Here is a 143,195-nt window from a genome sequence, read left to right on the forward strand (position 1 = left end):
CCCCTACAGAAAACCCACTGAGAAAAACGTTAAGTTGTTTTCATTTAACTGCTTTTTCTGCTACTTGATGCATAGAGACTTGAATTGAGTGTAAGGGCTCAGCATTGTTCCCAAAATGGACAGCTCCTTTTAGTAGTGGAGTCCGATCTTGTAAAAGTAAATGTAAGATTGCTCTAATATAAGTAAGAGTCCTGCATGGAAAATGTTGTAAAATTATTTCAGTATTATTAACAAAATGTACATGAAGTATCAAAAATAAAACTTGTCAATGCAGAAAGTATTAGAGTATCAGATATTATTAATTCTGTTGCATTACTGTGTAAGTATCATTTTACTACTGTAGTTGGTCGAGTTGGAACTAATTTTAACCATTTTATGTACTCTAAAGTAGATTAATCTATAACAATGCATCCCAGTTTCATAAACCCATCATAAATTTGTATGTAAAATCTTTATTTGTAAAGTAACTACAGCTGTGAAAAAATGTAATGTGTAAAAAGTACAATTTAACTAAATGTAGAGTAGAAGTGTAAAGTAACATTAAAATGGAAATACTCGAGTAACGTACAAGTACTTGAGTGAATGTACTTACTGTAGTTACGTTCCATCGCTGAAAATGAATTGTTGCATTATTATCTGAGACACTCTCATTTGGAACTTTTTCAAGTTTGACATTTGTTATGTTGAAGTGCAGCAGACATTTTGACTTGTACAGGTGTTACTAATAACATTAAAGATGGCTCTGTTCTATTCAACTCTCCCAGTAAGCCATAACAGCGTGATGGTGAGCCAGCATGCACAATACCAGGACCCTGAAACTGAAGCAGCTAAATGGAATTCAGCCATCATTCGTTTAATTATTCACACCCGTGCTTTTCCCCCTGTGACATGTCAAAATGTCCTCCGTGAAACAGGCCTGTTGTTTTGCTCAGTGTCTTGATATAAAGCTGTACCCTTTTAGAATATGGTACAAGGTTTCTTCTCCCTGCCTATACACAGCGTGCACTGATTTTAGAAGTGCAAATTGTTCTGGTAGACTTAGTTTATGGCAACTGAAGCCTGTGTGTATGTTCCCACACTTTGCATGTGTGTCAGCATTACCTCTGGTGACCTCCAATCTCGACACTAGAATTAAGGGATATTAAGGGGAGCTCTGCAAATGTCACCCTCCTCATCATGAATCTCCTTTTGTGTGAAAGGAGTTTCTCATCTGAAGTGCATAAAAGTGCTTTTCTATTGCTGTTAGCATGACTCAGGAACTGTTATTTCTTTTCACTCTGCGGGGAATGTTAACAAAGTATCTACCTTCAGCGATCATCATTCATTGGTTCTCTATTACCTGAAGCCACAATCATTGCTCAGTGTGAATCGTCTCCTGTGTGTGTGTGTGTTGTTTACTGCAGTTACATAATTGAATATCCTGGTAGAAGGGTTGTTCATAGGGAGTGCAGATACAGTGGTACATGGAAACAAGGGATATAAAACATCAAATGAAAATATAAAATGTATTCAAGGGCAGTGTAGAAAAACAGCAAACATAGTACACGGAAATGTGTGAATATACTCGCCATCTGAATATGTCTCAGCGCAACCTCTTATGTCATTGTTGGTATCTGTAGTTGACATAAACTGGTGATTTCCTTACCTGATGCTCCCTCCACACTCGTCCTTTTGTCCCCTGACATCATTGTATGAAACAGGTGGCTGATGTTTCCTGACTTTGACATTCGTGAATACAAATGATGGCTGCATCCCACACACAGGTGGTCAAGGACTGAGCGCTTAACTACCTGTGCGCAGTGTCTTCCACTGATGCATCCGTGACATTATTTTCCACCCCCCCCCTCCTCTAACCTTTGCCTACACATATGTGATGCTGGCCTACTTTCAGAGGTTTCATACATGACATGCTCGTTTTAAATAGTGTTCTTTTTACATGAACAGGATCACACCTGCACAGTTACACCTAAAGCCAAGTCTTTTTGACACTAATATACCTAATGTATACCAGGGCCAGGAAATGGACACTACAAAGGATTCTGGAAATGCATTAAAATTGCAATCTTGCTTTAAGTTCAGCCCCTGAACGTAAGTGACCTTGAAATACTGGATTTCTATTGTTAGTTTCAGCCACCTGTTTGTCGTAAAGAACTAACAACTGAAGGATCTGCGTTCAAGCATCTATGGGGTGAACCTTGGTTCAATATTCAAATGCATATAAGCTTGAGTGGATGAAAATAACATTCACACAGTGGTAGAAAGTAAATGAGTACATTTACTCTAGCGCTGTACTTAAGTACAATTTTGAGGTACTTGTATTTTACTGGAGTTTTTCCATTTTCTTACTCTGCTACATACATTTCAGAGGGAAATATACATTTATCCTACTACATTTATGTCACATGCATAGTTGCTAGTTACATTTCAGAATAAGTTTTTACATAAAAAAAAAACAAATGATAATGCAGTGCATTGTTAAAGATTAAATAGTGCTTCTGTCCCCTTACAAAAAAGCAGGGTCTGGTTTGGCCCCTTGTCATCTGTCTATGAGTTGTTATAAGTTCCACCAAAGAGTGATTTCCCCTCTTAACCTCTCAGCTTCAACTTTTCTCAGAAGAAAAGTAAAATGCTACTTGCATTGATGCATTAGTATTAACAATCTAATCGTGTCATATATACTTATACAGTAAATCAGTTACTGGGTAATCCTTCTACATAAGGACTACTTTTGATTCTTTAAGTACATTTTTCTGATAATACTTCTCTATTTTTACTTCTGTGGGTTTTGAATAAAGGACTTTTATTTGTATTTACTTTGAGTATTTTTACTTTGTTTCACACTGGTACTTTTTACTTAAGTAAAGGATCTGAATACTTCTTCCACCACTAAGTGCACAAATATGACACTTTCTGACAATTCACAAGCAAATCTTTTGCTATTTCACAAAAAAATGTTGTTCACAACCTTAAAAAAAAATATATATATAAATGCATTTCATTAAACATGTCGGTGGTAAGAATTTATCTTTTTTTCTTTTGTTAATCAGTTTATGATTTTTTAATGCTGACTTTTACTTGCCACTCAATCAATGCTAAGGTATTCAGCCAAGTCAGTCCTATGGGCTCATAGGTGCTGATCTGAATCCCACTCTGACCCTTCAGTAGAAGGAAATACAAGTATATTATCCAGTGACTTCCCTTCAACGGTGCAGAACAGTCAAACATCAGAAAAAGTCAGCTTAATACATGCACAGTAACATATGTGGTGATATCTGGTTCGATAATCATGATGATGATAGTTATGACCGCCAGTCAAAGCTCCTGGGCTTTACAGATAAAACCACCCACATCATGACTCACTTTGGTTTAGGGAATTCCACCCACCTGTAGGTTCTCCCTACAGCTGCGTGTGTGGCTAAAAGAGAGGATGGTGATGGGAGTGATCCATGAATCATTCAGTCAATTTAATCAGTCAGTCAGATTCATTCCACACACAGCTGTGGTGTGTGTTGAGGACTTTAATCTCTCCACCTACACATCCTGGGAAATGTGCCAAGCAAGGGAAAGCCAACAGTAGAGCCTCATACAGGATCAGGCTCTCAGCGTGATATCATACAAGCCAGTTTAGAGAGGGTGGATGTGAGAGACTTGGTCCTCACATGTTCTAGTGAGTGAGTGGACACTGAGCATCATGAGGAAGACTGCAGGGTGTGTTGTTGACTAGAGTGCCACCTGGGGGGGATTGTGGCTGAGATTTCTGCACTGAGCTATCCTATGGAGGAGGAAATGGTGTTGTGGCTACCATGCCAGCATGTGAAAATAAAATAATATAATGTGAGCTCTCCAGTCTCAGCCACTCATGACAAACTGCGATGAGCAAGCTTGGCACATAGCAGACTCCCATCCATCATCAAAGGTCTCAGTCTGCAGTGAGATGAGGATCTATGGTAAACCCTCATCCCTCTCAAATGTCATAGGTCTACCTGATGATGCAAGCAAGATAGAGGGAGAGATTCGACCCTTGCTTGTAGTTTTTTTGCTTATATATCAGAAGCTGTAGCCTTATTTATGACTTTATAGCAGTCCTGACTGTTTTTTGAACAACCTTACATTTATGACAAAATGTGAAATACTTCATTTCCTCTCTCAAAGAACGAATAACCCTCTGCGTGCAGCATCACTGCAGTGCAACTATGGAAAAACATGTCTGGCTACACCACCGAAGGTGTAGACTTTGCCCCTTCGCTTCGACACACTCCATGCACTCTAAGTGTTTTTCTCAACAGACGTATTTAAAATTCATATCGACGTGTGTTTTTAAGGTTGTAGTGTAGTATAGTATAGTGTAATTTTGCTGCTATGTGCGAATTAACTTGCTCGCCTAACTCAATTGGAGTTATAACATTTTACAATATCCTACAAATGTCGCGCTACGTAGGCCTACATCAGAGCTGAGTCAAATTAAACGTATTTGTGTCTGATATTTAGTGTGGTTCATCGTTTTCTGGTTGTTTCCTCCTCAGCATTTTGCATTTATGTAACTTCAGCACTCGATACGTTGTTTTGGCCCCGGCATAGTCACTACTACCCCAATACATAATCCCGGACTCATGCTGCGCGAAACACAGGGTCCGCTCCATTTCAGTGCGCCGATGCACCGTCTAACGGCGAGGGCCGGGAAAACTGTTTAAATGGAGTGTAATCTGTCAGCCAGCGGCAGCAACCATGTAATTGTAAAACAAACAACAATGTCGAATGCGCCGATTGAGACGCCTTTTAAGTGGTGTGCAAGACTCCATCTACCCGGCGCACCACAGGCGTACGCCGACGTAGTAATGGTGCGGACCCACACAACATGGGATTCCACGTGCAGTGAATGACTTGTTTATATAAAACGACGGACAGCGCTCTGGACCAATGAGCTCCCGCTATTGCAATTCCGTCACTTTCTCCATGGAAACCCGTAGCTTCCAGCCAATTGGGAAAATTAAAGGGCGGAGTCTGAATTGAGGTCGAGAGCCTAGCTCGCCGATTTGCTAATAGGCCAGAGCCAGGGAAGAAATGTTGCTACTGTGTCAATCCGTCTGAGTCCTGACTCCCATTGAGGAAAACTGGTTGTTGACTGAATGTTTTATTCACTGGTCGGTTTTGCTTTTATTTGACACCGAGGACGACCTGAGAGGCGATTTTTATTACGGCAGCAAAGGTAGGTTTTCCTTAATTTGCACCTTTTAGTAGTAATAAGAACGAAAAACCGAGCACAAAAAATACGTTTCATAACCAAATCCGATGTGCGCATGCGCGAAAATCGGATCGCACAATTTATTCTACTTTTATAACCTAAAATGACGGTCCTAGGTTTTCTGTTCGTCTGTAGAGAAGGAAAAATGTCTGTTTTTGTAAAATAGCCCCTCCGCGGCCAAGTGGCTGCTGTTTTGATGCAGGGTTTTAACGATATCGTTACTTTTACATAACTGTGTCAGTGTACCGTGCCTTGGATTGCAGGTCAACGTGTGTGTGGATTTTGAATAGCAGGTCAATGGAAGTTAGATGGGGGAAGGGATGTTTATTCCCATATTTTAGTCGTATTTTCTTTAATTTAACCTTATCTTGTGTAAGCTTGTTTATGTATGAAATGTAATAGACAATGTAATATAATCCTTGACCTTTAAAAATGAGCTCAGAGAAAGCAACAGCTTATTTGTCATATGTATTACCTGAGAAAATGGTTTTATTTCAATATATTGGGTAGATTCATATAACATGTATTTGGACGGACGTTATTTAAAAAGAAATAGATTGGAATGTCCAAGCAAGCAGGTTTATTTCTAGTTTACTACTACTTTACTACTAGGGTCCTCTTAAGAGGTCTATTGTCCACCCATGCACACACAGACAACAGTTTGTCCCTGCCTCACTGTACTGTGGATATTAGGTCGACATGATAATAACATTATACAGAAGTATTTCTGATTCTGATTACAATGCTGTTAAGTTCAATATGATCTGGATATTGATGCTAGACCTTTATTAGAAAACCACAGGTGAGCTGATTTTGACTAATTAAGGCAAACATGTCGCCTCCATATGACAGAAAGCAGCTGGGAGTTTTTGCTTTAATGCAGAAGAATGATTAACTCTTTCCAGCTACAAAGAAGACACTTTGTATCACACCACTCTTACAAAAGCTTACAGTTTTACTGATAGGTCATTACTCTTGTCATGACTCATAAGGTATAAGATACATGTGATAACTCAGTAAATCATGCAGTATAGTGGCAGATACTGTGATGTAGCTCACTGCGATTATGTCATTTGAATGAAATACTGGAGTTGGCCTTAACATACTATACAATACTAATTACTCATAAATGACACTAGAACATGTACAGTACCTTTGCAGTTATCTTATCCTCTTCAAATACCACTGGCCCAATGTTTTGCCCTGTGATTAACTGGATTGTGTAAATGATTAGCTATAGTTTATATATCCTATCTTCAACATTTTATATTCAATCTTTAACTATGCTCATGTCATTTCTGTCTCAAATTTCATTAAAGAATGCACTTCACATGTAGTGTGGTTGGATACAAGTGAAAGCATGTGGTTTTATGAAACAGGGCTACCAATGATTTGTGCTGCACTATAGCCAAATCCATGTGACTGGAGCAGCGTTGTATAATGCCTGAGATCTGGGCTAGTGTGTTGGGTGTATCAGTGCTCTAGCTGAAACAGGCTGAGCTGGAAGCAGAGGGAGTTTTGTTTCATTATGTCGTTCTTCTGCTGTGTTGCGACAGCAGCATGTCTGTGTGCAGGTATCTCAGAGTTTTGAAGATTTGGGGAGAAAGTTGTATAATCTTGCCTGCTGGTCTGTGAAGTAATGCTCATGGAGAAAGGGGTCTCTGGTAAGCTCATATCCATATTGCATGGTTTAAAAACAATTAGATGTACAGGGAATTGTTCAGATTTGCTTAAGCTGATTGGGTTTTTGATTTTGTATTACTGTTATAGGCAAACCAATATCATGGCTGTTTGCACAAGTTTTGGAGTACAAAGTGTTTAATATTTTCATGATAGTACAGGATTTTTATGTGAAAAATTCTGAGAAACCTCTTTATGCTACAGACCTTATTTGGCAACAGTTCTATTGTGTTAACCTAGTTTTTAAATTTTGTGTAGCATTTATTGTTGGCTGTTTAAGGCTTTCATACCCTGCTACATACAGTTTACACTGTTTCCAGCAAACTGACTGAGTAATAATAAATAACTTGCTGGCTTATGTATTGTTAATGGTCTATTTTTCTGATTTTGTGTCATATAGTGCTGTGTCATGAGCTTAAACATGCTATTCTTGGAGTTTTGAGCTTTTTTCTCTTTGCAAAAGGAACCAATAAGCCTGTGTTTCTGTATTCTGACTTGTCAACCCTAACTTTCCCCTGATTGGCTGACATCATTCTAACCTGTTGTCACTCCTTGCTCTCTCCTGATTGGTCATTTGCAGCAGCCAATAGAAAGTCCCCTCTGATGCTTGGCTATTGCCGCCGTTTAACTTGGGAGTGGGTCATTTCCTAAGTTGGCAGTGGATGTGTTGGTGGTTGGAAAGTCTGCTAGGTTTTTGTAGATCTTTAAAACATGAAAAACCTTCCCTGAAACTTTGAGAAGTTATGTAAAACTGCTTAGGTCTATGTAAAGAGTGAAGAATAGACACGCTGCTGAATGTCTTACATAAATAGCTGCAACCTGATCTTGGATAGCAGGAAAACTGAAATATTTTGGATTTGGCTTCAGTACCACTACAGTTGCCAGTATTTCCTATTATGGCTTTAACAGACATAAATAGCTCCAACTACTGCTGTTCTGCTGTTGGTGGTGTAGGAGGAGAAGGAGGAGGCTGCAGAGCTGATGAAGACTGTTGCTCTTGTATTTTTAACAAGTTTCTTTTATAGAACAAATACGATTTTTACACCCCCAAATGCTTGTGAATAGTCAAGCAAGTGAAATTCAACCTGTATTGACAATGTGAATGCTCATGTTATTATCATAGAGTTGGCAGATGTTGTCTAAGGTCATTTTTGATACAAGGTAAATGTTACTTGAGGGACTACATTGTCATTGTCTTTTATATATTGTTGGTCGATTCAGGGATGCTGCGCTATGTTACATAAGGCTGCTTTCATTTGATTTAGACTTAAGTGAACATGGACGATGCATCAACACATCTGATTGTCATCTGTTTGTGTGGTATCCGTATCCTTGGCATTAATGATAATGCTGTTATTTGTGAGGGAGATTGGTTGTCAGTTTTTGCTCCTACTCGTTTATTAGTTAATTTGTGGAGGCCCAGGCCGTTGGCTGCGGAGGAGAGGAGGCATCTTGAATATTCTAAATTATTTCAAAGCATTTTGTCTTTCCAACATCTAAATTCATCCTGATGGTTTGTGCGAGGTGAAGGTTTTTGTTTGTGTTGTGTGTTTTCATCTCTAGGGTCTCACCTTTCATGTGAAAAAGCTCTTTTGAAAAATTGAACTGGATCACACTGGTCTGGGCGCGTTTATTTTTTTCCCCACCAGCTTCCTGCCAAGTCCCGCCCCTACTCTGCCTCTGATTGGCTATCCTTAACCCTAACCCCACCCTAACCCTAACCTTAACCAACCTTAACTAACGGAAGCAACGAGTACTAGCCGTCCATCTTTATACACTGTGTATGGTCTGGGGCTTAAGTCCACCCAGAAAATTAAAACAACGGCCTATTTACTCTGCAGAAGGAAGGATAGCAGCAGCCTGTGTGTGTTTCTTTTAATCCTTATTAATTACTTCTTATTTTAGGACTGTGTTTCTTTACTATTGATCTGCTATCTATAGAAGTGCACTGTATTGTAAAGGGTTCGTCTGAGTAATTTCACCTGTGTTTTATTTTCCTCCTTTAGACTGCATCCCCACTCCTGAGGCATCAACTCCATTTACGTCCCAGTGCCATGCACTTCATGGCATTGCCATGTGGAAGGTAACTTAATCTCCCATCTTTTGCCCTTTGGCTCGTCCCATGTCTGAGGACAGTGATCCAAAGCACTAACTGTACTCAACCCTCAACGGGTGCGAACGGAACCGTGAAAGGGTCGGCTTCCAGGTGGAGGAAGAGGAGCGCTCTCCCTGCGGCTCCATTAGCCAACTTCACCTCATGGCCAGTTACAACGAGGCCTGTGGCGGGCAGGATGGGGTCGAACTGGAAGGAGAGTTAGGATTGGCCTCCGAGGGGAGCGACAGTGGCCATGAGCACCCGGTCTTGCCGGGGTCCCCGCACGACGACAGGAAGCGGCCACGCCCAACCTTACATGAGGATGTAGAGATGGGTGGCAGCGGCTCGAGTGGGAGTGGGACAGAATCCCATGGTAACGAGTCGCAAGGCAATGAGTCCCATGGCAATGAATCTGTGGGCAGCTCAAATGGCAATGGCAAAGATTCCGCTCTCTTGGAGTCTTCAGGGAGCAACAAGAGGTGAGGGCACAGCAAATGCACTGAATCGTGGTAAATTGAGTTTTTCCCCACCACCATGGGGGAGCCGACCACCTTGGTCATCTCTTGTCTGAAGAGAACAGCACACCTTCTGGAGGTTTAATGTTTTCTCCACCTCCATTTACATCCATGAGGTGGAGAAAATACCGGAAACACTTTTCAACATGCAGTCCACTAACTTTAGCCTCAAAAACTTGTATATATTCAACAGCACAGGGTTCAACAATAAGGATTTCACGATTGCCCGGGGCAACACATGTATTTTTCTGGAGCTGATGATGGAAGTACCTATCTCTGTTGAGTTGCACATACCGATCGGGCACTTGCGAGTAGGGATGGGTACTGGAACCGGTATTAAACTCTGTGGAGAAGGAGGGGGGGATTGTCATACCATTTTTGATATGCAAGAATGTTTGTTGCTTTGCATCTATGACACACTGTGTCCTTGTTCTGATTAATTTACTTTATTTAAAGAAAGATCAAAAGATCAAACATGACAATTAACTTTTAGTTTTTGTTGTTATTTGATAACTGCTAATAAATAAAACAATTTGTATTATATGGGCAAGTAAAAACCCATCCCCCCACTTGCCTGACCAGGCAAGTGGGGGGAAAAAACGTTGAACCCTGCAGGTCTCTGACACAATGTCAAGGATAAATTGAAGGGCTTTTGTATAGGATTGTATTAGATTGTAGGAATACTTCCATATTTATTTGTACTTTATGCGTGAAATGCTACACAAACATTGCCGGAGTTGTCCTGTGCAGACCCTGTTGTACAATACTGAGGCAGATACCGATATTGATATTTGATTAATGAGTTTAAAAAATCTAATTAAATTAATTGATAATTGTGGCGCCCTGGTAGCTCACCTGGTAGAGCACACACCTTGTACAAGTCCTTACCGCAGCGGCCTGTGGTCGAATCCCGCCCCGCCCGCAAAAAGCCCAAAAAATTATTTATATATAAATAAAATCTGATAATGATATATCGGTTGATATTTATTTTCTTTACACAACCCATAACATAAATACACATTTTTGATAAGGTCATGTGCATTTAGTGTTAGTCCAATTTGGATTGACTTAAATGTGTTTGTCAAACTGCTAATTTTCAGAGACAAAAAGCAGAGGCTAATATTTCACACTCTAGTTAGTCGGATGGGGGACATCATTAAATATAGAAAAGCACTAGCTGTGATAAGTATGCACCCTTTTTATTAGTAGTTGAACAGTGCATCACATTATCTGTGTAAAATAAAAACTCCAGGGCAACAAAAGGCACTACAGAGCTATCCAGCTGTGCAGCCGTCATCAGAAACTGGCATTGCGTCAGATGACGCCTCAATTCATAATAGTTTCCTCGATTCCTCCTTCTTCGCATCTTTTCCTTCCATCTCTTTCTCAAGGCTAAAGCGACAAGAAAAAAAAAATGAAGGAGTTGTGGAGGCAGTAAATGGTCTCGGCCTGTACCGTACGTCTCCTCATAATTTGTTCTCCTTAGCAACCTGATTTGTGTGACACATACATGCTGGGCTTGTTTGGTGCTCAGTGGATATTTTCAGACTTTGTTCAGAATTTTGAAGTAAAAAAACAACTTGAGTTATAGTCTGCCTTTGTATTCTTCTGGTGCCTTTAGCTATTACAATAGTCATATTTAGATACGGTGTGACTCAATGAACTCACTGGGCATGAACCTCTGTGAAAAGCCTCCCATTAGCTGACGATTCTGCTTCCCTTCACTCTGTCCTCTGGTTTCCTTTTTATAGTGTCCTCCTTCACTGCCTCATTGCATCATCAAGAAATATTTGACCCTCCTGTTTGCTCTTTTGTTAGCTACTGTCCATATTTGTATAGACTTATTTATACAGGGGATACAGATGGTATGTTTTTGACGTCCTTGACTCACTTAGTATGTTTAGTCTTAACTTTTTGTTTTGGTGCTTTAACTGTCCTTTCATAATGCTCTGTTTTCTAGTCTTTCTGTGCGCCTTCAATAACATGACTTGTTGTTCATGGTTACAGCTCAAACTCTCACAGCCCCTCGCCGCCAAGCAGCTCTAACGCCTTCAGTCTGGTGAGCTCCGAGCAGGACAACCCTTCAACCAGCGGCTGCAGGTTAGTATTCATCTTACATCTTACCTTTCATTATTCCGTTTGAATGAAGATGCAACGCTTACCATTTAATACAGTTAAAGATAAAGTTTGACAGAAAATAAAGTAAGACAGTACAAGATTACTTATGTATTCCTCCTTCGATGTAAACTGTGTTGGCAGTGTGAGTTTTTACTTGCATGCAACAGTAGAAAGTTCTCAAAATCAGACATGCATCCCACTGCCAATCATCCACTTTACATACTAGCTTTACTATTAGCTACCCCCTCCTGTTGTGCTCTCTATGCTGGAAAGCAGTGCTTCTCAGAGTGTGACAGCACTGGTGTCTCACCAGTCATTTTGACGCACATGTATCTGTCTCATGCACGCCCTGCAGCAGCGAACAGTCAGCCAAAGCTAAGACACAGAAGGAGCTCTTCAAGACCCTCAAGGAGCTGAAGATGTACTTGCCATCGGAAAAGAGGAGCAAGGGCAAGTCCAGCACCGTCAACGCGCTCAAATATGCACTGCGGTGTGTCAAACAGGTGAAAGGTAAGGACTTGCTTCCGTTAGCACTGTTTTCATGCGCATGTTCATACATGTATTTACATCGTTGTTATTGTACATAAGCGATGTTGACGACTGTCACATTGGCAAATAAACTTTTATAGAATTTGGACCCATCTGTGGCATAGATTCTGAATCATATTCTCCGATTTTGGGTGTGAATATTGCGTGAAAAGCAATTACCAAAAAAAAATCTCTTATGGTTATGAAATAAAACACGATGCTTAGAGAACTATGGGTTTCACTGACCACATACAGTGTGTGAAATGATGTGTGCAGTGACCCATCTTCTCTTTGATTTGCAGCCAATGAGGAATACTACCAGATGCTGATGATTAACGACAGTCACCCACCAGGGTTGGATGTATCTTCCTACACCATCGAGGAAATCAACAGCATCACCTCTGAATACACTCTCAAAAACACTGTAAGTATCTCTGATCTTCACCTCATAATAAAGAACGAACCTCCTGAAAGTCTATGGCCATAACATATATATTTGTTTCTAAATACAAGTTGGGAATGGTGGGAGTTATCTGAAATGTGCAAATATAATTTAAGAATTCATATTTTGAGTGAAATTTTAAGACATCTCAGATTCTGAAATCTGATGATGTTTCACAAACTTTTTATATTAGAGTACTCATGCACAAACTATTGTCATTTCTTTGAGATTTAATTCATCATTACAACAAAAAATACTACATATTGTGAGAAATTTGCCAATTGGCTTATGATAAACAGAATTAGATTATTTTAATTAGTTAACTAAACTGCAGTTCCATTAAAGAGGATACATCTTCAGTATTTTGAACATCTTGAAAAGACACCTAACTAACTGATTTGTCAAAAAAAATGTATCTTTTTACCGGCAGGACATATTTGCTGTAGCCGTCTCACTCATCACAGGGAAGATTGTTTACATCTCGGACCAGGCGGCGTCCATCTTGAACTGCAAACGGGAAGTGTTTAAAAATGCCAAGTTTGTGGAGTTCCTGACGCCTCAGGACATCAGCGTGTTCTACAGCTTCACCACACCCTACCACCTGCCCTCATGGAGCATGTGCACCGGAGCAGGTACCAGCTGTCTCTAAACTAAAATGTTAATGTGAAAATGTTTCTTAGGTTCAGCTGTTTTTATGTAACTTAAAATTGGAATCCTCCATTACAGATTTTCAAATTTTGTTCCACTGAAATAAACAAATATTCATTTTAACTGGGCCAACATGGGACTGCGCATGGATGGTAGATTTCCATCACCCACAAAGGGCACATGGGAAACCCACACGAAACACAACCCATACCACCTGCACACACACAAGCATCTATTTCCTTAACATGACCCACCCCCACATGTACATGCTCATACACACATAGCACATATTTCATTAACATGCTCGATTACACATTAACGAATGCACTCCTACTCACGCACACCTGCCACATATTTGCTGAAGCCATAATGGCATGTTGGTGCAGTCCGAGGCTCTGATTTACAAATTTATTAGGTACACCTGCATAAATCTAATGCAAACCTCTGCAAAAGCTCTGCAATAAATCCTGCTTTTTTGAGGCTTAAAATCTTCAATTATTGTTGACACTGTCTTAGAGTCCTTGATTCATGTCTGTGGTAAATTTTGTAATTTATTTTTACATAAAAGCTTTTCCTTTGAATACAGTGAATCCTCAGACTTCAGTTGCATAGTAGTAGTTCTCAGGTCCTGTCAAGAGCGTGTTAAATATAGATGATTAACAGATGGGTCCGTTTGGAAGTAGTCAACCTAATGCATTTGGTGATCTATTCATCCCACTTTCTCCCTGTCTCTTATTCAGAGTCGTCCCCCACGGAGTGCATGCAGGAAAAATCCTTCTTTTGCCGCATCAGGTGAGTGACAGTGGCTGGCCGCATCTCTGATCCATAGTCTCCTGCTCAAACAAGCTCTGAGTCAGCACAGGGCTGGTGAGCAAGAGAGGAGGACTGAGAGGAGGGACGAAGTCAGCAGCTGTGAGCCTTTGAACAGTTTCTCTATCTAGTGGCCAGATGGGGTGTTTCAACTAGAGTTTAAAATGAAGGACTTCTGTTGGTTGTTTAAAAGATAATGTGATCATGTTATAATATAACATTAGTGTACAGGTTTGACATATATTACAAACTTTTCAGGAAATAAATACAGGCTGATTATTTCTTCATCAAAATAAAACATTTACAGCTGGAGTTTATCCGAAGTGCAGCGTTTGTTTGCAAGATCCATTTTTAATTATTTACTTGGACTACCAATTACCAGAAGCTACTATCTTTTTAATCAAAATATATGTAATCATTGAAAAGAACAACCTTAAACTAGATTTCATTAGCATTAAAAACATAATTACTACATTAAAACATTTAAAATGATTGTAGGTTACAGCTTTCAGTAGCTGATGTGTCAGACCATTAAAAGTCCATACTTATTAACTTCTTCACCTCAATTTACTGTTACATGTGTCAATGAGTCATAATTATGAAATAAATGTAAAAAAAATCCTAATAAGCTTTCTCTATTCAACATGCTAAACCTAAATCCTTTTATTTGCTCTGTCCTCTACTTTATATTGACAACAAAAGCAAATTGTCGATTCTTGTAAAGAATGGTACAAATTCAGGCTAACTGAAATGTATTTTGAAAGCCTCTTTAGGTACTACTCCAGTACAATGAAACAGTATTTTAATTGTGTGTGTGTGTGTGTTACAGTGGTGGTAAGGAGCGTGAAGGGGATCTCCAGTACTATCCTTTCCGTATGACTCCTTACCTGATGAAAGTCCAGGATGCTGAGCTGGGTGAGGAACAGTTCTGCTGCCTTCTGCTGGCTGAGAGGGTGCACTCTGGATATGAAGGTGAGGCCTGTGACCACATTCATGGTGCTTTCACGTGCATTTTTAGTGTTCATTTTCCTACATTGGAGTTGTGACGGTTTATTTTCCTCCCTATCTGGGTGTGTATGGGTAGTACCAACATTAAATAAAGCAACTGGCTAAAAGCGTGGTACTGTACATGTTTAATGATCACCATTTCCTTATTTGTCTTACTGGCCAATTCATTTGTATCTTCTTCTCTCTCCACAGCACCCAGAATTCCTCCTGACAAACGTATCTTCACCACCACACACACAGCCAACTGTGTGTTCCAGGATGTGGATGAGAGGTGAGTTTCTTTTTGTGGTGTAAAAAACTGGAGGATCGGAGGTTCAGGAGATGTTGTAGAACCACTGCAGGGCAGTCTTCTGAATTGATGTTTTAATCGTCTTTAACACATTATTGTTTTTTCTCCATCAGGGCTGTTCCTCTGTTGGGTTACCTCCCTCAGGACCTGATCGGGACCCCTGTGCTACTGAATCTGCACCCAAGTGACCGACCCTTGATGCTGGCTGTGCATCGGAAGAGTAAGAACCTCTTTCATGCACTTGTTTTTTTTTTTAACCGATCGACACAATATCAGTATTGAAAAGTAATGTTTGCATCCATTTACCAGTTAAAGATGCTTTGACAAACAGAAAAAAGCCTGGTTGTGTACTATCACTATACCAGGTTTCAATAAATGTCCAGCTAAAGAAAAATAATCTAATAATTTGACTGGTGCATTAAACTCTTTCTGTCTCTCACACACACTCTACGTTCCATTGCCAACAGTTCTGCAGTATGCTGGTCAGCCGTTTGATCACTCCTCGATCCGTTTCTGTGCAAGAAACGGTGAATACATCACCATCGACACCAGCTGGTCCAGCTTCGTCAACCCCTGGAGCCGCAAGGTCTCCTTTGTCATTGGCAGGCACAAAGTCCGCATGTGAGTATACCCAATACATTGTTTTAGTTAAGGTTTTTGTGTCATCAGTAGTTGTATGTTGGAATATATTTCACTTTGAACATGTTACATGACAGTGGTGTGTGTGTTTTTCAGGGGTCCTGTGAATGAAGATGTTTTTGCAGCACCAGCTTTCCATGGAGGGAAGATCATGGACTCGGACATCCAGGAAATTAGTGAACAGATCCACAGGCTGCTACTCCAGGTATGTATGTATATACACACACACACACACACACACACACAAACCCCCTAGACCCCCACTTAAATACACATTTTCATACACACATTTGTCAGTTTCTTTAACAACCTTTTCTCTCTTCAGCCGGTCCACAACATGGGCTCCAGCGGTTATGGTAGCCATGGCAGCAATGATTCCCACGAGCAGCTGGTCAGCATCGGCTCATCCAGTGAGAGCAACGGGAACGCCACGACGGGAAAGACGGCGGAGGAGACAGGCAAGGCCAAGCATCCCAGGACGTTCCAGGAGATTTGTAAAGGGGTCCACATGCTGAAGAACCAGGACTCTCAGGTCTGCCTGCGCTCCCCTCCCCCTTCGCCCTCACCATCACCATCAAAGCCTGAGCAGAAGAAGACCACTGACAGTGAGTTCAGTTTAATATCACCAAACAGGCAGCGTTCTGTTGTCGCTTTGACTCAAAGTTCATCACAGGGAGCACATTTATTGTAAGCATGGGCAACCTTTCAGGGGATGAAACTCTTAACCTTGAGTAAGACGGTGTAGTCCCTCATTCGTCCTGGAGTGTTCTATCGTAGAAAAGGTTTCAGTCGTAGTCATCTGGACACTGTTTTCAGAATCAAGACGTTCCGGCTCCCATCCGGGAGTATCTGTTGATTACTCTGCCTAGTTGCACCTGAAACTGACCTAATTGGCTGCACCTCCCTCATCACTGTTCAGTACCTGATTAGCATATGATTGGTGTGACCAAGTGCAGCCAGAAAACAATAGGCCTGATTACTGGGCCATCATGGAAACAATTAGGTCAGTTTACACAACTGTCAGTGCAAATAATCACACTCTCAGTTTCTGAAGCATTGGTGACAATGTGAGCTACAACACTGAAGTGGCAGATCACATTGGTAGAAGGACTCATTAAAATTGTCACTTTACTTTTAGTCTGCATCAAAAAGTCTAAAGATTTGTACCCCAAAAACATTTAAAAGATAGATCCCTGTGCTATTATTTCTTTCTTTTAAAAAAACTCAACAGAGTGAAAGCCACTAATTGCACATGTGACAATATTATTATATTATAGGTGTGATAATTCAATTAAGTGTATCAGGTGTGTAAAAAAAACACAAAATGTAACTACTGTACATTATGCACTGCAATGTACCAGAAGAATCAGAAATTATTTGTGTGGCAGTCAAATATGACAAAAAGGGAGCAAATGTGGTTTATGTTTGTGTTTAGCTGTAAGTGTTTACCTGCCTGTCTTGGTGTGCATGTTCTGATATTTTGCCATCCCTTCCTCTACAGCTTCCTCAACAGCTCAGAAGAGTCCAGCGGTGCGTCTGAAGGACTCTGCACCCCCTGCAGGTCAGAGACAGTACTGCAGCCAGCATGGAGGACTTCACCTGCAAAGACCAGACCGGCCACTCCTACCAGCAGATTAGCTGCCTCGACAGTGTCATCAGGTAAGTGTTGGTGTTTGTGTTCATGAATTATTCTGGTTAAAAGATCACATGTGTGAAGCGTGCCTTCTCTGATTAAATCAATTTCTGTTTCTCAGGTACTTGGAGAGTTGTAACGTCCCCATCACAGTGAAGAGGAAGTACCATTTCTCCTCCAACACCACCTCCTCCAACTCAGATGATTACAAGCAGGGTTTAGAGGATGGAATGCAAGTGGCTGAAGATACAAACCCAGGCATGTACACGTCATGCATCTGTGCACACATGTCACACACCATCTAGGATATTAGATCCAGTCTCTTTAAACTGAGTCAAAATTTTGCTAAGAAACACCCAAACAACATGTGCTGTTCTGTTCCACTGGCATTCACTTGGTTTCACCTTCTTTACTGATAAGAATTAGACTGTAATCGTCTATGGCTTGGAGCTAACAGAGGATTTCACTCTCCCCATCCAGACCCTTTGATGCTAGATGCCCAACCAGGCCTGTCAAACATGAAAGCACCAAAGAAGCCTCCATCTGGGTCAGCTGCTGTGGTGGGAGGCCCCCTGGCACCCCTCACCCTGCCCAGCAAGGCTGAGAGCGTGGTGTCCATCACCTCACAGTGCAGCTACAGCAGCACCCTCGTCCACGTGGGAGACAAGAAGCCTCAGCCGGAGTCTGGTGAGTGTCGGTGTCCCTTTTTTTAATAGAAGTGAACTCAGGCACAGAAACATACCTGCAACAGCATATGGTGTGTATTCATCCAACAGCTGGATAATAAGTTCTGTTTGACACATGCTTATGGCTCCGATTCGGTCTACAGAGATTATCGAGGACGTGGCAGAGAGCCCTGTGCCCCTGGCTCTGCCTGTCAGCGTGGTGTCTCCTCCCAGCCAGGAGAAGGAGGCCTACAAGCGGCTGGGACTGACCAAACAGGTGCTGGCCGCACACACCCAGAAAGAAGAGCAGGCCTTCCTCACCCGCTGCCGAGAGCTCCGCAATGCAAGGACCTTCCAGAAGGACTGTTCCACGTATCTGCACAAGCAGAGAGGTCCAGCCAATGCTAAAGGTACATAATGTTGAATAGTAACCACATGAGACTAAAATGGTTATCATATTTATTTTGCTTTTGCTTTTATTCATACTATTCATCTATCTTTTTAAGACTATGTGACTTTATTAGATCAAAATAAGTCTTTACATGATATCAGTGCATATTCTCAAAACTCTAATTAGACTTACTAACAATAGTAATAGGACGGCCACAGTATTTAGTTGAATTGCACTGATTGAAATGTTTGAATGTATAGAAAGCAGTTTTTCAGCTTTGTGGGAGGTAAAGTTGTTTAACATGAAACCTGAAAACTATTCTTTGCAAGTGGATACATACAGTATACAAGTGTAACAGGTGAGGCTACCAGAAATGAAAAAATAAAAACCAAGACAGAGAAGACAACGATTTCTTTTAGATTTAAATTATAAATCTCCTCTTTATATCTCCTAATTGAAGGTTTCACACAGGTTTCACAGTACCCAGTTTTATATTTGCATGTTCTTTACTGGAAACACTCAATATAAATGAATTAGTGATCATTTAAAAATAATCCTAAACAGGTAATTTTGCTGGTGAGCCAAGTTTCCAGTTCACAAACAGCTGTAAACTTTCCTGCCATATCTGAAAAACAACCCTCTGACTTCTCCATGTATCATCTCAGAATCATCTGGACCACGAGGCGCAGCCAAACAGGGCACCACCAGGCCCGAGACTACTGCCAAGAAGGGCATCCGCAGCAGGAAGTCCAAGAAGCCACGGATGAAGCATCCTGATTCGTCAGACAGCGCTGTATCAAACCGCAAACCCCGGCCCCCTCTCCAGGGTCTCAACCAAACCTCGTGGTCCCCGTCAGAAACATCCCAGTCAGCTTTTAATGTCTCCTATCCCGCCATGGTGCCTACCTATCCACTCTACCCCCCAGCACCTGCTGCCCCAGCTCAGGCCCCCCACACTGACCCCTCCCTTTCCGCAGGCTTTGGGGAGGGGCAGAGCACCCAAGCCCCACCTACTGCCACTCCATTTCCTGCACCCATTGTTACACCTGTGGTGGCTCTGGTGCTACCCAATTATATCTTTCCCCAAATAGGACATTTAGGTCAGATAGGGCAGCTGGGGGCTGCTCCTAGATCAACGTTTTTCCCCGAGCAGACCCAGACACAACCTGCATACACTACTCAGCAGCCCTTTCAGCCTCCGCAGCCAGCCTACAACATGCAAACACAACCCCCCTACCCAAGCCAACAGCCGTTCACCGTGCAGACTGCCTTTACACCACAGCAGCCATTCCAAACCTCTCAGACCCCGTACACTGCCCAGCAACCTTTCCAGGCCCCTCAGACTGCCTATGCTACCCAGCAGCCTTTCCAGGCTCCTCAGACTGCCTACACTACCCAGCAGCCCTTCGCTGCCCAGCCTTCTTTCCCAGTACAGACTCAGTTTGTGGCTCAAGCCCCATATCCATCTCAGGCCTTCCCTTACAGCCAAGCCCCTGAGCCCCCTAAAGCCCTGGCCGTGGAGCCCCGAGAGGGGGTGGCATCACGCTCTTCGACCCCAGCTTCCGGAACCAGGGAGCCCGCCACTTCTCCGCCACTGTTTGAGTCGCGGTGCAGCTCGCCTCTGCAGCTCAATCTGCTGAGCATGGAGGAGGGACAGCGCTCAGTGGAACGGCAGGACAGCACAGCGCTCCCTGCTGGAGGCCAGGGCAACAATACAGCTGCCGCATCAGGGGCAGCTGCAGCAGCAGGGGAGAAGAACGGAGGCACAGCAAACACTGAAAACCACCAGCAGGTGAGGAACACAATGAACCGAATGATAGACAGAGACACTATCTTTGATTTACCATCAGAACTCTGTCTTGTAAAGACTTCAATCACTCATATACACACCAGCACTTCCACATAAACCTGTTACAGCACTGAAGTGTGTGGGTTCATCTCTGATGGTTTGCTGCCTTGTATTTCAGGTGGAGTCTCCACAAGTTGGGACTCACAGCGACGGTAACTCCTCATCCTGCGACTTCCTGGACATCCTGCTGCAGGAGGACTCCCACTCTGGCACCGGATCAGCCACCTCTGGATCCATGGGCTCCGGATCGGGCTCCGGATCGGGCTCCGGATCGGGCTCCGGATCAGGCTCCGGATCGGGCTCAGGCTGTCGTACGTCAGCTAGTGGAGCTTCTGACAGCAGAACAGGTCAGTAGAGGAACACCCAGGCTTGATGAGCATTTCTAACCACTGAGTAAACGTAGCTTTTTATGCTACTTCATGATATTACTAGTTTCTGATTGGTTGGTATAAAAATTCAACATTTCCTATAAAAAGTACATGTGTTAAAGTCTATTTTTGACTTTTGATTTCCTGTCTCTCTAAAATTGTGTATAGGGAGCAGCAACACCAGCAAATACTTTGGCAGCGTTGACTCCCTGGAACATGACCCCAAGGCCAAAGCCAAGACGAGAGGCGAAGAAGGCAAAGAAGGCGAAGAGGGCGGACAGTCGCAAGCCAAGGTCTCAACCCAAGGGGACGGAGAGCATTTCATCAAATATGTTCTCCAGGAGCCCCTCTGGCTGCTGATGGCCAATGCTGACGACAAGGTTATGATGACATATCAAATGCCATCCAGGTAAGTCACTGACTGGGAATAGGTTTTATTTTAGGGGGAAACAGAATTTCAAGGGCCTATTATGCAACAAAAGAAAAAAATGAAGAACGCCAATCAGTCAGTTAATTTTTACATTAGAGGCCCTTCTGTAATGTGTGTGTTTCCTGACCCTAAGGGACATTCAGAAGGTTCTGCGAGAAGACAAGGAGAGGCTGAGACAGATGCAGAAGAGCCAGCCTCACTTCTCCTCAGACCAGCGACGAGAGCTAGTGGAGGAACACCCCTGGATGAGGAGGGGAGGTCTACCTGCTGCAATCAATGTGAAGGTCAGGACCACACACGCGTGTATCTCAAAAATCTGTTTGCAGAAACATATTGTTGTCCAGCAACTGTCCACTAAAAATGAAGCCAGAGCCAGCAGCTGGTTATCTTAGCTTAGCATAAAGACTGGAAAAAAAGACTGGTAAAAACAATTCTTTCTACAAGCACCTCTAAAGCTCACTAAATATATCTGTTTAATCCATCCAAAATCCAAAGTGTAAAATCGACAATTTTCTGGAGTGTTTCTTGGCTGGGAGCAGTGACTTCCTAGAGTCTTGTTGTCATCGTGAGGTTGCCAGGAAAACAGCGGAGACTCCAGGAAATCACAGAACCCCGATGAAAACACAAACTGTTAGTTTCACACTTCATAAGAGGTGATGCTAGGTGACAGAGCTAGGCTTGCTGTTTCCCTTCATATCCAGTCTTTCTGCTAAGCTAAGCTAACCGGCTGCTGGCAGTAAGCTTCTGAGTTTTAGTGTCCCATGATGATGTAAATTCTGAGTAGAACAATTTCAATTAATTAAAAAATATAGTTGAATGAAAATAGTCAAATTTTAAATATATTTAATGTATGCTTTGTGTATGTGCTTAGGAATGTGTGTACTGCGAGGATGCAGCAGCAGACCCCATTGAGAAGGACCTGCCAGACATGGACATGGGCGAGCTGGGCGAAGAGCTGAGCCAAGAGAGCCAGAACGCCCAGAGCCAATCAGAGGAGTCTCCGCCTCAACCAGACATTGGCTCCTGAATGCACACACCGCCAGCAGGGGGACACACTCGACCAGCTGGACCCTCATGTACAATGTGGATGTGAGACAAACACATACAACATGAACTCAAGCAGAACTCTGTGTTGTCATTGTGGTGAATATGAGGATGTGCCGTTCGTGTGTGTTGTACGGTGGACAGCTGCTGAAGTGCAGTTCCTATTGTGCCCATATAGGTGGCAGTAACGCTCTATGAGGGTCTTTGTATGCATGACCCTCTTACTTTTGCCAGCTCTCACCCACACAATCACTGAAATGATCTGGACCCAGCCCAACCTTTGGACCCAGGTATTTTTTTTTATTTAATTGTTTCCCATTGGCTTTGTCAGAGGCAGAGCTTTACAGAAACATGAGCAGTTATTATTCTAAAAAAGACAAAGTTAATAGTTAATGGGCATCTTATAAATATATTTGATTAAAAATATTATATTTGATTAAAAATACACTGTATATACATTGACAAAGTAAGTGTCATTAAACTATTTTCAAATGTCATTAACAAGCAGCCCAGCATTGCTGTTTAAATACTCTGCTACCAGACATTATGTTTGTGTTTTCTTGTTTTGCCACATGGGCCCATTCAGGCCCCTCAAACCCCAGGATCCCCTTTGTTTTCCCATGAGGAACTATGTAGAATAGCTGTGGTGCTCATTGGATGATGTAGTCCGGGTCAAAGGGCAGGGACTCCCTCTTTTATATCATGGATGAGTTTTTATCCCACTGCTTTCCTCGGACCTGAGTGTTTTCAATATTCAGGCACACAGCAGTGGTAGAACCTGACTGAACAGCCAACACAATGACATGTAGGCTGATTATAACTTTCCACAACAGTGACAATCTAACACATAGTGCAAGCTATCCATTTATCTAAGTATCTTATTTATTTTCTACCAGATAATGTATCTAGAATAGATATTTTTTTAAAGCCAAATCCATTCAGCTAAAAGACAGTACTTGCCTACTCTACCCACTTGACAGTTAACTCCACAGGATATTTAAAGTCACTTTACTCTGAGAACTTAAAAGTGTTGTAGGCCTCTGCCGACCTTAAAACAGCACGGGTGCTATGAAGGAATAGGCATCATCACAGATTAAGTAATATTTTGAATATTTAAGAAATATTTTTTCTGGTATAAAAAAAATTCAACATCAGAAAATGGATGAATAAAAAAGCAGACATTGAGAGGATGGTTGTTTCTTCTTGAGTTTTTAAAAGTGTTGAGTACTATTCTTTTTCTGTCAGTATGGTGCACTTCTACAAAATGTCATTTCTAGAACAAATCAGTGCTATTTTAGGGATTTATACATTATGCAAAATTACATTGTCTACACTTGAACCCTTTTCAGAGACATTTCCTTTGCTCATTTTCTCACACATCAATGGTTCTGGATTAAAAAAATAGGAACACACATTTCTTGAACTGCTTTATCTCACCGAGAAACTTTTTTTACAATACTGGTATATTTCAGGCACCACTAGAAGTCATAGGTCTCTGCAGGTGTGTGTGCAGCAGTACAGATCCTTGAGTAATTTAAAAGCGTTGTATGATACCATGCTCTCAACAGAGGAAGATACTGAGCACTGAAATAAAGATTACGGTGGGAAAATGTTATTACAAATGTAGCAAATAAGGGGACCATGTAGCTTCAGTAACCTCTTGTAGAAACCTGGGTTACACAAGAAATGGTGACATGCATACATCAGCAACCATGCAAGCCCCCCATCATCTAACATGAAGCATTAAGGAAACTGTGATCCACAGTATGAGAACTGGGTATAACTCTGGTGCTACTACAGAGAAACAGTTGAGGCTTGTGAATGTAACACAGACTGGACCAAGAGCATCTCACTGGTTTTGGTTGTTTTCATGATTTTCTTTATTTTTATTGTTCTATTTTTCTATTTTTTTTTCTCTTGTGTGTTTCATTTTATTTGTTTGACGAAGGTGCAAGCTTTTGAGCGTCATTGGGGATGGACCCTACCTCAAATAAATCCCAGGTCATGTTACTGTAAGCAGAACATAAGATGTGTATGCATGTGGGCAAAGCGCAATGGACAGAGCGGTCAGATACTTAAGTGATTCCGGTGAGTGATGGGCTTGTACAGAGAGTCTCTGCCTTAGACCGGCAGAGGGTTGTGGACTCCTTCTGTCTGCTGTCTGCCTCTATGGATGAATGCACAGAGAGGACAGGCGCCTGTCACCACCTTTAGCAATCACAATCTATCTCTGTCTTTTGTCTCTCTTCTGTGCAAAATATTTCAAGGTGGGGCCTCCAACACTCACCTGTGTATAAACCATTAAGAATGCAAGGATGTTGTTTATTCATTTGGAAACTGATATGTGGAAATTAGCTGTTCTCAATGTTGAGAGTAAGCCAGAGAGTGATACTGCACTAGTGTTTAAGCCTTACCTTTCTCATAAGGCCTCACATACAAGGATTCTATTTTTAACTGAATTACACACTGGTGGGCTGGAGGAAGCACCCTGATCAGTACTGGCACATGATGTTGTGTACGGTCATGTAAATTTGTTTCATTGCCACTGTATGAGTCTGTGGTATGTTAAACTAGCACAGTTCTGTGTATTTTTGTAGATAAGCAGATGTGTTGTTTGAGACAGAGACAGCGTTATAATAAAACTACAGAAATAATAACCCGTGTGACTCAGATTACTTTTTTTCTTGCTCATTGCTCAACATATTAAAGTAATTCATTCTTGAAGAAGAAGAAAAAGAAGAAGAAGAAGAAGAACCTGATAAACCTAAAAGTGGAATGGGGTAACTGGTGCCTTTGCACTTTTGGGTCGCTGGAACAACTCACCCAAACACCAGTTATTGAGAGGGTGCCCACCTGATGACCCTGTAGACTTGCCTGCACTCTTACACACAACTTCAGAAATGAAATGAAACCATTCTTATGTAAGCTAGGTCAAGGGATGTGACTGTGATGTGAAAGGTTTCTGATACCTGAGGGGTTGCTATTTTGTGGCTATTTGGAAGACTAGTGGATAAATAAGGCTGCAAGTAACAAATATTTTTATTGTAGATTTATCTGTTTATTGTATAGATTACTTTCTCAATTAATTGATTAATTGTTTGGTTTATAAAATGTTAGAAAACACTGAAAAATGCCCATCACAATATCATTGAACACAAGGTGACGTCTTCAGGTGTCTTGTTTTGTCCAACCCACAGTCCAAAACCAAAAGATTTTTTATTTAATTTATCATAATGTAAGACCAAGAAAAACAGCATTTCACACATGAGAACCTCGAAAAATCGAATCTTTCGCTTTTTTACTTGAAGAAGAAATAAATCAAAATAGTTATTTTTAATTTTAATAATTATTCAAATCTTCTTTCGATCGGCTAATCGATTAATCATCGCAGCTCTATAGATAAACAGGCCATGGCATTCACATGAAGCTGCCTATCATACCAGTAGGGCCACAGTAGGTTATCCTAAGCAGATGCAATGTAGATATAATGCCTGATTAAGCAGCCTAACGATCAAACAAAACAGAATTACTGGGCTTCCATGACAATGCTCACCCAACTTTTGGCACATTTCACAATGTGTATTGTGAATATGAGAGGATTAGTAAAGGCAAATCAACTCATGATATACTTTATAATGCAGTGAAGTGATGGGAGCCCTCCAGTAATTTATCAAAGGCAGCCAGAAATCCATAGAGCTGCTGTCATCACCTGTTTTTGGCACTGAGCCTTTCTATGGGCAGAACAAGAGAGATTTCTTTGAATGGGTTATTTTCTCAGACTTTACAAAGCTCCTCCAGAGTCACAGAAGACTTTATACAGCTGTTTTCAGCTGTTTCAAGCCTGGTTGTACTCCCCAGTAGTAAACTGACCATTGTGTGTAAAGTTTGTTTCCCTTTAAATGATGTGAATGAATTGATCGATTATTTTAGATCTATGTCATTCCAAAGCTTGTTTTCACGTGACAAGATAAGAAGTCAAATGAGACTGCTGAGTGTGCTCAAGTGTATTGCGTCCTGGATTCAGCACATAAAAGCATGCTGCTGCTGCTGCTGCCCCCCAATAGGAAGCGATTGTTCTCTCACAGTCAAAGACAGTTGAGAAGCACCCAAGGATGGCAGGGTCCCCCCGGGGATCTGTAACAGCGCCATATGCTCGCCTCCGCCGTTGAATCGCTCTCACGCCAACTGTTGCACTGCACCGACCTTTAACCTCAGAATTCATATGCACGGTCACAAACCCACAGCTGATGCATTTGGGCGCAAAAGCCCTCCCTCCTGTCTGATTTTCTTTTTCCCCCGCAAAATCTGCTAACGTGATCAGCCTGTCATCTGTTGTTTTCAGTGAGCAGATTGTGGCGACATGCAGGGGTTCGATGGAGGGAAGTATTCCCACAGTCATTAACTCTGATTTGTACATGTATATCCTACCTATCCTGCCTTATTTCCCATAATACTTTGAAGTTCTAGCAGAAAAACTGCAGTTATATTTTGGCTACATTTTTAGATTTTTTGAAGGTTAAGGCTTAATTCAAGGTTTCAGTTCAGTGATGTGTTGGTTTGACCAGACAGAATGGGGTGTGACTGTAATTTAATTTGGCTGAGGGTCCTTAAAGTCAACATCCACACCCATTCACCCACCTGCTTCCTTTCATATAGGGTCCTACCCAAACCTACACCATAGGGTTTCAAATTACACAGCGGTCCAAATTTACAATGACTGGTGTGTTTGGGGACTAAGCATATGTTTATGGACATTGTATGCTGTAATTTAATTTACTCTGTTTGAAACCGGGTTTGGCTGAAATCTACAAAAGACCACAAATAGAAAGAGCGAAGAAGTAACTGTTCCAGTAAAAGACAGCGGTCCTATGGATGTTAAACTTGGAACTGCTGGTGAACTTTTGGTGACAGTTGATTAGGAAAACTGGTGAGAACTTATCATTTCAGTCAGGGATGCATCCAAGATCAGAACAGATATGTGTAGGTGTGCGTGAGTGGTGGATCGACAAACAGCAGCTTCATGTCCAGTAGAAACATTTATACACTTGGCCTAGGATTGATAAATATTATACTGTATATGTAGAGTGCCGGCATTTAACATAATTTGCCATTAAAACGTATGGTAGTTATTATTTGGTTGAGATAGTAATTAGACATACTACTAGTCACCTACCAAATTTTATTTACATTTAGGCACGATTTTAAGGTTCTATACTTGAGAATTTTAATTTTATGCTACATCTACTCCAGTTATTTCAGGGGGGAATATTGCACCACTAGGCTACATTTATTAGACAGCTATAGATTAGAAGAAGAAGAAATAGGCTATATATAATATTTTGAAGGGTTTATTGGTTTATTTATTAACTTGATTAGTAGACATTCTAGATTAATCATAGGCCAAAAATAGGAACAACTTCTGAGTTGAGATTGGATGGTATCCTACAATTTCCTGATCAGACTCAGTCTGCTTTGACTTGTGTATGCAGGACTCAGGTGGAGTAGTTTAGATTGAACTAGATGGACTTTACCTTCATTTAGGTAAAGGATCTGAATATTTTTCACTGGTCTTAATTCCCCATTTCCTCCAACAAGGCCGCATCTCTGATAGCCCACGTTGTGTCTTGATGATCAAGTGTCAGTCAAGAGTCATGAGGGCCAGCAGCAGCCTGTGTGTGTGTGTGTGTGTGTGTGTGTGTGTGTGTGTGTGTGTGTGTGTGTGTGTGTGTGTGTGTGCGCGTGTGTGTGTGTGTGTGTGTGTGTGCGCGCGTGCTGCTGGGTCCCTTTGAAGAATCTAATCTCGCTTGTATCCATTGTGGGACTTTTGACGCTCCTCTGTCAAATGGGCGCAGCTTTGATCACCGTGACTCCTCCGACGTTCACACCCGGGTCCAGTTTGTGAACACCCACCACCTCCTCCTCCTCCTCCTCCGCCCGGGTGTGTTAATTATTCCTTCAAGAAAACTCATCTGACAACAGACAATGAACAACGTGAACAACTGTGATTTTCACCAAATATTAGGCCTACTGGTCTCGAATATGTTGTGAAAAACGAGGGAAAATGTTTTTGTTGTTTTGTTTGGTTTTTTTGCGGGTGGAAACCGGCTACTCATTGTTTCATTTCTTTAGAGGAACTGAGGGCCCATGTAGCTCTGCGAGGCCCGCCGCCGGTGATGGCTGGTCCAGACAGGATCTAACAGCCCCGTGTTAATATGCTCATTGTATCTGAGGTGAGAGTGAAGACACTTGGAGAGGTGCGACTCTTTCACGTCCTCGTGGTGAGAAGGGACGGCAGGTTGGTAGAGTGATTATACATTTTAATGTTCAGCTCATGGGACTTTTTGCCTGTTGCAACAAAGGCCATTTTGTGAGAACATATATAGTAATAACAGTGTAAAATATGCACATGACAAAGTCTTTTTTTGTGTGGCTGTGATTGAATGAGCCAAGCAATCAAACTTCAGTCTCAGTGTTCTTAATAGTTTATTGGCCTAAATCACAAATGATCCTGCCATCCTTTAAGAGAACAGCAATGAAAAGTAATTTTTCAACAATAAATTAACATTCCCTGACAATATTTTTTACCTCAAATATTTTCCTGAAGAAATCCTTTTTACCCATATATATATTTTTTAGTTTTTATCCTGTTTCCTGTCCTGATACATTGAGTCAAGTCAGACAACAGCTTTTGACTTCCATTATTTATTTATCAAATTCAGACATTTTACTTGCATTTCTAAACATCATTACAACATAAATTGGTCATTCTAAAGGAGGCTACTGGTCCAATAAACTACAGGCCTTTATGAAATACAATAGAAATATTTATATTAATCAGAGGCATTGCCAAACTTCTCGGTTTTACTAAAAGAGCTTTTCTCCACATACAAATCCTATATACACAGAGTTATTGACACAAAACAGTGTGAACTTGAACTGTTCCTTATCTGTCCTTTGTTGGGTTGTAAGTGAATGCTGAGAGGGAAGGTTTCATCTTTCTCCAGGTGTAAAGAAAAGCCACAACAGAGGACTCAAAGCCAGGGAGTCACTACTGAAAAGGAAAGGGGGAGTACTTTCAGGAGGCACCAAGCTGCAGGGGCCCTTGAGAGGAGGGCCCCGCTAATGAGATAAAGGAAAACTCCAACCTTTAACCCTCTGTTAGACATTTTTCGGTGATATCCAAAGCACTTGAGTGTTTTTCTGATGAAATTTTGTTCCATCAACTTGCACTGTACTTATACTTCATTGAGTGATTTCCTACATTTCCCAGACTGCCTAGGAAAGGGTGTAAACTTGCTGCATTCAGTTGTGGATGAAGAGAAAAGCCACAGTCATGGTTCCTCACCAAACGCAAAAAGAGATCTGCAGTTGCACTGCATTTTGGTCAACTGAGGCTGTTTTCAGTGGACAGATTGGTCTCTCCGTGTCCTAAAGAAAGCTAATTTAATTATTGAACATCAATGTGGGGAATCCAGAAAAAAAATCCACGTTATTGAGCCCAGAAATGCAAGGTACACAACCAAAAATGGTTATTTTCAAAGTGTTGATGTGTAGTAGGGTGGAATTTTCCCTTCCAGTAAGAGGCCCAGTGTCACATCTTTAAAGAAAGCCCACAAAACCTGCGTCAACATATCCCAACTGCATCCCATCCAAACCCCAGACCCCTACCAGGGTCTCCACATAGACCGAGGGTAGGTCATGGTGGGCATGCTCAGGGCCTCCCTGTTCTCCAAGCCCTCAGTGGAGCTCTGGTTGTGCTCACTGTCGGTCTCGTCCAGGTCGGAGCACAGGTCCTCGCTGGACGTGGTGGAGGGGGCCGGGGAGAGGGCCGCCGAGGACGAGCCGCTGGACAGACTCCTTCCTCCAGGTGAAACCAGAGTCGCGCAGAGCGCCTCGCCGTCTCCGTGCCAAGTGCTGCCGTTACTCCCAGAAGTGTCAGTGATTAGATCCATTAGCACGTCCTGGAGGTGGTCCTCGTTCAGGGGCATACACTCCAGTAGATGGTTGAGGAGCTCCGCTGCCACCGTTGCATCTATTCCAGGACAGCTGGACACAAACATATGGACCTCATGCATGCACTGGATGTAGCCGGCCGCAAACCTCTCACTGGCTTCTCGGTTGAGTGTATCTGTTTCTGTGGAAGGAGAGAGAAAGACTATGAAATGACCGTACTGCAGTTGGACTGCTGGTGATCCCAGCCACGTCATTATCAGTTGGGTGGTTTGCATTTCTCGTGACTTTAAGGAGTGGTGTGAGACATTTGCCGCTATTTCCTGAGTAATCAGATTAAACCTATTGATAAAATACCACAAAATGACTTTTATAGCCTCTAAATCGGTGGTTGCCAACCGTTTTGTCTTGTGATCCTTTAATTCGAAGAAATGTCTACTTGCAACCCCTCTTTATTGGTTCCATATGCCTACCAGTTGTTCCCAGTTCACCCAGAATGATTTTTTTTTTTTTGTTTAATTTGAATGTTTTTTAAAGTCCAGAAGAAGTAAAATGATCCAGTAATTGAATTGGGCAATATTTTTTTGTGTGATATCAGTGTCATAATATCAGACTGGACATCAGCTGGGATTGTGAATCAAAATATGGTGATACATCTTTAATATTGCCTTTCTCTTAGTGGTTAAATTACAGTTAAGTTATAATATTTCTGAATTATTCTAGCTGAGTGACATGAACACCTGTTTGGTTGCATATCTATATTGATAATGAAATTTTCTCCAAAATATCAGTATGTTATCAATGCTGTTGGGCTCAAAATACTGCCATACTTGATTTTGTGGAGTTTGATATTTAGCCAACAAAAAGATGACAAGAACATTGTCATTTGGTTTCTATGATCATGCATAGGGCCGATTACTGGGTCTGAAGATATAAGAGGACGCAAACCGCAAACAGTTGTCAGGGTGTAACTGAAAAGTAATGTAGGCTAAGTCTTTCCCCAGTATCATTCCCCTGAACTGCTTAGTAAGCCTGTGTAGCAAAGAGTGCAAGATGAACAGACCTCGGGTTCGGTTCTTCAATATGTCCTCCACCTTTTTCACCGTCATCTCCAGCACCTCTGCGTTCTCCATCTTGGAATGAAACTGTGGAAACAACCAGAGGCTCCGTCAGAACCCAAACCTGACTCTGTATCACAAGGACAGGTGAGCTGAGGTGCAGTATGCGCGCCGTACTCACGTCTGTATCTGCCAGCAAAGTCCGCAGCTCCTGCAAACTCTCATTGATGCGAGCTCGCCTCTTCTTCTCCACCAGAGGTTTCCTAGTCTGCAAGAACACAAAGATCACACTTCATTCAGCGGCGGAAACTTACCGCATCTCACTCTGCGATTCACTTATACCTGCACTAGGCTTCCTCTTGAGCTAAACATTGTTGGCATAAAACTATGCAGTTTGCAGCGATCCTAAATGCATTACAGTCACCGCCGTGACAAGTGTGTCCTGAGAGTGCCTGCAATTCCCCCGACAGTCCCGGCTGTATACCTTTCTGTCCGCTTTCTGAATCCCGTAGTCGGACTCATCTTCTTCCATATCCAGTCCAGCGTTGCAGGGCCGAGCCGAGGGGGCCATGTTGGTTGGATCTCCCACTGCTGCTTTTTCCTCGTCAGCGAGGGGCAGCTGGCAAACGGAACCGGTTTCAGGAAGAAAGAGAGAGAGAGAGAGGCGCCTTGTGTTTATTGTGCAATCCTAGTGAGACGTGTTGCTGGCGCTGAGTGGCTGTTGTTAGTATTTATAGGGGCTTATTAACATGTGAATAGGGGCTGAGCTGCTCTCGCTGGGGGACAACAGAGCGCACACGGCCGGAGCCAATGAGCGCCCACTCCCTTTGTCTCCGGTCAGCCCACATCCATGGGTCAGCCCCGGTCTGCGCCCCGAGGAGCTGGATGGGCTTTAATCAGACAGTTTGTTGGGTTAGGGGACCGACCGCTCTGTTTTTCTGCCCACTGTTGGCACTGATCAACTATGTGCACCTCCAATCAGCTGTACAAAATGAAGTATCATGCAGCAGCTGGATGGGCTGTGAGAGTGCCACCTACACTACACCTTAGTTTGTAAATAAAACTCTGTGATAAATGTTCTAATATCTGTTAGATGTAGCCTTTGGATTATTCTTTTATTCAAGAGACTAACGTTCAGTGTATAGAAAATATACTTTGGTGACATTATTCAAAAATAGTGATTTGTATTTAATTCATTTTCAGACCACTTCTACGCGTCAGAGCATCTCTTTACTACCAGTGAGTAGACTCTCTGCTCTGTCTGTTTTTCTGCCCTACCCATTCTTCCTTCTGCTGCCTTTTTGTGTCCGAGCCTCAGCAGATTTACCCGGCTGTTTGGCGGATGTAACGCGATGCCTTCAGTTGGCAGCTGCTGCTGGCGGCCCCTCGGCCCAAACTGAATCAGCCGGGGGAATTAAGGGCCCTTCTCCAAAGAAAGCGACAGGTGTTGGCCTGCGCCTCATTTGTTCTCCCCGTTGTTTAGTGACTTCTGATTTGTGTGCAACTGCATTCTCACGTTGCCTGGTCTGTCGTAAGAAAGTCTATAATATCTGGTTGACTTTGCAGATAACCTACACCATTCCTGCTACACGGTCCCTTTATTGTAATGTGGTGTGTGTATAAACATGCAAATTATGAAGCTATCATCCTTTAACAACATTTGGACAGTGTACATTTAAATGATGCTGATGCTTGTGCTATCAGTATTGGACTTTCTTCGTTTGGACGTGCTGGTTTAGTCCTTTGCGCACAATGTCTATTTGTTTATGTCTAATAAGAGCTCTCAACCCTCTGGTATTATCTTGCGAACCATCCCCACAATAGAGCAGTTCTGTCTGCTCGGAAAAGGAGCATGCAGGCATCTGTGCCACCTTCCAGGTAAATGCAATAATGTGTTTTCAGTTGCTCTTTTACGCACGGTACTTCCACAGCTTCTCAGCATTTCCGCAAAAAGCACCACAAAACTCTAGTGCCCCAAATGAAGGAAGAGTTTCAGACCTTTCAAGTGGTGGGTTTTTGGCACCTCGCCACCCCCAGATCCCTGTTCCAGATCTTTAATGGTGTGGACTGTGGAGAGAGCAGCTGTCTCGGCTCGCTTTTGTTGGTGCGCTCCGCTGAGGACCAGCCCCCTTCCTCTCTTCAGACCCGCCGCCTGGCTTCATGTGGCGGCCAATCATAACGGCAATAATAGTGGGAGAATGGGCCATATGCGAGTTTCTACTTTTCAAAACCCAGTGATGAATTACATCTTTATTAAAACGTAAATGTGGAGATGGCTGGAGATGAAAGTGCTCCCAAACCCCTCTTTCAAACGTCACTGGGTTCCTCATCTGATTATTTTTTGTCTACCAGAGGCCAAATAAAACTAGTAAAGCAGAGTGTCCGTGTCATATAAAACCATATACACAATTAGTCCCCTTGGAACTACTTTCCACCAAAGAAATAGTCGCTATGGAAATTGTTATAGTAGGAAAAGCACAAGTGTTACAAATGACATTATTGATGGCTCTGTTTTATGTGTCCCAATGAGCCATAACAGTGTGGAATTCCGCCATTGTTAATTTTATTATTTATACCTGTGCTCTTCCTGACATGTCGAAATGTCCAAAAGCTTTGAGCACCACAAATGAAATTCCATTCACCTCCATTATATTGACTGGGCCTCACCTCATCACATAAAACAGAATCTATAAGAAAATATGTTGCTTTGTGATTTGGGTGCACTGACCATTCACCCAAATCACAATGTTGGTCACTAGGGGGCAGAAAAACTTCTAAACACCTGACATATTATCAACATATAAAGTTGTTGTAGCAAACAGACATTAAACAGCAACATCTTTTTCATGGCGGACATTTTGACATGTCACAGTAGGAAAAGCACAGGTGTAAATAATAAAATTAATGATGGCTGAATTCCATTTAGCTGCTTCAGTTTCAGGGTCCTGGACCATATTGTGCATGCTGTCTCACTGTTACACTCTTAGTGTTTACTGGGACACTTGAACGCATTATTAATATTATAAAGAGTACGGTCTAAACATGCTCTATAGGAAAAGTGCAATGAGATAACATCTGCTATGGATTGGCGCTATATAAATAAAAGTGAATTGAAATTGAATTGAATTATTAGAGCTATTAGTAGACGACACCTGTGCTTTTCCTACTGTGACAAATCAAAATGTCAGCTGTGAAAAAGGCCTGCATTCACTCTCGTTTTAGCTAGGTTTGGTATAGCTAGCTCACTAGCTAGCTGCTAACTTTGTCTGTCTGACATTTTTTGCTAGGCAGGTGGTGTGTTTATCTGAGTTTATTTACTGAAAACACCTGTCTGCTGCTGCTGGAAACATGGTGCGACTGAACTATTCAGTACTTGCAGTTGCAGCCATTAAAACAATGAGGCAGAAGAGGCTAAAAGAACCACTGAGCTTTAGAATTGGGTCATATCATTTGCTGTTTTATTACTGCGAGCGACCCATTTCACAGTATTTACATGACTTGATTTAAAATGTACATCCAAAATTGATTAATGCAGCTTTAAAAATGTTCTAAAAAATGTTAACTGACTATAAAAAGGTTAGTTTCTAGGCTAATATCTTTCATTTTGTTCAGGCACAAGACTGTTGATGCTAATTTGTACCTAATCCTTCAATGGTAAAAACCCAGATTGACTATTGTAATAAACACTTAAACAGGCCTCATTTGCTAATTATATTTTCATATCCATGTCTGTATGATTATATTAGTAAATAACCTGATGAGTAAACAGTTTGGATCTCCTTGTGAGACCAAGGGAAGCTGTTATATGTCAGGGGCTTATGTCCTGTTCTTCTGTACTGCATGGCCACTATAGAAGACATTTCAAAACATAATTGACAAGAGCAATTGTACATGAACAAGATTGTTGAAGTTGCATTGAAGTTGAATACAATCTGAAGAGTGTACAATAAGTTTTATTATTATTAATGTTTGGGTTAATCATACAGCAAAGGAAAAAGACATAAAAATCTATGCAATGCAATAGATCTAAGAAGCAAGTGGTCTAAGAAGCAAAGTCATGCCTTAAAATATCAAATAAATAAAGCTGTTAATACAATAAATATATGAAAGATTAATAAGAGCCTTCTATAATGCAGGCTACAAGAAGTCGACTTCTGAAGGGAAGTACTGAGAAAAGGTCTGTATAGAATCATTATAGCACACCTACAATAATAATCACTGGAACAAAACTGCCCCACGTTTGTCTTCTGAGCAGCATATCTATAAGATACATAACAGAGGATGGTCTAACAAAATGGAGAACCAAGATCATTAATCCACCAGTTCACCAGGGCCTCCACATCTCCAGCATTCCCAGGTGGGAGCTGTGCAGTCCCGGTCTCTCTCGGTGCCCAGCCCCATGGCAGGTGGGCCCTTCTCTCTGGTGCTGCCTCCCGGCACAGGGGTCTCCTCTGAGGGGTGTGCCGGGGAGCCCCGTGCCTGGGTTGGCCATAGGAGGAACATCATGTCTGGCTGTGGGCTGAAGGGGGCGTTCATCAGTGGACCTGGGCAGGGACTTGAGGAGGTGGTTGAGCAGGCGGGAGCCCAGAGTTCTGTCCATCCAGTCACAGGTGAGCAGCATGTTGTGGACCTCGTGCATGCACTGGATGTACCCGGTGCTGTATTTCTGCTGGGCCTCCAGGCCCAATGTGGGGTCTGCAGGAGAAAAGGGAGGAGGTGTGAAGTTATAGCAACCCCTGGTGGTGATAGCACAACATGCATCCAGTAAAGCAGCTTCCACTGATCCGGTTTCCCATCAGAAAGCTGAGCAACACAATATTAGTATTAAAAACAATAAGACCACATTACATTACCTCTTATCATCACTTTACAGCTAAATACATTTTGCCGCTCCTGAGATACACGTTATGTGCTGATGCTGCTCTCTGGTGACTAATGTCAACTAGGTCAAGGGATCTCAAGCTATTTCATGACATATTTCACTTCATATTGCCCAACATTGACCCAAGGAGTAAATGATTGGGATAACAGCCAGTATTATAGGGGTCAATAAAAACTATAATCCAGAGTAATCTTACATTAGACACACACACAAGTGCACAGAGCAATGTTACTTACCGTTTAGTTTGTTACTCTGGATGTTTTGCAGATGTTTCACTGTCATCTCTAGAATATCGGCCTTTTCCAGTTTGGATTGCTGTTGAGAGACAAGCAACCTTCAAGTTAACTTGATTCAGCCTCCACTGTTTACTTGTAGAGGAGACGACACACGTGAGGAAAATACTCACATCAAGTCTGAAAGCTCCGATCACAGTTTCTTTCAGCTGATCCAAACAATTGTTTATCCTCTCTCGTCGTTTCCTCTCAATGAGCGGCTTTCTCAGCTGTAAGGGTAAAAACAAAATATAACGTCGGTTAAAGGCAGCCGGGATGATGAGGAACAATGCTGGAGTGTGTGTGGCCCACACTGTATCCTAAAGGAGAAATCGATCTAAAGTGTATCCAATACCTTTCTCTCCTCCTTAGCACTGGGATGTTTCCCCACGTTGTGCACCATAGATGAGGCAGTCATGTTTCTTCTCGGGTGTCTGTGCGCTTGTGCCTCCTCCAATCTCAGCGCGTCTCTAGGGCCCTCGGCGCGGCACGGCCCTCTTATTTATGGTGCGCAATTAGCATGTGAATGCTCCAACTCTTTGGCTGCGGGATTTTCCCACACACGGGGTCCCATCAGTCAAGACTGACAGGTCACTGGCTCCATTCAATAACCGAGAGACCCGGCCTAGAAAGAAAAAAATACTCACAAGCGACAGATGTCCAGCCTGAAAACTGCACTACCCTCCAACACCCCAACAAAAAAACTGCAGTTTCCTCTTCTCCCAGGGATGAACAAGAGTGTGCAGTTACCGTGCTGTACTCCGGGGCCCCTCGCCTATTCTTTTCAGGAGCAACATTTCACTACCCGCAAAAAGGCCAAACCTATTCCCTCAAAGCTCACAGGAAGACACAATAGACTGACAAATCACTTGAGAGATCTGCCCATACACAGTAGTTCTCTAATCATTTGTATCAGCTATTAATAGGGTATTTTACTTCTGATTCTGAACACCTCTTCTGTGTAAAACCAGCTGGCTGCAGCAGGACAGTCAGACTAACAGCGACACAGCACACCTCTCCTTCTTCAGAAATATGGCAGGACTGAGCAACATTCTTGCAGTGTGGCCTATTTATCCGGCTTTGACCACTCTCCGTGTTTTCAAATGTCGGACATCTGCTGTTTACTGTTAGCGAGCAGATGTCAGATTGACCAGATGTCCCCCTACCTTTGGGTCCCTTAAAGCGAGGGCCCCTGTTTTAGAGCCACGCGACTGCCAGGCGAATGCCGGGTCGTGGGAACCGGAGCCGAACAAAGACCGCTATTCATTCAAACCTAATCAGCATGAAGAGCGTACTGACCTCCAGTGAGGGTGGGCAGTCCGGCCGAGGAGGAGGACGCGGAGGCTTTGGCAGGTGACCAGTGGACCAGTGCCGTAGCCAGGTGTAATGGATAGGAACCGACCCAACATGCTGCAAAGATATCAGCCAAGTCAATCAATTAGATCGGAAAATCATCAATTAGGGCAATCTGAATACCTCAAAAAGGGTTTCATTTTCTTTCAAGTTTCAATGCCAACTTGCTTTTTGCAGTCTTTGCCATGGGAAACGAAATGTCGAGGTTCTTCAAGTCTTTGAGTTTTACTGTAATCAATTTCCCTATATGCCCCTATAGGACTTGTATGTGTCCAAGGGTTTCATTGCTGATAGATTTAATGGGTTGTTTAATGACACTCTGCATCCTGGAGAAAATATGGGAAAAAAATACTCCCTTTAAAGACCGCACACACACACACCTCATTTGATTCATAAAGTTTGTTCTGCCACTGATATGTCCCTCCACCTTGCCATTTTAAAGTACCCTGTCATCATTTTTTCATGATGCAAAGTAGATGTTTTGGCCTACATGAAATTATTATTGATACTTTTAACAAGCAGGAATTTGATAACAATTAAAGACAGAATCTGTCTTTGCGTGCCCATCTCATATACAAATATAGTCCTCGAAGACAACAGGTGGCCAAAACAAGGTGTGCCTCAGAGGGTCAATAAAAACAATATAAATCATCCTACAGGGATTATGAATGCCTACAGAAAATTTAATCACTGTAAAAATTAAAAATTTGGGAACTCAAAATTTCAAGGCAGCACACTTCAATAAAATTTCAAGTTAGACGATAAAACGTTATTTCTTCTGCATCTGATTTTGTCCAATATAAATCTTCAGTTCTGTTAAGGTTCTCCAAGTTGAAGTAACTTATAATTACACATTGTCCAATTTGACCTCTGTACATCTACTCTTAGATAAAGTAACTTAAATTTGTACATTGCCCCCACTTGTAATTTTTGTTTTCCATCTGGTTTGTTGTCCCGTTATGTTCATTGTGTTATTAGCAAAATACTGTCAAGAGTGATCCACTGTGAGATACCGTTATGCTTTGTTTTACAGCATCATAGAAATGACCATGTGACACATAACAAACTTCCATCATGTAACTGTCTTCTAGAAAAAAATACATTGCATGCTGTAATATACAGTATATATATGCTAATAAGCTAACAATGTTTCTAAACAACTGCATTTGATGAGTTACGTGAACAAGCAATTGGGCATTTAATCTTTCCTGACCTGATATAAAACTGATAAACTGATCTATTTACATTGAGTTAATAATAAAAGATGAGGTTGGTTTAATATCTGATTTAATAACTGATTATGAGAATTTACAGTGTAGAGGCGTCTGTTATAAAGAGTGGGCTCTGAAAGTTGGTTTTCCTCCAAACAATTTAACAGAACTTTCTGACTTTGTAATGAATCACAGCTAACGATAGAATATAGTCAACAGAAGACAAAAGCTTGGTTTGTTGGCACAACTTCATTTTTAATCTAAATGCTGATATATTTCTAATTCCTAACAACTTGTAATCCCCATTTATGCCAAATAATATACTGTAAACTGGTGTTTTTACAGTGATTTCAATAATACCAGTAGTTGTAAGGATATCTTGCCATTATGCCAATATCAGTCTTCAAGGGTTTCAGTCCCAGATGGAAAAAATAAGTTTGTACTCTGTCACACAGTGCACTTCCTCAGTGTAGTCCATGGAGGTTATTAATGTTAATGTTATTGACATGTTACTGTAGCATGACAATATGTGAAATACAGTAGAGCAAGTCCTTTAATTTCCCTTCTTTATGTCACTAAAGATGTCATACCTCTGCCACCTCCACCAGTCTGATGTGTTGGTAACAGTTAGCATCAGAATTAATTTATGCTGCAAGTAAACTTGAGTTTGTCTCCCAAAGGAATACAAATGTCAAATATCATAATATGTGTCAATTAGAATAGAAGAAAAAAAAATCTTTATTCATATACCACTTGACAAAACTAGTAAAATAAAAGGCACAATTATATAAAACAGTAAAAGGTCATTATTTTCTGAAAGTGAAAAAAAGTGGTGTGTTATGATTCAAAACAGCAAGGGGAAGACCAGTCCAAATTTATATGACACAAACAAAAACAAAAAATACAATAAAAATGTAATAAATTTAAACAAACAACACATTTAAAAATCAAAGCAAAAGGAGAATGGGACAGTGAGTGTGTATGTGTGCTGTGAAACAAAGTCATTATTAAACAAATGCAATTATATTGGAGATGAGGAATATCAAGTAAAATAATGTAAAATTCAATTACATCTTATAATTCATTCATAATTAATTAACTACCACCATTTTTGCAATCAACCATGAACACATCTAAATTCAACACACTTGCATGCTTAAGACAAAACTTATTAAATGAAGAAAGTTAAACTCTGCTGAAAGTAAATAGTAGTAATGAGAATGTTCCTAATCAATACCTATGGGCAGGAGTTAGGGATCCCTGAAACATTTTTCTTAGGTAGGCTAACATTCTTTCTTGTGAACTAATAACAAAAACTTAATCAAAACTGATGGAAGCATGGAAAAATATAGTCATCATTTGAGGATGCAGCTTTTCTCCTCTGTCTTTTTCTTGTTTTTTCTTTTTCCCCTTCTCATCTTCTGTTTTTTTTTTTTCAAAATGGAAGATCTTTCCATCAGGCTGCTTTATCCATTTCAGTCTGACTGGTTCACCCAGGTCGTAGTCCTTCAGTCACTGTTTGAACTGAGCAGAAACATTTTTTGTTGTTTTTTTAATTTAGGTACAAAGTGTAGGACTTTAAACTTTCGTAGTATGGCAATATCCAATGGTAGTATCAACAGGACTAGTCAGCTTCCAGCTCTGTGAGGCCATACTTAGCACTGAGCTCAAAGCACTGCTGTGTCTAACATCAGCATACTAATATGCACAATGACAGTGGTAAGAAGGTTTGTGTTGTGTTTGCTATGTTCACCATCTTAGTTTAGTGTGTTAGCATGCTAACACTGAGTGTCTGTACCAAATTTCATGGCAATCCATCCATTAGTAGTACCAAGCCACTAGTGCAGCTAAAAAAGACTTTGTGGTAGACAGCATATGGCATAATGCATGCTGCTAATCCCCTCATTAAAAAAAAAATCACATAGTAGCTTTAATTAGTCAAACACATCAGCAAAGAAATATATCCACACATTGTTCAAGAGGCTATGCAGGATCTTTAGGTTTAAAAAATGCCTGAAATATGAAAATGCAAATCTTTATACTCAAATATCATTACCTGCTGAAAAATAGCGTCTAATAGTCTGATTTTGTCAGCATCACCTTCACTACCTGCTTCCTCCATGCCGTGATAGTAATTTTATAATGATGATATGTTAATATAGTACACGGTAAAATTGAAAGCCATGTCACAAGCAGGTTTTGTGTACATTGACTTTTCAGAACTTAATTGTAGATCATAACTCACCTTCGCTGCAGACAAAAGCATATTTGTCGTTACAAAGCCGTGCATCCTATGTACTGTGAGTTGTAGTCACACATGAATGTTTGATTTTATCAGGCTGACCCTTATTCCAGTTGCTGATTGAAGTCATATGCACGGGCTGACCATCTGACCACTTCCATGACTCTCTATACAGGCCGATCCATGCAAATTTCTCTATGATCTTCTTTAGAATAAAAGTCATTATGTAGACATCTCAACAAAAATTGCACTCATACAATGACCAAGAACAGTGCTTTACTGAGCTAAATGCTAATGTCATCATGCTAACATGCTCACAATGCTAAGATACTGATGCTTAGCAGCATGGGAGGATCCAGGAGCTTTATTCAGCTCTGTGTATTGTATCCACATGTTATGGTACACAGAGGCTGGACCCAAAAGCACAACTAGCACAGAGGGAGTAGAAGTAGTTAGTTTCAGTTTATTGTAAAAACACAAGGAGGAACCAGGAATGTGAGGAAGAGCTGGGTAGATATACTGCCAGGTACTGATTGGTGAATGGAGAGCAGGTGAGCAACAGAAAATGAGTAGCAGGTGTGTCTGTCTCTGATTGGAAGTTCACCAGAGAACGTGCCCCACCAGCACACACACACACACACACACAGACAAACAAACACAAACAAACACAGGAGGGGAACCAACAGGGAACAAACAGACAGAGACACTAGGGATTGTACAGCTGTACCATGACACCTTAGGCTATAATAAATATGGACAGACAATTCCAGCTTCCCAACATTCTGTGAAATGAAGCCATCAAGAGGACAAAAATGGGAGAAGAGTCTGCACCATAGGTGTAGGGATTGGGGGGACTTGTATTTGTCCTGCCCCAAGCTGATTTGTGTAGGTAAGTTTTGTGGTGATTTACATGCATAAAAAGTCACCAGAATGCAGGAAATGGTTTATGTGGCAGGATAAACACTAGTCGGCTTTGTTATGACAGTCTGAATCATTGAACTGTTTTTCCCCCAAGTAAATCTGAGTTATGATGAAGCCAAAGTGTCTGCGTGTCTCTCGGTGTGTGTGTCAAAATTGTTTGCACATAGACATATGAGGGAGCAACCTAACAAACTGGCGACAAGGTGTTAAGTCTAAAAAACTTTTCCTCACTTTTGAACGTTGAATGTCGCATTGTGAGTGAAATTTGGGAGAGGAAAAACATCCACGCTAAGAAGACGTTGACAAGCTAGGCTTTGTGTTAGCTAGTTTCAGTACACTGCACAATGGGTAATGTATACTGAACGTTTTGAGCATTATTTCCTGGCTAATGAGATCAGGGATAAGAAAGTTACGGTGCTGCTTAGTGTGATGGGCCCAAAGACATATGGCTTACTGCGCAGTCTGAATGCCCCTGCGAAGCCTGGGGATATAGACTATAGATGCATTGTGGATGAATTCCAGGCCCATTTCGCTCCAAATCCTTGGGTGATAGTGGAGAGGTTGTGTGACGTGCAGCAACCGAGTGGTTCGCTCATGGTGAACGCTGTCTCTCCAAAACTCTGCAACAATAAATGCTGGCGATGTGGGAAAATATATCATACTGATGATGACTGCTGGTACAAGGATCAAGACTGTCATAACTGTTGGAAGAAAGGCCACATTGGGCGCATGTGTAAGAGTAAGCCTTAAAGAAGACCAGAGAGAGGGAAGACCGGAGTATAAAGGTAACTTAACCAAGTGTGGTGAGAGAGAAAAAAAGGGGAGAGTGCATTGAGTGGAGGCAAGTGATAATGGAAGTGATGAAACAAAATCTGACACAGACAAAGAACTGGGACTACACTTGTTGCAAAAAGGGACATTTCCACGCTTCTCTGTGTTTCCTATGGTAGATGGGGAAAAATATAGATGGAATTGGATAACAGAGCTGCTGTTTCTTTGATTTTATGGGGACAGTACGAAAGCCCTCTGAGACATGTGCTCTTGCAGTCTACTGGTATTGTAGTGAAAGCATACACAGGAGAGCCTCTCACACCAGAAGGGGTTATTAAAGTGCAAGTAAGTCTAAATAAACAGACTGCTGAGTTACCCTTGTGCAGTATGTAGTAAAAGTGAATGCACCACCACTGTGGAAGAGAATGGCTAAGAGCCATTAGGCTGAATTAGAAAGATTTAAAGGCTGTGTATGCAGTACAGCTGGAAGAGCAAGACAGCCTAGGGAGTGTGTAAAGAGGCATTCTGTTGTTTTCTCTAACAAGCTTGGCACAATGAAAGGGATTAAAGCCAGAGTGACTTAAACATGACTGCATACCCAAGTTCTGCCCACAACGTAATGTGCCCTATGCCCTTCAACCTAAAGTGGAGGCCAAACTGACACATCTTTCTGAGCTCGCAGTGATCTCATCAGTGGAGCACAGTGACTGGACCACACCCATGGTTCCAGTCAACAAGAAAGGTGCCACAGTGAGACTCTGTGGTGATTTCACAATCAACTGAGCTCTATGTGTGGACAGATACCCCATTCCACGTATTGACAACCTTTTTGATTCTCTAGCTGGAGGTCAGTGCTTCAGTAAGCTAGACACATGCTTACATGCAGATGGAAGTTGAAGAGGAATCAAGGAAGCTACTGACTATCTCCACAAAGAAAGGACTTTTCTGCTACAACTGCTGACCTTTTGGAATAGCATCAGCTATCAATTTTGTGGTACAGGATAAGTGTTTCTTTTTCCAGGAGTCAGTGGAGTATCTAGGTCACATCATAGATGCTGCGTGGCTCCACAAATCACCAGAGAAGGAACATGCTATCATGGAGGCTCCTGCAAGGATTCTCTTGTGTCGCTGAGTAAAGACACCGTCTTGACGTTCTCGACTTCACTTTGTTAGCTAAAACAAAACAACAGGCAAGGCAGCAAGCAGGCAGCATTTAACGTAACGTAACTGTAAAATTCTTCTTCTGCTGCAATACTGAATTTACTTTTTCTACTGCAAGCTAGGGACAATTCACACTCCTATCCATACAGCTCCACTTAGTGCTAAGGATAAAACACCACATATTCCCCTTAATAAGAAAACACATACAGAACCCAAGCATCCATGTCAGGCCACCAGTATGTTTCTCTGAGTCTCTGTTTTGTTCACATTATTCCCTGGTGTGTGTCGTGAGCCAGGGACTTAACTTTGGCTGGAGACACATAGAGGCACATAGAGTCTGTGTGTGCCACGTACCATGCAGTCGCCGTGTAGAAAGAGTTCATATTGAAGTTTGAAGAATGGCTTTAAGGTTGGAACAAGGAGTTTAGCTGACATATGCCATGCTGAGGTGAGTAGCTCCCGCAGTTTAGTCGATACAGGACAGGAAATGCATTCAGCCTTAAACTCAGCATCAGTAACAGCTGACAGTGCAGAGGTAAGTGCTACTTCCACATCGTCCTCCAAGCTAGACTCTGAGCTTGGCAATGGGAGTTGAGATAAGCAGTCCACAGTTGGCATGTACATCACAGTTGAATGACAGCAGTCTAAACGACCACCTGGTTATCTGCATGCCTGCTCTCCCCTGACCTTTTGAGGCAAGCAGAGTGGTCAGAGGGCTGTGATCAGTACGTAATGTGAACTGTCTCCCCCATAAGTAGGTTCTCCACTTTTCAGTTGCCCACATGCACCTCAAGGCCTCCTTTTCTACAGTAGAGTAGTTTCTTAACACCTGGGTGAGCATGCGTGATGCAAAAGCTACGGTTCTCTCTGAGCCATCTGCATGTATTTGAGTGAGGACCGCACCCAGTCCATAATCATATGCGTCCGTTGTGACAACAGGGGGCAGCTCTGGGTTAAACAGGGAGAGTGCAAGGCTATTCACTATGAGCCCTTTAACAGTGTCAAAGCTCCTCTGAGCCTCAGGCGTCCATGTGAACATATCAGATCCGTGGAGAAGTGCTCACAGGGGCTCGACAACAGCAGCATAGTCCAGTGATGTCATCGAGGTAACACTGGACCACCGACATGCCTTTGAGAATGGATGACATCATCCGCTGGAAACAGCTGGGCCCGGATGCCAACCCAAACGGCACCCTCTTGAAGCAGAACAGACCATCACCCGTGTTTAACAATGTACAGGTCTGTGTCAGTGCAGCAGTCACCAAATGCTACAGTAGCTTTTGGTAGCCACATCTGTTGCATGTTTTCCCTTGTGTTGTCTATGAAGGTGAGTGTGGCTTACGTTTACCTCTATTAAACCTGCTGTGCTGCTGCAGTCCTTTCACTGCATGCACAGTGCTGTCCGCTGCTCCGGTGCATATGGCTTTAACCTCCGCCACTGCAGATTCAATCTGGTATGCTATCGTCATAGCTTTGGGTAGGGTCAGCTACCTCCAGTAGTAAGTGCTCCCTAGTGCACGTTGAATTTGTCTTTTCAACGAATTTGTATCAAATCGTCTCCTCTTTCATTGTCCCAAATTGACATGTTGTAGTTCTTTTAAAGCAGCCACAAACTGGTCTATCGTCTCGACTAGGTGCTGGTCACGTTGTCTGAAGCGGTAGCTACAACATTCACTTTCGGTGTAAAAAAACTCTGAATGGACTCCAACGCCGTGTCGTAATTATCATCAGCGACATATCATGGACAAGTTCTGAGGGGCCTCTTCAGTTGTGACGGCATCCCTCATGTTCTTGTGTGTGACAATGGCCCTCAGTTCTGTTCTGAAGAATTCGCTGTATTCCTGAAGTGTAACGGTGTTAAACACATCCACTCGGCACCGTACCATGCTGCTACCAATGAGTTGGTCGAACACTTTGTGCAGACCTTCAAACATGCCTTAAAATCTTCCAGAGGCACTGCACATGTGCAACAGCAGATTGACATGTTCCTGTTAACTTACCATAACACCCTCCATGACACATCCAAGGAACCACCAGCTATGTTGTTCCTGAAGCGCAAGCTGCGCTCTCAGCTGGACCTCCTTAAGCCCAGTATAGCTGGAGCAGTACACCAGTCCCAGGATGCCCCCCAAAAACGGCGCCAAAAACACTCCAAGGCCAAACACTTTGATGTTGGAGAGCCTGTCCTTGTTCGTGACTACCAAAAGGGGGAAAAGTGGACAGAAGGTGTTGTAGCACAAACTGGACCAGTGTCATACAAGGTAAAGGTAGGAGCACAAGTATGGAAACGCCATGTGTACCAGATGTTGGCACGTTCAGAGCCAGCACACCAGGAGAGTGCAGGCTCTGCAGTGCATCCTCCCCCCAGCCTCCCTGTGTTACCCCAACCTAGTGCCAGTGGTACTAAACCTCATCCTAGTACTTCACCTCACCCTGAAAAGAATGGAAATCTGGTTCCTTTGACTGAAAACACACACATCTAAAACACACCACTCCACTGAAGCCAATGTGTCCACGTGTCTCATGGTGTGTGTGTCAAAATTGTTTGCACACATAAACCTTAAACTAAATAGTTAGTTAATTGAAACAACTGACTTTAGCTTACAAGGTAACTGTGTATTATTAGGTATTAGAAAGCCAACACATCCTGAAATTTCTTGTATTCATTATAGGGGTAAACATGTCATACAGCAATAAACACATTTTGTTTGCTTTTGGGAACTTTCATTTACTCTAGGCTATTAATGATGATAATAATTATCATAATGAATACTTATACTCGCTTTTGTGGTTCTTGTCTTTCCATTGTAGCAGATGAACGGGATGGCTGTGTCGCACATAGCATCTGATCAGAATCCAGTGGATGCTATATTAACACAGACGAAGGGTCCCTTGTTGATATTGGGTTTGCTATAGTACCAATTCTTGAACTCAGCCTCTCAGACTTCATCATCATCATCATCCCATAACAGCCTGACCATCTCTTCCTCGCTGTTTATGGTAACCAGGTCTGTGTCCTTCTCCCTGCAGTAACTCTGGGCTTCAGTCCAGTTCTTTGCATCTTTACCAATTTAGTCAAGTTGAGGAAAGCATGAGGGGAGGACGTAGAGTCCTGTGATCATTAAAACACCATTCAGTTTCATGATATGGTTGCATTTAGTGAATTCATTTGTTAAAGCATCTTTTTTTTAAATAATACATCTGTATTAATATACACATTTATCTAAATGAATAAATATGTATATAAGAATATATTTATGTGGCATATGGCAAAGCTACAATAAGAGATACGGAGCAGTCCATATTTGGACAGCGATAGTTGTTTTTGGCTTAGTACTCCAGCTCGTAGGATTTTAAATGAAACAATGGCTATGATGTTAAAGTGCTGACTCTGTAGCTTTAATGTGAGGATGTTTACATTCATATCTTATGAACTGCTTCCGAACTGTAGCCCTGTTCAACAAGTCAGCAACAAAGTTAGCAACAAAATACATCATTTGTAACTAGCCCCCAGAAAGACATATTTTCTGATCTAACAGAAGAAGAAGGGTGGATAGACTGGCATATGTACAGTGAAGTGGGCAGTGAAGGTCAGGCAACTGCAGGGCTGATGAGGGGGTGGGAGGGGAAGGTCAGTTGACTGGGACTGAAGGGAAAGGGGTTATTACAGGGCAGGAGGGAGTGGCTGGATGTGGGAGTGAGGTGACTGGGACAGGAGGAAAAGTCAGAGGGCATCTGGTAGACAGGAAGAGAAGAAAACAATGGCAATGAATGGGTTTGAGGAAGTGGGAATATGGCTGGAGGGAGGAATAGAGAGGCAGAATGTGATAGCGCCTAGAGAGTCTGTCCATAAGAATCAAACAGTCAGTTACAAGGAACAACCCTCGCGGAGCCCTTCACCCAGTGACAATGTGCATGACTACCTGCACTCTCTCCTTCTTGCTCTGGTTATACAAGAACCAGATGACTCATAGCAGTGTCCCCAACACCCCTAATTACTGCAAAACACATGTAGAATTATAGGCAAACTCCTACCAAGATCAGAATCAGAATCAGTTTTATTGCAAAGTAGGTTTACACATACAAGGAATTTGCTTTGGTATTTTGGTACAAAACAATAAATATGGTAGAAATATATAATAAACATAAAGCAAGTACTGCAGGTCAAGAATCATAAATATAAAATTAACATTAAGATAATAAAGAATATGTGCAATGTGTGACTGTTATTTAAATTACAGTTTGCGCAAAACATTTACATGGAAATGTGCAAAAGTTTACAGTATGAGTATACTCATACTATATACTGTATTGGGGGGGGGTATGAGAGTCAGTGTCAGTGGGGGTCCCGGGCCTTGTTGTGTGACTCCCCTGTCGACAAGTTGTTGATGAGGCAAGCAGACGGAAAGAAACTGTTTTTGTGGCATGAGGTTTTGGTCATGGACCACTGGACCACAGCCTCCTGCTCGCCTCAGGGTCCTGGAGGCATACAGGTCCTGGAGGGAAGTGACATTGCAGCCAGGATTGGATTCAATGATGGCAGTGTAGAAGTGCACCATCATTGTCTTTGGCAGGTTGAATTTCTTCAGCTGCCGCAGGAAGTACATCCTCTGCTGGGCTTTCTTGGTGAGGGAGCTGATGTTCAGCTCCCACTTGAGGTCCTGGGTGATGATGGTGCCCAGGAAGTGGAAGGACTCCACAGTGTCGACAGGGGAGTCACACAGGGTGATGGAGATGGGTGGGGCTAGGCTCTTTCTGAAATCCACAACCATCTCCACTGTCTTGAGAGCGTTGAGCTCCAAGTTGTTCTGGCTGCACCAGGTCACCAGGTGGTCAATCTCCCACCTGAGATGAGCTCAGTGAGGGTGGTGTCGTCATAAATACATTAGCAGGAGTTGACTGTTTCAGTAATCATGTTTCACAGAGAAAGTCCAGATTTGAGTAATAAATTAATCAAGGTATCAGTCAATATTATACTGATACTGATACTATGATTCTGATACTGATACTATATTAATATACTAAAAATGGTGTTTGTTCTGGAAAAATAACGGTATTTTGTTTTTACAAGATAAAGGATTGGCTTGCTTGAAAAAAACATATAAGTATTCCGTCACCATTATCCGTCATTCATCCATCACTTTTGCACATCCACTTTTTCTTATTCAAGGACGTGGGAAGCTGGGGCCTTTAAGCATGCATTGGGCCAAAGACAGAGTACACCCAAGATAGATCTATTCCCTTACACACTCACATACAGTGAGTCTCCATGAGTGACCTAATGAGGACACAGTTTTAGATAAAACACTGACTTTGACAGACCCCAAGCCTGACTGTCTATGACTGATATGACTTTGTATTCTATAGACCTAACTGAAAAAGCTGCAGACTATAAAATAAGATGGATGATGAATTCATATTACATATGGTTGAAACTCTTGTTTGTGCATGCAGCAAATGAGATTTTCAACCAGAGGTCATGGAGCCAGCTTAGCCACATATGTTGGCCAAAGTATTTTTATTTATCCAGAGATCAACGCAATGGTAACTGCAATAGACACAAACACATAAACTGAAAGATTGTGACCACATATAGATGATTTACCAGATAATATTAATAATAATAAAAACATACAACCGTATGCCTGAGTTGGACTGAATCTAACATAGGGTGCTGTAGGTAGTGAAGTCTACAATGCAACAGATGTTCCAATGTCTGCATTTATAGATTTGTATTTCAACATGTGGCTGTGCTGATATCACAAGTGGATGTGTCTTTACTAACAGTTAAACTTTCCAAGTAAAATTAAAAAATGATTAGGTTACAAAGTTGGGATTTATTTGCCATTTAAACATGCTGAATAAAAAATAAAAAATACTAGTAAAAATCAAGGTCAACGATGGGCTACAGGTGTACGTGTAGACGTGTGTTTACAGATAGTGGCTAGGCTGCAAAGGGAATGAATCTGTGCTAGGGCAAAGGCTGGATTAGCAATCTGTTAAAGTGGGCAACAGCCCTGGGGCCCAGATTTGAGTGGCCCCCAAAAATCTCCGGTTCACTGTTGCAATTGGTTTGTAGAAATTTGATTAACTGTAACTTTGTTTAGGAACATAGGAGAAGAATCACCACACCAACACTAAAACACAGTATCAACTGACTTGATAAGGGTTCTGCTTTAGTACCTAATCTTTAGGCCCTGACTCATAGAGGGGCCCTGTGTCAAAATCTAGGGACAATTAATTTATCTGATATTATGCTATTTGTGCTTACATGATGCATATGTAATTGAATAAACACACAGCAAAACTGGGGCCAGTAATAATGTAAACAATGCACAGAGAATAGGAAGAAAGGGCTGTTAAGAGGGGCCCTCAAGCAGGTTAATCAAGCCATGAGAAGGACCCAGCATATACCATTTCTCAAATAATTTTCATAGCCAGAAATACACGTTTAGTCTCTGTTATCTAACTCATTTGTATTGAATTATACTGTTTTTAGTTCTTTTAAAGTTCAATTGTAAGCTAAGTAAAAAATTGTAAACACTTTGAAACTGATTCAGTAAAAACATGGTGCTAATAAATTAAACTTGCAGTGGTGGAGGCAGGGCCAGATTAACCCACCAGAGGGCGCCAGGGAGACACTCATAAAACGAGTATGGGGCCTGTTGGATGAACGAATATATGAATCCTTACTTTGTGCCATCTACTTAATTTCAATGAAAACACAGTTTGGGTGAGGAGTAATTACTATACAACAAACAATACCAAAAAAAAAGGAATAATGTATATATAATAACAGTTGTCTGTCATCAGTGGTTTAGTGATGTAACTGTTCAACAATAGTACATAATTATAATAATAGTACATACATTTACATAATTGTCTCAAGTCAGCTGTTTCTGTTATGCATATCATGTAAATAACCTGGTTTCTTTTGTGCTTTCATCATTACCTTTTTTTTCATTTCACAAACACCTATGGTACTTATCATGAGTATATCAAAAACATTCACTCTTCCAGCCTACCCTATGTGTGGTATGGCATAGATAGTAATATTGTGACATTACGTTTGAGTATGATTCTTAAGTATTTGCACTTAGTTATTTCCAGCAGATGTAGATTATATGTGACATTTTCATGCAGTGCATGTGTATGTTCAATTCTAATTTTTTTTGCAGGCAATTGTGAATTAAATTCATTTTTATTGTATTGTATTGTATTGTTGCTTTTACCTTAGTGGAGCCTTATGCTAGTCTTATTCGAGTGTTTTGTTGCAGTGTTGTGTGCATGTTTGCTTGGAGGACGAAACCCCCCCTGCAGGAAGAGGAGGAGGAGGAGGATCACCCTGCTTCAGGAATAACCTGCAGGCTGCTGGAACCAGGTAAACGCTTGCTTTTACCGTCTTGGACACGTATGAATTAATGAGGATCTCACTGAACAGAAATTAAAACACAGTGAAACATGATACATTGAGTTAATATTTTATTAATATAAATTTTTATAATTATTATTTTAACTAATATAGTGATGATTGTTGTGTACAACCTTGCTTTTCTCAGTACCCAGCCTTAGCCTGCAGCCTCATATTTAAGAAAGCCAGCAAAAGCCCCACCTTCCAGCTAGAGCTTCCAGGGAGCTGACTGCAGCCCCAGCCTCTGAATGAATATCTTGAATATAATATTGCTTTGTTTATGCTGAAAAATATTTGATGTTTTCTGTCTACAACCTTGCCTTTCACAGTACCTCAGTACCAGTGCAGGTCCAGTCACAGCCTACAGCCTACAGCCTCTGCGAGCCATCTGCAGCCACACATCAGCCAGCCTCTTTACCAGACCTCACACGCTCCTTCCACTTTCAGCCTCTGACTGCAGCCTCTGATGCCCAGCCTCATACGCAGCCACAGCCTACAGTCTTTGATAGTCAACTTCATCTTCCACCTGCAGCTACTGTCTGTAAGTTGACATTCAATGACAAGTGTATCTGTAATAAACAGTTAAGATGAAAAACATTGATACCTTAAATATGTGATTTTACTTGTTTTACTTATTGGTGCTGTGTACAACTTTGTTTTCGTAGTACTTCACTACCAGCCTCTGCCTACAGCATTCAGAATCCAGCCTCAGCAGCTATCACCTGTCAACTGGAGCCACCTGCAGCTTCTGATAGCCAGCCAGTGCAGCCACAACATACAACTATGTCAGCCAACCACAGCAAAACCCTGCATGCAGGTCCAGTTAGCCAACTGCAACCCCACCTGCTCCAGCCTTCGCCTATAGCATCTGACAGCTACCTGCTTCCCCAGCCGTTGCCAACAGTTTTGGGCACCAATCTGCAGCCACTACCTGTAAATTGCAGCCTCTGGCTTTGCCTGTAGTTTCTAGCAGGAGGCTTCAGCCTAATCATTTGTCTGACTTTTTAGGTATAGGTCTCAGCTTTATGCCTCCACATGCAAGATTCAAAAAAGCAGCTCCAGGACTGGCACTCTCCAACAGCCAGCAGCCAACTGAAATAAAAATAAAAATGTATGTTTCACTCAAGAGTTCCATTTTGTTTTTGGAAAAATGTGTTTTAAAATTTGAATTAAAAGGAAGCAGGCCACTTAAACATGTTACATTTTTCCTTGATGCAAATGGGAATGAATAGTTAAGTATTGTACGTCATTAATGATCTTTTCCTGATCAGATATGCCATCATGGACAATTTCTTTTTCTACTTCAGCAAAAACAACATGCTCATACATATACAACACTTGATATGACATACATGTAGGCCTACATTTTAAAATATAAACTAAAGTTCTCAATGAATGGTGGTGTATTTCTAACCAGGCAGTAAAAACAGCATGTACATTTTTAAATTAACTTGTACATGAAATTATTTTAACTGACGAAGAATAACAGTTGTTCACAGTGAGGTCTCCATTACAAGTAAAAGTCCTGCATTGAAAACCTTCCTTCATGTAGTAAAAGTGCATAAGTTTTATCAGCAAAATGTACTTGAAGTATCAAAAGTAAAAGTACTCAATGCAGAAAATTGGTCCCTGTAAGTGTTCTAGTATTAAATATAATGTTATTGGACTATTATTGCTGTTGCATTACTGTGTAAGTACCATTTTACTGTTGTAGTTGGTCAATGTGGAGTTAGTTTAGGTAATTTGATCTGTCAAAAGGTATCATATTTTGTAAGATAATTATATGTTTTGTATTTAAATCTGCAGCAATATTGCTCTGAATTGTAGAGGAGTAGCTGTAAAGTAAAATTGAAATACTCAAGCAAAGTACAAGTACCTCAAATTTAAATTTAGGTAGTCTAAATGTAGCGTACTTGGTTACTTTCCACCACCGTAAACTTGCCGTGCCTTTTATTTGAGCTGGTGTATGCTCTACATATAATACATGATACATTATCACAAGACAACTAGAGCAGCAACAACCTGTTTGTACATGTCCGATGATCTGTCCATCACATGGGGTGAGCGCGCCCCCCTACGGTCACCTGCCATCCTCGCGTGTAAGCAGCACTGTTGTCATGACATGAGACGGCCAGAGGAGGTAGTAGACGCTGCTGCAGCGACAACCGCTCCGCTGCTAGCGTAACGTTACCAGTCGGGTCAGAGAAAGAACTAGGAAACGGAGACGAGAAACGGGCCGCACATTTACAATCGAGAGGAGGCGACGGACAAGGAAAACAAAGCAGTTTTTGTTCCAAGGAGCGCCTGAGTTGCTTTTTGCTGTCTTGACAAATCGGGGGAAACTAGTAAAAACGCCGTTTACAAGGTATTGTGTTGTATATATAATGTTATTAATTAATATTTGCAAGCATTGTGATGTGAGGCTACTTTAGCTAACAACGGTTGCTTTAAAGTTAGCTAGCTTACTACATTGGCTAACGTTAGCTTGCTGGGCAGCTCGCAGCGTGTAGAAACGTCTTAGCTGAACCTAGCCTGTTGTTGATGATCTGCTTAAATCAGGCATGGGCTTGATAGTACCAACGAGAGCAGCCATTGCCAGGCCTGATAAACGTTATGCTAAGTTAGCTACCTAGCTAGCTAGCTAACTTAACTAGCTAGCTGACGTTACCAATATTACGTGACAAATCATAAATGTACTCACTTCCTACACTCTTATCTATTTTAAATGAAGCCAGCTCAGCTAGGAAAGATTTGTAAGCATCAGGCCTGCCGAGGCCTTCTGTGTATCGACAACACACACACACACACACACACTTTCACCACTAGCACTGTTGTTTGGGCACGGTGATTGAAATATTATAGGCCACGTTAGCTTACAAACAGATACAAAGTTAGCTGTCAAGTAAAAGGTAAAGGTAGCTGAAGCACATATCTTGCTGCGGTTATGCGTTACAGTTGTCTTGCATTTGTTAGACAGAGAATTACTCAGTGAGCAAGTATACATTTTGTTACTACTGCGCAAAGTTGGCAGGCTTCACACCATCACAAACCAGGCATGGGTAACAGAGGGGCGGTGCTCACTGTCAGCTTCATGTTGGCCAGCTTACTGGGCCGCGGGTTTGCAACTTGTTTGAGTTTTTTAAGTTATGTTAGTCCTAACATTAGATAATAAGTTTGGCAGAAAGGACTTTGGAATAGTTTGTCACACGTGTAAATAAGCTAGCTAGACGACTGGCCTGGCACTAGCTAGCTGCTCGCAGTGGTCGCTAGCTTACTGTCAGATGATAGCAGAGCATCTGCTGCTGTCTGGACTGAATGGTGGGGTTGACGTTTGAGATGTCTTCTGACACTGTTTTGTTTGTTTTCTCGAGGGCAACTATACTTCGTTCTCCACTGTCTGTTGTAATCGTAGATATGTAAAGTCTGCTCTGGCTAACATGACGGCGATTTTTCTATGAGAGAGTTGGCAGGGGTTTGGACTTTTTTCAGTCTGTTTGCGGAAAAGTCAGGCCCACAGCACCTCTGACGTTTGTTGGCCCAACATTACTCCAGCACACGATACCTGATTAGTAACGGAGTCATTGTGGGTTAGCTGTGACCAGCTGATTTTGAACCTGCCATATGTGTTTCCTTCCTATTTGCGTCACTGATACTGAAGCGGTCCTGCTGGCTACATTAACGAGCATTAGCCTGTGCGAAAGACGGATTTGGCCACTTGGCGAAGTTGAGGTGTGTCTAGATTAATAATGATGTAAGCATCCAGAACTTAAGCGCTTGTGTCACCAGTGAACCCGTGGACAAGTTTTATCTTTCAGCTCAGTCACAAATGACAGATCATATGAATGGTGGACTGCACCTCCCACTTAGGTGCTGCTTGGTTTATATTCCTGGCCCCAGCGTTGCTTTCTAAATGTGGACTCCCTGCCAAGACATAAGAAGAAGAGTGTGACAGCTTCAGGGTTTGTGTCCCGAGTTTCGGGATCCCAACAGGACAACAGGTTGGTGTCAGAGTGCCTCTTAGTGTTTGATGTGTACCTCTAAGTGACTAAATGATTAGTTTTGATGTTTTGTGGCAAACCTTAGTATCATACTGTGAACAGTCTCACAGTGCAGCATGCTTAATGAAAATGTGTTTTTAGACAAAATGATCATGATACTGGGATTACATTTTATTGATATGTATTTCTGTCTTGGGCTCTTACAGTAGGTAGTGTAGTCATCCTGCATGACCCACTCTATGAGTAAAGAAGAACATTTAGGTTGCTGTGTTGCTAGTTACACTCTTGTACACTTCTTGTCAGTTAAGAGAACTTTGGCTTTTGCCCCATATTGTATGTAAGGTGTTTGGGTGGGTCAGAGAATTGTGTAGATAAGAGCAGCAGTGAGATATGGTTGTCACGTCTGTCAGTTGCATCGCCTATGCCTTTCCTATGGTCTTTATGGCATGGTTTAGTTTTATCCTGGGTTAGAGGTTTTTGTATAGAGAGGGTGTGTTTATTGACCTAAATTAGTTACCTTTAGAAAGCACAGTATGTTTAGTAATGTGACTATTTGTTTCCTTGGATTTATTAGTCACTGTTCAGGGAGTGGGTCATACAAAGGTCTGAGGCTTTGTCATGGTCTAAGTAGGCCTACGTCATAGTAAATATTGCTTGGTCAATCATTTACCGAAGAGGATTCACAAAGTTGTACGGCTGCTCAATGAAGCTTTAAAGGTCAAATCTAGATATCATGTTCACAAGTTCTAAAAATACATCACCTTTCTATAGGTGCGTTTATATATTCAACATTTGCCTGGTATGGAACTTTATTAGTATTAAGTACCAGCATGTGTTTCTCATTAGGGCTTAACTCACATTTTGCCATCAGGTCTAGTTGCCACAGTAGTTTGTTTTACTGCAGGGGCTAATAGTGCATTTCATTGGCATACTTGGAGTGGAAACCTTTGCTCCAGATAACCACACCAGATTAACAATTGCACTAGGTCTGAAAGATTGTTGTGGAAACTAGACTTGGCCCACCAACCTTACCTTTTTTGGGGACAAGCTCCAACAGCACTACCTGTTTCTATCTCTCGCTCTGCTGTTGTTTTTTGATACTCTACACTTTGGCTAGAAATCATACATACTGTCAAGATAATTTGACCACAATAACAATAGTAGTATCCCAACTCGGATGCTTTTTTGACAAATGCTGTCTAGGAAGAAGCACATCTACAATACGCTATATTTGTGCATCTATTATAGTTAAATTTTCATAATGTACATTAAAAAGTTATGCAGACTGACTGAAATGCATGCTACTATAGCATTAGTTATTGGTTTGGCATAGTCTCAATCTGCAGTGAGAGGTTGCCTGAACGCTGTGGGGAGAAGGACTCGCCTTCCAGTCTGTTTTTTGTCTCGTTCCACTAATCAACACATTTCGGTGATGCCGTTGTGAATGTCATGTTTAAAGTGTTTCCAAAGACATACCCGACTTCAGCTGAACAATGTTGGCATACAGTTTGACACTCATCGTTGCCCATCGTAACTAAGCGGGAGACCATAATGCTCCTATACAGTGGATCTAAATGTCACGGGAGGATCCTCCAGCTCTGGTCTCTCATTTGTGTTTACCAATCAGAGGTAGCAACACTACATGAGCTTGACTAACCTGGCTATGCCGACTAGCATGCTGCAGCTGATAGACAGCAACTGGTGCGCTGCCAAAACATTCTGGGTAAAACTCGCACTCTAGAATTTCTGTTCCGCGCGTGCGAGTAGTCGACATAAATAGACTGTTTTGACAGTAATTGTTTGGGTCACAGGGCGTACCGATCCAAGGAAGTCGCATACCGAACCGAATGTCCTGTACTGAACCCATAATATATTTGTAATCACCTTTACCTACTACACCACCTACTATTACATAGATATTGTCTGGAAAGACTAGGACCCTATTGTTTGTAGGTTATCTGTGAGTTAAATTTTTATTTTATACTGTGCAACAACATTAATTTATGTCTCTCTTGCCCTTTGTTGCTTTTTACATGCTATTAATTCTCTTCTCAGCAGTCCCTCCAACTTTACAGACTCTGATCCGGTTTTACATTTCATTCCTCAGGTGGACAGTCCGCTCCCTGGTTGCTCGTGGTAACTCTCCGCCATGCCTTTCCCCTTTGGCAAGTCCCACAAGTCGCCGGCGGACATCGTCAAGAACCTTAAGGACAGCATGACAGTGCTTGAGAAGCATGACATCTCTGACAAAAAGGCTGAGAAGGTACGGTGAATCTTGCTCAAAATCACTTGTTCTTCACTTTCACTTGTGGGATTCATCACCTCTGAAATGGGGGCTGTAGCTTTGAAGGTTGAAATAGTGTAATGTCTTCTTTATGGTAAGTATATGTCTGTGTGTACTATGTGTATATAATTCAGGCCACAGAGGAGGTGTCAAAAAGCCTGGTGGCCATGAAGGAGATCCTGTATGGGACTAATGAGAAAGAGCCCCAAACAGAAGCAGTGGCCCAGCTGGCCCAGGAGCTCTACAACAGTGGCTTGCTCAGCACCCTGATAGCGGACCTGCAGCTCATCGACTTTGAGGTGAGACTTTGTGTCTTTCGTAGGAGTGAGGCAGAAAAATATTTAATGAATGAGATTGAAAGAAGGGAAAATAAAGTGGCAAACATTTAACACTAAATACATGTACAAATGTACACACAGGAAGAATGTGTCTTATGAACATGAGAAAGGGGTGCATATGTTTTGAAAATGTACATTCAGGTAGTAAGGACAGTTTGTGACAAACCTGCCTATTTTGTTATGTGGGCAAACTCATGTCTCCCTGCAATATGTCAGACTGGTGCTGTGAGGTAACTGCTGTTGCAGCCTTCACTGACTCACCCTATCACAGCATGACTCATTGTGTTGTGTGATTGCTCTCTTCCTCTTTTACCCTCTCTCATCCTCCCTCCCTGTTCAAAAGAAAAAGCTAGTGAAGAATTGCAAATCACAAGCATCCAACATAGAAATATGAGTGATTCAACATTTTAGAAAGTTGTGCGCACATTTGGATGTATGCTGAATTTTTGTCTGTATGATGACATGTTTTTTTGGTGGCTATTTGTCAATATCCTTGTAATTATCTTAAGAGGACATCTGTTTTTCCTCTCCCTATGCTGAAACACCTAAAATGAAAAGCAAAATTCATTGCAACAGTATAGAAATTAAAAATACAGTAGTTTCTCAGACACCTTACGTTTAGAACGGCATCTTGGCTTTCCACCCTGATCTAGCTCCTGATTGCATTGTCACTTTGGAAGTGTGTTATAAAACCTTTTTGTGTATTGTAGTCTCTATTGTATTGCATACGTTAACTACTGCCTTTATGTATGCTTTATCTGTTACCACCAGGGTAAGAAAGATGTGGCTCAGATCTTCAACAACATCCTAAGGCGTCAGATTGGCACTCGGACGCCCACGGTGGAGTACCTCTGCACCCAGCAGAATATCCTCTTCATGTTGCTTAAAGGGTAAGGTGGCACACACACCTAAACACATAGAGTAATCATGCTCCCATTGATCATTTAGATTTTTCTTTATTTCTGAATATTGTTGAAACAATACATGTGGTTATTATTATACACAACAGGTTATTGAAAAGACCTAGAAACTTCCTAAGTAACCTCTGAACATAAAGGGAAGTCATAGCACCTGTTTTCAAAAGGTCTAGCTGCTGCCTAAAGAAGAAGAATAAAAATAGGCTCAAATGTTTATGCCAATAAAGCGACATTACATTTTGGTAAAAGTTGTTCCTGTGCTCCAGGTGTCTTCTTTCTCCATGAAGCAAGAGTAAATAACACAAAAACAACAGATAAAGATGACAATATTTGGACTTATATCATGCCCAGGAATGTACAGAAGGCAATGCTCAACTAATTATATCATTATATACAAAATAGCCCAAGTGAGTAAAATGATTTAATACTTTTTTAAAGCTAGATTTATATTTGAATTTTTAGTTCCATTTTTAAGATCTCCAAAATACTATATTGTCTGATGTTATTAATGAGTGACAAATGCAACAAACAAGTGTGTCATTGTCTGTAGTTCAGCTCATTGATCCAAAACAATCTACATCATATGACGCAACATTGCATGATTGGGGTCTTTCAGTTTAGTTCAGTTAAGCCTAAGGGATGCCTTTTAAAAGTTTGTAAGTTTGTGTTCTGAGAGAACCTCTCATTATGATTGGCCTAATGGGGACCTCCCTTGTTGTGCAGTGCATTGTGGATTTGATTTCTCTGTTAAGTTGCTCTTTGTCATGGCCCCTTTTTGTTTTAAACCAGCACCTGAGCATAGTCTGCTTCTATATCAGTGTAAACACCATTCCCCTTCACCTATCTCAGTCACTACTCCTCATTTTTCTATAAGTGATATCTTCAGTCTCACTGCTGGAGTGTTCCTATATCGTCAAACCTGTCAGGTAATGCTACATGTTACATGTACATGACATTGCTACACTGAACACATGCTAATAATCAATACATAGACATGACCCCATTTATGTCAGGGAAAAGAACTAATTCTAACTAAGAAATTATAAAAATTTGTCTGAAGTTAGAACCAGCCAAGCACCAGATGTCAGTAAAATTGGTCTTCGGTGGATCACCCACAACAGACAATAACATTGTATTTAACGTGTGAAGTCTGTGGTTTGTCTATATGTTAAAAATACTGTCTCTTGAGATGGAGGTTATATGAAGCTTCATTAGTAAGTGAAAACATGTTTCCACAGAAATACTGTAATTAGTAATTAATTAATTAGCTTCATTGGTGACCTAACTAGCATAACCGGTCATGTGTAACACTGTCATGATTATGGCAGAACATTTGGCAGCTTGTACATCTTGTTTCAGTTTACCATCCCTTGGCAAATGTTCTTTGCTATTAACAAGTGTGTGTGGGTGTGTGGGGTATGCTTCTATATGATGATAAGTCCTTGTCCTGTGTTGCTGTTTTGTGCAGGTATGAGTCTCCAGAGATTGCCCTAAACTGCGGTATCATGTTGAGGGAGTGCATCAGACATGAACCGCTGGCCAAAATCACGCTGTGGTCAGAGCAGTTTTATGACTTCTTCAGATATGTGGAGATGTCCACATTCGACATTGCCTCAGACGCATTCGCCACTTTCAAAGTAAGTTGTCTCACTCTTAAAAATCTGTGACTCTTTACATCTTACAGCCAGTGACTCCTTTGCAAAAGAATTCAAAAGTGACATTTCAAAAGTAACTCATTGACATACTGTAAGTGATTAGCAGAGGTGCTCTTTACAGTTTCACGACATCTCTCTTTAGCGTCCCCATTTCCTACTTCCTGCTACTTTGCTGATGGTGGTTTGTTTACATTATATAATTTGAAACGTTGTAACTAAATAGGCAGCTCAAACAGCAAATTTGATGATGTGTTGGGCGGTCATTAATCTGACTCTAATTTTCAAAACAGAAAGTCATAGTGGCTGTTGTGGAAACCTTGTCAGAGCCTTAGTTTCTGATTTAAATATAAGATTAGAAATGGGCCATATAGTTGTAGAGTCATGCTTAATTTCTCATTTATAAATTGAGTGTTTACATTAACTCATAGTATCATTTAAACCACCACCAGTAGTTTGCTGATTGTTCAGGCTTCTATCAGAGGTGCTCAGTTTTAAATGTGTGCTATTTGGACAAACTTTAATACCACTGCTTAATGAATTCTAGTGGTCAGATTTTAGTCATTAGTCATTTAGGCATTAGAGGTAAGACTTTTTTCATTACAAAGCAGTTTTTATTCAGTCCAAAAAAAGGATTAATTTGCTCACGTAATTGCAACAGATAAACCAGTCTTCTTATCTCTCTGAAAAGGATTATGTCCAGAAATATCACTAATCACACTGTAACCCAAAACATTTTTTCTGTTTAATTTTAGGTTGGGGGGGTTTCAGTTTATTGACGAAATTGCAATGTATTTCTAAGGATTATTTCTGTATGTGTTTCAGTTTGTTTCACCTACAGTGTCCAAAAAGGAGACAAATGGGACCAGGCAAAGTCATAACCATTAAATCTGACTTTATTTATCATAATCTGCATTGTCTATTTCCAGGACCTCCTCACAAGACACAAGCTACTGAGTGCAGAGTTTCTGGAGCAACATTACGACAGAGTAAGTCCACACTGAACTGAAACCTAGTATTTAATAGGACATGGATTAGAAAGGCTTTAAAGTAGTACGTACGTTAAGTTTGGCCATGACATTATAGAGGGAAGAAATTGTGTATCCTTATCGCTAATGTTTATTAGCAGCTAAAATAAGTGAATAGTTTAGTGGAATTCAACGCCTTTAGGATTACTATTTCTAAAAACTTTCGATGAACTCAACCGTTTTATTGTCACCAGTTACATGTAAATTAAAACTGTGGCAGTCTGGGTATTTGGCATGTCTTTTTTCTATCAACATCAAACCAGCCATTTGGGACATCATTTGATGGCTATGAACACAAAGTAGCTGTCAGTCTGTGAGGGAAAATCTCTAATTTTCCTGTCATTGTGTTTTGACACAAGACACAGATGCAATTGTGAAAACCACTACTTGACACATTTAAATGACTCTCTCTCGCCCCCTTTTATTTCTTCTCCCTCTCTCTCCCTACTTCTTCTTTTCGCTCTAGTTCTTTAGTGAATATGAGAAGTTACTCCACTCAGAAAACTATGTGACTAAAAGGCAGTCCCTCAAGGTAAGGACCCTGGGTCATGCCAGTTAACAGATCTCATGTAGTGGTGCAACTCTATTCAGAGAGCTATTTAAAGATGGGGTCTCATCAGAGTGTTGGGTTTCTCTAAACCATTCTATCTCGATCACCTTGTTGTGACCGCCATCTAGTGGTGGGAGCACTATGCATATGTTTGACATGTCTTCTGAAGCCCCTTTAATATCTAGTATTTTCTTCACTTGCCTTAAGTTTTTGGCTACATTTAGACCTAACTTTCACCTTTTTATTGTGAATATTATGCATTCTGTAACTCTGAAGCCACAATCTGTAATCTAAATGTAAACAAATGGGTCCCCCACTAAAAAATTATTTCCCAAGACTGAAACCTGCTATCTCTCTCAAGTTAATTAAATTTATTATTGATTTCTGATGCTGTTTATGGTTTAACACTAGTAATGTTTGTACATAAAGCAGTATAACAGGTGTATATTTTCAGTTATAATGCAGATTTTCCAAACTGATAACTTAATATTTATGTGGGCAAAGGAAATTACAGAGTGGTTAAAGCAGCCTGCCAATTTGGCTGTCTGTCAATTTTAAAAACATCATGCAAATTAATATGTATTGCTATTTCTCACTCTGAAATGATCTAGTTACTGGGGGAGTTGCTTCTTGACCGGCACAATTTCACTATAATGACGAAATACATCAGCAAGCCAGAGAATCTCAAACTAATGATGAACCTGCTACGGGACAAGAGTCGCAACATCCAGTTTGAGGCTTTCCATGTTTTTAAGGTAAAAATTAAATCACAGTTTTGACCACATTAAAGATGTTATTCAACATAGTGCACAGTATCCGCACATATTAACGTCCTTGTCCTCTTCCTCCACTACCAGGTGTTTGTGGCCAACCCCAACAAGACGCAGCCAATCCTGGACATCCTGCTGAAGAACCAGACCAAACTCATCGAGTTTCTCAGCAAGTTCCAGAACGACAGAATGGAGGACGAACAGTTCAATGATGAAAAGACTTACCTGGTAAAACAGATCAGGGACCTCAAGAGGCCTGCCCCCCAGGAGGCCTGAGGAAGGGTGCAGAGGTGGGGGGAGGAGCCACCAGGACCATGTCTGGACAACATCCAGACAATGTCTGCTTAACGGACCCATCAGCAGCTGCTGTTCTGGTTTCTGAACAAAAATTGAGGAAATAAATGAAAAACCAACATACCCATATCAACTCATCAGGAAGTCGCAAGCTCCTCTGCTCCTCAGTGAACATTTGATTATTTTTTTTATTTTTTCAGTCTTTTTCCTTCAAAAGAAATAAGAGAAAATAATAGATGCTGCTGCTTTCTTGCACATTGTGACTTGTAAGGTATATTATAATGACACAACAGTCCATCAAACATAGTGACAGACAATGTCCGTGCATTCAAAGTAAGGCAGACTTCCTGACAAACAAACATACACACACCAAGGAAGAAAAGTAGACATGTTTACACGCACATACGTATTACATAAAAAACATGCATACACACATACTGCAAGAATATCAGCTAAAACCTTGTGATGGAAATGGTACGAACAAGTTGAACATTGGTGTGTTTGTTGCATGCCTTGAAATGTGACAGATCCATGGCTGTACCCAGCGTCGGCTGTGTGATGGCCTGCCCAGTCTGGCTCCCATGTTCAGTGCCACAGACTCAGAAATGCACGTACATCACAGCAACTGCTACAGTTTGTATCTATGCCTTCATCCAGCAAAGCAACAGTGGTTCATTTTAGCGATTCATGGGGACAAGCTCTCAGATGCCATCACACAGAACCAATTACCTCCTATGTGCTTTGTTACGACACAGCACTTGAAGCACATGAGGAAAGGAGGGAAGGGATGTAAGGTATGAATTTGGTAAAGCCCAAGAGTTGGGTCTCTTTATTGTTTTCTGGGACAGGGTGAACATGTACATATGCCTTTTTTTTTTCTTTCTTTTTTTTGCTTTGTAGATTTTTGTTTAACCTTGACATATGAATATATATATATATATATATATATATATATATATATATATTACCTTAAACATCAAGTTTTTGGTTAATTGTAATCAAATTACTTTCTAAACCATAAAAGAAACATCAAACAATTTAAGTGACATTGTTTTTGCATTTCATTTTACTGCTGAAATGGTTGCTGGTGGGTTTCTTTGTACATAACTTAAAGGGCCAGCTCATGTTTAGCTAACCTATAGGATATTAACAATTTGTACAGCAGAGGAATGTCATGGTATTAGCTCTGGATCTGTTAATCCTCTTTTTATTCTCCATCTACATTTTGAGTATCTCTGACTGCTGAAAACGTGCAGGCGTGTGAGCAGTGCAGGAGGGGAGGGAGGGGATTGGGAGAGCATTAACTGAAATGTTAAAGCCTGTGTGAGCAGTGCACTTTGTGAGGTGCTGAGTGATCAACATCACCTAACTGGAGTCGAGGATAGCAAGGATTTCCCCCCCTCCTCAATTTCATTAACTTGTTTTATCCTCATTCTCACCACTGCTAGTGGCAAGGGAGTGCTGTATGGCCTCACAGTGAGTGTGCTTCAGGGGTGAGTGCATCAGGACATTGGCAACTCATCATTCTTACCTTTCCCCCTTCTCCTCATATTTGAGTCTTTTTCTTCAGAGGGTTTATAATTCCAGTACAATAATGAGTGTAAAGCATTGTGGGTAGCGGAGTATGGGCATGTTGGATTGTCCTCATGGTGCTGAGCAAAACTGATGAAACCACAGACGTGTTAATTCACGGGGCAAATAAGAAACCATCTCAGTGCAGACAACAGCACTACTCAGATAGCCCTCAGTTCCTCCATACGCATTGAACATGCATGTTCCTCCACTGGCTGTGCATGATGCTGTACTAAAGATGTTGTACTGGAATTGTTCATTTTTTTCCAAGTATTTAACAACAATGAAATGGCAAATTGAACTCTTGGCTGTATACTGACTTGGACTCCAGTTTCAGCATACAGCATGTGGGTGCTTTCAGAAGTGTCAAAGGCCTGGGCCCTACAATCGAAATAAAGAAAAAAAAAAAACATTTGGAATAAAATAAAGCTGTGGTCATTTTTAACAACTCATCTGTCATATGTGTGTTAACATTGGGTCATGTACATCAGTTTGGTATATTGAAGTGGGACCTCTTTCCCAGTGGTGGAAGAAGTATTCAGATTTATTTTGCTCATAAAATTACTCAATTTTACATAAAAGTCTTGCATTCAAAAATGCACATAATTCAGAGTACAGTCAACTTATCAAACATGTATAACTTTGCCACCTAGAAGTTGTCCAATTGATAGCCTATGACTAATCTATAGTCTTACTAAATTATTTAATAAATATTGATTAAGCCATTCATGACAACTTGTAAACCCTTTATAAAGTATGCATCATTAAAAAGTGGTACATAGCCTTTTTATGGTGTAGCTCGTTGTGTTGGAGATAAGAACCACTTCTTAAATGCTGTTGGAAAATGTATTCTATAACAGTGCATCACATTTTAGCATTGAAGCTCCTTACCTGTGTTTTGTGGGGAAAAAATATTAATCTACAAGGTAACTAGGCACTATGGCTGTCAGATCAATGTAGTGGAGTAAAAAGTACAATATTTCCCTCTGAATTGTAGTGCAGTATGTACATAATGGAAAAACTCAAGTAAAGTACAAGTACCTCAAAGCTGTACTAAATGTACTTAATTATATTCTGCCACTGCTTTGCCTGCAAAACATATGGAAGCCCATTTTTGCCACATAAAAAAAAGCCAACAAAGTTTTTATTATTAAATGTTTTTTCCTCAATTATGACATACTAAGTTTCTCATGATTATGAAAAAGCATCTGATAATTATGGCTTAGTATCTCATAATTATGAGCTACTATTATGGACGACAGCTATAATTATGAAAAACATAATAATGGGGGTGGGGGAAAGCAGCTGAAACATAAATATAAATAATAAATGCAGTACATAAGCAGAGCCAGTACACCAGCTCCAGACAGCGATACTCACAACTCTCCTGCTACTACAAACTGGGAATTAAGCTGTCTGTGGGCAAGTAATTTGATGGTACCTGGCTGCTGCAAAAACATTATGAGAGCAATGAGAGTGAACCAAAACAGTGAAGTTGCGGCAGCTGATAATTCTCTGTTTACATGTCACAATGTCATTTGATACATTGCTGTTATAAAAATATCAATTATAGCCTTAATTTCATCACACAATAACAAGCTGTGTTTAAATAGTTTTGTTGTTATATTAGTGGAGGAAGATTAAGTTGTTTCATTAGGCTAGAACTGGTTGTTAATTGGCCAATGTCACATAAATAACCAGTGTTGTAAAGGCTCATGAGCTGATACAATACTGTAGTGTGTTTTTTGAATGGAGTTCGTCCCCTTTACAGAGCTTCAGTAAACAGAAAGCAGCGGACTGGTCCTTTAAAGGCTGATATTTAAAAAAAAACTAAAAAAAACGCACACTTCCGGTAGATAAAGACAAAAACAGACAGAGAAGCACCCCAGCGGTGAGTAGAGGACAGTTCGTCGACGAGGCGAGGGGATTTGTTTCAGAAAGGTGGCCAGCTATAGTTAACACAGACGAAGAGCGAAGGCACCTGCAGCCGACAGACAGACAGACAAACAGTGACACCGAGCCATGGTGAAGATCAGTTTCCAGTCTGTCGCGGGACAGAAAGTGGAGAAGGAGAATGATGGCGACAAGACAGAAATTCTAATTCCTCATCCGATGGTGAGTAACACGTCGCTTATTGTTACTTCTCTTATTAATAATGCTTGTCATTGTCGTCTTACTATGATACTTATGTAATGCGATGCCTGCTGTGATCAGGCTCCCCTGCCTGGTTGGTCTGCAGGGCAGCCTGCACCTGCACAGCCATGAACAGCAGGGATTTTTGACAGCATCTTTCGCCATTTGGTTGGAAACATTACATGTCATTGCTGTGAAGGTTTCCCCTGCGCCAGTATGCGTATTGCAGGCTTGAAGCAAGTTATTATAATGTGCAAATGCATGCTCTTTGTTTAGGACTGTATAGAGGATTACAAGCATAAAGCAATTTAACAATTATGTAAAGGCTTTGTGTTGGGTTTTGCTTTATGTAGCAAGGCCTCTGACGATTTTGCCCTTCAAATGCAGATTTAAATAAACAACTCCCCAGCTTAAAAAAGGTAGAATGCAAGAAATGCATGAGCTTTCGCTGACAAAATGGCAGATGGGTTGCTGTGGCTTGCAGCGCATGGAAGATTATTTTTCACAGCTCGAAAGGAGGCAGAGCAGTGCAGTCCTCAACTTTGCCGTAGCAGCATCCCAGCATCGCTTCAACCTTTATCAAAGATACATGACTGAGCCCCAAAGATGATATAAACCATAATGGAATATAGATAGGACATCAGGCATGCATATAAAGTGAATATTACAAAAGTACAGAGCTGGAGTGGCTGTGTGACTTTGAAATTTGTTCATCCAAATGCACTGAACAGGAGACAGACAGGCCTCATGGCGTGTCACACTCTCAGCTGGTGTGAAAGAGTCTCTCTCTCTCTCTCTCTCAGTGGGGTGGAAGAACACAAAGTGAAAACTGAGTCTCACAGAAGTGTGTGTCCTCACATACACAGTTGTCGCCTTGTCCTTATGCACCCTCTGTTTCACAAAGAACAGTATACTGAACTGAATGTTGTAACATGAAAATATGCACATACAGACACTGTCCTAATATTAGGAGCAAAAATATACAGCATAGTCTGCAGACATTGTGAATCAAAGGCACAGCTTTTTGTGTCATCTCATTTTTAAAAGGATGGAACGTGTTCAAACAGTATTGTCATCTTTTTTTTCTTTGAAGTTTCTTACAACAGCCATTTCCCATGCACACAATCATTTTTTCTTTCATAGCTGCAGCTAAGAATAGCAGCCATTGTTGTTCCTTTACAGAGCCACTTTTTCAGAAGATAATTTTACCTGCCACATCCACTCGGCACTACAGCTACAGTAAGCACTGAGCCACTTCTCCGTTAGTCACTGTTTTTGTAAATGGAGGCGGACAGTGAGTGGCTACTATCTGTGTGTAGTGCCACCCTGCCAACACAGGTTGGGCGCGTGGCACTGGCAGATGGGCTGCGAGACTGGAGGCGTCTGGGAAGATTATTCACCATCTCATTCAAGTCCCTTCCTCTGGCTGGGCTCAGTGCTACTAATTCCTGATTGAAATGCGGCATCGGCATTTGTATGAGCTTCTATTTTAGCAGTTAGTTAATTCGGGTCATTTTCAGCTGCTCATCACGGGGGAAGATGAGTAAGCTGAAAGTTGGATTGAAGCTGCCTGGAAATGCTTTTTTGTGCCCAATTGCAGTATTAATATGTGCACCGTGTTTTCCAGGATGAGGAGGAGCTGGTCCTGCCACTCCGGCCCAAAAAGTCTCCTCTCAATGGCCTGTGCTGCCTGACGTTTGGCCTGGTTGTCTTCATGGCCGGTCTGGTCCTTGCCTCCATTTATGTCTACCGCTACTACTTTATACCTCATGTAAGACCTGATTACACTATACTGTGTGCTGTATGTGTCTCATATTGGTATTTGCATCAAATTCTGTATTCATAAATTCAATTATACCCATAGTTTTTTTTTATTCAAGTCACTCCTGTATAAGAAGGATATTCTTGCTACAGACTTGTGTTCCAGCTGGTGTGTTGATCTCGATGCTGATTTGTGTGTGTGTGTGTGTGTGTGTGTGTGTGTGTGTATAGATCCCAGAGGAGAACCTGTTCCACTGCAGGGTGCTTTATGAAGACTCTGTGTATGCCCCGCTGCGTGGGCGTCAGGAGCTGGAGGAAAATGTCGGCATCTACTTGGCTGACAACTATGAGAAGATCACTGTGCCCGTGCCTCACTTTGGAGGCAGTGACCCTGCTGATATAATCCATGACTTCCACAGAGTGAGGACAAACACACACACACATATACACACATATACTCATAACAGTACTTCTTTTAATGGCACACTTCAAACTAATTACAGAAAAAGAAATGGAATATGAAAAGTAAAATTAAATATAAAGCAAGACCACAGTCTACAGCCGTGCTAACGGATCTGTGAGGCTATACTTAGGCACAGCAGTGCTTTGAGCCTAATGCTAACGTCAGCATGTTAGCATGTTGACGCATGTTAGCATGCTGACGTTGCAATGACAATGCCAACATGCTGATGTTAAGCAGGTATAATAGTTAGTATGTTCACCTTCTTAGTTTAACATGGTCACATGTTAACATTTGCTAATTAGCACAATGTCAGGAATGTCAATCGCTTTTCGGGTATTTGGTCATAAACCTAAATATTGGACAAATGGAAACTTTGACCTGATGATGGTGCTAGATGAAAAGACATCACCAAAGTCAGTTGGAGTCTGTACAAAATCTTAATGGCAATCAATTCAGTATTTGTTGAGGTTTTTCAGTTTCAGCCAAAATGGTGGCCGGACCATCCAGCTGACATTGCCATCTCTAGAGCCCAACCGTTAACATGGATAAAGTTATTAAAAATTATTGTTAAAACAGATAACAAGAATTGAAAAATTAGCCAAGAAGAATCTAAGCACTGGTCTTTAGAGTTGGTCTTTAATAAATTGCTTTATTTTCCAGGGACTGACTGCCTACCATGACATTGCTCTGGACAAGTGCTACGTTATTGAGCTCAACACCACCATCGTGATGCCTCCACGCAACCTTTGGGAGCTTCTTATCAACGTCAAGGTAACACAACTGCAACTTTCTCTTGAATTCTTAGAAAGGAATTGGTTTACTTTTAGTCTTCACTGTTCCCCCAATGCTATGAACTGGTTAAGATGTTCACATTTGACTTTACCAATGTACAGTCAAATGTAACAAAAAAAAACCCCACAGAAACTAAGATCTGGTCTCAAGAGTTAGGGTCTGGTCACAGCACAGTGAAATTCATCCAAGCATCTTCGCAAAATAGGTGCTGCTTAAGGGCTTTGTGACGTAGTGAACTAACAGCTACCATGCTAGCAAGCCTGGAAGATGCTAACACTCGTCAGCCACAAGAGCTCTTTAAACTTCTTTCTATTTTCACAGCATTTTGGTTCTTGGACAGAATTTCATTAAATACAGAGTTATTAAAAAGGGGCTAGCTTGCTAGCTGTCACTTAGCAAGTTTGTTAGCAGAGCTGCCAAGTCTCACGCATTGACCGTGAGACTCACGTAATTGACCCTTTTCACACGCTCTCACGCCACACGTCCATTTTCTCATGCAGTGAAAAACAAATTTGTAACTGATAATAGCACGAAAAGACACCACAAATCTATTATATTGTAATTTATTCCTCTGCATGCTACTCATAGTAATCTCAGTCACCAGCTTCTCAAATGTTATTGTACCTCAATGCTGAAATCTAGTAGCTAATATAACATTATTTTACAAATTTTGAATTTGGCGGCTGAACAAAATCAGTGATGACCCCGACCCCTGCGGTGAGTAATGTCACAGAAGGACTACTCATAAAATGCACCAACTTCAGTGATACCAAATCTCATTCCAAACAAAATTGAAAACTTGGCAGCCCTGCTTGTTAGCTTGGTCGCTTACGAGACAATACATTTACATATTTGTAACATTGACTCCTTTCAACACAAATCTTTTGTGGAGAAGTTTACACTCCAACAGAGGAGGTTAAATAAAAGTGGATTTATTTATTTATATAGCACCAATTCTTAACAGAAGTTATCTCATTGCACTTTTCCTATAGAGCAGGTCTAGACCGTACTCTTTATAATATTATTTACAGAGACCCAACAAATGGATGTGGCAACACGGCTAATAGGTTATGATAGCTTCCTCCATTTTGGACTCTCCTGCTCTCCATTCCCTCAAAGGTCAGCGCTGTCAAGTTATTGCGTGCAGACACCCAGTGTAGTCTGTTTTTGGACTATTTGACCCTGTAGGGTTTCTGGTGGAAAACATATCCCAGTGAGCTTGTTGTTATTGTACCTCTGTCTCTTGCAGAAGGGAACATATTTGCCTCAGACCTACATCATCCATGAAGAGATGGTGGTGACTGGCAAAGTGCACAACATGCGTCAGCTGGGACCCTTCATCTACCGCCTGTGCAACGGGAAGGACACTTACCGCCTGAACCGCCGTGTCACCCACAGACGTAAGTTGGGGTTAATGGAGGGATCGATGGAAACATTTAAAAAAGCTCATTAGTCATCTGATAGATGCCGTATTGTACGGTCTGTTTTTTGGTTTAAGGGATAGAAGGAGCTTTATTGTTTTAAGCAGTTTTTTAAGCTATCTGAAGTTCATCATGCACCGAACAAAGTCACATCACTGATCCCCTATCTGTGTCTCACCCTGTTTCCCTCTCAGGCATCAATAAGCGCGAGGCGAAGGACTGCCACCACATCCGTCACTTTGAGAATACATTTGTGGTGGAGACGGTTATCTGCGATGAAGCGTAAAAATGACCGTCATGCGTGTCATCCCACCAACCCAAAGGCACATCTTCAGTCACCACCCCAGCCGCTGTAGCATCCTCCTGTGGATCCGATCATGTCTGAGTTGCACTTTACTTGTGATTTTGCTTTGATGTCCTTTTGTAAAAGAAGTTGTTTTTTTTTATTTCAGTGCCTCCCTTTTTTGTTTTGTTCCGTTTCCGATGTGTGATGCAATACCAAGCTGTTGGTTCTATCACTGGATTTTCCTTGTAGCAAAGTCCTGTAGACAATTATGAATTATACTTTCAAGACCTCTCCTCTTCCTCTGGGGATTTGTATAATGGTTACTGTCGTTGGGGGAGATGACTGTCTCCATGTGTTGTCAAGGTGATTGTACTTTTGTTTTTTTCTCTTTCCCTGGAGGTTATTTTGTGTCTCTTAGTTCTACTACCAGTCATCTGTGCAAAGCATGAAGCCTTGCTTTCCTGAGCAAACATTATCCATAGATTTCAATTCTAATCTTTTTTTCTCATGTTCTCTGTAATGACAACATGTAACTGCTTATGACTAATTGCTTGCTTGCAACATTATCCTCTTGCCTGCCTGTTGCGTCCATGCTCTGCTTTCTGCTTTTCATTTCCTTCTTAAAAAGTATTATCACAAAGTAGAAGGTTGCATTGGGCATTAGACTGCATTCACTTTTTTGTATAATACTGTGTCATAATTGAAACTGGTGAAGACGCATAGTTATTTTTGATGCTCTCATTTGTCATCAGCTTTTCTCTTTTATTGTGGGGGGGGGTCGCCCTCTTCATCAATGCCTTTTGTGAATCATTTTAAAATAATGTCTTTGTTTTCCCTTGCATGTGTTATCTATAAGAGAAAAACAGCACTGTTAGAATGTTTTGTAAAACGTTTAAAGCCTTAGTCCAGAGTCAGAGACTGGACTAAAGTAAATACTGCAGAAAGGGAGCATATTATATGGTATGTTAGTTAAACAAAACCAACTTGTACTTGACCTGTATATTTTGTCTGCTGATGAAATCTGTCTGTGAATAAATTAGTGAAAATAACTCGGTATCTGTTGATGCTTTATTTATTTTTAGACCCCTTGGTCTAAATGACCCAGCAACATCATTATGCTGAAGCCAGGATGGTTTAAAAGCAATATACATTCATATTTGTAATCTTGTAATCTTCACAAAACATGCCGATATAATTTCAGATCTTGTTTTTTGATATTTTTTGTAGCAGCAAACCAAGTTGCCATAAATAGAAATGTGTTTTAGTAGATGTGAGATTATTCAAGTATTATTATTATTGTTATTAATATAAATGTTTAAATATGAAGAAAAAAATATTTTCATGGTTGCAACTTAATGTTGAGAGCCTGCAGCGCCACCAACTGGACACTGTAACATCAGCCGATGTCAGTTCCTCAGGTTTCCTGCATCAGTTAGTTCATTTGAGCATATTAATCACAGAGAAATATTTAAATGCTCTAATTGTTTATTTTCTATATTTGTTTTTTTATTTTTTATTATGTCAGTTTGATATGATAAAACCGTAAGCATTAAAAAACTTTAAAATTGACAAAATAATCTTAACTCGAGGTCCACCTACTGTATTATGTCTTTGTCAGTGAATGGGCATAATTATGAAACTTTGTTAATGTGATAACAGGTCATTAATGGAGGGGTGTGTCAGATGTGAAAGGCATCATTCTTCAAACTTGTCAATGACTGATCACTTCACTGTCGGCATGACAACTGAGAAAACTATATCCACTGAAGAAGACCTTGAGATACAGTTGAAAGCTCCAGAACAAGTTTGTAAGTGGACCTTGAATTTAGATTATTTTGGTCAAGAATGAACTTTTCACACAGTGTTTCTGTCTGTGTTTAAAACCATTATTAAACAACTCACTTCTTTCTGCCATTAAATAGTCAACTATATGTTTTATAACCCAGTATTTTATTAAATGTCCTTTTACCCAAATTACAAAAAACATTATACAGTATTTTCTGACTTACCTCAAATTGTACCATGCAGATGGCTTTGGTTTAATTTAACCAGGTTTTGAGATATCCTGCCTCCACCCGTATACAATGGAGGTGAATGGAACTTGATTTGCCATCCAGAGTAATAGGGACACCAATTGTGGATGTTGCTGCTGAAACATTTCATTCCTGTGAGCACCACAAATGTGTGAAAAACAAATATGTGTAAAAAATAATTTCAATGTAAAAAAAAAAGCAACACCTGCACACTGACTCCAAGCCACAAAATTGATTCAAACAAACGTTTCAATCCAAGTCTGATGTTTGTCAGATCAAAATAAAATAACAAAATGATCTTAACTAAAAATTCTACCTGCTTATTTTCTGAGCTTTTAACTGCATCTCACGGTCATCATCATCAATGAATGGAGCTGGTTCAGGTGTCATCACGTGAAACATGCATGTGTTTGCTACTAGCACACAGAAGCTTTTCCAGTGTGTCCATTTTTGGGCCACTACAACAAATTATTCAACCATGAAAAAGTAGCAAAACTTTCACAGCTTCTTCTCATATTTAGACAACACAGCATGTCTCCCTCCAATTCCTTTATTCATTTATTTGCTCGTTCTGATGTAGGTTATAGCTTTTATTGTTGTTGTTCTGTGAAATAGTGTTGCATCAAGTAACTAATTTGTACTTGTTTTGCAATTTCATCATCCTTATCTAGCTCTTGCATCACACCCATTTGTTACACCACAGCAAGGGGGTATTTTTTGTGTATTTCCACTCTTGTCATCTATGTGGTTAGATATTGACACTCACAGATAACAAGAATTCACCTCATGTTCCATCAGTGGCCTCATTTGACAGGGTAGTGTGTAATTATAGGTTAATATAAAGCCAGTCAGAGACGATATCCAGTACAGACTACTGCCACTCCTCAATGGCTAATTGCATTTGCAGCGATTGCTTTTGGATCATTTCAAATCTGCAGATGAAGTCATTTAGATCCTTACAGTCTGCTGTTGGCTTACACCGATGGCCTTCCATCTGGCAAGGCTTAGGACTCCAGAGCTGCTGGCTCCGTGACTGAGACGCTCTCAAAGAAGACAAAAGCCTGAGTCACATCAAATGATTTATAACATTCAGAACACATAGGAGAGTCAAACAGTGTTATGACACAAAACAATCAAAAGATACAATGAGAAAAGGATGATGCTAAAATGAGTTATGTCCTGTTTTTCACCCAAAACCTTTGGTGCGCTTTCTTTCTCAACTGCTAGAAAACCAACATGAAAAACATGAAAACACACAAATCTAGCTGTGTCCGCTGGTTTCCAGTCTTTGTGCTAAATTAGCATACCATCTTCCTGGCTGTAGCTTCATATTTAACGTAAAGACATAGAGTGGTATCCATTTTCTCATCTGACTCTCAGCAAGAAAACAAATAAGCGTATTTCGCAAAATAAAAGAGTCAGAATTTCTCCTGAATTAAGCGTGACATTACAAGCCTAGCTTTTCCCTATCTCTTACTGGATCTCTAAGTTTTACAAACATTTTGTTAAATAGATGATCATTGTTGGTTTTTTGATCAAATCCATCACACTGTCAAACTTGAAGCAAAATGAGCATCCGGCACCCTGCTGAAAAAATAAGGAAATCAGAGTGTCACATAGGAACTTTTAGTACTTCTATTCCTGTGTGCATTGACGTGATAGTGAGCAGCTGTAGCGAAAGAGTTTCCCCTTGGGGATCAATAAAGTATTTCTGATTCTGATTCTGAAATCTGATGCCATCTCATGAAAATAACATCTTTTGTCTACTGTTCTCTTGCAATATCTGTATCTTCTTTTTTCTTCCAGAAGGCATCCAGAGAAAAGTAATACACCAGTGGATCCAGGCAGCAGTTTAAAGTAGCAAGACATATTAAAGGCGTGATTGCAGGTGTCCAAATTATAAGTAAACCAACAGACAGAGGCAAGAAACATATGGTGAACACAACCAAGCTCATGACAAAAATCAGCATGACATTCACCTTGTTGTTGATCCTTGCAGACTCATTTAGATGTCTGTGTATAGTCCAAGACACCAAAGCGGTGCACACAATGTTGACTGCCAGCAAGATGAACATCAGCACAGGCTGAAAAAAAGCAATTGGGGATCTACGCGGCTGACTAAATTCAAAACAGGAGGATTCAGTGAGGTTGTTTAAAAATCTTTTAAAGTCCATGCTCTCTGGAATGTTCACCACCGACACAATCAGCCAAACGAGCGCAGCAGCTTTCCAGGCGCTGGAAGAGGTTCGAAGATGGCGTGACCTCAGAGGATAAACCACAGCCAGCAGCCGGTCCACGCTGATGAAGGTGATGAAGATGGCGCTGGAACGGATGTTGTTGCGAAAGAGCATTGTGACCGCCCTACATGTCTGAGCGCTCAGAGGCCAGGTGCCTGTGGCATAAAAGTAGACCCTCATGGGCAAGGAGATGACGAGTAGCAGGTCTGAGATTGCCAGGTTGACCATGAAGACGGCAGTGGGGGATCTGAGGCTGTGGCAGCGTAAAAATATCCACAGCGACACAGCATTGAGAGGCAGACCCAATGCCATAATACTGCCAAAGAACACAGCATAAACCAGCTTTGGCTCAAGTCCATCTTCCACAGTGTTGTTCATGTCTACCTGATGATAAAAGCAATCTTTCTGTGTGCTTTATTCAGTATTGCAGTCAAGCACACAATACATTAATTCCTCCCTCTGCTCTTTATCTGTGTGAAGTGTGGTTAGATATTGAAGATGTCAGATTGGGAGGGTTAAAAATGTAGCAGGAAACTCGTGACTTGACTCAGAAACTGTTGTAACTGTGACGTTAATGAATTAACCAGTTTACTGGTGTTGTGCAATTTTAAAATGTAACATCTTGTTACAACCTAAATAAACATATATTTATAAGTTAAATGACAGATAGTTTAGCGATAACTGACATTTATATTTAATTAGTTCATTACTTGTTCAATTTTACGATAACATATGGAGTGTTTAAGCAAATTCTTAAACTCAATAAACTAAGTCTTTAGTTTTGAGTATGTACTTAAGGCAGAAATCCTTCAAAAACAGCTTCAGGACATAAGTCATTAAAAGGGCTTTTTTGCCCTTTTGAAATAAGTTATAGGAGCATTTCTCATCATTTTCAAGGCAATTTTATAAAATGCTGGGAAATAAATTTGCTATGTTGCATGACAGACTAAAGTGAAATGACTCTGACTAAATGACTATTTTTTACAGTTAAATAAACTCCAACAGCTTCCATTATTTGCACAACCTTGTTGATTGTCTGGCTCTGTCATGTTTTATAATTGTCAAACACTTTTCAAATAACATGCCATAGTGAAATTCAATATAAAACAACATAAATGAAGTATAGTCCACCCTTTAATTTTAAATTGTAGAATCTTTGACAACCATTTTAGCCCACCACAGACCGGTGGAGGTACATTTGTGTTTACATTGTGCTTTAACAGCAAAACAGTAGCAGTAAATGCTGTTTACTCCCTTTATATACTCCCTTATTTATACTATAGTATAAATTATCGAAGACAATGCCAGTTGTGTGCAAAAGCAAAAGAAAATGCCCTCAAAACAATAAAAAAGAAAGTCCAAAACGAACATAATCCAGAGCATGCTCTCTTATGTGAAAAAGGTAAAAAGCCTCTAAGATTAAAAATGCACCATGTTGTAACCAACAACCATCTTCCACAGGATGCTCTGTAAGCATCAATTATCTGTAAACTGTCATAAACAGAATAAAAAAATTAAATAGGACACAATTTAGTGACAGCAGCAACGTTTATGCCACCACGACCACGTGGCCCATACAAATACAAGCAAGTCATGGGAGGTTGAAAAGACAGAACTGATGATGTCATGCAGGCTTACTTAAAATCATATTGTGAACATTACTGTCCAGGCTGGCAATTATTTGTCAACTAGTAAAGCTACCATGGCCTTTACCCTATAGGCTGACATTGTTGTTTGTTTTGTCAGGTGACAATTACGTGGTTGCTGCCGCTGGCTGACAGATTACACTCCATTTAAACAGTTTTCCTGTCCCTCGCCGTTAAGCGGTGCACCGGACCCTTTGTTTAGCTCCGTTAGCTGTAAACACACCTCAGGAATCTGCTGCCCACCGGCTGCTAACAGCTAACTAGCTCTCCTCTTGCCGATTTCAACACGCATTTGTTGTTCAAAATGTAGCATTATCAGGGAAAAAATAATATACTCACACACAGCCAGGGTAGCGCCTGGCTAAAGTTAGCTAGCTAGTAGCAAGCAGTTGGTTAGACTGTTTCAATGTAATGATGTGATTGAACTGTAACCAACGCCACATATTTGTGAGGTCCTGCCAGCAAGGCCTTTGTGACTGAGGGGATAGATTGACCGGTACCGCGGGATCATTTCAGAATCTTCATGTTTTTTGTGAGTAGTCAGCCAGTGATGGTAACTATAGTAATGACATGAGAAGACGTGCTCCGCTGTAGTCAGCACTCGGTTCAGTTTGTCATTTGCTAAGCGATACTTATACATACATAGACACATACGTAAATCCCTTTCATCCCTGAGGCGTCCTTGGGAAGATCTCTGTTCGTCCTAAACACATTTTCTATCGTTCCTGGGACAACGGGACACCATTAGTCTTGAGCCTTGTGCCCTGCCTTATGCTGTCCAGCATCATGCTGCCCTCTGTTTCTATCACCGTTCTCCACTTCCATCACAGTTAGTTTTGTGGTTTGAGGATGTTAGTTGAGTAGGTGGTCCTTCAATGTGGCCCAGGAGACATTCGCGTACACACTGCTAAAAGAATGTGGCCATATGCGGCCCATACCAATGTGGTCTGAGCGATCGGATATAAATGCGTCCTCAATGTGTCTTGGGTGCATTCACACCAGTACTTAGAGCAGTCCACTAGTAATCGGATCACCCAAGACACATGTTGGTGCCAAGGGTAAACAGCGCCTCAGACACTCCTCGCTATACTTTTTGTGTCCTGCATAGCAGCCAAATCATTCCTGTAAACTGTTGTCATTATTTAAGAGGATAAATTACAGTACATATTTTACATACTTTTTTGAATTTCAGACCAGGAAGTGGATGAGGAGAGTTTCCTTCTATTGGATGACTGTGCCATCGCCTTCCTCATTCCCAAAATAGGACAACGTGTCAAATTCCACAAACATCTTAAGGAACTTGTGAATGAAATGCAGTAGTAGGTTTTATCTGAAGTAGGTACGTGTCTTTTTCTCCACCAGACATTTCTGTGTTTCAGACCTTGCCTTGCCTGTATTTTTAATGCCACTAACCATGTGGCTATGGTAGGATAAATAAGTCTCTCACCATGGATGGAGTATCGTAAGAACTCTCATGCTACAACTGTAGTTTAATAATGGCATATAAATGCTTCTGCTGCAGACAAGTAATACCCGGTCATGTGAAGGGTCTGTTTATTCACTTGAGGGCAGTGCATGGCATAAATAATGCTTCAACATTCTTTCAAGGCTGCAAAGATGGTTGCGTGCGCAGTTTTGGATACATTCAGTCTGTCAGAAGACATCTTCTTCTGGCACTGAGCAGCATTCCAGTGGGCTACAAGAGCTTCTGTGCAGGGCCTCTCAGTTCCCAGAAATGCAGAATGCAGAAATTTCAGATCCTTTAGAGGCTCCAACACAAGATAATGAAGATGATGATTACTGGGATGAGTTGGAACCAGAAACCATAATGGAGCAAATAGCTCTGTTTTTGGCAACCCTTAAGTCTAAATCAGCACAGTACAGTCAGCTTTGTTGTCCAGCAGACATCAAGCTTAATTTCAGACATTGTCGGTTCACTTAAGAGGAAGACTTTGTCTCTCTTTGGAAAATTAGGTCACAAGGATGATCCAGGAGCCCAAGAACTTGTCCATGATTTTGAAGAAGCATCATGTCCATTCAAAGGATTAGAATCAGACTTCAAACAGATGCAGTATTTTGCTAAGTCAGGCAACTTCAGTCACCCTGTAGAGGCGGCTTTGCCTGGAGGCTCCTATGTGCAGAAAAGGGACTCCACTACTGGGACAGTTTGACAGGTTGCAGTTCAAGATGTGTTTTATCATGTCCTGCTGAAACCTCTCTTGACTAAACTGCTTGAGATCCCTGGATGCCACCTTTACCTGGAAGGGAAAATGAAGTCCTTTTAGAGTTCTATGATGGTGAGTATTGCAAACACCATCCTCTTTTCTCTAGCAAAGTGTCTGTTCCACTTCTTTCATACAATGATGACTGAGAAACCGTCAAGCCACTTGATTCAAAGGTCGTGTGCACAAGTTGGGGTTCCTTTACTTCACAATCAAGAGTCTGCCACCGGAGTTGACAATGCCAACACATATGGAATTGACAGTGTTCTGTTCCCAGTCATAGAGGAACTTCAGGATCTTTAGGTCCCTCAACACACCTCACTTCAAGGGTGAAATGCGGTTTTTGGCTTCTCAGTTGTGTGGGGACAATCTTGGCTTAAATGCCATTCTTGGATTCACTGAGAGCTTCTCCAGTAATTATGTCTGTCGCATGTGTAAGGCACACAAGACCACTAAAAGGGCACAGACAAAAGAAGACCTGATGCGAAATGAAGCAACCATGCTGCAGATGTTTGTCATGCTAACCTGTCAGAGACGGGTGTCAAGAGAGATAGTATTCTGAATAATCTGTCCTACTTCAATGTGACACACAACAAAGTTGCGGACATCATGCATGACTTGTTGGAAGGGGTGGAACCATATGAATTTAAGTTGATACTCAATGCACTGATTGAGGAAAAACTCAACTTCCGAATCATGAGTTTTGATTATGGCTTTCCTGATCTGAAGAACAAGCCATCTGTGATTTGGAAGCATGAACTTAAAAATCCTGAAGGAGCAATGCATCAGTCTGCGGCACAAACATGGTGTCTCCTCAGGTTGTTGCCGTGTATGATTGGAGACCTTATACCTGAAGAAAACAAGCACTGGAAGCCTTTGCTCCCCCTTCTCAGATGCATGGAATTGATTTTCTCTCCATCTCTTACACCAGAAGCAACAATTTACTTGGCAGCCATCACTGACGAGCATCATTCTCTGTTCCACATCACCTGTAACTTCAAAAACATTTGCACGACCATAGCATTTCGACTTCAGATGATGCTATGCTACTCCCTCCTCTCTGGTTCTGTGTTCAAAACTGAAACAGAAGTTGGCCCAGGTCACAGCACTTTGCTTGCTGTAATGGATGGTTTTGGCAAAGTACAAAGTGGTCTTAAAGATATCCCACCTTTTACAGTGACTTTTGTGCCAGCTTGGGTAAAGGTAAATGGTACGCAATACAAGCCTGGCATGACAGTGTTTCTGTCTTACGCTGTTGATGGTGAGCCCCAGTTTGGTCCAGTGAAAAATTATCTAGTCTTGGATCACTCAGTCAAGCTTGTTGTCCAAAAGTGGGATACAGTAGGTTTCGAGAGGCATTTTTTTGCCTTTGGTGTAACAGCACCCGCTAATGTGTTGGCTCAGTGAATGGAAGTGAAAAAATATTACATTAGTTATTACATTAGTTATCAAAAGGAGATCACATATAATAGCCTAAATGTGTTAGATTTGGTTAAAAAGAGAGTTCAGATATACAGTACTTTTGTGGAATTTTTCCCACTTTCCCAGAGTCAGAAACTAATAAATGCCTTAGGACAGACCTTTTTATTATGTATTTGGTGTAGTCTAAAGTTATGTGAAACAGCAATAGTAGGCTCTCTTGGCTCAATTTTTGAGTGTCTATGGGATCAAATAACATAATCATGATCCCATAGGCATCCAGGAATTGAGCGAAACTAAGCAAGTAAACTAAGGGTTTGCAGTTTCACCACATTTTCAAAATATAGCTCATAGACAAAGTAATCCAAGTAATCAAACAGAAGCCATGGGAGATTAAAATTTATTATATGGCTTTCTTGAATCCTCGATTCTGATTGGTCAATTACGGCATTTTACGGTCTGTAATTTCTGAAGAGCAGACGCTGCTGAGAAATAACAGACCATTGCTAGGGACGCAGTTCTGATCATAGACTCTTGAGTCCAATCATATCAATCCACACAAAGAAGTCCTGTGGCAAAAAAAGTTCTAAAATCATTTTTAAATCAATTAAATCAATATTTAGTATCAAATTATTGATTTCTTTAGTATCTGTGTAATAAGTGGGACATTAGTGTACAGTATGGTGAGCACATTATCCTTTACACAATATTGCTCATTTCTAACCAAAAGCAAACTTTGTCTTTAGTTTCAGTTTCTACAAGTGATCCGCTGGTGTTCAGAGGAGTGGCTTTGTGTGTTTACAAACAGAGTTTGTGCACTTGGCACCCTCTTGTGGTCAGATATCGCTTAGTGCAGCTTTAAACAACTAGACAGCACTGTTTTCACAGGCATGTAAAACAACAGTAGCTTCATGCTTGCACTTTATCATCCGTGTTCAACAGAATCTGTTTTGCCTCCTGAAAACCTTCAAGAGATGGTTGACTGGTTCAAGTATCCAGTCTCTGAAATTGAAGCTTATATGAAGGAAACAGCTATATACAGAGGCAAGTAGATTTGCAGCAATGGGTCCTGAGTTCCCCAGGCTTGCAGACAATCCTGGCATGATAATAACTTATTTTCCTATTGTGGTTTTGTTTTTATTTTATTTTTGTCCTTGATGAAAGATTATCTGTCTGAATGTTAACTGCCTGACTGATTGACTAAACTCATTTACTTTACATCTCTGTGTGGACCTTGTATTGTGCTACTGTATGTTATCTTTCCTCCTGCTCTCTCTCTCTCTCTTTCTTTCTCTCTCAGCTCAACCAGCAGCGGTGGATGGTCACCTGCCCTGAGTCTGGTTCTGCCCGAGGTTTCTGCATCTTGAAAGAAAGTTTGTCCTTGCCACTGCCTCCAAGTGCTTGCTCATAGTAGGAGTTTTGGGGTCTTTGTAAATAATATTATAAAGAGGTCTAGACCTGCTCTATATGACAAGTGCCCTGAGATAAATACAATTTAATTGAATTTACCTGAATTGAACTGACTGGCTTGTCTAACACATAACATATACATAACATACAGTGGTGTGCAAAAGTGTTTGCCCCCTTCCTGATTTCTTATTTTTTTGCATGTTTGTCACACTTAAATGTTTCAGATTATCAAACAAATTTAAATATTAGTCAAAGATAACACAAGTAAACACAAAATGCAGTTTTAAATGAAGGTTGTTATTATTGAGGGAAAACAAAATCCAAACCTACATGGCCCTGTGTGAAATAGTGATTGCCCCCTAAACCTAATAACTGGTTGGGCCACCCTTAGCACCAACAACTGCAATCAAGCGTTTGCGATAACTTGCAATGAGTCTTTTACAGCATTTGTATTTTGAAAAACTCACAAAAATGTAATTAAATGTAATATTATTATTATCATTATGATTGTTATTATTATTTAATATAAAAGTCTAACTTTTGACAGGGCAGATCTGCCTTTGGAAACTACATAGTCTGTAACTGTAATTGAAACTAATGAAAAATACACTAGCTTAGTCAGGCTAGGCTACCTAATGCCACTAGCTGTTTAATTAATATGAGGACTATCAATGTATTTATTTTTCCATATGATTTTGGTGGATTTGTACAATGAACCTGCTCATCACCTGACAGTTTGTTTAGTCTTTGTCATGTCACCTTGTCTGCCAGTCTGTAGTTAAATGAAAATTAATAATGTAAGCTGTTTGGGCAACCCACAAACTTTTTCTCATTATGTTCACAATTCAAATCTTGGCACAGCATGAAACAAATAATCTGAATATTACACAGCTTGATTCACAAATTCAAATACCTCTCCTGTTCACAGAAGTCCACATACATGGTGGCGCCATCCAACAGAGACATAGTTCAAAGTGCATTTATGCACACACTTTATATCCTGCACTTGCTTATTGCACTTCTGGTTAGACCTAAACTGCATTTCGTTGCCTTGTACTTTTACATGTGTAATGACAATAAAGTTGAATCTAATCTAATTAGATCATATAACCGTGGACCTCCAGCCATGTTTGGAAATGGTCCAGCTGGGATTTGAACACCCAGCTGCATGACAGATTAATCAATAAATCGATTAGTTGTCAAATACATTCATTTCCAACTATTTTTATAGTTAATTGATTGATTTTTCAGTCCTCTATGACAGTAAACTGAATATCTTTGGGTTGTGGACAAAACAAATCATTTGATGATGTCTCCTTGGGCTTTGGGAAACACTGATCTACATTTTTCACCATTTTCTGACATTTTATAGACCAAACAACTAATCGATAAATTGAGAAAATAATTGAAAGATTAATCAAAAACGAAAATTATCGTTAGTTGCTGCCCTACTTGCAGGTGGTTCAGGGGCAGGGCCCGCCTCATCTCCGCAGACCTCACAGCAGCTGCGTAAAGCCACAGCATCAACATAGCCAGTGACAGCCCCACTGTCCAAAACAAAATAAATGCTGTATGGGATCAGCTGAAAGTACAGAGACAAGATTTTTGAAAAGTTTATTTTACCTATATTTTCTTTCCTTATCTTGCTCTCTCACTCACACACACACACACACACACACACACACACACCTGGTACATATATAATATATATAATACATAATAATACAGTATAAAAATTTGGACTCAGCTGGCAGGTGAACACATGCACATGCAGTAACACGCACATACATACGTGCAATCATTTGAAGATGTGTGTTTGGGTGTGTCTTTGTAGGGGTGTACTTGTGTACATTGCATGACCTTATGAGCCAAGAGCAAGTGATTCTCATAGCATTTTTTTAGCTTGACTTTGATACAGAAGTTCAAAGCCCCTCTATAATTTATCCTTATCATATGCACGCCACACACACCTACACAGAGTCACTTACACACCCACACAAGCACTCTTTCATGTAATAATAATGTGCATCTTGCAGCGCTCCAAAGATGCAGCTGCAGGGAAAACCAAAACAAACTTTGGCTTTGTTCAGTGAGTTTATGCAGCTGCTGTTGCAGCCAAATCTTTATGCAGGCTGTGGGACGACCACACCGGGAGGGACACCGTGTCCCGCAAAAGATTCCGCCTCATCAGCTCCAACCTGCAGTTTGATGACAAGCTAACGTGACCTGCGCGTCATAAGTTCCAGTTTGCATTCAGTGTATGGAAAATAATTCCTTTTTTGTGTATTTTCATAAAAATCAACCTGGCATTATGCAAACAAACGGGCATTTAAAGGGTTAAAATCCTGAAAATTAATGAATCTTTGGCAGTTATGACTGATGTTGGTTAAAAAAACAACAGTTGTCCTCTAGGGGACTTGATGAAATGAAAAATATAACGTGGATTGTTTAATTTATCATTTTAGTATTGTTGTTTTATCAACGAGGTTTTGCAAAGTCGACACGTGGCTCATCTATCAAAATAAATGCTTTTATTTGTACGTTATTTGTATTGCACTGAAAAACCAAGGCAATCATCTTTTTCCTCATAAAGCAAACGTTTTTTCATGATAATCTGACAATGTTATAATTTACCACGGAGTCGATTACTTGGTCATCCTATGTTACTCTTTGAAAGGTAGATCCCCTCCATAAAGGGTAAATAATAATAATCATCATAATCATCATAATGATAATGCATTGTATTTAAATATCACTTTCCATAACACAGAGCAGTTAAGGTAGGCTACTTGTACTACCAGGCTGGACATGCAGTCTGCCAAAATATGTAACCCCCTCCATAATGCACAGATGATGGCCTACTGTCAAGTATTTTATTTTGTGTATACTTCACATCATGCTTAATAACCTTGGTGAATATAGAGTTTAAGATAGGTTTCTTTCCTCCTAGCAAAAGTTAAAGTGGGATACAAATTCGTTTAGACAATTTAATTGTCCACAAAATATGAACTGAAAAGAAATTCAAAGAATGAATTGCTAGTAAAAAGTCGTTCAAAGCACTGTGTCTCAAAAATATTTAATATTTAAATGTATATAGACATGTGTCTACTTTGTTGATAAAACAACAATGCTACGCAATGGATCTGTCATTTTAGGACCAGATACTCATTACTGCGCAGGATAATTCTAAATAGTGCATTCAAAAAAGTGTTTTTGGTGTTATTAATGTCTGTTTCGTTAGTATCTATAAATGTTAGAGGTTTGAAAAATATTGTTAAACGCAAGGTTATTTTTTTGTTTTGCAGGGATCAAGAGGCAAACTGTTTATTTTTTCCAACAGACCCATTCTGGGATAGCAGATGAAACATTTTGGAAACAGCAATGGGGAGACGAAACCTTTTTTCTCATCTGGAGGTTGTGTAATCCAACCTCTTTAAAATACACATGCGTCAATTCTTCAGGCACTCAGTACTCAAGATTAGACTATTGGCTTATTTCTCAGATGCTTTGTAAAGATGTTTTGAAGTGTGAAATTTCAGCATCGCCTCTCACAGCCTCATTAACAATGGCTCAGAAACCACTGACATCGGAAAATATCTGGAAATTCAACAATACCTTATTACTAAATGATGAATTTTGTAAACAAGTTGCAGCACTTTAAAGTGTCAATAAGCTTGATATGTCAACTATAAATAAATGGGAATGGTTCAAATTTTAAATTAAACACTTATCAAGTGAAAAAAATCACAAACAAAAAGAATTAATTGAGAAAATAAATAAACTATGTAATAAACCAGAAACATCAATAGATGAAAAGGCTGAGTTACATGCCCTTCAAATTCAATTGGATGACATTTACTTGGAAAAAGTTAATGGAGCGTTTATATGATCAGGTGGCTTGAAAAGGGTGAAATGAATTCATCCTACATTTTTGGTTTAGAAAAACAAAGACAAAGATAAAAAAAAAAAAATGAGCAAACTAAAAGATAAATGAGGCAATTATTGAAGACCAGGTTAATGATGAGATTTGGCTCTTTTACAATAATTTATACAAATCAAATTTCCAAAGAGCAGAATGTGCCTTCCTTAAACACTTAAAGATCTGCTGCATAAAGCTTTCATGGAGTTTATAGAAAATGGGGGCTTATCCTCCACAATGAAAACAGGGTTAAAAACCCTGTTACCTAAACCTAATAAGGATTCAATGAAACTCGATAACTGGTGGCCAATAACTCTTGCATAACTTCTTTGTAATGATTACAAACTAATAGCCCTTGTATATGCAAATCGTCTTATGTTATATATGTTCTAGGCAGTCTGGCTGACGTATTTCAGTCAGCTTTCATGAAAGCTAGACATACACACAACAATGTGAGACTGATACTGGATATGTTAGACCAATCCCTTATTGAATCTGAAAGTTTCATTCTATTTATTGACTTTTTCAAAGCATTCGATTCTATAGAACACGCCTTTATAATCGAAACATTAGAAAAAATTTAATTTGGAAATATCTTTTGCAAATTTGCAGTTACTACCAATGTATCCTTGTACAGATGTCCATATAATGTCCATCCCAATTAAATCAAAATCAAAGTGAAATATTTAGACATAAACATAAATAAATCATTGGCTTTTGAGGGACCTCTCCATTTTTGGCCCGAACTTATTGACTAAAGCTGAGGGTATATCAAAATTGGTGTATCCATGTCACTCTTCATGTGTTGCTCCACAAAGTATCAAAAAGGCCAACTCGGTAATATACAATTTTATATGGAGGAATAAAACACATTATATCAAGAAATCACAAACTGGTCAAAGAATATAATAAGGGAGGTCTAAAAACACTGGACTTTGAATCAGTGGTAGGAGGAGGGTTCAAAATAAATTGGATAAAAGCCTTTATGATACAGAACGTCACTATGGTTTCTTCAAAATATATATAAGAAAATTGGAGGGTTTGATTTTTTGTTAAAATGTGATTATGAAACTACAAAATTGCCTTTGAGGTTATCAAAATTTCACAGACAGATACTGTGCTATTGGAAGATGATATTTACACATACATCTCCGTCACATGGCTCCACCTTGTGGAACAACAGAACAATTACAGTTAATAGGTAAACCTTATTCAATCAAAATTGGTATGACAAGAAAATAATCTTAGTTAAAATAATCAGAACTGTTGGATGATCATGGTTTCTTCCTACAACTTAATATTTTATAACAAATTTGATTTGCAGTGTTTCTACAGGGAGTTAAAAAGGGAGTTACACAAAATGTGTAAAGCAATATCACTCCAGCCGTTACACTTAACACAAATCATGCTCTCATACTCAAATGTACAGATAATCCTGCCAGATTTATGAATTGGCCAAATGCCAATCACTGATAAGAAGTGTAACAACAAATACATAGGGAAAGCATACAAATGTATTTTTTTTTTCATGATTATACAACAGACACAAACATTAGAATAAATGACAATAATTTAACAATCACGAATATTTAAAATGGCTAATCTCACCAAATGTCAAAGAACTACAATTTAAAATTCTGAATAAATATTATCCAGCAGCAGAAATGTTAAAGAAAAGATTTGGATTTGAGGTTGACCCCTGTTGTTTCTGTCATGTAGAACCTGAAAGCGTCAACATCTCTTCTATTTCTGTTCATTTACGGCACAATTTTGGCAAAACTTAAAGAACATAGGCCAGATTCTAATTTACAAAGATAACCTCTCTAAAGAAATTTCAGATATGGTCAACATCATCATAATTATGGGTAAATATCAAATCCATTTATGTAAATGGAAAAATCAGAAGCCTTCATTAAGTTGTTTTAGAAACGAATTAAAGTTTTTTGTTCTTCTTTACTAAATTTAGCTGATACACACCAGTCAATACAAAGAATGTATCAGATTTACGGGCCCAATACATTCCTATACCCTCTATTTAAATGATCTGGTGTATATATTTAAATAAGGGTTAAGCTGTGCACAGCCAATGTGTTAATTACAGGTAAATGTTGCTAGTGAATAAGAATGTATAAATACTTTCAACAAATTTCAACTTTAGAAAGAGCAGAACTTCAGTCTCAGGTGAATATTACAGCTCTGACAGCAAATGATCAGAAAAGAAATGTTTCAAAGCAGAAATTCATTTTATATTTTCTATATTTTTAATCATGAAACCAATTAGTTTTAGCAATTGCTGCATTGTTGTGAGAAATGTGGGAGGAAACCGGAGCACCCGGAGTAAACCCACTCTACCACAGCAGACAACACAAACTCATAAGGGCTCAGGACCGGGACTCGAACCATCGCCTTCTAGCTGCGAGGTCACATTGCTGAAGTGGCCCTGAGAGCTCAAGTCCTGCCCCACATCTATAACCTCCTGCTCCAGCGGTCTCTGTCCCCCTATGATGAAGGACAGAGGCCAGTGGAGGAGAAAGTAACCTGGACGTGAGGCAGGACCTGAGACTTTTATTGCATTGATTTTAAAAGGAAAAGAGAAAGCCCAGACAAGTTTTTCCTTCAGGATGAATTCTCCATTTCACCTACACAACACCAACCCTGTGTCTACTGCTGAAGCACTTGGAGATGACTTTGCCCACAGAGGAGAAGAGCCTGCAGATGGCGCTAGGCTTTCTTGGTGGATTCATCAGGTGATCTTTGATAGAGGAGAAGATGAGTCTTTCACTTACTGCTTCCCCTAAATTCATGAGAAGCACAACTATCTCTGCACTACCACACTTCTTACACAGGTCCTTGAAAATGGCCTTCTCGAGGTTCTTGAAAGTTTTTGGGGTGATATCTAAATCTTCACCCTCGACTTCGGCCCATGTTTTTTCAAACAGACGCTTGATGATGTCCTCTGAGTCTGCAGCGAGCCACCTCACTTTTGCTTTGTTGAAGGCCCGTGAAACCAGATTCCGTACGAGTGTCCCGACAATCGTTTTGTTTTTTTCTGCCTGTTCTGTTGCATCTTGCACAGGCTCAGCGCGTATCTTCTCACATACTGAGGCAGCACTTTCCAATGGTCCGCTCTCCTCGACTGCGGTGTCCTCTGTTAACTGTGTTGGTGCCTGTGTTTCCTGGACAGTATTTTTTGTTGCTGTCAAAAAGTTGTCCTCTGATGAGACCTCCGGGGTCTCTGCGTCCACTGTTCTGACTGGTGGACAGCCATCATCAATGTCTGCCGACGGATCTTCCAGCTTTTCTTCTTCCTTCCTCTGTGGTTTAGGTATGTACAAAACCTTGGTCCTGAAAACCTGTAATATTTTGTAGGCATGTTCAGCCATGTTCTTAAGTATGTTGGTGGGAGTGAGGCTCACGTGTATTACACAGTCTGTTTTATACTTGAGGGCAAAGTTCACCCTTAGTGCAACCTCTTCAATGATCAAATCCATCAAGTATGACGCACTGACACACTGTACTTGGTCCTTAACGTACAGAACGTCAGCAAAACTCTGAAGGAGTGTGTTGCCCAGATTGAACACAATGTACTTATCAGTCGTGGCTCCCTTTGTGCTCTGAATAGCTGCAAGCGAGGCTTTTGACATGGATGTTATTATGTCCAGAAGCAGGTCAGCCAACAGTTTTTTCACGCCAGCAGGAGGAGAACGTAATTTCATCAATTCCCACTTTTCCGCTCTTAACCTTTTAAGAAAGGATTCGATCAGTGGGTGAATATCAGTATCTACTGTAACCTTCAATACCTTTCTTGGCCATGGTGCTTTTCTTTTACCCATGTTGAGTGTATTATGATCGATTATCTTCGATGGTAATTCTACTGGCTTTTTTTTCTTCATGGTTTATTTTTCCCGTACTGGTCTGAAATGCAGAAATGAAAAACAGAATGTGTAGGGCCAAATGACTTTAGGCCTTATTTATAAATTAATGTAGGTTCCATCATTCATGCATCAAAGGCATTCTAGAATCTGATGTCAGAGATCAAAGGAATAGATTGTTGGCCAAGTTCTGCCCCCAAACTGCAACTGTAGCCTAGCAACCGTTGCTAGGCAGCAGTGGCACTTCTCACGTTTTCATGGGAGTCACCTGGAAACATTAAAGTCAGACGGACTTTTCAAACCGACTCGCATCCTACAGCTGATAAAAAAATATGCAGCGACAGCTGTCATTCTAGCCCAACCCAGTATCACACGCGCTGGTCCACTAGAGGATAGCGTCACGTGTTGCCTTGCCCAGGCGTGAACATTGCACACGTGTATGAAGGTGCACTACCAGCAGGTACGATGATTTACTCAATGCCAACAACTCCACACGGACCAAAGAGAAGCACGCGGTACATTCCTCTTTCCCCTTCAGGTAAGATGAACATGGCCGATTTAGTTTATTAATGTCTTTTGTTAAAAATGCTGTAAGTTGCCCAGGAGTGTTGTCATGTTAATAACATTTCATTTGGCTGCAACTGTTAGAGAGCCGAAGGTTATTAATGTTAGATGAAACTTAAGGAGTAACATTAACTATAACGCATTAACGTTACCTCTTTTAGCATTTAGCTTTATAACTGTTAGTGTTTACCAGCTTTACAGCTAGCTGAAAGGCTAGCTTAAAATGAACATTTGCTGAAGTTGAGTATCGTTAAGCTACTGACCTAAGGCTCTGGCCAGTGTTGTAGCAACAAAGCATCAACATCTGACGCCGGATTGTGTCCTGGTTGGGTCGCATTTGAAGCTATCATTTTCCCTCAGGTTGGGTCACTTCAAAAAATCCTAACGTTGCTTTAGCCTACCTCCAATGTTAAATGTGCGTGTGTGGACTGTGGTCTGTACTGAAGTTTGATCATTGGCAAATTAATTAATCACAGCAGGCTGCAGTGACTGCATATTAATGGCATTAGGTTATAAAACAGTAAATAAATGCTTGCGCAGTAGAGACTCTCTTTGTGTCCAGGATACTGTCTGTTCTGTGGTGCAGGGGTCTCCTCCTATTTTATGCATTTCTGCAACAAGTTCATAACACTGTCACAAACTTGCAGTAAGGAGAATTATTATTGGCTAAACGATTGAGTTAATTTCAATGAATTCAGCTCAATTCAGTAGCTCTTCGTTGTCCACAAATAGCTACTTCCCTTTATTTTGCTAATATTCATGCAGTTTACATGTTGAATATGACTAAATACAGATCCTTTAGCAAGTTGTTTGCATTATGCAATAACAGCAGTTACCTTCTTTATTTTGTTACAGTTCTGCATTTTCGATATAAGAAATCCAGGAAGCCTTGCTGCAGGAGAAATAACCATGTTTGTTTTCCTTTGTCCAACAGCTCTTATTGTTACCCATCACCTTTATCCCTGTTACCTCCACCTACTGTATACCTCCTCTATAACAAACCAACGACTCTTGTTAGAACCACTCTATACTTTCTCTTACTGCCTCTCTCTCTCTCTCTCACACACACACTCTCTCTTTCTTACAGAAGCCCCACTGTCTTCATGTAAATATTGCTTCATTTTTTAATCTCGTTCTCTCAATGAACATGGTTTGTTTGAGTGAAAGAAGTCATTCTCATAATCTGTTTGTGTCTCTCTCACGCTCTCTCTTGCTTACTCTGTCTCTGATAGAAATGCCAGGCCAGGGGTCAACAACCAGAAAGTGTTGCAACACGCAACTAAATGTAGCCTGCAAAACCTGCAAGACATGCAAGGTAGAGCAGCCGCGTAAGCTGAGGCTAAAAAAAATAAAGCAAAAGTTGGATCAGAAGCCAGAGAGTTGGGTCCATACCCAGAAAAAAAAAAATCAGACCACCTTTCATATCCAGGATGAAGCTTATATGCTGGTATGCGATTGCTTTTATTGTTTTCACGCAGTTCAGATTCCTAATGTTGCTATATACATTTTAATATTAATATCTTTTAATATCATAACTGAAGGTTATGTTGGTCATCACATGTGGTACCTACAGAATCTTAAAGAACAACAAAAACAACAACAATATACGTAAACGATTCTGATGTCTTTAGGATGTACATTTGGAGCTTCACGTTCAATCCATGAAGGCAATCCAGGCACTCCAAAATACAGGAAAATGTAACGAGGAAATATTAAAAGTCTTTATTGTAATGGCTAAAAATATTAAAAAGCTAACATGTTTTGACCACTGTAGGTCTTTGTCAGGGCTTTAGAATTTCAAGTTTAAGCTTATTTAGAGCCCAAAATCACTGTTTACAGTTTCAAAGGGGTTACAATTACATGGGTTACTGTAATTTAAATAACGGTCATATTGTACAAATTCTTTATTATTTTCATACATATTCTTTATTATTTTCTTAAAATATATATATATATATATATTTTATTTTTTTTATATTTTTATTCTTTAATATCAGTTTTATATTCATGATTCTTGAGCTGCTGTACTTGCTTGCAAACTACTTTTTATGGAATGTCCATAAAATACTGTACTGTCAGTAGCCCATTGTCTGACATCATGTACCCACTGATGCACCATGTTCTCAGGACACCCAAGTTCACTGCTCAAATTCTCCAGTCTGAGACTCAGCTTCAGCCTTTTGGAAAGTCTATAGTAAAAAACAAAAAACAAAAAAAAAAACAAGATTTATGACTTTGCCATCTTATACAGTCATCTTCAAACAGTGAGTAAAATCATGAAAAGCTATGTATATATCTGAGATAAAGTGACCAGGACATTAGTTCTATGTGAATGTGGTCAGTAAACTTGATCTTGACTCATGTTATCTGGTCAATAAAACAACTAACCCTTCTGACTGTCGAAATCAGTATTGTTTTCTCTTGCCATCTGCACAAAGAGCAACCATGTTGGGTGTACATGCCGGGCAGGTGAAGTGCTCTACACTGGCCGTTTTCTCACACTGGTACTGGCAGAATGTGTATTCAATATAGCTTCTTTGGAATATGTCTCCATGTATTTTTCCAGCCTGTACATTTGCAAGTTGATTAGTAAAAAGTAAAATGAAATAGCTACACCAATCCTGTCAGGTGTCCACTCTGCCAGACATAATCTGCACAGCAAGTTTGGCAAGAGCAAATCATACCGACCTAAAAACAAAAAGAAGTACATTAAAGTCATGGTTTTGTGACACACAATGAGACAACAAAAAAATTAAAAGATAAAGCCATAGTTCATACCATTTATGTAAACCAAAATTATTGCTCTGCCAGCTGATTCTGCGATGTTTGCAGGGCCACAAGTACATAACTGGACAGGTCTCACTGTAGGCAATAGACGTACTGAAAAGAGAAGTTCAATAATTAGTGAGAAAGCTTAAAAAATATGTCCAATTAAGATTGTAGTTTAAGAAAAAGAAAAAAGATAGACTGAAGAACAGACAAAGAACTACCTTGATTGACGAGTGTATATCTTTTTTTACACAGCACACCGTTGGCTCAATAGGCTTGTAAATTCCCTCAATGCAGGACTCCCTGTTATGGAGTGTGAGTTTTCTGTGTATGTGTATGTCACAATCCATACACAGCCACTCCTCTGGCATGCAGTCTCTGCAGTTCTTCTCTGGAACCACGTTGCAGGACAGCAAGCAGTTGAGGTGAGGGACCTTGCTTTCTGCCACTCGTCTTGGGCTGTAGATTGGCACAAGCACCATGATGTTGACGTTGAAGGCTGCTCATTTGTACCTTGAACATCTGCTGAGATCAGACTGTACTGCAGTTTCTGTATCTCACTGTCTGAAAGACAGATAAAATAAAATGAGCATACGTTTCATATTTTTTGCTGACTTGCTTAATTACAGTAAGGTGTCATCTTATCAAATAAGTGTTGAGAGCAGTTTGATTGGGTCACTGCAGGAATCTCCTCAGGTGACTCAAAAGGAGTAGAGTCCTCACTGGCAAACACAGAAACAACTGAAAAGATAGACAGAAAGGATAGAGATAAAAATGTTCATCTCTTACATGCACAAATTTCTAATGGCACAATTTAACATATTTAGAGGACGAAATTATTAAACAGGAAACAGAAACCCTATCAGATTTCATCATAGACAAAAATAAAGCAAAGGGACGTGTACTGGAAGCCCCACCCAGTTTGGTGGTCTATGTTTCAAAAGTGAAAACACAACTAAATTAAATTACTTAGGACTATATGTTAGCTAACAAATAGCAAGCTGAAGACATGGACTACCTGTAGCTGATGCACGTTTTCGTGTCTCTCCACTTCTGCTTCTTTTTAGGAGTGGATGTCCTTCAGCATCTCTTTCCACCCATCGGATATGACATTTACTGCCTTTTAATGGATGTTACTTTGCCCTTGGCTTCCTTTTGCCTTGCATGGCAGAAAGTGAGTTTTGTATGATAACACTGAAATACAGCAGTTTATACAAATTCCAATACTGCAAGATTACTGCCTCAAAGACACTTTTTATTTTGAGCAAGAAGCATGTCTGCAATGAAAATAGCATCCCCTGCTCGTACTCCGTCTTGCTGAGCGGCCATTTCAACGATACTAGGCTATATTGGAAAGGAACATAAAAACATGGTCAGCCAAAAAGACTGACAATGGGGTAAAGGGAGGCTAAAGGCATATTCATGCTCAGGAAAAACAAAGGCAGGAGTGTTTAACAGTGAGAGTGAGGTGCAAGAGAAATTACTCCTTCTGGGATAAAAGTGTGCAGTGCAGCAAAATAAAGGGCAGTAGCTATTTGTGGACAACGAAGAGCTACTGAATTGAGCTGAATTCATTGAAATTAACTCAATCGTTTAGCCAATAATAATTCTCCTTACTGCAAGTTTGTGACAGTGTTATGAACTTGTTGCAGAAATGCATAAAATAGGAGGAGACCCCTGCACCACAGAACAGACAGTATCCTGGACACAAAGAGAGTCTCTACTGCGCAAGCATTTATTTACTGTTTTATAACCTAATGCCATTAATATGCAGTCACTGCAGCCTGCTGTGATTAATTAATTTGCCAATGATCAAACTTCAGTACAGACCACAGTCCACACACGCACATTTAACATTGGAGGTAGGCTAAAGCAACGTTAGGATTTTTTGAAGTGACCCAACCTGAGGGAAAATGATAGCTTCAAATGCACTGCAAAAACTCAAAATCTTGCCAAGTATATTTTTCTAATTTCTAGTCAAAATATCTCATCACACTTAATATAAGACAAAATCACCTAAAGAGCAAGATTTAAGTGAGATAAAGGAGCTTGTTTTTAGACAGTGCATCTTGAATATCTTGTTAAGTGAAACTGCCTTGAAAACATCTTGTTTTGAGTCATATCTCAGATGAAACAAGCTTTTTTGACATGTCATAAGGTTTTTAAGCTGGTTTTTATTTGTAAAAGATGCATCATCTCGTTTCAAGAAATAGATTTAACTTGAATTGAGAAACAAATCTGCTTTATTGAAAACAACATGCTCAACTCACAATGCACAGTATGGCTATTTTTTTACATTTCCATAAAAAAAAAGACAGAGGCAAAAGCTGTAATTATGTTTCCTTCTAATAAGTAAAAAGAGTAATAAGTAAAACAAAATGCTGTCATGAATTACAGTGTCTGTCAGTACTTAAAAAAAAATTAATTGCGCACAAATACACTCAATACAAACTCAAGAGTGATGATGTTTGATGATGTCTGTGAGATCATACTTCACTGGAATGTACTTGGTATTATTGAAATTAATACTGTAGTATGGTGTATAATCAACAAGCTTTTCAGCATCGATGAAAACATTGGCTTGAGCTAGGTCAGGCACTTCTACCTCATAAGCTAAATAATGATCATTCCACCCAACTGTAGAGAGAGGTTGGCATTCAAAACAATACACTGAAGCATTTAAAATATAAATGTTTTTCACAAGTGCAAACTCTGGAGTATCATTAATAACATTAGAAATAACCAAAGATTTTCCACATGTATGCTTATTTCCATGTTCCATAATCCACTGTACTGAAACTATTTGTTCAACGTGCTCTATTCCTAAGAAGTCCTTAATCTTTCCTTCTACGTAGTGAACATTTTTCACCTCAGAGGCTGGGCCCATGTCAACTTCACTTGAACAAATTGGATGTTTCTCATGCACATTCTGACTACATTCATAAAGTTGGTTGTGCTTCACAAGAGACTTACATATATTTTTAAAACTACTTTTCAAAGCCCACTGCTTAAAAAAGCAATGCTTTAACTCTGTTTTGCGACAAGAATCTCTGGTTCAACTGGTTTTAACAGTTCTTTGATGGTCTTATCCTGCAAATGGGTGGAAGTAATTTGACAGAAAGGGTCAACAAACTGGTCAAATATCCCCATTGCATCACTCTTTAGTAGATCCAGGTCCCCAGAATGTCTCTCGATCATGTCGCTCATTTGCTGTTTTAGGTGCTCCAATAATGCGGCCTGATATTGCTGGACTCCACTCGCCATTTGGTTAACAGCTCTCTGGGGAGTAGAAAACAAACAAACAAAATTTATATATTATAAAATTCATATAAAATTTTTTATAATATATGTAAACTCACAGACACTTTTTTTTTTTAAAGTAGCCCTTCAATTACATATTGTTAGTGACATGCAATGATAAAAATAGGCTATTTCCAGCAAAACTATCATTAAATAATATTGCCTTCTGTAGCTTTAAGACCTTGTTTACACTTGGTCTTAAAATACGAAGTGAGATCTGATCACAAGTGGTCACTGAAGAAGCATGTGGAGACACATTCTAATGTCAGGTGTTTCTCTGACACACCTTTAGCTGTCCACCTGTGATCGGATCAACCAAGATGCCAGGTCTGAACAGTGGCTAAATCATTCTACAGATTAAGCTTATTGCTTTTAAGCTTGCTACTAAAAATTTAATATAATTAATTGGAAAATCAATGGCATAAATTACCTGTGTCAGTCGATGGGTTTCTCTGGCTTGAAGAAGAAAAGCAGTTGCATGTTTAGAAAGGTCAACATTCATGCGACCATCTTCTTGAAATCCACTCTGAAAGAGATTAACAACAAACATATCTATTAAAACAGGGAAAATATTGGCATTTGTAGACCTACCAGACAATCTGACAACTACCTGGGTAAGCTAGCTCGCTAGATTTTTGTTTCTTCCTATAAAAAGGCACAAGATGGGTGTATTTTTACTGATTGGTGTCCATTTTGAGTATGTAAAATACATACAAAAACAACAACTAATAAAAACAAAACAGTACTACAAAAAAACAATAACTTTGACAGCATCATAAAAATCTGTACTTCATGAGTAAGATTGACACACATACTAAATTGTATTCATTCACTTGCTCTCTTGCCAATAAATTAACATTACTAAAGGCCTTGGAACTGAACTTATATTCCAATAAGCTATACGGAGACAACTTCCTGTCACACACTGTCATGAAGACATGTCTCACCAGCCAGTTACAGCTTTGTAAATGATAAGCTAATAATACACATAATACATCCTCTATGCTTGATTCAAACTGTTGAAAGATAACCTGTAATTTTTAATTTGTTGTTTACATGACTAACATTAACCTTACTGATTTTTTTCAATGAAGTCTAGTAACTGAATTACATAAATAATTAAACTAAACAAATTAAACTAATAATTAAATAAACTAATTAATTTCCCATTGGACATTAGATCACAAGTGGACAATCTGTGGGGCGGTAGGCTGCGTTTGACAACATAAGTGTATAACATATAACTACTTATATAGTGATGGGCGATTTCAAAACACTGCTTCAGGAAGCCTCGGAGCGTTATGAATCTTTTGTGTCGAATCATGATTCGGATCACGTGACTTTAGCGATCTGAATCATGAATCGATACACTGATTCATAACGCTTCGAATCTTCCTGAGGCAGTGCTTTGAAATCGGCCATCTCTGTATAAGTCGTTATTTTGTTTTGTTTTTTGCACACAAAAACTATTCTCGTCACTTTATAATATTAATATTAAACCACTGTAGTGAGATGGACTTTGTAACGACGTCTTTAGTATCTTTTATGGGTCTTGAGAGAGGAAATGACATTGGTGTCAGTGGAGGCCTTCGTGAGCCATCGGATTTCAACAGAAATATCTTAATTTGTGTTCTGAAGATGAACAAAGGTCTTACAAGTGTGGAACGACATGAGGGTAATTAATTAATGACAAAATTTTAATTTTTGGGTGAACTAACCCTTTAAGATAACTAGCCGATTTAAATCTCAGTAGGTTAACGTAGTTGTATTTGCTTTACTGGTTCATTACTCGTTACTGACAAAAAATAGTGGAATTACAGTAATGCATTACTTTCATGCTATTACTTTATCTTAAAATTACAACCTGAGCCTGTCATTGGCAAAAACAAACATGTTTAGTGAACAGTTGACCTAAATAAATGTAAAATTGTAGCTTGAGTAACGACTTACCGCTGGAATGACGATGCTTGAGCTCTCTGCTTCAGCCACAGGGCTTGCATTACTTTGGTTGTTCGCGGCTGCCCGTGCTCCAGGTAAACCGTGGCCCTCCTCCGCCGCTTCAACTTGGAGAAGATGATGCGTGTGTGTCCGCTTCACGTGATAATAGAAGGAGTTATACACCCTGTACTCGTTTGGACAGCCATCAATCCCGCACACGACGCGAAAGTCAGGGCTGCGACTGTGCATGATGTTAATGTGACTTAAAAGTTGTTTCAGAGTCAATGCCACAAATATGTAGCATATGAAGCAACGCCAAATCATGTTGGAAGCAAAGATGTCACAGGCAAGAGGACGGTAAACTGTGGTCACAGGTCGGTAGAGGAAGACTGCCGTAAAAAATCGTTACTATGGTTACACCCGCCAGCTAGCTGCTGCAAATGAGAATGTGGGCGTAAACTAACGGTTTTTGAGACCAACTTGGATTTGAACTAGGAGGACATCGTTTGTCGTTGCAGCCAGCAGAGACAGCAAGGCGAAGCTAACAGCATGGAAGAATTGGATGATGTCGCAGTGTCGATTTTAAGGGGTATGTATGAAAATATTATTTTTTTATCACGAATGCAGAGGCCTAATTGAAGCTAAAAAAAAAAGAAAGAAAAAAGCTAATTGCTTCCTGGCGCTGCTCCACTGTGGGCCTCAAATTTTTTCCCATTTGTCATATCACGCTTCTTATTCTTTCACCTGTTGTGTGAAGTGTTATGTGTGGTCGGTGAACTGTAGGAACTGAATTACGCTTTGGGAACAATATTGTGTATATTATGTTGTGTTCAGACCAAAACCAGAATTTTTCGCCTCCGTTACTCGCGCCATTTTGTTCCCGCTAAATTCATAAACTGTGAAGACTAGTCAACTAATGGCGACAAATAACAATTGTTGGTCACTAGAAAAAATCTATTTATTTAATCAAGCTCTAAATACGGCTCTTTATGGATCCGATTTGCGTTAAAGGGCTGTTAATCTTTGTGGATGACCATGAAAGAAAGAAATAATCTTCGTGACGCACCCACCGTTAGCCTAGCTTAGCACAAAGACTGAAAGTAAATGGTTCCAGCTAGCATACTGCTCCCAATAAGTGACAAAATAACGGCAACATTTTCCTATTTACATGTTGTGATTTGTATAGTCACAGCGTGTACAAATAACAAGGTCACATGAGACACAGCCATCTTCTAACCGCAGCACATTGAGCTGACAGCAAAGTGTTTTTGGAACAGGCATGGTAGTCTACATGTGTGTTCAATTCAGTTTAGATGAATTGATAGGTGTTCAGTTAGTTGATCTAAGCGATTTCACCCCTAATATGGAACATTGCTTATTTATACGTGTGCAGAGATGTCAATGCTACATTGCATTTTGTGTTGTCACCAAAAAACAAAAATGTTGCTTTTTGCAGGAGTCTGGCCAAGAACACTCAAAATTATCGGGCAGTTCCTCCTTCAATGCATCACCCATGCGACAGACATCCACTCCTGTGAACGCAAGTCCTCCAAAGTGCACAACCCCTGAAAAGGTTGTGAAGTTATCCTTTCCAGAATATGTTTTGCACACTGACACAGAACTTGAGCAAGTCCGACAACAGTACTTTGAGTTGGCGAAGACAGGCAAACAGCGCAACTGCCAGATGTCAAAGGAGCTCAGATGCCGGCTCATTCGAAACACCATGACCAGTATGATTGCAATCCTGAGGGCAAAGGGGGATTGAGATTCACACAGATACCCATCAAAGCCAGAAATTACTGCAATGGCAAAGAGATAGTACTGTACTACCCCATGCTGCAGGACCAAGGCCACCATACATGGGTAAGTGAAATGCACCCAGTTGATGACTGTTTCATTTTGGACATTTTTAGTAGCGGTTTGAAAAATGTATTAAATGTCTTGTGCAGGTCACTGTGTACTCACAGCTATACAAAAGATTGCAAAATGTGAGATCCCCCCAAAAAAGAACTCCAGATGGGAGACATTCAAAGAGGTGAGCTGTAACTGATTATTTTCAAAGATTCATCTGTTAATCGTTTTCAAGATTAATTTATCAGTTGTCAAGGCAATGTCCTCAAAAGTCTTGTTTGGTCCACAACCTAAAGATGTTAATTTCACTGTCACAGAGGACTAAAGAAGCTAGAAAATATTCACATTTGAGAAGCTTAAATCATATTTGGACATTCCAAAAAAAGACTCAAATGATCAATCATGTCAGTCAATGTCCTGGGTGATCTGTCTCCCTCACTTCCCCTTTTTAATGAATGCTCTTATTTTAGTGTTTGACTGCAAAATAATTGCTTTGGATGTGTGTGGGGGATATTGCTATTTATTACTAAGCACTTTGTGTTACATTTTGTTTGTATGTGCTATGCAAATAAAGTCAGATGGATTGATTTAGCAGTTGACAACTAATTGATTAACTGATTAATCTTTGCAGCTCTACAAAGAGGCGCTGTCTTGAGCAGCCAACAGACAAAGATGAAATGGATTCAAGTGACTCAACAATCATTCTAGATGGGTCCACAGAAGGAAGTGGCAGCCCAGGCTCAGACCCTAAAGAAAGTGATTTAGAAGGTAAGTTTCAACTTTGCATAAACTAATAAACAATAAATAATATGTATTTTTGTGTCTTACAGCTAACAAGTCTGCAGATGGTGACAGTCCAGACACCAGTCCAGCAACCTTGGCCAAGCACTACAAGGCCCTACAAACTTTGTATAAAAGAAAAAATCCAAACCACCAGGATGTTTCTCATGTCTTGGATTTGGAATTTGTAGCTAGAAGAGCATTCATTGACTCAAATACCATTCGCGAGGAGGACAGACATGTGCATTGGGGATAGTTAAAAAAAAGCACTTTCAGATGAAGATTTCTCAGTACTGTACTTTTGTCAGAATTTTGCTTTGTAAAGTTATGTGTTTGTAAACAACCCTCTACCCTAGGTACCAAAATGCATTATACTGACAGAAGGATGTATGTGTTATGTGTTACAGGAAACAGAAGACCCCAATTCCTACTTAAAGAAACGCCCTCTTTCCTGCCCAGTCCTGATTGTCGGTCCGTCCAACTGCCTCCTAGCGGTAGGAGATGTGGCAATAACCACCTTTCCAAAACAAGCTTACTGAGAGTGCTTTATACCTTATGGCCTACTATTACACCCTACACCTGACTTATCCAAAGTGTGTAGCCACTCTGCTTTCAGTCATACAGACGGAGGTCCTCTTAGACAAAATCCATGAGAGAGATCTCACATCGTCTTACAAGAAGAGCATGGCTGAGTGGAAAGCTTTTATTGGCCAATAAAAGCAGTGGTCATGTAGGATAGCACTTCCTCCAAGGGTACTAGTGTTCATTTCTTGGTCAGAATTTGGCTAAGTTAGCCCAGTGTTCATTTGGGGTGCACGACAATATTAGCCAACATGCTGATATCCTATGATGTTATGTTATATTTTGTGTTGTTTGCACAATTCAGTGCTGATTCTGCTTGGTTTTAAGTTAATTTTAACTTTTCAGTTAATATTGAGTTTAATAAACTAATTGTTTGTTCAGCAGATGCAGTCACTAATTTAGGCGCATCTACTGTGAAAGAGTATTGACTAAGCAGTTAAGTTGAGATAAAAGTGAAAATAGTGATATTGGTTATTGTCCTGTTGAGTTGTATGGTGCATCCTTAAGGGTGATGTTACTAGGGCTGGGCGATTATATCGCATGCGATTGTCATGTGCATTTCGTCAGTAAAGCCGGTTCCCTGATTACCGCTAAATCGCCATCACCTGCTTTCAAATGGAGCGCCTTTTAATAGACAGAGCCGTAGTTCACTGACAAGCTACACAAAATCGGGTTCATTATCAAAGTCGATTCATCTTTGATAATGAACGCGATATTGCGTGGCTTGTCAGTGCACACGAAATGCACATGACAATCGCATGCGATATATCGCCCAGCCCTAGATGTTACAATGGTGTATTAACAGACTAGTTGTTTATGTAAGTCCAAAACCTTTCATTTGAATGTTACATAAATACTGTGAACCAAAATGCTGTGAAGAAAAATGAAGCTATTTCCCTGCAGTCCTCTGGGACTTTTTGCTGTTTAAATAAAATGTAAAGTTGGTTAAATGCAAGACTAGTTTTCATTTTTTTCTGTCTTATAAGTAGTAGTTAATGTCTTGAATCTAGGACAGTATTACTTTTGTAGAGCTTACAATAAGGTAAATACACTTGGATTGAGTAAACTGTGGCTTATTATGGCAAAAGAGCACTGCCTAATGCGAGTCAGGAATGCTAACTTCAAGACATTTTGTCTCAAAATGCCAGTTTCTAATCTTATTTCAAGTAGGTGGTGGACTTAAATCTAGAACAGTGTAACAATTATAGAACTAAAAATTAGTTAAATACACTTGAAACAAACAGGATGACAAAAAAAAAATGCTACTTTTGAGGGGAAAATACTATTTTTGAGCATTGCAAGCTTATTATAAGACACAAAACATGTCAATACTAGTAAAATATAGCTAAAAATGTGTTTTCCCAGCTAATTTCAAGATCACTCTTATCTTGTAAAGCTTAAATATAATGTCTTATTTCAAGAAATCTTACCAAGAGAATTTTCACTTGTTCCATTGGCAGATTTTTTTGCTTATTACAAGCAAAAATATCTTGTTTTAATTTTTTTTTGCTTATTTTTGGAGTGGCCTTTTTTCCAGTGTGCGACCCAACCAGGACACAATCCGGCGTCAGATGTTGATGCTTTGTTGCTACAACACTGGCCAGAGCCTTAGGTCAGACCCAACATCAACCCAGGCTTAGCTTAACGATACTCAACTTCAGCAAATGTTCATTTTAAGCTAGCCTTTCAGCTAGCTGTAAAGCTGGTAAACACTAACAGTTATAAAGCTAAATGCTAAAAGAGGTAACGTTAATGCGTTATAGTTAATGTTACTCCTTAAGTTTCATCTAACATTAATAACCTTCGGCTCTCTAACAGTTGCAGCCAAATGAAATGTTATTAACATGACAACACTCCTGGGCAACTTACAGCATTTTTAACAAAAGACATTAATAAACTAAATCGGCCATGTTCATCTTACCTGAAGGGGAAAGAGGAATGTACCGCGTGCTTCTCTTTGGTCCGTGTGGAGTTGTTGGCATTGAGTAAATCATCGTACCTGCTGGTAGTGCACCTTCATACACGTGTGCAATGTTCACGCCTGGGCAAGGCAACACGTGACGCTATCCTCTAGTGGACCAGCGCGTGTGATACTGGGTTGGGCTAGAATGACAGCTGTCGCTGCATATTTTTTATCAGCTGTAGGATGTGAGTCGGTTTGAAATGTCCGTCTGACGTTAAGGACCAAGTACAGTGTGTCAGTGCGTCATACTTGATGGATTTGATCATTGAAGAGGTTGCACAAAGGGTGAACTTTGCTCTCAAGTATAAAACAGACTGTGTAATACACGTGAGCCTCACTCCCACCAACATACTTAAGAACATGGCTGAACATGCCTACAAAATATTACAGGTATTCAGGACCAAGGTTTTGTACATACCTAAACCACAGAGGAAGGAAGAAGAAAAGCTGGAAGATCCGTCGGCAGACATTGATGATGGCTGTCCACCAGTCAGAACAGTGGAAGCAGAGACCCCGGAGGTCTCATCAGAGGACAACTTTTTGACAGCAACAAAAAATACTGTCCAGGAAACACAGGCACCAACACAGTTAACAGAGGACACCGCAGTCGAGGAGAGCGGACCATTGGAAAGTGCTGCCTCAGTATGTGAGAAGATACGCGCTGAGCCTGTGCAAGATGCAACAGAACAGGCAGAAAAAAACAAAACGATTGTCGGGACACTCGTACGGAATCTGGTTTCACGGGCCTTCAACGAAGCAAAAGTGAGGTGGCTCGCTGCAGACCCAGAGGACATCATCAAGCGTCTGTTTGAAAAAACATGGGCCGAAGTCGAGGGTGAAGATTTAGATATCACCCCAAAAACTTTCAAGAACCTCGAGAAGGCCATTTTCAAGGACCTGTGTAAGAAGTGTGGTAGTGCAGAGATAGTTGTGCTTCTCATGAATTTAGGGGAAGCAGTAAGTGAAAGACTCATCTTCTCCTCTATCAAAGATCACCTGATGAATCCACCAAGAAAGCCTAGCGCCATCTGCAGGCTCTTCTCCTCTGTGGGCAAAGTCAATGCTAAAAGAGATAACGTTAATGCGTTATAGTTAATGTTACTCCTTAAGTTTCATCTAACATTAATAACCTTCGGCTCTCTAACAGTTGCAGCCAAATTAAATATTATTAACATGACAACACTCCTGGGCAACCTACAGCATTTTTAACAAAAGACATTAATAAACTAAATCGGCCATGTTCATCTTACTCGGAGTTGTTGGCATTGAGTAAATCCTCCTCTGTGGGCAAAGTCATCTCCAAGTGCTTCAGCAGTAGACACAGGGTTGGTGTTGTGTAGGTGAAATGGAGAATTCATCCTGAAGGAAAAACTTGTCTGGGCTTTCTCTTTTCCTTTTAAAATCAATGCAATAAAAGTCTCAAGTCCTGCCTCACATCCAGGTTACTTTCTCCTCCACTGGCCTCTGTCCTTCATCATAGGGGGACAGAGACTGCTGGAGCAGGAGGTTATAGATGTGGGGCAGGACTTGAGCTCTCAGGGCCACTTCAGCAATGTGACCTCGCAGCTAGAAGGCGATGGTTCGAGTCCCGGTCCTGAGCCCTTCTGAGTTTGTGTTGTCTGCTGTGGTGGAGTGGGTTTACTCCGGGTGCTCCGGTTTCCTCCCACATTTCTCACAACAATGCAGCAATTGCTAAAACTAATTGGTTTCATGATTAAAAATATAGAAAATAAAAAAAAATAAATTTCTGTTTTGAAACATTTCTTTTCTGATCATTTGCTGTCAGAGCTGTAATATTCACCTGAGACTGAAGTTCTGCTCTTTCTAAAGTCTTCTCTTCAATCACTGTTGCACAGACATCCATTTTCAAAATAGGTTGCTTTCTGTCTTCTCATTTTTGTTTTTGGTCAGGTACTGAGTCTCTGAAACAGGTGGTGTCATGCTTCACTGGCCACTAAGTCCCTGTCTCAAATATGCAGAAGCAGACCCATATTTTCTCCTTTGAGCTGCATAAAGAAACTTCCCTGCAGTCAGTGTTTCACACTGAATCAGTTTTTATTTTCTTCTTTTCTGGCTGTATGTCTGATATTTGTATTTTTCATGTTTGCAAATTCTGCATTATATTGTAAGGTGCTCACACCAGGTGTTTGGATGTGTAGGAGTCAGTGGTGTGTGACCTTAAGAGCTTGTGTCTTTGCTGGAGTTTCCTTACCATCCTCTGTCTCTGTTTCTACCTCATGTGGGTAAGAAAGTGTTTTATCAAATAGATCACCTTCTCAATCCTTTAAATTGAGCTCTTTCACTGGTCAAGGGTGCAAGAGTAGAGCTGGGGTTTTATATTGCTAATCTGAGGAGAATGGAATAGAAAGCTTGTGTCACAACAGTGACTTACACACAATAAACTTTGGTTCATAAAAATGTAATGTGTGAAATATAATTGTGAGAGTAGTCTAGTGGGTTAGCCAAATTTTACATCCATAAAATGTAATTCTTGAATAGGTACCATCCTATTCACCTTATTTTCCAATGTGGAAATAAACAGTTGGTCGAACTTCCGGTTTTTGTGCCACACTTCCGTTTAATTGTTTCCCTGGAAATCAATAACAAATCAAAATGGCAGGTTGTGCCACACCCTCAAACTATTAACGAGTGGGAGGATGACATGAAGAAATGGCCTCATATAACATGGGGGAGAGAGAGAGAGAGAGAGCGAAAGCCCTGTATCAAGATGCCGGCCTACATTAGAAAAGATGAAATCTGAAGGCTACCCTAGTTATTTAAACCTTTATTTGCACTTAGAGAAAGGTGGGGACACTTTTATTTTCTAGCCAGCAAATTAATGAAAATAAATATACCCAACAATACGGTGTGGAAAGAAGAGAAAATATAATTTCTCAAGTGTGGTCTTCATTTGACGAACAAAGTTAGCAGACAAGTCAGCAATGGACACATGACAACATGGATTATTTTTTATGAAAAAAACATTTTGATTATTTTGATCAGTGAACCCTTACAGACTAAATGTATATCAATTATCGAGGAATGGACACATATTCTGACTTTATGAGCGCTTCAAAAGTAATATCCGGGAGTCACCACTTTTTCCCCCCCTGTCTTTTTGTTTACCATGCCAGTAAATCTGAATGAATTATACTTTGGTGCTCATGGTTTCTGTAAAATGAACTGACCGATTTAATTGTGGAGAATCTAACTGATCTAACAATGTATAACGTTAGCATGTCCATATTGATAAACGTCAATACGGACTTCAACTGGCTGTGTCCGTACTTATTTTTTTTGAAAATAAGGTGAACATTACATTTAAATAGATGGATCCAAGCGCATAACGTTAAACAATATCACATGAAAAACCTAGAACAAAAAAATAACTAATGGCTCCATTGAGGAAAAACAGTAATTTTACCTCGCAGATCATCGTAAAACACACTTCATTCAAACTGGACAGAAACAAAATAAAACTCACCAAAACCGTCTTTGTTAGTCTTTCCACTGTTCCAACAATCACCAACTCTTGTTTGGTCGAAATAAATCCTTAATTCACTGAGGTAGAGGAGAAAAAAAACAGCTCCCCTCACAGACGAACAGTTTCACACGACGGACTCACATGTACTCACATGCACACACAGCCGGAGCGGCTGTATAAACAAAACATAGAGGCTCCGATAACAACACGGGCAGAGGGAGTGTGTTGTCATCCTCTGCTCAGGACGCCATTATTTTAAATAATTAAAATTGCATTTATTCTGATGAGGGTAAGGTTTTTGGCCTGTCCCTTGCTATGAATGGTCTTTTTCAGCAGGACTTTTAATTTGCAAATTGAATGCAAAATGATACAAAAAACACATTTGCATATTGTTCTAAGTATAATCTTATTGACAAGCAATGTTTTAGCATAATTATACATTATTTTTCATAAAATATAAATCATTTTATCGGTGTCCCCTATTTCATGTCAGCCCTGTTACCCTCAACAAAAAAAACCCTGTAAAATAATGGTAGATTCCAGTGACATCACTTCCAGGAAGTTACATAATTTCTCAACCAGGATGCCAACCGATAGAACACAAGGAAGTTTCTCTCTCTCTTCTATAATTTTCTATTTTTGATGATTTATGAGGTTTGACTGAGGGGTGATATCATGCAATGTCAAACCTGTTACCATTTTTTAAGTTTACATTTAAACACTTATTTATTTTATGTAATATAATCTTTATCTACAAGTAATATCCTTTCAAAGTGTACGACGTGCTTTTGTGATTTGGTCTGTTAGCTAGCAAATTGCAAATTAGCTTGAAATTGTCAAACCTGTTACCGTCAACCCTGTTACTTTTCCAGAGTAACAGGTCTTGACATGTGGGTAACAGGGATGACAGACACCTTAGCCGCACTGATTTTCTGATTTGTCTGTGTAAATTTGAAACATTTTAAAAGGTCATACCATGTGTATTATTTATCCAATGTCTTTATTATTCATTGTGGGTGGCATATGAACATCAGTTACATATTTTAGTTAGTATTGCTGGTCCACTGAATCTCATAATTAAAATATTAACTATTTAAATAGTTTTAACATTGTGTTAATTTGATTTTGATTTTATATTTTCACTATAATACCCTTTCACAGATGATAGTTGTCACAGTCTGTCATGTTCTCTCCAGCCACTCCCCTTCACTCTGCACTCCCTCACCTGAATATTAATTCCTAGCACCTGTCTCCCATCACACACCTGAATGTAATCATCCACTCTACTCCTCCATAAATTCCAACTCCTCACCTCAGTCAGTGTCCGGTCTCGTTAGTGTGAAGGACAGAGCTTCTACGCCTGCCTCCCATACTCCACGGACTCACCCATGTCGCTTCGTCAAAGCTACCGCTACTCTGAACCCCGAACCCCGATCCCGACTCCAGAAATCTCCAGTTCCCCGAGCATGTTGCTCCAGCTCCGGCTCCTGTGTGTCTCCGGTCTCCCGAGTGGTTCGCTCCAGCTCCGGCTCCAGTCTCCTGTGTGTGTCGCTCCCGGTCCCGTGTTCCTCTGTTCAACTCCAGGACTCTTCTGCCATCAGCGAAATAAGGGACGGTATCATTAACCCCTTTCATCCATTCATATCTCCTGTGTTTGAAATAAACTATCTCATTATCCTCACTGTGTCTCCGGTTGTTCTGTCCGTAACAATAGTAGCATGCCATTAAGTGCAGCAGAAAAACAAAGACATAGGACAATGCATTCAAGAACACAAGTATAGAATAAATAGAGAATATACAGACAGAAGAATAGAATACCTATAGATCAAGAATAGATATAGAACAAGTATACTACACAAGACCTAGATTTATCCTAGTGGAATTCAACTTATATATATATATATATATATGGTAAAATTTTTTGGTTTATGATTACATTTCAGGCAACATCAAGCAGGAAGAAAATGTTCAAAAAGACACCACAAAAAAACAACTGTCGTTTTGTCACGCCTGGAAAGAGAGCTGCAAAAGGAACGTAAGGAGAAATTCAAGAAGAGATACCAACGTCTGATTAAAAAAAACACTGTCCCCAAAATCCAAGTTCAACCGTGAGCTGCACACTTTGCCCAAAGTTGTTAGAAGACGTATAGTTTTCCATACTGCCCTAACCAAAGACCTCAGTGACCAGTATCACAATGCCAGTGGTGAAAAAGAGAGGCAGTTAATTGCAAAAATATGTGCAGGTGGAAAAATAGTACAGAAGTACAGACTTAGAAAGTATGCTCAAGCAGTTTTGGGGTTCTCAAAGAAAAGGTGGAAATACTCTGACAAAACCCCACTCACATTCACACGAGAAGGAAACACTCGGACAGCTGATGCAATAAAAGACTGCGTGAGGCTGTTCTTTGAACGGGATGATGTGAGCCGTTTGACTACCGGAAGGAAGCAGACAAAGACAAAAAGCAAACTTAAAAAGCACAAACGATTCCTCATTGACACAATGAGAAATGCGCACAGGAAGTTCTTGGCAGAATACCCAAACAGAATAATTTATTATTCTTTATTTTGTCACCTGCGTCCATTTTGGGTAGTCAATCCAAGCCTGTCTGAGAGAGAGACTTGTTTGTGCAAGATGCATGAAAACTTTGGCTTCATCACAAACAAGCTCTACCACCTGAAGATACTAAAACACTGCAACACTGAGGAGTTGGTAGAACAGGTTGTGTGTAACTCCAAGAACAAGAAGTGCATGTATGGCCAGTGTGAAGGGTGTAAGCAGAATGGTTGTCCTGTTATTACACCATACAATCAAACAGCCCTTGTTTCATATTCCCAGTGGATAACAGAAGAGAAGCAAAGATCAGAGAGTGGCAAAACTCAGTCATTCAAAATCACTGGCAAACAAGAGATGGAGACCACCACGGAAGCCCTAATTGACTTGTTCAAGGAACAGTTGTCAAAATTCAAGCGGCACATTTTTAACATCAGCCATCAATTTGCCTTCACCAGAGCACTCAAGAAAGAACTGTCCAGTCATGAGTGCATAATACATGTGGACTTTTCAGAGAATTACAGATGTAAATATAGCTCTGAAGTCCAAGCTGTGCATTTTGGTGCTTCACATCAACAAGCCACACTACATACTGGTGTTCTATACCCAGGACCAAATGCCAAACCTCTCTGTTTCTGCACTGTGTCCTCATCCAGACAAAAGGGCTCACCTGCAATTTGGGAACATCTCAGGCCTGTGCTAAACTACATCAGACAGGAGTACTCTGCTGTGAATGGACGGATGGGTCTACAGTACCCTTAAAACATTAGATCTCTTAGAAATTGAATGTTTCAGTAATAAAGCTATGCAAAGTGAATGCAAAACAATATAATGTAAATTAAAAAGTAAGAAACTTTACAGTATTATGTAAACAAATATGTAGAGTGTATGCTGAAGAATGTGTCCCATCATCCCTGTTACTCTGGTCAGTCCTGTTACCATTATGTCAATCCTGTTACTGTCATTAATTTCATAAATAATGTAAAAATAATATTTGAAATGGCCTTCCAAGTTTTTCAGTTGTAACAATCACATTATTTTGTTTTGGACAAAGCCCTTCTTTTAATATATATATATTTCTTAATTGACAGGTGATCAGCATTCAAAATTAGGTTTTTGGTCATCTGAATGACAAAAATAAGATTTGTTTAAAAAATACCAAATTTGAAACAACCCTAGTGAAAAATGGGACAAAAATACTGCTCATAAATGTAAAAACTATTACATAGTTCTAATTAAAACTGTAGAATATAGTGATGATTATGTCTGTAACAGGGTTGACAAAAATATCAAAACATGAGGAAGAAAAGTAGTAATAAAATAAAACATTATATAGCCTGAGATGGCCCAATACATTTTTTTGTCATTTTAAGTTGTCTTCATTCCATATATATATATATTTTTTTTTTAATTAAGCTTATTTTATTTGTAAGTTGTTAAGTTGTAAGTTGAAAAGGCACCGATTTCGTGGAATGACCCAGGTGCACTAAGACTTGAGTTTTGAATGGGTTTTTGGTTAGATGCCTGAAATAAGATCTGTAGATAAAACAAGCATAAGAGATTTTCAAGTTTTGTTCTACGACATAAAATACAACAGTAAATACCTCACTCTTGCATTTTGAAGCTTTTATGTGTCTTTAAAAAGGCGGTTGCTAACAAGTGGCTGAATGAGACTACAGAGGTTGTTGGGGACATTAAAAATCATTTGACCGAACACGAAAAATCCCATTGGCTTTTTGTCTAGGGAACCAGGGTGATGCTAACTTCCGGGTTGGCCTACAAAAGTCATCCCTGCAACACTCTATTATAACGTTAGCTTGACCACAGCACTCCTCTGTCTAAAAGGCTAAACCTGTAGCAAACACTCTTCTCCATGAACAAAATACTGAGGCTTAAATGCTATTTTTACTTAGTAGCAGTGCTTGAATGTTGCCTGTCTTTGTTTAAGCTAACGTTAACCGAATAAATGATTGAAACTGCCAGTCGCAGTTTATTTTCTGTGTCCACACTTAACCGTTACAGAGTTAACTACAGTGTTTTAATGGAGTGCAAAAAAGATATATCACAGTTGGTGTAACGTTACCCGGAGTGTAAACAGAAAAACCTAAGCACCATCATTTTTGTTAACTAAGCTAACGTTACCCGTGAGAATGAGTGACAAAACTGATGTTTTAAGGTAACCTGCTAAAAGGTATAACTAATTTGTATCACTCATCCTATTGAACTAAACACATACCGATTAGCATGAAAAAAATGAAGTACATTAAATTAACATAAGAGATCCTGCCTTAAAGAGGACAGCAGGAACATGTCCTTCTCTGCTCCCCATCAACACTTCACACAGACTGCCCTTTCCCCACTTGGCTGCCCTGCAAGTGTTGCTGTTGAAGCATTTTAATCAGAATTTCAATAATGGATATTTTCCAAAGAGAGAAACTTTTTTTTATAAATTATACTGAGATTTGGTATGATTTATTTCAACCAATTACTCTTTTTTAATATTTTGCTCTCCCTTTTGCCCCTCAGAAATAGAGGAAGAGCAACCTCCTCTGCTTCTATGTACCAGCTTCCTCTGATTTATTTATAAACACTGTATTAATACACTGGTAGTGTCAGCGCGTTCGTTTATTTGCAAAAGAAAAGTCTGGAGAGAAGCTATTCCTTAATTTGGCATTTATTAAAGAATTGGAGGATCAAAAGCATCTTGTACAAGGATCTTTTCTATTCAGAAAACCACAGTCAGCAAGCTGTTAATCTGTAGTCATCATCCTAAAAAAGAATGCTATTCCTAACATTACACAGAGTTTTAAATGAAAAGGTACAACTATCTGATAGGTTTCTACAGAGGTGGGGAGGAGCTGTGGTTTAGACTTAGCTCTCCCTTCAGTGGTGCACAGGCTGGTCCCAGCCTCATGGCACACGATTCCACCCTTCGTGTGGAGACAGCACCCTAGTGGAGGAATCCTACACGTCCTCTGTTTGTAAGTTGCTAAAGTCTCTGCTTCGTTCCCCAAAACTGATACTTTTCCTCTCATGGTCATTACAATACATACTGTCCTCAGTACATGATGTTCTTTCTGATATCCCTGTTTCTTTGTATAAATGTAAGCCTGTTTGCAACGGCTAATCAACTTTTCCCTGCAGTCAGCAGTCTGCAGGACAACACTTTGAATTGTTAAACCTCATGCCCTGTGTGTGTGTGTATATGTGTAAAAAAGTTTCAACATGGTATTAATATAATAGGCAAGCAACCTTCATTAAAATTTTTAATTCTCACAGTAGTAAATGCACGTTAGTTTTCAAATGTCTAATCAGGCTACATACTTTCACATATAGAAAACGTTATGTTTGCAGTAAATGCACACTGCACAGTGTTTCTCACACTTAGAAATAATCAACTTTATTGAAACCAAAGATAATTGTGTTTCAAGAAAGGTCTTTGTCTTTACATAAGTCAAATAAAAGTATCGTCTTCTTTCTCTGTTTTACATATTTTATTGTTATTATCAAAGAAGTTATTTGAAAAATAATTGTTTAATATGGTGCTCTGGTTATGGCAGTAACAGTTTGTGTGTGTGTGTGTGTGTGTGTGGTGTGGTTACGGGACAGTCACTCTCACTGCTTCTACACACTGATGCAGCACGAAAACTGCTCCTGTAACTCAACCACTCCGAAAAAGCCATTACAAAGCAGAGAGATCTCATTACATCACTAAGCCAACGCTCTATTTTGCTGAGCAATTTATATATGACAGATATACACACACACAGTCTCACTCTGTTCTTATGACATGCCAAATGTGGATCATAATAATGCACAGGTCATATCACAGTCACTCATCACTGCAGCCCATTCCAGGGACTATATAGGGAGCTGCTGAGTGGTGGAGATCATCCTGAGTCCTGCAGATTGGATATGTATTAAATTCAGCTGAAAGTATCCTGATTTGGTGGTAAAGATGCTTTTCTCACCAGCCCGCTGTCTCATCATTCTACTCCTCTTGAACTTTGTTGATGCTGGTGAGTTGCTGAATGCTCCACTGAATGTGATAACGGGTTTACTCACAGATTCATGTTTGATTTTATCCACTGTCCTAAAACAGGTAACTTGACAGCTTGATGGTGTACAAAATTAAAGCAATTCACTCATATCAGGATTTGTGAAGGGTTTTGAAAAGGTGACATCATCCTTATATCACAAATATGGTAAAGCTGAGGCGATCAAGTAATATTTAATTCTTTGCTCATTTCTGGTAGAGTTTATTTTTGCCGTTGACAAATTTGAGCTGAAAGAAAAAACAAAACAGATGCCTGCAGTGAAAGTAGCTATGTTTACATGGACCCTGATATTCCACTAGTAATCGGAATAATAGCCCATCAGAATAAAAAATGCCTCTAACCACTTCAATTGGAAGAGACTGGCCTGATCTGGCTCGTTTGGAAGGAATTTTTAATCAGGTTGAGAGGGGTGCTGTCATAATCCGTTCAATAGGAAAATATTTGCGCCTCATAATAATGTAAACGCTCAATCTGATCATTTCTCTCTGGTTGGAATAAATATATTCTTTCTGTGCATGTTTGCCCCACATGGAGGTAAAGTTAGGTGGCGTGAACAAGTTTCCGGGAGGGACAGAAACATGGCGGTAGCAAAATAAAACTTTTTTGTTGGCCCTACTAATAACAGGATGGTAGCAATGTCACCACCTTTTCTGGGAAACAGAACAGCAGAAACGCAAATATTGTTCCTAGAGCATGATGTGGGTTCATCTTGAAAATTGTATTAACAGGACCACTTCTCCTTCAATCTGGTTTTATGCAGAAGAGACATATAAGTTATATTATTCATTTGATACAGCATATAATAGATTATAATAATCTAATACCTGATAAAAGTTTTATTTTGTTTATTGACTTTTACCAAGGGCGTGTTTGTGTTGAAATGTGGTGGGGACATAAGGAAAAAACTATTTTTAAAAGGTCTTCATATACGATTTTAGGAATTGTAATGGGGAGATCACTATGCGGTCAGAGTAGATAATTATGGCTGGTCATCAAAAAAAATGTACAATGGCACATCAAAAGGGTCCAGGCTACTACAGAGTCAACAATATGAAAATACTCAGCATAAAACGCACAGCAATGTCAAGCGCACAAGTCATCCATCACACCCACAGCTGCAACACCATGTCAATAGAGCAATGCCAAAATCACATCTACTGTAGAAAGCACAATTTATTTTTATTTATTTATCCATATTAATTTTAAAACAAACTCAAATCATTGATTTGATTTTTTATTCATTCTTTTAACAAATTATGCTTTTAAAAAGTGATGGGGACAAAATCTGCCACTTTAAAAAGTGGTGGGACATGTCTCCAGCGTCCCCAGTGTAAATGACAGCTATGACTTTTACAAGGCTTTTGACATGGTCGAACATGAGTTTATTTTTAAAGCCATTTCCTTTTTTTGGTTTTGGAAAATACTTTCAAAATGCAATTCAGACACTATATCATGGCTGTTGCAGCTCTGTGAGCTCTGTGAAGTTAATATATGGTACCTCAGAAAGATTTAATATTTATCGTGGTAATAGACAAGGCTGTCCAGTATCTCCATTTTTGTTTTTGTTAGTTACCCAAATAATGGTTACTCATGTAAAAAAAAGTCACCCCTCTTAGGAATAAATGCAGTGGGGAAGGATTTCAAAATTTGTCATTTAGCAGCGATACTGCGATTTTTCTAAAAGACCAATTTTAGGTTTCAAAAGCAGTAGCTTGTATAAGTTTACTAATGTTTCAGGTTTAAAGATTAACTCTGATAAATCTGTTTTATTTCCAATTAAATCTTGTAATCTGTCAGATTGTTATGGAATAACAATTAAAGAAAAGGTGACCCACCTAGGCACTGTTATTTATGGAATGTGGAACAACAATGTAAATAAAATTTTGACCCTATTGAGAAAACAAAATTGAATTTGTGGTTAATGAGAGATATTTCTATATATGGCAGGGTCCTTTTATCCAAAACAGAAGGACTCTCTAGATCAGTCTGTCTCATTGTCACTCAGTATCCCAACAAATGTTTCCAAGGAGTTTGATAAGATGCTGTATGATTATTTCTGGAGGAGGTGGTCTTGAGGTCTTGGATTTACATATTTTGAACAATACTTTTAAGATTAAATGGATTATAGTATTTTTATAGAACCCCAACAGTTTCTACAAAGGCATAGATTTATTGTTAAAATGCAATTTTTCTGTTGACAAAATCCCAATCAAATTGGTTTTCTAAGGCAAGCTCTTTTAGCTTGGACATTAGTATAAAACACAATTTCTTTATTTAACAAAAAAAGTAATCTCGCAGAAAACATCTCCTGCAGCAAAATTCTTTTGGTCTTCTATCATGGGTGATTTACAGAGGAAAAGGCTTGTTGTATTCTAAATAAGTATTGTATTATAAAGTGAAAGAAATCCTGTTAAAGAAGTGTTGGAAAGATGTAAGCTAAAGATAGACTATACCTGTGTATTTTGCAATTCAGATAGAGAAACAATATTTAATTTGTTTTTTTCACTGTGATCATTCACATTTATTTTGGACAGATATGCAAAACTTTATAAATAGAAAAATGGCTACTAATGTACAGATAAATGTATTTGATCTGATGTTATATTTTGTATTCAGTGGGTTGGATAGTAATATCAACTATATAATTCAGCTCCTGATTATTCTTGGTAAACTGGATGTTGACTGTTCCTGAAATGGATCACAGATTTTGTAGGTAGAGTTTTAAGTACTTTTGTCAACCATCACATCAGTACATGAACCGCTAGGTGCAGATTTGTTCATTTGTTTTTATCAATCAAATGGCTGATAGAGCCACATAGGAGGCTCCTGGTAGAGCAAGTTGGATCTTCTCAGTCCTGTATGGCATGGAGGCCAGTAGGTCAAGAGTTTAACTAATACCAACCATCGAGGTTGTAGTATTTCCATGACTGTGCACAATTGTCATTCTCTCTTTTTCCTGCGACTTGGTTTCTTTTTTTTAATGCCAGGACGGATTCTGAGGAAGATCAAGGAGCGTGTGCGTAATCTCCAGCTGAAGGAAGCCAAGCAGCATCTGCTGACGCACACAGTCAGTGGTCATCAGCCTCTCCAACATGTGAAGGAGGGAAGGATTCACCAGCAGCTGAACCACTTCAACCGACAAGATGTTAGCACCTTCCCTCAGGTATAGAAAGCTCAAACAAAGTCTGGCATGGAGCAGATGATTACATGACATATGAAACATAAAAAGCAATTGTACCTTTGACTTTGAGAAATTGATGATGAAAGAAAACGTACACATGTTTCTGTGATTTCATAACCTACACAAAAGCAATATTTTATTTAAAGCAGCAAATAAGATGCCATCATATGTGATTTCTGAGAGCCGTTCAATGTTTTTCCAATGCAGCAAAGCTAATAAAACAGCTCCCTTGTCAGCTTAAATCAGAAAAATGTCCCACTGAACTGTGCTGCTTTAATTTTGCTCTACAGACAAGAGCTAAACTGAGCAAAATCCAATGGTAGCTCTTAGGCAGCAGTGAGTGAGCACTCCATCCGGAGAAATCTAGACTGGTTGAACCTTTTCACCTCCCAAACTCCACCAGGCACTGACAAGACCACATGTCCTATTAGCATGTATTCATATGTTCAGCTTTATTTAGCTCTCACTGCCATTTGCGGCTGCTAGTGTGCAAATGTGTTCATTGCAGCATTAAATGAAGGATTACTTACACTAAGACTATGAATGTGCTACTGGTTTGGCAGAACCTGAACAGAACATTTCTTTCTCTGCTTCTCTCTGCTTGTCTTTCTTCCAGAGGTTCTTTGTGAATGAGGCGTACTGGCAGTGTCCTGATGGTCCAGTGTTCCTCTTCATCGGAGGGGAAGGGCCCATCTTTGAGTTCGATGTTCTGGGAGGTACAGTAGGATTCATGCAGCACATTAACTCACCTGTCTGTCAAACACTTTCAAACAGCAGATTGGTCGAAAAATACAGAAAGTGCCTGAATCAACAAACAAAGTGGCTGACACGGCCTCACAGATTTGCAAATGAAAGTGAAAATAATGAGTGAAGCATCATATTGTGTGATAGTAAACTGACACTTGTTTGCAAGCACATTTTTCATCTTAACTATACCTTTCCTGCCCTATACTGTGCTCTGTCAGTACCCATCCAATCTCACACAATCTCCATCATCCTCTGATTCCTCCCATGTTTCCAGTTAAATTTAGAATTTCAATATTGGCTTTCTTCACAATCTTTCTTGCTTCATGTTTCTTAATGCATTTTTGTGCTCTGTAAGATCTGTAGCCTGTAGTACAAGGTATATGTTAAAGAAAATCAAATAGTTCATAAACACATAAAATATATACACTCAGAAATCACTTTATGTAACACATCTTGTCATCTACAGCCAGAATATCTATGAAAACTATTTGCAACAATTAATTTTTTCTTATAGTCTTAATGGGGAAAAATTACTTTTACATACCTGTAGGGGGTTCATAGTGTTGTGCATCCTCACCCCATTACGCATTTTACGGGGTTCTGACTCATGTAGTCTACCATGTCCAATTTCAACATTCCCTTTTGGAGGCTAATGACTCCTCTTGGTTGGCTATCCAATGATAATGGATGTGGCATTAGCGAGTGAATGACTCTTTTATTCCACTGGACATGACCAAGAATAAAATAAAACAAAAATGTATCCAAATGTAATGATGGATTATCAAAACTGACCTTATGCTGAAAATTGACTTTCCTCTAACTAAAATATGGTCTCCAATCTATGGTCAGAAAAACTGTTGCTCCACATCATGCCCCATTGAAGCTTAACTTGCACTAACTGCACTTAAAGAAAACCAACCCAAAAGCAGGACAGGCTAGTGGAGCACTAGTTTTAATAGATCATACATCAATCAAAAGTATTATCCAATAAAACACACTCGCGCATAAGCGCATTCTACATTAACATGACCACTTACCTCAATTTTAATGTGTGTGTATATATATATATATATATATAGTATTTTTTTTTTTTTACTGGCACAATGCAATTTACAATTGCAATGAGAATCAAGTACAAAAACTGTAAACAATTCAACGTGTATTTCTTCTTAAAAAAGTATTAGACTTTGCTACGCTTGACCATGTTTTCCCAGGTCACCATGTTGACATGGCTGAAAAGCATGGAGCTCTGCTATTGGTTCTGGAGCATCGTTTCTACGGTGACAGCATCAACCCTGACGGCCTCAAAACTGAGAACCTGGCAGACCTAAGCAGCCAGCAGGCGTTAGTGTTGGGTCCCTACCAGTGTGTGTGTTTGTGTGTACATGTATGGATGGAAGTGTGTGTCTTTCACCTTGTTCTTCACCTCACTTCCTCTCCCTCATTGCATATGTATGTAGATGTGTCTCTCTTTCAGTTATTTTATGTTAATTAAATTTTCCTTCTGTCTATTTTTGTGTTTGTATGTTTGAGTATTTGATTTGCCACCAGAATTCTTACAACCATGACATTAAGTGACACGTCAAAATCAGTAATCAAACACTTGCATCAGAGGTTTCCCAGTACATTGTACTGCATGGCCACCCCCCCTAGCCAATCAGATTAAAGTACCCTTCCCTGCCTTGCCATGGCACATTTCATAGTAATGGACACACTGACACTATAAGCTACTTTTAAAAATAGGTTTTAAAAAAAACCTGAACATTTTCTGTCCCAGGAAACCGCTCAGGTGTGAGAAAGCTGGTGTGTTTAATGTGTTTCCCATGTATGTCTCACTCTTTCTATAGCTCCGTTTCCATTTGTCTGTATGTCTGCGCATGTATCTATAATGTGTCGTGGGTCTCGGGTGAAAGACTGAAGTTTCCAAACTGAGGTCAGAATGGTTAATTTTAAGAGTTATTTGTGGGTTTTTTTATCCAGGCTTGCTGACTTGGCTGTATTCCACCAGTACATCAGCCAAAGCTTCAATCTGAGCCACAGGAACACCTGGATCAGCTTCGGAGGCTCGTACTCAGGAGCTCTGTCCGCCTGGTTCAGAGGAAAGGTGCAGGACTGGACCCAGATATGAATGTCACCTCATAAACTTTAGTTTTATATAATAATTCTTTCAAAGACATTTTTGAGAAATTATGCTTGAGCTTTAAAAGTTTGGTAAAGATTGGTAAAATGGCACTAATTCATGCCAGACTATGCTTATGAGAATACTTATTTATTTAAGATGTATCTTCTCTTCTGCATCATTTTACAAAAACATATCAAGCCAGAAATTTTGTATTAAATTCCACTGATAGGGATCAGATGGTCGGGAACAGCCACAATGTGAGTACTGCTGTAGAATTGTGGGAAGGCAATATTTCCTTTCCTGTCATAGAGGTTGCTCTTTTGTTCACACCCTAGAGGAGATATGAAAGGACGTCCTGAAGCTCCTTTCCTCTCATTTAGTCAATTTACAACCGCCTATCATGTCTGCCACTTAGATACTTCCAGAAACTAAAAGAAGATGTTGAGTTTATTGCTAACACATAACAGGCTGTCTGGCTTTGATTTATGGTCACTGCAGTGATCTTAAGAGTAAAGTTTAAAACATTTTCCAGCGCATGAGACAAACGGTTAATTCAGTGTCGCCATCAGGTCCTAGATCATTAACAATTTCTTATTGTCAGAAAATCCCATGAAAAGACCAGCACCAACAATGTATTTGTCCGTCTCTCAATACTTTCGGGCTTCCCGACCCTGTCTGTGGCTCTCAGCCCCAAGCCCATTTGTTCCCACTAAATAATTTACTAAAACAGCTGGTCACCGTAGATTTTAGCAAATGTTACTCAAACAGGAGTAAGTACTGCTACATTAGTGAGCATTTACAGCAGCAGGATGGTGTATGATGGATTGACTCAAAATAAAGTTACAGTGTAACGGACATGTTAGCCTGTGTAACAGTGTGGCTCATTGATGTGTTTTGACTAGTGTTTTGGACAACAATGGAGCTCTATGGCACAGAAGAATGAAATATATCAGACTTTAGCTACACAGACAATACTATGTTAGTCAGATCAAGTCATTGTTGGTTTTGATCTTCTCATGGGATTGGTTGACAGTAAGAAAAATATAGAACATCACCAGACTTATCCTTTAATACCACCCTTTAAAATGGGTTTAGAACCCAATCTTATTTTTAATCCCCTAGTTTGTGAAAGGCATTAGATGCATTTTCTACTCTTCATATACCACACAGGTCAGATAATAGACACATTAGACATCATATGAATGCAACAACCTACATATTAATTCATTTTTGGTCTCTTGTCACTCCTCTGTCTGTGTTCTTCTTACATCCTCCTGCAGTTTCCCCATCTGGTGTACGGAGCTGTGGCCTCCTCTGCTCCTGTCAGGGCTAAGTTGGACTTCTCTGCCTACACCAATGTAAACTGGCACAATCTATGGTCACAACATTAGTATATTGTATATTAGGATTTTTAATATATTGAGGTTGTGAGTCCAATGTGTGTGTAACCATAGAATGGAAAGCCCCTTCTCAGGTCATTAACCCCCCCAAAGTCCCAGAAATATTACCAAGGACATGACCTTAGTGTACTCAGTTGTTCCGATGGCCCTGCAAATTACACATGCAGAATTGCTAATTATCACTAATTAGCCTAGTGATGCATGCCTCCTTTAAATAACCATATTATCACATCTGTGATTTCCTCTGTTTCAGACTGTTGGCTTGAGTCTCATGAACGAAGCAGTTGGTGGCTCCAAAAAGGTGTGAAGGCAGCCACCTGTCTATGCATCATATGATACACGTGCATTCTGTCACGTGTCAAATTCACACTCATTTTCTTCCTGCAGTGTCTGGCTGGTGTGCGGGAAGCCTTTGCTGCTGTGGAAGCAGCACTGATGGGCGGTAATGCCAGCCAGGTGGCCGTGGACTTTGGCTGCTGTCAGATCCCCAAGGATCTTGATGATCAGGTGACGGCTTCTGTTTTTATGAGATGCTTTAGGAGAAAAACTTAGTGGTGGTTAAAGTACCCTCTGTGGCATATTGTTTGGGCATTTTTGTCCTTTTTTATGTTATGTTGGATTTTAGATACTTTTTCACCTCATGCTGGGTTAGTGAACGCTCCATACACTCCATACCCTATCAAGTACCCCGTCATCAACACCAACTGTCATGCTCCAAATAGGCTCATGCGAATAATTTTAAACTAGATATTATTTTAACACTATATAAAAGCATATATTGTTGCAATATTTTTTCACACAATTAAACTGTCACTGTAGGTTGGCATTATCAAGTTTGCATTTGTACTAGTAGCAGAAGCTAGACGCTTCAACCATTTATCCATTACGTTTAGCTAGCTATTTTTAGTGTTCATCCATTACCTTTAGCTTTACTATTTCCACTCCATCTGTTACTTTAAGCCATCTATTTAAACCATTTAGCCATTATTTTTAGCTATGTATTTCAACCACTCATTAATTACCAACAAATTTTTATGCACTCTCAATTGCAACACCTGTTCAGGTGTTACAGCTAACCCAATATGTGTATACATTTTTTATTAAATCGTCGTTTCTAATCTATTCAAATTAAATTCAATTGTTACACCTTTTACACTATTCTAAATAATAATTTCATCCCGTTTTGCTCTTTATTTATGCTCTTTTATGCATCTCTACTTCAGATTGAGCTGATGCAAAACTTGGCCGACATTGTCATGGGAACAGTGCAGTACAATGAAGAAGGGGTGCTCATGTCTATTAATGAGCTCTGTAGTGTTATGACCAATAAGAGCGAGGCAGATGATCAGGACATTGAGGCTTACAACCGCCTTGTTAAACTTGCACAGGTATGGAAAACACACTCTCAGACAGTGCAAGGATGACCTCCTGCTTGTAGTTTCCCCTTTTCATGCACAGTATAACCACCAGATGTCACTGTTGAGCCATTTTCATGAATTCTCATCAGAGACAAGCTTATAGTCCCCCTAGAGTTAAAATGTTAAGGTGCGACCATTTGGGATTTCTCATGCCAGCATGACTATGCAGCCAGGGACCCAAGGGCAGGTGTTTTCTAAGTTTTGTGTGTTTATTTGTGCACTCTGCAGATCTACTATTCCACCAGTGAGGAACCATGTCTGGACATCTCCCATGAGAAAACAGTGAAGGATCTGATGGACACGTCCCTCCACTCAGGCAGGAGAGCAGAGAGACAGTGGACCTATCAGACCTGCACTGAGTTTGGCTTCTGTACTAAACACACACACACACACACACACACACATACGCAGCAATACACATAAAGTCAGCCATCATTTTTTCTATGTCCTGACACCCTTTGTGTTTGTGTGTGTAGACCAGACTTGCGAGGATGCCACTTGTCCGTTCTCTGGGATGCTGACCCTGCAGGCCCAGACTGAAGTCTGTCCCATGCTGTTTGGCATTTCCCACCATTCCCTGCCTGGACGCATTGCCTTCACGAACAATTATTATGGAGGAGACAACCCACACACACACAGGGTCCTCTATGTCAACGGTGAGACTAGATTTACTAGAGACAAAACAAAACCACAACAAATGACTGAACCTAAGGAGTAAAGCAAAATAAGGGAACAGTGAAGTGAGAGAATAGCAACACAGTGGTTCAGAATTTTATTGACTCGTTTAAAATCATCATTGCCACAGGTGGAATTGACCCATGGAAGGAACTGTCAGTGGTCCAGGACAGGGCTGAAGAGGGAGAAGAAGCCCAGACCATTTTCATCAAGGACACTGCTCACTGTGCTGATATGATGAGTGGAAGAGTCACAGACCGCTGCTCGCTCAAGAGAGCCAGAGAGGTATGTATGCCTCAATGACATGTTGTTGTGTAATCTGCATAACAAACATGTAGATGATGAAGTCCTCATATATTTGATCAAAAATCTTGAGCACAAGGTCCACTTACTGGACATTTTCTGGAGCTTTCAGGCAAATCTTAAGTTAACATCTCTTGGGTTTCATTAACCATGTCCATGACAAATGAGCAGTGGTGGAAGAAGTATGCAGATTCTTTGCTTAAGTAATACACAATGTAAAAATACTCCATTACAAGGAAAAGTCTTGTATTGAGAGTAAACTACAATACGTAAGTATTATTAAATATTTTACTTATGTATTAAAAGCAAAGGTATACTTAATGCAGAAAAATGTGACTGATATACTAAAATATATTAGATAATTAGATTATTATTACTGATGCATTAATGTGTAAGTAGCATTTTTTCATTGTAGCTGGTCGAGCTAATTTTAACTACTTTATATACTTTTTGGGGCAGTTTGATATGTAAGAATGCATTTTGTTGAATAAGCTCATCATATGCTTTTAATGTGCAAAATCTCAATCTGTACAGTAACCAGTAACTGTAGCTGTCAAATACATATAGTGGAATATAGTGGAGTAGAAGAACAAGCACCACATTATTGTACTTTAGCACAGTACTTGAGTAAATGTACTGTACTGTAATGTAATGTTACTTTCCATCACTGCAACTGAGCTCCATCCGCTGATGAAGGCCACATTTCTTTGTACATGTCTTCATTATAAAATAACATAAAGTGTTTATGTTTGGGGATTTCTAACATCTGACCATCTTTCTGCCTCTCAGGAGATTGAGAAACACGTGGTCAGTTGGCTGAAGATGGCTGCCCAGGAGAAGATGGAGAAAAGAACGGTCTGATCAGATCACATTATAACCTGATCAGCTCTTATCACTGTTCCCTGAAACTGATAAGAAGCAGTTAATGAGCTGGTGTGTCTGGCTGCTCTGCTTCACCATCATCCTCATCTTCCTCCATTTTCTCTCTAAGCTCATCCTGTTCTCCTCCTCCTCATTATCCATCCATAACTGTCTTGTAGCACTGCACTTCATATGGGTGTATGTGTGTTTTTTTAGGGATTTTTTTTTTGGTGTGCATTTACAGATGTGTTTCCTGTTTTTAAAGTTACTTTTAATTTGGGAATGCAGAAAGAGCTTCTTTTATGCTTCTTGTCCCTTGCTATCTTTATTTTGGCTTACATACTGAATTTCTTAGGTTTGCATTTACTGAGTTTATGAGTGTTTATATTTATAATAACAATGATTGACTGGATGTTTCCTACATATTAGCTTTTGTGTCTAGCCAGTAAAATATAATGTTATGGTTTGTTTTGTACAATATTCATCAGTTGCCATTACCTTGTAGTGTCACTAGGGTGCGATATTGCTACATGTGTGTCATGTGTGTCATTTCTTAATCCTCATTTTTTCTAAAACACCAGGAATCAAAACTGAGACACCAGTGTGGCAAACAATTCTGTCTGTTGTTCTTAATAAAGGCATCAGATGTCTATTGTGAATATTTCTATCATTATGGGGCATTTTTTTCATGAGTTAGTGCCACAGTGTATCTGTGGACGTGATGCAGTTGTGTTTGTTACAGTGAGCGAAATCATGAGGAGAGTGTTTTGTGTCAGGAAGGTGAGGAAGCACCAGTTGTCCCAAGGCCATCTGTTTCTGTATGGCCTGCTGTGTGTGTGTGCATGTGCGTGTGTGTGTGTGTGTGTGTGACCCTCTCAGTAGGGGGTCAAAAGTGGGAGGTCGTGACCCCGCTGACCCCGTGGGAGTGGAGATCATCAGTCAACTAGAGGCTGGACAGAGCAGCAGGAGGGGACACACACTCACACAAACACGCGCACACACATACCTAGATACTGTAACACACTGCAAAGGTACCTGGGCAACAAATATACTTATACTTAGTATAAATTACATCAAAAGCACATTTGAATCCAACAAGTATGATGAAAACAATAGAATAGTATAGAAATTTCTCTTGTGGATTGCTGATGACATCCAGATATCAAAAACGTATTTTATGTATGTTTCAGCCACACTCACATGCATGCACACACACACACACACACATACATACATACATACATACACAATTATGTGCATAAAGGCCTCTCAGACATTTGCTGCCAGCCAGATAGGGTGTGTGTGTGTGTACTTGTACTTGTTACATAGTGAGGACTGAAACTTTTTTTACCTACAGAGTCAGGACATTTTTGGAAAGTGAGGACATTTTTGCCGGTCCTCACAACTTCAAAGGGCTGTTTGAAGGCTAAGACTTGGTTTTAAGGGTTAGGTTAGAATTAGGTTTAGGTAAGGGTTAAGGTTAGGCATTTAGTTGTGATGGTTAAGGTTAGGGTAAGTGGCAAGGGAATGCATTATGTCAATGACGGTCCTCACAGAGATAGAAGTACAAGGATGTGTGTGTGTTTTGTGTGATAATATTCAAGGAAAACTCACAGATGCTATCACACACCTCAGCACAGAGACAGAGCTTTAAAGATAGAAAGAAAGTGAGTAAACCTGAAGCACTTTTTCACTGCAGTGCTTCCATTTCATCCCGTTTCTAACATCCCCTCATCTCTTTGCTATTGTAAACAAGCACACCCACACACACACATTTACACACACTCCAAGAGCCACTATCAGGGTTATCAGCCAGTACTTGCAGAGCGACAGGGCATGCTTTTTCTCTCTCCTCCATTCCTCCTCCTCCTAATCCAGCCTGTCCTGTTGATCAATGAGGAAGTTCTTGGGCCTCAACTATTAATCAGAGCCTATCGGCTATCTGTCTGCAGAGCCAACCAATCACGGCCCTCCGACAGCTGGGCCATGAAAAATGTGGCCGGGTGTATGGTGGGGAGGATGGGGGAAGAGGGTGGTGGCGAGGAGGGAGGTGAAGGAGCGCTCTATCTGATCCGAGTCAGGTCACGGCTGCACAACTGCACTTTATGCACTTACAGTTGATTCTCAACACAATGATGACCACCACACACACACAGGAATAAGTGCACAGGTTTCATGATACACACCAAAGAATTCACTTAAATTCACACATTTTGTTCCTGATTCACATTTACATCCAACTGAGGCATTTTGCAGCCATGTAGCACCCACTGTGTTAGCATTGCTTTCATTTGGTGACAGTCAGAGTGACAGAATCAGACAAAAGCTGTAATGAACACAGTTTTTATGGGTTTGCAGCAGAAAGCTCCCCAGTGAAGACTATAACGCTGTTGTTCTCTTGTCCAATAACGCGGCCTGTCCTCACGCCTCAACGCTTCATCAATACACTACCATCCCTCTTCTGCATAATCACCATGCTCACACTCATCCATTCACATCTTATTGCCATGATTAGATTACATCTAATGCTATTACACCACTCCCATCTCTCTCTCCTCTTCACTCCACCTCTGCCTTCCTCCCTCTCTCTCCCTCATCATGGATTTCTTGCAGATCTTATTAGTGTGGGATGGGGACCAGGTCTCCCACTTTGGATTTATGAACCCTCTCCTTTAATCTCCCCCTCTCTCCTCCTCCGCTCCCTTCCTGCATCTGTCCATCTATCATTCCCAGAGTTGGCTTGGGCGGAAGAGTATTAATCCCTCCATCCCATCTCTCACTCCTCTGGACAGATGAGGAGGTGGAGGAGGGAGATGGGGATGGGAGGAGGAGGGAGAGGGGGATGGGAGGAGGAGGGGGGTTAGAGGGTAGGAGACCTCAGATTACTTTTCATAATATTTCTGTAGCATTGTGGGGGGAAATGCAGCGGTATTACAGGCAAAGTATGCAGATTTACTACTAAGCAGATCACTGCTTTGATACCGTCAACAGGTATGAGGATGAGCTGAAGACGCTGCAGAGGTGAGTGTGTGTGGGCAGAGTGCAGAGGCAATAACTGCAGATGGGAAGGTAAACAACTTAGTGTGGGAGTGTGTGTGTGTGTGTGTGTGTTTGCATGTTTATGCAGTGTGTGGTAGTGTGTATATGTATATATGCCATAATGGGGTCTATGCAAAAATGTGTCTATGCAATGTGTGCATTTCTGCAAAAGGGCAACAGAAACTGCATTACCTGTTGATGCCCATGTGTGCATTTACATATTTTCAGTAGGGGGAAGGACTGCCCTGGATACATGCACGCACACACCCACGTTTAAAATAAAACATATGACAGAGTAGCACATTTTCTATCTATAGTTAAATCTGAAACTTTTGTAGAGAGAATATTACAGCAGGATAAACAATATGATCCATCCGGAGGAGATTTAAACCTGAAAAGACAAAAATAAAAAAACATACAATTATTAAATTGTACGGGCTAATTACCACTTACTGTGGGGTATTTTATTCAACATGTTATTAATGATGCGTGATGTCTCAGATGGATGTCCATCCTGTCTGTCCTCAGAATCAGTACATTGTCTGCGCAGAGTATTTGTTTTTATCTTCTCACCTTCACAGGTTCATAGTGGGTCAGTTTCTGCTCTGTGTGCACAAGAGGACACTGAGATTCCATGTCACAAAATAAGAAAACACAGGATTTACAGGCAAAAATCCACCAGGCAGCGCATGTGGATGTACAGATAACATGCAGCCTCACTCTTACTACTGGACACCTTTCCATAGAGCCTAGTTTTAGTTGGTTCTGGACTATTTAAAATGAAGAAATATTATATTTGATCTTGTTTGCTGCGCTATTAATTTGCTATGGCCCTTATGCTTAGCAGCTCCTCTAAACTTTTAGCTGATGTGAAGGAAGGCAGTCACGTCAGGATACTTAAGTAGAAAACCAGATAAATGTTAATCCTTTAAATTTATCACATTTTTTATACTTGAACCACAACAGAATAATGAAGCCACAAGCACTTACATTATTTTTATCAGAGTTTATTTACAAAGTTAAAATGATATTTCCAAATGATATGTGATTCACCTGACAGCACTAATGTTGGTGCCTGTCAAACACACACACACACACACACACAAACACACATACCGAGTATGCTCAACAGAATCCAATAAGTTCTGGTAAATCAATTGGAGTGATCAGGAAATTGAAAGAGTCCAGTTCCTGTAGGCCTCATTCTCCAAAAAGCGAAGAAACAAATTCAAGGTAAAGAAAAGAAATAAACCTATGACTATCAGTCAGGGTAAAGCCGACCCCCCCATCCAAGCCCTTGCAGTGACAGGTAGATTAAGGGCTGTGATAGATGCCCCTCTCTGTGTCTCCCTCTCTCCATCCCCCCTTTCCCTCCCCTCCATCTATCATGGCGGCTGGTGTAATTGCGGCTGCGTGGGGCTGGCAGAGGGAGCCTCCATCCATCTCCTTAACAACAAACAGTCAGGAGGACGAATGGAGCTGCGCTCCCCAGTTAATCGCCATCTATGGGGGGGGGTGGGGGGTGAGGGGGAGAGGGAGAAAATAACAGAAGGGAGAAAGGTAGTGTTGGCTTACTATAAACGGAGAGATGGAGAGGGGAAGGCAGAAGGAGGGATGGAGAGATGGTGGAGAGCTGAAGTGAGAGAAGCCATGCTCAAACAGGTAGAAACAGCAGGGAAAATAAAGGAAGAGGAATGACCCGGGTGGGGGAGAACAAAAGAAACTGGAGGGAAAGTTTGCAAACAGAGAAAATGTATGCCCATGCGACCAGACGACCCAGAAAGTGGAGAGGCACAGGCTCATATATATATATATATATATATATATATATATATATATATATATATATATATATATATATGCCCTCCCCATCCCCTGGCTATCCCTCACTTCTAACCCTGTCTGTTTCTTTCCCTCAAATTCTCTTTCTCCCTTTGCTTGCCTCCATCACTTTGCTTCCTCTCTCTCAAGCAGGCGGTGGAGGGTCACAGCGCTGTGTGCAGTTGCCAGAGGTCACTGCGGCCATATTTTCTTAATGGCAGAGTCACTGAAGTCAACAAGGCTGGGTGGCCTTCTACCTCCCTCCATCTCTCTCTCTGGTAGAGTCAAGTAAACTATACTTTGTGGCAAGGTGAGGGCAGCAGCAGTTTGTAGAGGTGGTTGTTTTTCACCTTGCAGACGATGCATTACCATGTGAACAGGCTCAACAGCTGGAAATGTCATATTTCTGTGCGCACCAACAGCACCATGCTGGGCAAAAAACTACAGAGGATGAGAACAGTTTGTAAAAGAGTAAAGTCTGCCATCTTTTGTTTGTCAGAACTTTATGAGATTACTGTGACCAACTCTATTTCTAATTTCACACAGGGAGGATACAATGTCACATGCAATCTTGAAGGTAAACATCCACAGTTTTACACGCACTCTCATATAGTTTCCCTCTCTGCTTGTTGTTTTCTACCCCAGGGCACTAGCACTTTGACACTGACCCTCCAGCATGCAAGCGAACAAGTAAGCAAGCACACAAAGCCACGGACACAAACACATACATACCACTGTGTCCGCTGTCATGAACGCACTTGCATGCTAGTCCGAGCGCACATCTAACAGGCCTTGGTGGGTGCAGAGGAGTGAGCACTTGAGCCTTGACAGCGAGAGACAAATAACTGCAGCAGCCTTGACATGCAGAATGGTCCCACAGTGAACCTGCCTGACTGATATTCAGCTGTGTGTTACAGGAAAAGGGCCTGTTTCTTACATAGTGTAAATGAAAACACACAAGTGATATGCTGCTTAAAAACCTGTGACAGTATTAGGTTGGAAAATATCCCTCATTTAAACACCATGTTAGGAACACAATAAGAAAACCTAAAGACATCAAAGGGAAATCTGTGCTGGAGCAGATAACTTTACTTCCTCATTGTTAGGGGTCCCATAAAGCCCACTGCTGTGATGCCCAATAATAACAATAATACTAATTGTAAAAAATCAACCAAAGTGTTTCCTTTAAATGTTTCTTTTCCTTTCTTCTGACCTTATTAAAACTCAATAGAAAAGTAATGAAGTGATAACCCTTCCCTTTGTTACAAATTGGGCTTGCACATTTGTTGATTTTGACAAACGGAAATAAGTATAAAGTATTGTTAAATAAGGAGATATTTCATGTTTTGTTTGCCAAAAAGTCATTGATACACAAAGAAATGTACATTATGTTACAGTAATGTTACTCTCTCTGGTCTCTTCTGAACAAATCTCCAGTAACAGAAATCCAGACAGACTAATTTGAGATTTGGAAGGGTGGTACTGTGTAAAACGCACTGTCAACACAAATCACAGATGAAGAGCAGATGGAAAAATCGATTGTATTTAATCATGTTTGCATTGCAATGCATTATTTTCAGTAGCGGACTTCTGAACCATGTCATCAGTTCAAAAGTATGTTTAGAAGCAATTCTCAAACAAATAGTCACAAAGTATCAAACTGATAAAACAATGTTAAGTGTGTTTTTGAGCTGTTAAAGAGGACAGAACATTAAGGTTTAAATAAAATAACACAAACAGGATATAAATCATTTATTTTAGGACATTGTTACAATGTCTCTTCCCATGAAAGAAGGACACTCTGACCTGTGAGGTTCATTAAATGTTTTACTTTTTATCTTATTTCACCATATGTTTTATTTAATTCCTCTTTGCTGTTTTATACACCTATGCATGTTGGCAATATTTTGAATAAATCTTGTTCTATCTTTACATGGGTGTATTATTGTAAGATGTCTGTGTGTCTTCTTTAGGACAACATACTGCAGTTGTGTTACCTTTCAGCACAGGTTTAACAAAGTCTGTTTGTCATTAACATATGCAGTGAAAAAAAGTAGTTGTTGTCTCACAGACACAAGGAGATGTGATAAAACTGACAGATCCTTTAGTGTTTGTGATGTAAATGAGTGCAATCTATATGTTTAGATAATAGTCTGTTAGATAAATGTTACAGAGACTTAAGATTTATGGTCCAAGTTGAAGTGTCCTGAAGAAAAACACTGCAGCTCAAGAAGTCACTCTCAATTTCTAACATTAGACTAGGCTATGATTTGTGAAGGTTTTCCACCGAGAGAAATGAGGAAATCTAAATCCCTGCCAACAGGAAATCTTCAGATGGTGCACACTTCAGTGTTAATCCTTTTCATTCAACCTGTTAACAAAGTGAAAACAAGCCGTGGATCGTCTTTTCCAGCCCATCGACACTGCTTCATGGCTGTATTACCGGCTCAGTGTAGGAGGGGGTTGAGCGCTGTGATCATCACTGTAGGAAACCAGCGCCCTGCAGAGTTAAAAGACCCCTAGCTGGACGGACGGTGCGGGGCCCTCACAGGCCGCCCCACGGTCAAACTCCATGCCGCCCACGGAGACGCCTACCCCGGGCCGCTGTTCCCCGCCACGCCGCTGCTGATTGAAGTGCAGCCGCCTGTTGGCCCCTCACAGCGGGACCGGGAAAAGGGGAGCGTTTTGAATAATTATTATGTTACTTAGGTGTCATTTACAACACAAGACTGGGGGTTTAAATATTCCACCAACACGTGAAAGCTTTTTTTTCTCTCTCTCTCTAGTTAAAATGAAACTTTCTCACAATAATGGTTTTGTTTTCTCACTTCTCTCAATCAACAAAGGGGGACGTTTGGGCAGTGTCAAAAGGCTGACTTGCAATGGATGTCGACAGAAACAATAAAACACTTTGAAAGCTATTATCGTGTCATTTATCACGCTTCAATCTTATTTATGACCCGGTATGAGGAGCGACTTGATTAAAACTCTTCATTTTTACTACGATCACCCTTAAAACTGACTCTCCTGCAGGCAAAACAACATTTTCGTGGATTTTGATTGTATTTTCTCTTGCTGATAGCATTTAAAAGTGCGTATCCACAATGTGTTGCATTTGTAATCAGACTGCACTGCCAGTTTCTTCAGAAATATCGGTTTCGCAAGCTGCAGACACTCGTGTGTAAGGGCTTTAATACCTAGCAGCCTATTCCCATCCCGCTAATTGATTGTCCAGAGTTTCGAGCCTGTTATACATGCTCCATCCCAGAGTGACAGAGTTATCAAGATTCTTCTCCCGAGTTATCCCGAGACGATAAGCAAGGATGGGGATAAAGAACCCCTTCTGGATGGAGGGATGATGGAGGAGTGATATCTGTTCGGAGGAGAGCCGAGATAAAACGACCATTGGGGTCTTCTTCTTCTTCTCTGGCGTTTTGTGTGTGTGTGATAAGGAGGAGGAGTAAAGGAGGAGGAGGAGAGAGGGAAGGAGGGGGGCCAAGAGACCCCGCCGCGCTTTGACCCTCCGAAACCTCCCCGCAAGCCGCACACCACCACCATCACCACTCCTCCCGTCCGTCCTCCTCCTCCTCCTCCTCCTCTCCTCTTGAGACTGAAAACACCATCGCTCATTCCCAGCAGTGACATTTTCCAGCCTCTCGCCGTATGCTGCGCGGACAGCGAGTCCAAGGAGCCAAAAAGGAAGGGACGCTTTCTGTCTGCCTCCCACAGCACCGAGCATCCCGACGGCTGCGAGAGAGCAGGCGGAGGCGAGGCGCTGCAGGAAGCCGCTGCTCCCTTTCACCGGGTTTCTGGATTACACCGGACACGGCCCGAACAGGACTGGATACAGCGAATATTTACGTCTCGGTGGGACATTTTACACCATTTACTGGAGCTTTCAGTGTTAGCCTACTCAACACCATCAGCCAAAAGCATTTAATAGGCTGCTAAGTGTATTATAAACCATTAAGCTTACATCAGCAATAGCGTACACAAGGATATCAACGTCCATAAAACCTCCAGTCCCATCATAATGTTGTAATATAAATCGCGAAGGGCTCGGAGTAACAGACACAGTAGGAGCAGGTCTTGACTGTTTTCTATCCACAGCCTTTTTCTTGAATCCTTACAGGCTGTTTTTGCATGATGTTAATCGTGTTTACAACCTCAGTGCTAATGAACAGAACAAAACATATTTACTTTTATTTCCAGGACTCCAGGGACAGAGGAAGGGAGCAAAGCCCGCTGGACTAGCCGAGCAGCGCATCATCATCTCCGGTGTAGGACTGGCTGTCGAGTCGCATGGAGAAGAGGGTAGGTCTGCTGATTTTTTTTTTTTTTTTTTTTTTTTTTTATGAGAATGGTTTAGACCAGAGCCAGGCGGGATAACAGATTTTTTTTTATCACCAGGGAGAAGGGGTAATTAGAAAGACACCACAATGAAAGCATATGGTTGGGGATCCTCTTTGCGCTGCTGGGTCTCTGGTCGGGTTTAGCAGCCATACAAAACACAAGGCCTGTTGGAAACAGCCTACTGTGCCGTACTGGCGTGGGCTTAATGTTTAGGGGAAAACAACAGAAAAACGTGCTGCTGAAGCATCACAGCCACCGTGAAATCGCATTTTTGAACTGCAAAAAACTATTCAGAAATGTTCATCATATGCCACCAAACCTTTATTTGTAAAGAAACAACTTTAAGCCCACCACCTTTAACCAGTCATAATCCCTAATTCATAAAGTGAGATGCACTTCAGTGGAGGTTATGTATAACTTGCAATCTAGAAGTCAGCAATCTCTCAAAACACTTCATGAGGAACTGGTGATTTGGATCTTATATTTATTCCTCTCCTTAGAATAATATGGATGTATTGTTGTGTAGTGTCAGTCAGGCGTTAGAATGGCACATAAGGGTTAGAGTGTAGGTCATTAAGAGGCAGGGGAGCGGAGATGCAGCTCTTCAACTCGGTAAGTAGGTCAGTTTTTTTTTGCTACAGTGATTCAGAAGCATGGTGGTGGAGGAGAAGCAGGCAGTGGCTGACGGGCAGCAGGCGGACCGACACCTCTGAGTGCAAGAGCGCAATTAGAGATGTAGAGTGTGCAGACAGAAAATCTCTGCTGTATGAAAACAGAGCAGGGAAGAGAGGGCTGAAGAGCAGAGGAAAGATCCACACACACACACACACACACACACACACACTACCAACAGCAGTATAAAAACTACATTCAAATAAAGATATTCACAATAAAATAGCTTTCTGCTGTTCGTTTAATAATATAAATGTACTTTCTGGGTATTATAGGTTATGTAAGCTGATTACTGGTTTTAAAAAGAGAAGCATGGATTCACATTCAACTTCATATTTTTCGTGTTCTATTTTGTACAGTCACGCTGTATAATAAACACAACTTTCTTAGCTCGAAATTTTAAGAAAATCAAATGGAGATTTGTGGTCTAATGTGTGTTTGCTGGAAACATGTCGGGACCTTACAAGAGTTTCAAAAGTTGAAGTTGTTTTATGGCGCTGTGTGGGCAGATCTCACATCTGTAACAGATCCAGTTTGATTTGATTGGTTTTATCTGCTTTAAATACAGGAGTAATACTAAACGTCTTCCTGACGCCACAACGATTTTATTTAATTTACTTTAGGCAACAAATGCGTGATTACTTTTAAAATACGTTGGATTTATATCCGCTCTCGCTCGTTTCGCTATAGTTTGTTCCAACTTGCTGTTGTTCTCAGCCTTGTTTGTTTAATTGCAGAAAAATCTACCTAACTTAACGCAAATTCATCAAGGTTTTTGTTGAATATTTAGGTAATTTCTACATTCTAATTATCTGAATTATCTTTCTGAAACAAATTCACATTTCACTTGTATTTTCTAAATCGACACACTGGGAAAAAAAGAATGTGTTTGCTTATTTTCTACATGATTGTTTTTGAATGTAGAAAAGGGGCACTGGTTTTAGATAATAGCCATCGTAACCTACTAAAATAAAATGTAGATGTTTCCAAAGTTAAATGGACTCGTCATTCTTTATTAATAGTAAAAGAGGTTTAGGCTATTAATTCAGTTAGACTTCTAAGAGCCTCTGAAATATGAGACAAAGCTGTGGACCCAATATTTTTTTTACTTTTTATTTTACACAATTTAATGTTTCAGTCCAATATAAATCCAGTTCTACAAAGCTAAATGATGTAATTCTTACATATCAGGATACGCTGTTGGCTCTGGGGATACGTTTTCCCAGCAGAAGCAGCCTAACGACGCCTGTCAGGCCTGCAATAACTTTTCTGCGTCGGTGGAAATAAACACAATTAAAACGTGTAGCCTAATGAAAATGTTGCCCTGTCATCTGAAACCTGTTTACCAGCTCCGTGACTTTTTAAAAAAAGTGAAAATGCGCGGAATTTGTCATCTCGACTTGTGCACTTTGATCCGCTTGACGCACAGAAACCCGATAGCGGCCGTGCGTAAAGAGAGACGCGCAATCCGATAGCGGTGATTGTGTTAATAGCCAACCTCCATAAAAACTAGAAGGTGGACCGGGCCGGGGCCTCAGAGCAGGTGCTTTCTGTGATCCCGGTGGCCATATGGGACTCTGAAATACAACAATTTGATAAGCCATTTAGGACAGTGGTTCCCAAAGTGGGGTACGAGACCTCCAGGGGTCCTGCAGAGGGGTTTGCAGGAGGGCAGTGCTTGCACATGAAGAGGGATACTTTAATTTCTCTATTATTTCTTTCCCAGAGAGAATATGTAAGAATAATTGCTTTTATGTTGGCTTTCACTGTTGTTGTCTCACCACTTGCAATTTAGTTATTTATGCACTCAAATAACAAACAAAAAAATCATCTCAAATTGGACACTTTTAGACAAAAATCTTGGCATCTGGCAGCCATGCCATTTGGAGTTCTGACCGCATTAATATAGTGTACAAAATTAGAAATATAGTTTTAAATACTGAAAATCTGAAAGAACAAATATAAAGGAGTCACTGTCCCTGCAGTTGCCTCCAGTCACACACTTCTGTAGTAAATCATAACCTCTTGTGGTAGCCTGCCAGGGGAATCGTCTCCACAGAAAAACTAGGCTAAGCAGATCATACCTTTTATGGCTTGGTTAAAATAACACAGAAGTGAAAGGTGTCCGGGCCAAGCCACCTAGCAGGTGCCGCCTGTCTGTCTGTGATCCCGGTGGCCCCGTGGGACTGCTCCGGGAGTCCCTTTAATCCAGCAGAAAGAGAAACAGAAGCAGATCTGCTGACCTGAGCAACGTCGCCTCAGAGACCGAAGCTGCAGCGAAGCACAAATTAGCTCCGTAACACAGAGAAGTAGACATGTATATTCATGATGCTATGTGTACGAGTGCTGCTTGTCTCGGGCTGTATCTGTGCACGTGTGTGTGATTGTGTCTGTAAGCGTGCCTTATGTGTGTCTGATTCACTGTGTTAGAGTGTGTGTGAGCAGGCCCCAGCGAGGCTGTCACAGCAGGTTGTGAGGGACATCTCAGCACGGCTCCTGTCTAGTGTGAGTTTGGGAGGGAGGAGACGATATTAGCAGCTACAGGCTCACCGTCTCCCTCCGAAGATCTCATCTCCCTGATTAATCAGTACTGAAAATAAATGTCAGTTGCAGCCTTAATACACAAACATGCAAGATAAAATTCTAATGTTAAATGGCAGCACAAAATATGACACAAACACTGCAGCAGATCTCCTAACTGAGAGTCCAGTAAGCTGTGTCACTGAAGGCCCCTGACAGCTCAGCCACATAATAAAATCACAATAAGATTTGATGTCAGACAGGCACAGATGTCGAATGTGTCTCATGTTTACTGTCTTTCCATCTAATTGTGTTTCAGTATGAAGAGCTGGTGCACTACTCAGGGTCGGAGGCCATGTCCGTGGGGGGGTACGGGGACGATGTCAGGCCATTTCCTCCCCCACAGTACGGACCCACCATCCCAGACTCCCTCAAACACCACAAAGACCAGATCTATGGGTAAGCAAATGTGTGTGTGTGTGTTTGAAACCCTAGTTGTGGTGGAAACAGTGATTTATGTAGGCTGTTAGTGGCTTGAAAATAGTTGTTTGAATTACATTTGTACTTTTAGCAGATTAACATACTGGATATATTTGTATACTGACTGACTGACTGAGCTTACAGCTGTCTGTTTCATAAATACTGTGCTATAAAGTTTCTTCTAACACCTTCTGTGAATGCATCATGTGTACACTATTGTCAACTGTTACTGTGTTTATGTATAGTATGTTAACTGTGTGTATATATGTGTGTGTGTGTGTGTGTGTGTGTGTGTGTGTGTGTGTGCGTGCAGTCACCCACTGTTTCCACTGCTGGCCTTAGTGTTTGAAAAGTGTGAGCTCGCCACCTGCTCCCCTCGAGACTCCGTCTCCCTCTCAGCCACCTCCCACCTCGCCGGCATGAACAATCACAGCGACGTCTGCTCCTCTGAATCCTTCAACGATGACATCGCAGCGTTTGCTAAGCAGGTGAGTGACAGCCGGGAGAGCCAATCACAGAACAGACAGTGAATGAAAGCCTGTTTTCATCTGTTTTGTAATAATTTGTTTATTTTGTGTCGCAGATCCGTTCGGAGAAGCCCATATTTTCCTCCAATCCTGAGCTGGACAACTTGGTATGATTCACACTGAAATCACACTAAAATATGAACACACCTTCTCACACATGCGTTGTGGGATATGTTGATAAGTAATCCACATTCTCCTCTCCACAGATGATCCAGGCCATACAGGTTCTTCGCTTTCACTTACTGGAGTTAGAGAAGGTTAGTGGGAGAGAATGTTTTTAACATGTTTTTATTGTAACACTTTTTGGTCAATCATACGCTTTGTTTTGTATGGACACTGTGTGTTAATATGCTTGTGGAAAGGTCTTTCTGCATCTTAACAAAATTAGTTTAATCAAATGCGAATTATTATAACTACACATTTGTTTAAGAGTTTCTGATGAATGTAAATCTGTTTCCGAAGGTGCATGACCTGTGTGATAACTTCTGCCATCGCTACATCACCTGTCTGAAGGGCAAAATGCCCACAGACCTCATCCTGGATGACCGGGAGGGCGGCTCCAAGTCTGACATGGAGGACTTCACTGGATCCTGTTCCAGTCTGTCGGAGCAGGTGAGACGAGCTGAATGTCAAACAGCATGCAGTAACGCTGTGGGAGAGACTCCGCCATTCACCTGTCAAGCTGCATCCGCTGGATGTCTGAATAATGACCATGTGTTTCATGTCTCCTTGTTCTCTCACCTACTGGGAATTCCCCATCTTCCCATCACTCTACCTCCAACCTCCTCTCCATCTCTCTCTCTCTCCCTGCAGAATGCATCGTGGTTACGGGAGCCAGATGAATGTGCCACTACTCCTCTGGGAACACCAGGCACCTGTGGCCTGCCTTCACTCAGCACAGCAGACAACTGTAGCGACACAGGTACACACACACACACACACACACACACACACATGCACACACACAGTGAAAATACTGTACATGTGAGAAAACACTGCACTGCACAGCAAGGATGCATGCAGGGAAACGAAGGTGTGCATGTGTACAATAGCCACATCTGCTACAAACAACATTCATACACAGCCTTCTGTTCAAGCTAATCATTGTTGTTAATGCCTGATATTGTGGATATGATACAGTTTGGTTGTTTGCATATTTGTAGCAGAATCGATCATTATTACAGTAATTGTTCTTAACTGGAATTAATTGTAATGCAACATTTTGATCAGTTTACACGTAAGAATGCATTCATGTTGTTATTATTATTACTATTAGAGTGAGTTTGCATGCCGATGTGCTCAATTATATGTCAAATTCTACAAGAAACGGTGAAAAGTGTTGTTACTTTTTGGCTCGAATATTTGATGTAATTGTAAAAATATGAATACAACATTTCTGCTAAAACATAATTGTGAGCTTGTATCAGTTGCACCCTAATAGACAATCACACAGTCCCTGAGATATGATATGTGCATCCGTGCAGGCGATGGTCTGGACGGAGGAATGGCCTCCCCCAGTACAGGAGAGGAGGACGAGTCCGACAGAGATAGGAGGAACAACAAGAAGAGAGGGATCTTCCCCAAAGTGGCCACAAACATCATGAGAGCGTGGCTCTTCCAGCACCTGACGGTGAGAGCGCTTTTTCATGTTCTCATCACATAAAAGTTAAATTATTACACTTGAAAATATTGAATTTGGCCAATAATTAAAACCATCCTGCAGTGGTGTAACAAAACAAACAAAGCTTGTGTATATTGCTGCCTGAGAGAATAATTAAAGAGAGGATTTAGTGTGAGGTAAAACATCACTGACAAGAATAGATAGAGCGGGGAACTGAGTGTATAATGGAGGTCAATTAAATTAAATGAAAAACCAGGGGATTAAGTGATTATGTGAATATGCTCGCTATTAAATAACTGTGGAAATGATAGAAATGGAGTGAGAAATTGTTCTTGAGGTAATTAGCTACTAAATGAGGCAGGTCAAATGTTGCTTCAATCCAATTATTGCAGTATGTGTGCGTGTGTGTGAGAGAGAAATACAGAGAGGGAGTGAGTGTTTGCTGAGGTTGAAAATGTGAATGCAGATGTGAATTCAGATGGAAGGTCATCAGTATTCACACAGCGATTTCTCTCACATACGTTATTTCACTGTAGATTATGATGTCACTAGTAGCCTCAAGATCATGCTCTCGATGATCCACAAGCATTTACTCACATGTTTGCACACAAAAAAAGCCACCAAAGCCTCTGGTGTGTTTGGATTTCTTTAACCCTAGCTCTGTGTGTCCTCTCCTAGCACCCGTACCCATCTGAGGAGCAGAAGAAGCAGCTGTCACAGGACACAGGACTGACCATCTTACAGGTCAACAACTGGTCAGTGCACTCTCAAATCAATACACTAATACTAACCCTGTGGCTTATCAATAATCAGTTAAACTGTCATGTTTAAATGCAAAGCGTCAACTTTCAATTTAACAACACGGCTGTTGCCACGTCATTAGCATACTGGCGTGATAGTCTGCTGCAGAAATTAACAGTATCTATTTTTTACACCTCACTTAAGTCGCATTTTTTGCTTAGTAACTTTTTATTGTGCACTTTTTGTGCAAATAAATGTCAGTTAAATGAAAGGCAGCACTTTTACAGAAGACTATAATCTACTTTATTAGAGAGAAGCTTGTAACAAAGGAAGAAATGTCCTACTAAGCATTTTTTTTCTGAAGCCGTAAAGCGCAGTAAAAATCCATTTGCTCTGTGTTCATAAAACACAATAGCAAATCAATATCCAATAATCAGATGGTTTACTGCTCCCATATTCCCTATTCACTCCCCAGGCACACATGTATCTGCACAGGCAAAACACACACACACACACACATTTCCATGTTACTATCAATTAGTTCTTTCATAATGTTCAATTTCTGTACCTCAGATATTGATACAGCAACACATACAAAACCAAATGAGTGAATGAAGTGTGTGTAACATGGTAAACAATAGATTTTGTTATCTGATAACTTGCATGATTTTATCTGTACCCCTGCGACAGCACACACACAGAGTGACCCGATCAATGCAGATCAATCAATTATCACAGGGCGATCAATACCTGCTCTGCCCTAATTGTTGATTTACTCTGCCCTCTGAAAGGGTTAAGTGGTTGTAAAATGGAAAAGGTTAATAGTCTCCTGGTCAGCCTTTTTCCCCATTAATGGGCGGCCTCGTCCATCGCTCTCTCTCTGTTCTTTCTTTATGTCTCTCTCCCCGTGCAGGTTCATCAATGCCAGGAGGAGAATAGTTCAGCCGATGATTGACCAGTCAAATCGCTCAGGTCTGTGTTTATAAGTCAGCCAGCTGGTCGGTCACTCTGTAAACATCTCTGTGTATATATGATTGTGTGTTGTGTATTTGTGTCTGATGGTGTGTGTTGTCTCACAGGTCAGGGTGGTCCCTACAGCCCAGAGGGAGCAGCTCTTGGGGGCTACGGGCTTGACGGACAGGCCCACCTCGGCCTTCGAACAGCAGGTACAGTAGCCTGTAGGGAAATAATGCTCACTTTCACATACTGACAGTACAGAGTACCAAATATACTACACCATTATAAGACTAGTGATATTTTTATTTATTATATGTTTTTACTATCAACAAATCCCATGAAAAGACCAAAACCAACAATGAACTGATGCTACTAACAAGTATTGTGTGTTTATTCAAAGCCTGATATAGCGACTCTGTGCCATAGAGATCCATGGTTGTCCAAAAACTATTAAGCAAACACATCATTGAACCACACTGTCAAACTGGGTCACATGTTCCTATTGTAGTTTATTTTGACTCAATCCCACATATACTGTTCTGCTGCCCCAAATACTCACTAGAGCACCAAATGTGGATTAATCTGCAGCTGAAAATAGTCCTCAACAAATGCACTATTTCTTCCTGTTTGAGTAATGTTAGCTAAGAACTACAGTGCCCAGCTGTTTCTGGAAATTAAACCTTTTTGAAAAATTTAACTATTTATGTTTTTAAGTTTTACCCCTTCAGTGGGCATACATGGGCCAGAGGCTGAGTGGCATAGATGGGCTTGGGAAGTGGAAAGTATTAAGAGAAGGACTATCGCACTGTTAGATTTGGTCTTTTCATGGGATTTGTTGACGATAAGAAAAATGTAGTCCACTTACGGAAAAGTCAAAAGTAGATCACAAAGCATATCACTGCTGAGTACCTTGAAAAAAAATAAGAATATGGCCTTGAGGGTACAGAGAAATCTTCAACAAAAAATATGAGGATGGTTTTCTTTGCCAAAGGCTTATTATTTTTTAGGAACCAAATTTAAAAAAAGATCCCACTTTATCTACAGTGAAAATGTAAACCTGTCCTCTGCGTCTCCCCACCAGGTCTCCAGGGGATGTCTTCTTTGCAGGGTGACTACCCCGGCGCTCTACTGTCCCAACCAGGCTACCCTCCCCACCCGGGACCCTCCCTCCACCCGTACCCGGGCCCACATCCCCACCCCGCCATGCTGCTCCACCCGCCGCCACACGCACACCCCGCAGAGCCACTCCTCGCCCAGGGACTGGACATACACGC

At 40.4% G+C, this 143,195-nt stretch overlaps 9 protein-coding genes and 1 long non-coding RNA gene across 14 annotated transcripts in view; 6 read left to right on the forward strand and 4 right to left on the reverse strand.

The window, feature by feature from the left end:
* Positions 1 to 5,034: 5,034 nt before the first annotated feature.
* Positions 5,035 to 25,051, forward strand: LOC122878475 (period circadian protein homolog 2-like). Its single transcript, XM_044201280.1, is given in 24 exon segments — positions 5,035 to 5,206; positions 6,799 to 6,906; positions 8,929 to 9,496; positions 11,540 to 11,632; positions 12,006 to 12,160; positions 12,481 to 12,602; positions 13,051 to 13,252; positions 14,009 to 14,060; positions 14,908 to 15,050; positions 15,279 to 15,357; positions 15,489 to 15,595; positions 15,843 to 15,996; positions 16,111 to 16,219; positions 16,340 to 16,619; positions 17,516 to 17,567; positions 17,569 to 17,673; positions 17,769 to 17,905; positions 18,128 to 18,334; positions 18,477 to 18,722; positions 19,369 to 20,495; positions 20,671 to 20,899; positions 21,089 to 21,329; positions 21,484 to 21,634; positions 22,222 to 25,051. Coding segments are annotated over 22 exon segments (4,599 nt in total). The 5' UTR covers positions 5,035 to 5,206; positions 6,799 to 6,906; positions 8,929 to 9,044; the 3' UTR covers positions 22,378 to 25,051.
* Positions 25,052 to 28,860: 3,809 nt separating this feature from the next.
* On the reverse strand, positions 28,861 to 32,175 carry her13 (hairy-related 13). Its single transcript, XM_044201281.1, has 4 exons — positions 31,887 to 32,175; positions 31,584 to 31,670; positions 31,408 to 31,489; positions 28,861 to 30,528 (listed from the first exon to the last, which is right to left on the reverse strand). The coding sequence occupies exons 1-4, from the start codon at positions 31,971 to 31,973 to the stop codon at positions 30,059 to 30,061; spliced, it is 726 nt and encodes a 241-aa protein (XP_044057216.1). The 5' UTR covers positions 31,974 to 32,175; the 3' UTR covers positions 28,861 to 30,058.
* A 3,160-nt stretch (positions 32,176 to 35,335) lies between these two features.
* her8.2 (hairy-related 8.2) lies at positions 35,336 to 37,229 on the reverse strand. Its single transcript, XM_044201282.1, has 4 exons — positions 36,912 to 37,229; positions 36,691 to 36,786; positions 36,521 to 36,599; positions 35,336 to 36,097 (listed from the first exon to the last, which is right to left on the reverse strand). Exons 1-4 carry the CDS (start codon positions 36,972 to 36,974, stop codon positions 35,727 to 35,729), a joined length of 609 nt encoding a protein of 202 aa, XP_044057217.1. The 5' UTR covers positions 36,975 to 37,229; the 3' UTR covers positions 35,336 to 35,726.
* A 3,293-nt stretch (positions 37,230 to 40,522) lies between these two features.
* On the reverse strand, positions 40,523 to 41,832 carry LOC122878482. The gene is made up of 2 exons (XR_006378496.1): positions 41,366 to 41,832; positions 40,523 to 40,644 (listed from the first exon to the last, which is right to left on the reverse strand). It is a non-coding gene; the product is annotated as an uncharacterized LOC122878482 (long non-coding RNA).
* Positions 41,833 to 41,991: 159 nt separating this feature from the next.
* Positions 41,992 to 52,491, forward strand: LOC122878480. Of its 2 annotated transcripts, none has more exons than XR_006378495.1 (4): positions 41,992 to 42,251; positions 47,027 to 47,223; positions 51,493 to 51,596; positions 51,956 to 52,032. XR_006378495.1 is itself a non-coding variant. In XM_044201286.1 (4 exons), the coding sequence occupies exons 1-4, from the start codon at positions 45,341 to 45,343 to the stop codon at positions 52,489 to 52,491; spliced, it is 630 nt and encodes a 209-aa protein (XP_044057221.1). In that variant the 5' UTR covers positions 45,153 to 45,340. The 2 variants fall into 2 exon arrangements, 1 of the variants encoding a protein (XP_044057221.1); XM_044201286.1 differs by lacking the exons at positions 41,992 to 42,251; positions 47,027 to 47,223 and adding exons at positions 45,153 to 45,454; positions 52,292 to 52,491 and having other exon boundaries at positions 51,956 to 52,167.
* A 1,272-nt stretch (positions 52,492 to 53,763) lies between these two features.
* cab39 (calcium binding protein 39) lies at positions 53,764 to 65,477 on the forward strand. 2 transcript variants are annotated; one of them, XM_044201284.1, is made up of 10 exons: positions 53,818 to 53,991; positions 55,494 to 55,624; positions 57,732 to 57,887; positions 58,043 to 58,207; positions 59,018 to 59,136; positions 60,632 to 60,800; positions 61,745 to 61,804; positions 62,310 to 62,375; positions 63,005 to 63,148; positions 63,251 to 65,477. In XM_044201284.1, the coding sequence occupies exons 3-10, from the start codon at positions 57,774 to 57,776 to the stop codon at positions 63,437 to 63,439; spliced, it is 1,026 nt and encodes a 341-aa protein (XP_044057219.1). In that variant the 5' UTR covers positions 53,818 to 53,991; positions 55,494 to 55,624; positions 57,732 to 57,773; the 3' UTR covers positions 63,440 to 65,477. The 2 variants fall into 2 exon arrangements, with proteins under 2 accessions (XP_044057218.1, XP_044057219.1); XM_044201283.1 differs by lacking the exon at positions 55,494 to 55,624 and having other exon boundaries at positions 53,764 to 53,991.
* A 1,405-nt stretch (positions 65,478 to 66,882) lies between these two features.
* Positions 66,883 to 72,934, forward strand: itm2ca (integral membrane protein 2Ca). Its single transcript, XM_044201285.1, has 6 exons — positions 66,883 to 67,144; positions 68,790 to 68,933; positions 69,155 to 69,343; positions 70,047 to 70,157; positions 71,428 to 71,578; positions 71,794 to 72,934. The coding sequence occupies exons 1-6, from the start codon at positions 67,052 to 67,054 to the stop codon at positions 71,883 to 71,885; spliced, it is 780 nt and encodes a 259-aa protein (XP_044057220.1). The 5' UTR covers positions 66,883 to 67,051; the 3' UTR covers positions 71,886 to 72,934.
* Positions 72,935 to 74,984: 2,050 nt separating this feature from the next.
* Positions 74,985 to 76,614, reverse strand: lpar5b (lysophosphatidic acid receptor 5b). Its single transcript, XM_044201287.1, has one exon. The coding sequence runs from the start codon at positions 76,531 to 76,533 to the stop codon at positions 75,682 to 75,684; it is 852 nt and encodes a 283-aa protein (XP_044057222.1). The 5' UTR covers positions 76,534 to 76,614; the 3' UTR covers positions 74,985 to 75,681.
* A 37,036-nt stretch (positions 76,615 to 113,650) lies between these two features.
* On the forward strand, positions 113,651 to 125,817 carry LOC122878484 (thymus-specific serine protease). 3 transcript variants are annotated; one of them, XM_044201290.1, is made up of 13 exons: positions 113,651 to 114,444; positions 117,471 to 117,646; positions 118,281 to 118,380; positions 119,626 to 119,755; positions 120,392 to 120,515; positions 121,814 to 121,891; positions 122,187 to 122,234; positions 122,321 to 122,440; positions 123,157 to 123,321; positions 123,580 to 123,721; positions 123,828 to 124,007; positions 124,157 to 124,311; positions 125,119 to 125,817. In XM_044201290.1, exons 1-13 carry the CDS (start codon positions 114,384 to 114,386, stop codon positions 125,188 to 125,190), a joined length of 1,551 nt encoding a protein of 516 aa, XP_044057225.1. In that variant the 5' UTR covers positions 113,651 to 114,383; the 3' UTR covers positions 125,191 to 125,817. The 3 variants fall into 3 exon arrangements, with proteins under 3 accessions (XP_044057225.1, XP_044057226.1, XP_044057224.1); XM_044201291.1 differs by lacking the exon at positions 113,651 to 114,444 and adding an exon at positions 116,994 to 117,357; XM_044201289.1 differs by lacking the exon at positions 113,651 to 114,444 and having other exon boundaries at positions 117,371 to 117,646.
* A 7,747-nt stretch (positions 125,818 to 133,564) lies between these two features.
* Positions 133,565 to 143,195, forward strand: part of meis3 (myeloid ecotropic viral integration site 3) — a 10,668-nt gene continuing 1,037 nt past the window's right edge. Inside the window, exons 1-13 of the mRNA XM_044201292.1 lie at positions 133,565 to 133,917; positions 134,263 to 134,364; positions 137,915 to 138,054; positions 138,389 to 138,563; positions 138,659 to 138,709; positions 138,809 to 138,859; positions 139,065 to 139,214; positions 139,416 to 139,524; positions 140,087 to 140,232; positions 140,902 to 140,978; positions 141,878 to 141,936; positions 142,044 to 142,130; positions 143,003 to 143,195. The exon at positions 143,003 to 143,195 is cut by the window's right edge and continues 1,037 nt beyond it. Coding sequence (XP_044057227.1) covers positions 134,353 to 134,364; positions 137,915 to 138,054; positions 138,389 to 138,563; positions 138,659 to 138,709; positions 138,809 to 138,859; positions 139,065 to 139,214; positions 139,416 to 139,524; positions 140,087 to 140,232; positions 140,902 to 140,978; positions 141,878 to 141,936; positions 142,044 to 142,130; positions 143,003 to 143,195 — 1,250 coding nt within the window. The 5' untranslated portion in view covers positions 133,565 to 133,917; positions 134,263 to 134,352. The remainder of the gene's footprint in view (positions 133,918 to 134,262; positions 134,365 to 137,914; positions 138,055 to 138,388; positions 138,564 to 138,658; positions 138,710 to 138,808; positions 138,860 to 139,064; positions 139,215 to 139,415; positions 139,525 to 140,086; positions 140,233 to 140,901; positions 140,979 to 141,877; positions 141,937 to 142,043; positions 142,131 to 143,002) is intronic.

Source organism: Siniperca chuatsi, linkage group LG7 (genome assembly GCF_020085105.1).
Source record: "Siniperca chuatsi isolate FFG_IHB_CAS linkage group LG7, ASM2008510v1, whole genome shotgun sequence".
Classification (NCBI taxonomy): domain Eukaryota; kingdom Metazoa; phylum Chordata; class Actinopteri; order Centrarchiformes; family Sinipercidae; genus Siniperca; species Siniperca chuatsi.

Bases quoted from the DNA above. Each gene is read 5' to 3' on its own strand.
- her13 (XM_044201281.1), bottom strand. From the start codon at position 31,973: ATGGCCCCCTCGGCTCGGCCCTGCAACGCTGGACTGGATATGGAAGAA. The intron at 31,671-31,886 runs GTATACAGCCGG...GTGTTCTTGCAG, and splicing joins TTCAGAAAGCGGACAGAAAG to ACTAGGAAACCTCTGGTGGA. The intron at 31,490-31,583 runs GTGAGTACGGCG...TTGTTTCCACAG, and splicing joins CTTTGCTGGCAGATACAGAC to TTTCATTCCAAGATGGAGAA.
- her8.2 (XM_044201282.1), bottom strand. From the start codon at position 36,974: ATGACTGCCTCATCTATGGTGCACAACGTGGGGAAACATCCCAGTGCT. The intron at 36,600-36,690 runs GTGAGTATTTTC...GTCTCTCAACAG, and splicing joins TCGGAGCTTTCAGACTTGAT to CAATCCAAACTGGAAAAGGC. The intron at 36,098-36,520 runs GTAAGTAACATT...TTTCTCCTGCAG, and splicing joins CCAGAGTAACAAACTAAACG to ACCCCACATTGGGCCTGGAG.
- LOC122878480 (XM_044201286.1), top strand. From the start codon at position 45,341: ATGCCTTTGAGAATGGATGACATCATCCGCTGGAAACAGCTGGGCCCG. The intron at 45,455-51,492 runs GTCTGTGTCAGT...GTTTTGTTGCAG, and splicing joins CCGTGTTTAACAATGTACAG to TGTTGTGTGCATGTTTGCTT. The intron at 51,597-51,955 runs GTAAACGCTTGC...TGCCTTTCACAG, and splicing joins CTGCAGGCTGCTGGAACCAG to TACCTCAGTACCAGTGCAGG.
- cab39 (XM_044201283.1), top strand. From the start codon at position 57,774: ATGCCTTTCCCCTTTGGCAAGTCCCACAAGTCGCCGGCGGACATCGTC. The intron at 58,208-59,017 runs GTGAGACTTTGT...TGTTACCACCAG, and splicing joins TGCAGCTCATCGACTTTGAG to GGTAAGAAAGATGTGGCTCA. The intron at 62,376-63,004 runs GTAAGGACCCTG...GAAATGATCTAG, and splicing joins CTAAAAGGCAGTCCCTCAAG to TTACTGGGGGAGTTGCTTCT.
- itm2ca (XM_044201285.1), top strand. From the start codon at position 67,052: ATGGTGAAGATCAGTTTCCAGTCTGTCGCGGGACAGAAAGTGGAGAAG. The intron at 70,158-71,427 runs GTAACACAACTG...TGTCTCTTGCAG, and splicing joins AGCTTCTTATCAACGTCAAG to AAGGGAACATATTTGCCTCA. The intron at 71,579-71,793 runs GTAAGTTGGGGT...TTTCCCTCTCAG, and splicing joins CCGCCGTGTCACCCACAGAC to GCATCAATAAGCGCGAGGCG.
- lpar5b (XM_044201287.1), bottom strand. From the start codon at position 76,533: ATGAACAACACTGTGGAAGATGGACTTGAGCCAAAGCTGGTTTATGCT.
- LOC122878484 (XM_044201289.1), top strand. From the start codon at position 117,407: ATGACTGTGCACAATTGTCATTCTCTCTTTTTCCTGCGACTTGGTTTC. The intron at 119,756-120,391 runs GTTAGTGTTGGG...TTTTTTATCCAG, and splicing joins GACCTAAGCAGCCAGCAGGC to GCTTGCTGACTTGGCTGTAT. The intron at 124,008-124,156 runs GTGAGACTAGAT...TCATTGCCACAG, and splicing joins CAGGGTCCTCTATGTCAACG to GTGGAATTGACCCATGGAAG.